At 43.9% G+C, this 136,759-nt stretch overlaps 1 protein-coding gene across 1 annotated transcript; it reads left to right on the top strand.

The window, feature by feature from the left end:
* Window positions 1-76,335: 76,335 nt before the first annotated feature.
* On the top strand, window positions 76,336-128,630 carry LOC311136886 (semaphorin-3ab-like; the record flags this gene model as incomplete). The annotated part of the gene is made up of 17 exons (XM_084171200.1): window positions 76,336-76,441; window positions 105,282-105,442; window positions 106,762-106,824; window positions 110,981-111,100; window positions 111,997-112,087; window positions 118,965-119,084; window positions 119,532-119,674; window positions 120,387-120,501; window positions 124,533-124,602; window positions 124,724-124,868; window positions 125,042-125,261; window positions 125,391-125,482; window positions 125,648-125,689; window positions 126,421-126,578; window positions 127,480-127,547; window positions 127,661-127,806; window positions 128,067-128,630. 17 exons carry the CDS (start codon window positions 76,336-76,338, stop codon window positions 128,628-128,630), a joined length of 2,424 nt encoding a protein of 807 aa, XP_084027326.1.
* Window positions 128,631-136,759: the final 8,129 nt, after the last annotated feature.

The raw sequence follows: 136,759 nt of genomic DNA, 5'->3' as shown, positions 1-136,759 counted from the left end.
GAGAGAGAGAGAGAGAGAGAGAGACTTTGCAGTCAGTGTAATTTGTTCAGGGTTCCAATTCGATGCATTAGTTAATGTGCAGGGTTGCAACACAGTCCAGCGTTGAACAGCCATAGACACATGGTCTGTTAGATTTAGTTACAGAGCAGGGTTTCACTAGCTGACCACTACCACACGGAGATGAGGTGAGGAGGAGAGGTTAAAACAACTACTCTGCTAACTGACCAACCAAACTCTATACAACATGATCTAGTTCTCCAAGAAAGACACCCCACTGCTCAGATAGCACATGTACCTCTGTAGTTGGTGCACTATAAAACTGTGGCCAAAACTTTCCCTATCTAGGACATGGTCTAGCTCAGATAGCTGAATGCTCAGGAAGTGTGGCCATCATCAGCCTTCATTCAACATTATACAGCGAGGCAGAAAGCATGGAGTCACTTATGCCTATTTCCTCTCATTACACCACTTCACACACAGTGTGTTAGGGTCAGCGAACATAGGCGTAATTGAGCCTCCGGACCTCTCCTCTAAAACCTGCTACCAGTTTCCTCCCCCATAGACCTGTCACTGGGATGACTGAGCTAGCCCCCACTACTAAGTGGTTGTTATGGTTTCCCTCCGGAATGAGAATTCCTATGAAATGTTTGCTGACAGTTGAATATTTATTTTATTAGTAGGCTCTTTGTTAACACCCAAGATTAATTAGTGCTCTTTCAGCGGCACTGTGATTTCCAGACCTCAGCTTGAATGCTAGAGAAATGCTTTCAGATGTGGTTTGGGCAGGTTAATCTACATATCTGACTTTGAATTCAGTCAGGTAGTTGAGGTGAATATAGTGTGTCAATGTGAAGTGGAATAATGTAGTCCTTTATACGAGGGAAAATATCACCAAACAACTCAGCAGTGATTCTTGTGACGAATAGCTGCGGTCTTACAGGCTCCTGACCAAATCTGCTATTTTGTGTATTTCTTTACGCTTATCTGAACTTTTTTTGTACAGAATATTTCTGCCATCATTTCCTGTTATCGAAAACAGCTTCTGGACATCAAAACAGCGATCACTAACCTCGATTTGGATGAAGATTTCTACTTCAACGAGTCAGCAGCTGTGGATGTACTGCTCATTCCAGACCCTAATCCCTGATGAGACTACGTCGGTGAGTAAATAAACCCCCTCTGTTCTGTTGGCGAATGTTCAATCACTGGAGAACAAACTGGACGAGCTCCGTTTGAGGCTCTCCTATCAACGGGACCTGAAGAACTGAAGTCGTGGCTGAACAAAGACATGGCTAATATACATTTAGCTGGTTTTTCTATGCATCGCCATGGGTGAGGTTAACAACAGCTGGTGCGCAATATCTGATGTAAGGACGTCTCGAGGTTTTGCACGCCTTAGTTAGAATACCTCATGATAAGCTGCAGACCATACTATTTACCAAAATAGTTTTAATCTATATTTTTCGTAGCTGTCTATTTACCACCACAAACCGATGCTGGCACTAAGACCACACTCAATGAGCTGTATAGGGCCATAAGCAAACAAGAAAAGGCACATCCAGAGGCAGCACTGCTAGTGGCCAGTGATTTTAATACAGGGAAACTGAAACCTGTCTTACCTCATTTTTGCCAGCATGTCACCTGTGTAACTAGAGGCGAAAAAACTCTAGATCACCTTTACTCCACAACGCATACAAAGCTCTCCCTCGCTCTCCATTTGGCAAATCTGAACATAACTCTATCCTCCTGAATCATGCATACAAGCAACAACTTAAACAGAAAGTACCAGTGATGTGCTCAATATGGAAGTGGTCTGATGACACCGATGCTAAGCTACAGGACTGTTTTGCTACCACAGACTGGAATATGTTCTGGGATTCATCCAATAACATTGAGGAGTTATTTTGACTATTTTCTACATTGTAGAATAATAGTGAAGACATCAAAACTATGAAATAACACAAATGGAATCATGTAGCAACCAAAGAAGTGTTACAAAATTATATTATATTTTAGATTCTTCAAATAGCCACCCTTTGCCTTGATGACAGCTTTGCACACTCTTGGCATTCTCTCAACCAACTTCACCTGGAATGCTTTTCCAACAGTCTTGAAGGAGTTCCCACATTTGCTTTGCACTTGTTGGCTGCTTTTCCTTCACTCTGCCGTCTGACTCATCCCAAACCATCTCATTTGGGTTGAGGTCGGGGGATTGTGGAGGCCATGTCATCTGATGCAGCACTCCATCACTCTCCTTCTTATTAAAATAGCCCTTACACAGCCTGGAGGTGTGTTGGGTCATTGTCCTGTTTGAAAAACAAATGATAGTCCCACTAAGCCCAAACCAGATGGGATGGCGTATCGCTGCAGAATGCTGTGGTAGTCATACTGGTTAAGTGTGACACCATAACACCACCTCCTCCATGCTTTACGGTGGGAACCACACATGCAGAGATAATCCGTTCACCCACACTGCGTCTCACAAAGACACGGTGGTTGGAACCAAAAATCTCGAATTTGGACTCCCGACCAAATTTCCAGCGGTGTAATGTCCATTGCTCGTGTTTCTTGGCCCAAGCAGGTCTCTTCTTCTTATTGGTGTCCTTTAGTAGTGGTTTCTTTGCAGCAATTCAACCATGAAGGCCTGATTCACACAGTCCCCTCTGAACAGTTGATGTTGTGAACTCTGTGAAGCATTTATTTGGGCTGTAATTTCTGAGGCTGGTAACTCTAATGAACTCATCCTCTGCAGCAGAGGTAACTCTAGGTCTTCCATTCCTGTGGCGGTCCTCATGAGAGCCAGTTTCATCATAGCACTTGATGGTTTTTGTGACTGCACTTGAAGAAACTTTCAAAGTTCTTGAAATTTTCTGGATTGTCTGACCTTCATGTCTTAAAGTAATGATGGGCTGTCATTTCGCTTTGCTTATTTGAGCTGTTCTTCCATATTACGGACATGGTCTTTTTCCAAATAGGGCTATCTTCTCTATATCCCCCCCCCCCTTACCTTGTCACAACGCAACTGATTGGCTCAAATGCATGAAGAAGGAAATCAATTCCACAAATTAACTTTTAAGAAGGCACACCTGCTAATTGAAATGCATTCCAGGTGACTACCTCATGAAGCTGGTTGAGAGAATGCCAAGAGTGTGCAAAGCTGTCATGAAGGCAAAGGGTGGTTATTTGAAGAATCAAAATATAGTTTGATTTGTTTAACACTTTTTTCATTACTACATTATTCCATATGTGTTATTTCATAGTTTTGATGTCTTCACTATTATTCTACAATGTAAAATTTTTTAAAAAACCCTTGAATGAGCAGGTGTGTCCAAACTTTTGACTGGTAGTGTATATGTACATATCTACCTCAATTGCTCGCCTCGTTACTGGTACCCCATGTACTGTATATTGCTAAGTTATCGTTACTCATTGTGTATTTTCTCCTTGTGTTCTTTTAATTTATATATATATTTTTGGGTCTCTGCATTGTTGTGAAGGACCCGTAAGCATTTCACTGTTAGTCTACACCTGTTATTTACGAAGCATGTGATAAATAACATTTTATGGATGATGTATCATATCCAGCCTAATTTAGCACCGTTCACGTCCTGTCTCTCTGGCAGCCGCTATCTCCAAGGTTATCTCAGAGGAGATCCCTTCACACACACACGCACGCACACACACCACACGCATGCACGCCCACACCCTGCTCAAAGGGTCAGGTTCCCATCTCGACACTCTCTCAGACTAATGGTTGTGCTGTGAATTCCTCCAGCCAGCCACAGCTCTAATGGATGACTTTGTTATGTTTCAACCCTCTGTTCTGAAGTCAACACAATGACACCATGTGTTTCTTCTGATCCTGCCAAGGTCATTATATGCTCTGGGCTTCTGATCTGCCTCTTGCAAGTTACATACATTAGATGTTTGGAGGGTGGGGGTTTCAGTTGGGTTTGGGGTGTAAGTGGGATTCAAATCAAATCAAATTGTATTTGTCACATGCGCCGAATACAACAGGTGTAGACCTTACAGTGAAATGCTTACTTACAGGCCCTTAACCAACAATGCAGTTTTAAGAAAGAATACCAAAAAACTAACCAAAATAACCTATACAAAACATGTTTTGTTTTTAAATACTAAAAAATAGAAGAATATCACAAAGAAATACAATGTAAAATAATACGAAATAAAAGTAACAAATAATTAAAGAGCAGCAGTAAAAATACCATAGCGAGGCTATATACAGGGGGTACCGGTACCGAGTCAATGTGCGGGGGCACCGGTTAGTAGAGGTAATTGGGGTAATATACACATGTAGGTAGAGTTATTAAAGTGACTATTCATAGATAATAAACAGAGAGTAGCAGCAGCGTAAAAGAGGGTTGAGGGGTAATGCAAATAGTCTGGGTAGCCATTTGATTAGATGTTCAGGAGTCTTATGGCTTGGGGTTACAAGCTGTTTAGAAGCCTCTTGGACCTAGACTTGGTGCTCCGGTACCGCTTGCCGTGCGATAGCAGAGAGAACAGTCTATGACTAGGGTGGCTGGAGTCTTTTGACAATTTTGAGGGCCTTCCTCTGACACCGCCTGGTATAGAGGTCCTGGATGGCAGGAAGCTTGGCCCCAGTGATGTACTGGGCCGTACGCACTACCCTCTGTAGTGCCTTGTGGTCGGAGGCCGAGCAGTTGCCATACCAGGCAGTGATGCAACCAGTCAGGATGCTCTCGATGGTGCAGCTGTAGAACCTTTTGAGGATCTGAGGATCCATGCCAAATCTTTTCAGTCTCCTTAGGGGGAATAGGTTTTGTCGTGCCCTCTTCACGACTGTCTTGGTGTGCTTGGACCATGTTAGTTTGTTGGTGATGTGGACACCAAGGAACTTGAAGCTCTCAACCTGCTCCACTACAGCCCCGTCGATTAAAATGGGGGCGTGCTCGGTCCTCTTCTTTTTCCTGTAGTCCAGGACCGAGCACACCCCCATTCTCATCGACGGGGCTATAGTGGAGCAGGATTGTGCCATGTTCGCCGTCAGATGCTTTTGTGAAAATGTCTGGGGAATCCTATGTAAGAATCACAAAAAAATATATAATTAATTGTAGAATACCTTCAACGTGGAAAACCTTCAGTGGGGCCTGGTTCTAACTGTAGGGTTTACTCTGTGCATTCCTCCTCTCTCCATATACTCCCCCTAATCTCCATTTTCTATTTTGCTCTTTCTATCCATCGGCTCCTCCTCTCCACCCCCTCATCTCTCCCTCCCGTCCTTCTACCATTTCTCTCCTCCTCTGCTCCCCTCCCTCCCCTGCTCCCCCTTCTCCATCCCTCTGCCTGTTCATGCTATGTGACCCGTCAGGTGTACGTCATCTCCCTTCTCTCCCCCTGGACGCCCTTGTTTGCAAACTATGACAAAGTATCATATTCTGTCTATTCAGGAGGTGCAGGGAGCGTGGAGAAACAGGGCATCCGGGCTTGCTTCTCTACAACCCCCCTTATCCAGCATTCCCTAACACACACACACACGCACCTCAACCAGTGACATCCTGGGCCAGGAGACTAAGACAGGGTGACTGTCTACCAAAACCCAGGTTGGTGTGCGTGCAGGGGGGGGATCACTCACCCTGAGTGATCTCTCTTTCACCCCTAACCCTGCTAGCTCTGCTCTGTGATCCAGAAATGTAATCAGGCGGATCTCTGGCCCTCTCCACTCAGCTGAGTGATGGACAAAGCAGAGAGGCGGTGGGGGTTCAATCAAGATCTGTCTTTTGATGTCTCTGGGACAAGATACCTGCTATTCCTACAGACTGTATGGACTGGTTTCCCAGACCCAGATTAGAGAATCTTCATTGAATACTGTATGCTTCTTTTTAGTCCATGAGTAATCGGGAAACTAGGCCTGAGAGTTTATGATGGACAGTGAAAAAGTAAGTGTGTTAGAAAACTTTAAAAACAATTTGAGAAACTTCTCTAAAAAGGTGATGCAAAAGACAAACTTTTAAAACTGCTTGCTGTCTGAACAGCATATCAGATCATTTAATCTGTGTAATGAGTCAAGCTCTCAAGGAGAAAGTAATTAAGATAAAGTTAATGAACGTAGCTCTAATTAATTAAGAAATTATGAATGGTCTTGTCTGATACTCTCATTAACACATCATTGCCCGCTCTTTTCTCTTGCTCTAATCTTTTAATACAGCAGATGGTTGGCTGGTGTTTAAAAGTGGTAAAAAATTAGACATACTTTTTTGTATTCTTTAATTACAGATAGAGTGACATTAACAGAACAATTAAGTTATTGCCGTTTTAAAACCAATGGTGTGTCCCCTATTCTACATGTAATGTTATTGGTACTTCTAAATTATGGAATTTACTCTCACCTCAGACTAGTCAATGTCTTTCTAGTCTAAGGTACTCTTAGTCAAGCCTTTGTGAGTTCAAGTCATAGTTTAGTCTTAATAGGGGGTGGAGTAACTGGGGTTGGTGATGAGGTGGATGCAGGGAGACACAGGGGAACGTAGGATAGTGTAGGGGTGTAGTTGCTGGAGTGGTGGGATGCAGGTGTGTTGACAGAGTGCCATAGTGTGGTGTTGTGGGGTGGGGTCCTCAGTGACCACAGTAAACAGGTCATTCCACCAATTCGGTGCCTTTTGAGAAGTGTAACTTGGTAAAAAAAAAAAAGGTGTAATATCACCTAATTTTAACATTCTGTCATAAAGAGTACATGTTCAACTTCATTAAACACATTTTCCCATCTCAAGAGGTCAAATAAAAGAAATTACTATAGTAAGCCTATTTACATTTTAATCAGCAGAGCAACTAGGCTTAAGTCCCTTGCTCAAAGGCACATCGACAGATTTTTCAACTAGTCAGCTCGGGGACTACGAACTAGCGACCTTACGGTTACTGGCCCAACGCTCTTAACCGCTAGGCTACCTGCTGCCACCCTATTAAGTGCCAAATAAAGCAACAGTGTTGATCATAACAGGGTTGACATTTAATCTTAAATCAGCCTTAAGTCCCCTTGTGACAGGGGGAATGGAAGATTGTTGTGTGCAAAAGGGAGTGGCAATTGAATCACATATTTTTTTTATTGCTAAACAATTTCTAGCCTGTCTATCTATGGCTAACAGGGTTAACGAGTTATGCTCGACACGCTCAGTTTTCCACCACAAAACACCAGAAAATTGCAAAAAAAATTAAAACCAGCTCACCTGCCTTTACACTATGATTTGACGTTGTTCAACATTGAATGTTTCTTTTGAAAAAAATGTGTTCAAAATAATACTTTCACCATTTTAAAATCAGAGTTCAGGTCACAAAACAGGGTTGACCTTAGAATGAGGGACAGACAGACATAAATTAATCACTAATCACATGAAGAAAAAGAAAAATCTTCCAAAATGACTTTGTCAAAGCAACACAATACAGTGGGGGAAAAAAGTATTTAGTCAGCCACCAATTGTGCAAGTTCTCCCACTTAAAAAGATAAGAGAGGCCTGTAATGTTCATCATAGGTACACGTCAACTATGATAGACAAATTGAGAAAAAGAATTCCAGAAAATCACATTGTAGGATTTTTAATGAATTTATTTGCAAATTATGGTGGAAAATAAGTATTTGGTCACCTACAAACAAGCAAGATTTCTGGCTCTCACAGACATGTAACTTCTTCTTTAAGAGGCTCCTCTGTCCTCCACTCGTTACCTGTATTAATGGCACCTGTTTGAACTTGTTATCAGTATAAAAGACACCTGTCCACAACCTCAAACAGTCACACTCCAAACTCCACTATGGCCAAGACCAAAGAGCTGTCAAAGGACACCAGAAACAAAATTGTAGACCTGCACCAGGCTGGGAAGACTGAATCTGCAATAGGTAAGCAGCTTGGTTTGAAGAAATCAACTGTGGGAGCAATTATTAGGAAATGGAAGACACACAAGACCACTGATAATCTCCCTCGATCTGGGGCTCCACGCAAGATCTCACCCCGTGGGGTCAAAATGATCACAAGAACGGTGAGCAAAAATCCCAGAACCACACGGGGGGACCTAGTGAATGACCTGCAGAGAGCTGGGACCAAAGTAACAAAGCCTACCATCAGTAACACACTACGCCGCCAGGGACTCAAATCCTGCAGTATTAGACGTGTCCCCCTGCTTAAGCCAGTACATGTCCAGGCCCGTCTGAAGTTTGCTAGAGTGCATTTGGATGATCCAGAAGAGGATTGGGAGAATGTCATATGGTCAGATGAAACCAAAATATAACTTTTTGGTAAAAACTCAACTCGTCGTGTTTGGAGGACAAAGAATGCTGAGTTGCATCCAAAGAACACCATACCTACTGTGAAGCATGGGGGTGGAAACATCATGCTTTGGGGCTGTTTTTCTGCAAAGGGACCAGGACGACTGATCCGTGTAAAGGAAAGAATGAATGGGGCCATGTATCATGAAATTTTTAGTGAAAACCTCCTTCCATCAGCAAGGGCATTGAAGATGAAACATGGCTGGGTCTTTCAGCATGACAATGATCCCAATCACACCGCCCGGGCAACGAAGGAGTGGCTTCGTAAGAAGCATTTCAAGGTCCTGGAGTGGCCTAGCCAGTCTCCAGATCTCAACCCCATAGAAAATCTTTGGAGGGAGTTGAAAGTCCGTGTTGCCCAGCGACAGCCCCAAAACATCACTGCTCTAGAGGAGATCTGCATGGAGCAATGGGCCAAAATACCAGCAACAGTGTGTGAAAACCTTGTGAAGACTTACAGAAAACGTTTGACCTGTGTCATTGCCAACAAAGGGTATATAACAAAGTATTGAGAAACTTTTGTTATTGACCAAATACTTATTTTACACCATAATTTGCAAATAAATTCATTAAAAATCCTACAATGTGATTTTCTGGAGAAAAAAAATCTCAATTTGTCTGTCATAGTTGACGTGTACCTATGAAGAAAATTACAGGCCTCTCTCATCTTTTTAAGTTGGAGAACTTGCACAATTGGTGGCTGACTGAATACTTTTTTTCCCCACTGTAACTAGGGCTTTACATTGATGGTGAAACTGGGAGACATTTTGGGATTAAGTGGGTTGAAATCTTCCTAGAAGTGACACAGGGTTGAAGTAGGGACACTTTAGCAAGCCATTATTCATATAAAAAATCTGATTTATTGAATTCTCCATGCGGTCTCTATTAAAGGGCACTCAATATAACAGTCTTTTAAAATTAAATATTGGTGCACAATTTCTACTTAAAATATAAAAGGGACGCAAAAGGCACGAATTTCATGGAACGACCCAAACATATAGCCTGGGGGCCCCATTATGTTTTCATTCATCCACGGTGAGTGACTGAGGAAGCTCTTAGTGTCTCATTAAATCCCAACCCTCCCAGTTATAGGGCAGACTTCCATCCCTACAGGGGGTTCTGAGGGCAGTAAAATGCACTCTGGGGGAAAGGTGGTAGCCTGGTCACCAATAGGACAAAGTACTGTAGGGACATTAGTTGGGCACAGGTTTTGCCAAACAAAATCCATGTGGTTCTAACTTTTAATTCATTTGCTTTTTCAATCCTTGATGTTTTGCATATCCACCTCAAGATGAACAGCGAACATACAAGTCAACAGTGGTTGTTTGCGTGACAATCCTTAATGAGGTTTGGATCTAGGCTCAATTCACAATTTCCAGCAGGCATGTTCAGGCCGACCTCTGAAAGGTAGCTGAGGTCCCATCGCGTGCCTAGGACACACAAACCACAACCACTGTCTTGGCAGGGGTGTGAACTCAAGCAGTGCTTGTCAAGGTGTCCTGACCCATTTAAGTCTGTCACAGACTAGAACTAGACGATGTGGGACAGAAAACGATACCTTACATGATCTTTATGTCTTCTTCTTCCTTGAGCCTAAGTGAGTAGAAACCTTGGCTACCAATGTTTTGAGATTTAGGTGAAGTAATATGGTGGCTGATTTCTTACATTTAAAGATTTTGAGGATATCTAGAATGGGAGCCAAATCGTTGCCTGACGACTCATTCTGGATGTAATTCGCCTGCTCTATTGATCGCTCCATACGAGAAGAAATGCTGGTTTACATGCGTTTGGCCAGAGCGATGTGGATGGTTAGTCAGGTTGCCAAATGGAACTCATCCCAACTGAATGGAACTGAATGAAACTGAATGAGAACAGTTGGCTCCCATGAAGACTTCTAGGTCTCGTTTATGACAAAATTAATTTCCAAAAATGAGCGTATGCTGTTGGACAATTTCAGCGAGTCCCTCCTCCCGTTTGGTGCCTACTGAAGCTGAGCCTGGTCTGCAGACTGTGTGTCCTCTGAGCCAAACACAATACAGAGCAGACAGAATGAGACTGTAAGAGTGATAGAGCTCTGCTATTTTCATCAATAACTAGGGTACGGGAAGGGCTCGGGTATCACTAAATTGATCACTAAAATTTTTAAGCTGAGCCACTTGCGTGTGCTCTGCTGCGCAGTACAGTCATATCTGACTAAGATCATAACATGGTGTCAGAAGTGCTTCAACCACGTCAAATAATAAGACTGGAGAGATTATTTCACAGAAAAATAATAATGTTCCTTGAGTTTTGTCGAAGTTTAGAGTGAAAAGTAGCTAACAGCTAACTGCTCTCTCATGTCTCTTCATTAAGCAGAGCAGCCTAAGCGGAGCCATTGCTATAGATACTCACAGACTCAGGGCACCATGAGCAGAGTGCATGCTGAGTGAGCTGGACACAGACAGAGAGGAGCAGCTAATGGATTTACTAACGGAGAAAGTTATTTCTGATTTCGGGTTTCGGGCAGGGCCTTAAATTTGGCAGAAGCAATCAGGCCTGCATCTCCAAAGTGTGCCTCGGCAGAAATATTTTTTCATGTTCCATATTTTTGGGGCTTGGCGGCAGTAATGACAGCAGTGGTATACTTCGGCTCAGTAATTAGAGATGTTTAAGATGTGTAAGAAGGAGAGAGAGTGCTTGGTTTATTTTGTTTGTATATGAGACAGCATTACATCAACCAAAGCCACGTCAGAGTAGGTGAAATGGTGGAAATCTTGATCCTTTTGTTGTGGGTGAGGAGCAGCAGTTACAGTTTGTGCTCCCACTTCCAAACAGTGGCCCCTTCAGTTTCTGTCCTTCATGGTTGGGGTCAATTCCATTTGAATTCCAGTCAATTCAGGAAGTACACTGAAATTCCAATTCCAATTATCTTCAATGCTTTTCAATTAGGAACATTTGGAATTTAAATGGAATTGACCCAACCCTGATGTCACCCAGCTAAGCTCCCAGCCATGCCTGACCTCTGACCCTTAGCCCAATATGGGCAGAGAACCACCAGAGAGGACAGTGAATGAATTTGGCATGGAGAGAAGAGTCAGAGCTGGAGAGAGAGAGGGATAGGAGAGTTAGAGGGTTCAGGAAGGGCAAAGGGAAAGTGAGAGTGGGAAAGGGTCTGGAAGATGAAGGCGTAATGAGGGATGGACATTTTGTGAAAAGCAGGTAAGCAGAACAACACAGTAATACTCCTAACAAATGAGTAACCACTTCCCTTGTCAGTCACTGGTAGTGATTTGTTCTGGGTTTAGGGTGGGCGAATGGGACAGTTTTGCAGTTGGACAGAGTATTACTGTAACTCTGCTGTGTGCCTGGGGCTTGGCAGAGAGAGAAGCCTGGCTAATGTAGCGTGAGTTACTGGGCACAGAGGGTAGGAGTTTCTGGGCATGAGCTTTTGCTTGAAAGGACAGCTGGGCCCGTATCCTGCATAGCTACACAATACTGATGCCCGCAGCTCGTCTCTACTCTCCTCTTTCTACACATCCTCTACTCTCCTCTGCTCCAAATCTGTTTTCACAGTGACTGAATCCACCCTCTTGTGCTTCACCCCATCATGGTGAAAGTGGTTGTGGTTATCAGCTCTTTAAACAGAGAAGGAGTGTTTATCTTCTCCCTCCAGGTAACAGCTTTTCTCACTGAGCCATAAAGCCCAGTAGTTATTGATACTTCAGCTAAGGGGGTCATATAATAACAATAAAATCCCTTCACTTTCTACAGGTAGTGGAGGGTTTCTGCTCTCTTTCTTTCGGGAGCCTTAACTTCTGCCACACAGTGAATGTCTCATATTATCATCAAGTTTACTGACGACACGACAGTGGTATGCCTGATTACCAAAAATGACTAGACAGCCTACATGGAGAAGGTGAAGGCTCTGGTGGAGTGGTACCAGGAAAATAACTTGTAACTAAGACCCTCACGAACTTCTACAGATGCGCCATTGAGAGCATCCTGTCGGGCTGTATCACCGCCAGGTACGACAATTGCATCGTCAGCAACCGCATGGCTCTCCAGAGGGTGGTGCGGTCAAACCAACGCATCACCGGGGGCACTGTCTGCCCTCCAGGACATCTACAGCTCCCGGTGTCACAGGAAGGCCAAGAAGATCATTAATAACCTCAGCCACCCGAGACACGGCCTGTTCACCATGCTACCATCTAGAAAGCAGAGACAGTACAGGTGCATCAAAGCTGGGACCGAGAGACTGAAAAACAGCTTCTATCTCCAGGCCATAAATAGTCACCACTAGCCGGCCTCCGCCAAGCACCCTGCCCTGAACTTTAGTCACTGTCACTAGCCGGCTACCACCCGGATATTCAACCCATGGATCACTGGTCACTTTAAATATGTGTACATACTATTTTACCGACTTCATATGTATATACTGAATTCTAGTCAAGGCCTATCCTATTTAACTATTTCTGTACATACAGTATACTATTCTATCATTCAGATACTGTATACTATATTTTCTATCCATATACTGTCCAATAATGTCTATTCATCAGAGACTGCTTGTGAGAGTGTGATTTGAAGGAGTCAGGCGCAGGAGGGTAAATCAAAGAATATAGAGTTTATTCCGTAGTACACAGTTACGCTGGATAGCGTCAACAGTCCAGTGCGCAAAACAGGCGCACTGGAACAAATACAGGCACACAGGGAAATATACCCCGGCAATACAAAGTACAGGTAGCTCCACCGAGCTACACTCATCTCACATAAAACAATCACCCGCAAGGACAAGGGGGCAGAGGGAACACGTAAACACATACTAATGAGGGGAATATGAACCAGGTGTGTGTAATTGATAAATGGAATGATGAGAAATGGAGCGGCAGTGGCTAGAAGGCCGGTGACGATGAACGCCGAAGCCTGCCCGAACAAGGAGGGTAGGCAGCTTCGGAGGAAGTCGTGACAGTACCCCCCACCTTGACCGGCCTCGGGGACGGCCAGGAGGATGCGGAGCAGGGCGAGCAGGATGGCAACGGTGGAAATCCCGAAACAGGGAGGGATCGAGGATATCCCTCACCGGGACCCAGCACCGTTCCTCTGGACCGTACCCCTCACACTCCATGAGGTACTGAAAGCCCCCCACCCGACGCCTCGAATCCAGGATGGAACAGACGGAGTACGCCGGGGCCCCCTCGATGTCCAGAGAAGGTGGAGGGACCTCCCGCATCTCAGAATCCTGGAGCGGACCAGCCACCACCGGCCTGAGGAGAGACACATGAAACTAGGGGTTAATACGGTAATCGGGGGGGAGTAATAACCAATAGGTAAACTTGTTGATTCTCTTCAGGACTTTGAACGGCCCCACAAACCGGGGCTCAGCTTCCGGCAGGGCAGGCGGAGGGGCAGATTCCGGGTCGAGAGCCAGACCCGATCACCCGGTACAAAGACCGGGGCCTCACTGCGGTGGCGGTCAGCGTTGGCCTTCTGATGATGCACAGTGCGTTGGAGGTGGACGTGGACAACGTCCCACGTCTCCTCCGTGTGCCAAAACCAGTCAACAACCGCAGGAGCCTCGGTCTGGCGCCACGGTGCCAGAACCGGTTGGTAACCTAAAACACATTGGAATGGTGTTAGGTTAGTGGAGGAGTGACGGAGAGAGTTCTGGGCATATTCCGCCCATGGCAAGAACACCGACCACTCCCTTGGCTGGTCCTGGCAGTAGGACCGCAGGAACCTACCCACATCCTGATTTCCCCGTTCCACCTGCCCATTAGACTCGGGTTGGAAACCAGAGGTCAGGCTGACTGAGACCCCTAGACGTTCCTTGAACGCCTTCCAGACTTTGGATGTGAACTGGGGACCTCAGTCAGACACTGTATATCCTCTGGTACCCCGTAGTGCCGGAAGACGTGTATAAACAGGGCCTCCGCAGTTTGGAGGGCCGTGGGGAGACCGGGCAGAGGAAGGAGGCGGCAGGCCTTGGAAAAGCGGTCCACAACGACCAGGATGGTGGTGTAACCTTGGGAGAGGGGAAGATCAGTCAGGAAATCAACACTCAGGTGAGACCATGGTCGTTGTGGAACTGGTAAAGGTTGTAACTTACCCGCTGGTAGGTGCCTAGGTGCCTTAATCTGAGCACACACCGAGCAGGAGGAGACATACACCCTCACGTCCTTAGCCAAAGTAGGCCACCAGTACTTTCTGGTCAGGCAGCGCACTGTACGACTGATACCTGGGTGACCAGAGGAGGGTGACGTGTGTGCCCAGTAGATCAGATGGTCACGAATAAGAGCAGGCACGTACTGCAGCCCAGCTGGACACTGAGGTGGAGATGGGACTGTGCGTAACGACTGCTCTATATCCACATCCATCGCCCATACTACCGCCGCCACAATGCAGGAGGCCGGGAGTATGGGGGTGTTGTGTCTGGGCCTCTCCTCTGTGTCATACAGCCGTGGCAATTCATCTACCTTCACGTTCTTCGTACCCGGGATGTATGATAGTTTGAAATCAAACCTGGTGAAGAATAGGGCCCACCTGGCCTGGCGAGGATTCAGCCTCCTCGCTGCCCGGATGTACTCCAGGTTACGGTGGTCCGTCCAGATGAGGAAAGGGTATTTTGCCCCTTGGAGCCAATGCCTCCACGCGGTCAGGTCTCGGACAACAGCCAACAGCTCCCGATCACCAACGTCGTAGTTCTGCTCCGCCGGGCTGAGCTTCTTAGAGAAGAAGGCACAGGGGCGGAGCTTGGGTGGCGTGCCCGAGCGTTGAGACAGGACAGTGCCTATCCCTACCTCGGACACATCCACCTCCACTATGAACAGTAGTGATGGGATCGGGGTGGGCCAGTACTGGGGCTGAGGTGAACAGACCCCTCAGGATACTGAAAGCTCTGTCAGCCTCAGCAGACCAGCGGAGCCGGGACGGCCCACCTTTCAACAGAGATGTAATGGGAGCTGCGACCTTGCCAAAGCCCCGGATAAACCTCCGATAGTAGTTGGCGAATCCAAGAAAGCGCTGCACCTCCTTAACCGTGGTGGGAGTCGGCATATTAAGCATGGCTGAAATGCGATCTCACACCATCTCCACATCTGAGGTGGTAATGCGGTATCCGAGGAAGGAGACTGACTACTGGAAAAACAGACACTTCTCTGCATTGGCATAAAGGTCATTTTCCAACAGTCGGGCCAGCACTTTGCAAACCAGGGACACATGCTCTGCGCGTGTAGTGGAATACACCAGAATGTCATCGATGTAGACCACTACACCACGACCAAGCATGTCCCGAAACATCTCGTTCACAAAGGACTGGAAGACGGATGGAGCATTCATCAAACCATAAGGCATCACCAGGTATTCATAATGCTCTGTGGTTGTGCTGAATGCTGTCTTCCACTCATCCCCCTCTCAGACACGGACCAGGTTGTACGCACTCCTGAGATCTAATTTGGTGAAGAAGCGCGCCCCATGCATTGACTCAATCACTGAAGGTAAGAGGGGGAGAGGATAACTAAATCTTATTCTTCAGTGGTCGATAATCAATGCAAGGGCGCAGACTGCCGTCTTTCTTCTTCACAAAAAAGAAACTTGAGGAGGCGGGTGAAGTGGAGGGACGTACAGTGGGGAGAACAAGTATATGATACACTGCCGATTTTGCAGGTTTTCCTACTTACAAAGCATGTAGAGGTCTGTAATTTTTATCATAGGTACACTTCAACTGTGAGAGACGGAATCTAAAACAAAAATCCAGAAAATCACATTGTCTGATTTTAAAGTAATTAATTTGCATTTTATTGCATGACATAAGTATTTGATACATCAGAAAAGCAGAACATAATATTTGGTACAGAAACCTTTGTTTGCAATTACAGAGATCATACGTTTCCTCTAGGTCTTGACCAGGTTTGCACACACTGCAGCAGGGATTTTGGCCCACGGCTCCATACAGACCTTCTCCAGATCCTTCAGGTTTTGGGGCTGTCGCTGATCAATACGGACTTTCAGCTCCCTCCAAAGATTTTCTATTGGGTTCAGGTTTGGAGGCTGGCTAGGCCACTCCAGGACCTTGAGATGCTTCTCACGGAGCCACTCCTTAGTTGCCATGGCTGTGTGTTTCGGGTCGTTGTCATGCTAGAAGACCCAGCTACGACCCATCTTCAATGCTCTTACTGAGGGAAGGAGGTTGTTGGCCAGGATCTCGCGATACATGGCCCCATCCATCCTCCCATCAATACGGTGCAGTCGTCCTGTCCACTTTGCAGAAAAGCATCCCCAAAGAATGATGTTTCCACCTCCATGCTTCACGGTTGGGATGGTGTTCTTGGGGTTGTACTCATCCTTCTTCTTCCTCCAAACACGGCGAGTGGAGTTTAGACCAAAAAGCTCTATTTTTGTCTCATCAGACCACATGACCTTCTCCCATTCCTCCTCTGGATAATCCAGAAGATCATTGGCAAACTTCAGACAGGCCTGGACATGCGATGGCTTGAGCAGGGGGACCTTGCGTGCGCTGCAGGATTTTAATCCATGACGGCGTAGTGTGTTACTAATGGTTTTCTTTGAGACTCTGGTCCCAGCTCTCTTCAGGTCATTGACCAGTTCCTGCCGTGTAGTTCTGGGCTGATCCCTCACCTTCCTCATGATCATTGATGCCCCACGAGGTGAGATCTTGTATGGAGCCCCAGACCGAGGGTGATTGACCGTCATCTTGAACTTCTTCCATTTTCTAATAATTGCGCCAACAGTTGTTGCCTTCTCACCAAGCTGCTTGCCTATTGTCCTGCAGCCCATCCCAGCCTTGTGCAGGTCTACAATTTTATCCCTGATGTCCTTACACAGCTCTCTGGTCTTGGCCATTGTGGAGAGGTTGGAGTCTGTTTGATTGAGTGTGTGGACAGGTGTCTTTTACACAGGTAACGAGTTCAAACAGGTGCAGTTAATACAGGTAATGAGTGGAGAACATGAGGGCTTCTTAAAGAAAAACTAACAGGTCTGTGAGAGCCGGAATTCTTACTGGTTGGTAGGTGATCAAATACTAATGTCATGCAATAAAATGCAAATTAATTACTTAAAAATCATACAATGTGATTTTCTGGATTTTTGTTTTAGATTCTGTCTCTCACAGTTGAAGTGTACCTATGATACAAAACATGTAGAGGTCTGTAATTTTTAAGTAGGAAAACCTCCTGGGAGGCACAGCGTCTACCCGGAGGTTTATCGCGCAATCCCCCACCCGATGAGGTGGTAACTTGGTCGCTTGCGTTTTAGAAAATGTGTGCGCCAAATCGAGGTATTCGGGGGGAATGCACACGGTGGAGGTACTGTCTGGACTTTCCACCATGGTTGCACCAACGGAAACACCTAGACACCTACCCTGACACTCTCGCGACCACCCCGTGAGAACCCTCTACAGCCATGAGAAGGTGGGCTTGTGGAGTGCTAACCAATGGATACATAATACCACAGGGAAAGCAGGAGACTCAATAATAAAAAAAAAGAAACTTGCTCACAATGAGTCTCGTGGGTAATCATGGTGACTTGTGCTGTAACTTCCCTAACAAACCCGGACCCTAATGGTCGACTATTAAGTGCTCTGATGGGGAGTGGAATGGATAGGGGAACCAATGAAATGCCTAGACTGTGTGCGAATGCCCTGTCCATAAAGTTCCCAGCTGCGCCTGAATCGACTAGCGCTTTACACTGGGGAACTACCATGTGATCAGGAAAGTAGATGGGTAGGGTACAGTGTGCAGCAGAGGGCTCTGAACAAGTGTAGGTGTTCGATACCTGGTGATGCAAGAGTGCCCTGCCTGCCGCCTCCAGACCCAAAAGAATGTTGACGACAACGTGCGGTGTAATGTCCCTTCGTGCCACCAGAGTGACACTGGCGCTGTCGTCCTCCACTCTCTCGGATCGCAGTTCCACCCAGCTCCATCAGCTCGGGATCCGAGTCGGCCGGGGTGGGAACGGGCAGACCCCCTCCAGGACGTCCTCTGGCTGCCAGCAGGTTGTCCAAACGGATGGCCATGTCCACCAGTTGCGTGAAAGACAACATGGTGTCCCGGCAGGCTAGCTCCCTTCAGACGTCCTTCCTTCAGATGGCACCGGACGTCCTCCCGCAGATGGCACCGGAGGAGGTCGATAAGGGCCCGCTCGTTCCACCCGGACCTAGCTGCTAGAGTCCGAAACTCCAAGGTGAAGTCCTGCACAGTCCTCGTTCCCTGCTTCAGGTGGACCAGCCGCTCGCCCACCTCTCGACCTTCGGGCGGGTGATCGAAGACAGCCTGAAAGAGGTTGAGCGAACTCACCGTAGTTGTCCAACGCGGCTCCTCCTTCGTTCCAGACCGCGTTGGCCCACTCCAGGGCTTTCCCCGAGAGGCAGGAGACGAGGGCTGATACCTTCTCCCGCTCCGATGGGGCCGACCTGATGCTGGAGAAGTAGAGTTCCAGTTGGAGGAGGAATCCTTGGCAGAGAGCAGCTGTCCCGTTGAACTCCCGTGGTCTGGATATATGGATCCCTCTGGGTACTGGGTACTGTGGGTGGCTGGATCCGGTTGCCCAGCTGGTCTCGACAGATCGGGTCCTCTCCTCTCCAGGCGTTGGACGACCTGAAGAACCCGATCCATCGCTTCTCCCAAGCTGGCTAGCATCGTTGAATGCTCCAGGACCCATGCCACGACTCCAGGCATGCGCTCCTCTCCTGCTGACTCCATAGTGGGTGGGTGATTCTGTGAGAGTGTGATTTGAAGGAGTCAGGCGCAGGAGGGTAAATCACAGAATACAGAGTTTATTCCGTAGTACACAGTTATGCTGGATAGCGTCAACAGTCCAGTGCACAAAACAGGCGCACTGGAACAAATACAGGCACACTGGGAAAATATACCCCAACAATACAAAGTACAGGTAGCTCCACTGAGCTACACTCATTTCACATGAAACAATCACCCACAAGGACAAGTGGGCAGAGGGAACAGTTAAACACATACTAATGAGGGGAATATGAACCAGGTGTGTGTAATTGACAAGACAAGACAAATGGAATGATGAGATATGGAGCGGCAGTGGCTAGAAGGCCAGTGACGACGAACGCCGAAGGAGGGGAGGCAGCTTCGGAGGAAGTCGTGACACTGCTGCCCTATGTACATAGTCATTGAACAATCAATCAATCAATCAATCAATTTTATTTTATATAGCCCTTCGTACATCAGCTGATATCTCGAAGTGCTGTACAGAAACCCAGCCTAAAACCCCAAACAGCTAGTAATGCAGGTGTAGAAGCACGGTGGCTAGGAAAAACTCCCTAGAAAGGCCAAAACCTAGGAAGAAACCTAGAGAGGAACCAGGCTATGAGGGGTGGCCAGTCCTCTTCTGGCTGTGCCGGGTGGAGATTATAACAGAACCATGCTAAGATGTTCAAAAATGTTCATAAGTGACAAGCATGGTCAAATAATAATCAGGAATAAATCTCAGTTGGCTTTTCATAGCCGATCATTAAGAGTTGAAAACAGCAGGTCTGGGACAGGTAGGGGTTCCATAACCGCAGGCAGAACAGTTGAAACTGGAATAGCAGCAAGGCCAGGCGGACTGGGGACAGCAAGGAGTCACCACGGCCGGTAGTCCCGACGTATGGTCCTAGGGCTCAGGTCTCTCAGTTGGCTTTTCATAGCCGATCATTAAGAGTTGAAAACAGCAGGTCTGGGACAGGTAGGGGTTTCGTAACCGCAGGCAGAACAGTTGAAACTGGAATAGCAGCAAGGCCAGGCGGACTGGGGACAGCAAGGTGTCAGCATGCCCGGTAGTCCTGACGTATGGTCCTAGGGCTCAGGTTCTCAGAGAGAAAGAGAGAACGAGAGAATTAGAGAGAGCATACTTAAATTCACACAGGACACTGGATAAGACAGGAGAAGTACTCCAGGTATAACCAACTAACCCCAGCCCCCCGACACATAAACTACTGCAGCATAAATACTGGAGGCTGAGACAGGAGCGGTCCGGAGACACTGTGGCCCCATCCAAAGAAACCCCCGGACAGGGCCAAACAGGAAGGATATAACCCCACCCACTCTGCCAAAGCACAGCCCCCGCACCACTAGAGGGATATCCTCAACCACCAACTTACAATCCTGAGACAAGGCCGAGTATAGCCCACAGAGGTCTCCACCACAGCACAAACCAAGGGGGGGCGCCAACCCAGACAGGAAGATCACGTCAGTAACTCAACCCACTCAAGTGACGCACCCCTCCTAGGGACGGCATGAAAGAGCACCAGCAAGCCAGTGACTCAGCCCCTGTAACAGGGTTAGAGGCAGAGAACCCCAGTGGAGAGAGGGGAACCGGCCTGGCAGAGACAGCAAGGGCTGTTCGTTGCTCCAGAGCCTTTCCGTTCACCTTCACACTCCTGGGCCAGACTACACTCAATCATAAGACCTACTGAAGAGATAAGTCTTCAGTAAAGACTTAAAGGTTGAGACCGAGTCTGCGTCTCTCACATGGGTAGGCAAACTGTTCCATAAAAATGGAGATCTATAGGAGAAAGCCCTGCCTCCCGCTGTTTGCTTAGAAATTCTAGGGACAATTAGGAGGCCTGCGTCTTGTGACCGTAGCGTACGTATTGGTATGTACGGCAGGACCAACTCGGAAAGATAGGTAGGAGCAAGCCCATGTAACGCTTTATAGGTTAACAGTAAAACCTTGAAATCAGCCCTTGCCTTAACAGGAAGCCAGTGTAGGGAAGCTAGCACTGGAGTAATATGATCAAACAATGGTGACACTTGAATAAGTTTTCATACTGTTTTACCCACTTCATATGTATATACTGTATTCTAGTCAAGGCTCATCCTATGTAACTACTGTTGTACATGTTTTATATTCATATAATGTCCATACTGTCTAGTTCACACCATTTTAAATATATACACTACCAGTCAAAAGTTTGGACACACTTACTCATTCAAGGGTTGTTATTTATTTATTTTTTTTACTATTTTTTACATTGTAGAATAATAGTGAAGACATCAAAGCTATGAAATAACACATATGGAATCATGTAGTAACCAAAAACATGCTAAACAAATCAAAATATATTTATATTTGAGATTCTTCAAATAGCCACCCTTTGCCTTGATGACAGCTTTGCACACTCTTGGCATTCTCTCAACCAGCTTTATGAGGTAGCCACCCTGAATGCATTTCAATTAACAGGTGTGCCTTCTTAAAAAGTTAATTTGTGTAATTTCTTTCCTTCTTAATGATTTTTAAGCAAATCAGTTGTGTTGTGACAAGGTAGGCGGAGTATACAGAAGATAGCCCTATTTGGTAAAAGACCAAGTCCATATTATGGGAAGCTCAAATAAGCAAAGAGAAACGACAGTCTATCATTACTTTAAGACATGAAGGTCAGTCAATACGGAAAATGTCAAGAACTTTGAAAGTTTCTTCAAGTGCAGTCGCAAAAACCATCAAGCACTATGATGAAACTAGCTCTCATGAGCACCGCCACAGGAATGGAAGACCCAGAGTTACCTCTGCTGCAGAGGATAAGTTCATTATAGTTACCAGCCTCAGAAATTGCAGCCCAAATAAATGCTTCATAGATTTTTGGTTCCAACCACCGTGTCTTTGTGATGTGCGTTGTGGGTGAACGGATGATCTCTGCATGTGTAGTTTCCACCGTAAAGCATGGAGGAGGAGATGTTATGCTGTGGGGGTGTTTTGCTGGTGACGCTGTCTGTTATTTATTTAGAATTCAAGGCACACTTAACCAGCATGGCTACCACAGCATTCTGCAGCAATACGCCATCCCATCTGGGACTATCATTTGTTTTTCAACAGGACAATGACCCAACACATCTCCAGGCTGTGTAAGGGCTATTTTACCAAGAAGGAGAGTGATGGAATGCTGCATCAGATGGCCTGGCCTCCACAATCCCCCGACCACAACCCAATTGAGATGGTTTGGGATGAGTCGGATTGCAGAGTGAAGGAAAAGCAGCCAACAAGTACTCAGCATATGTGGGAACTCCTTCAAGATTGTTGTGAAAGCATTCCAGTTGAAGCTGGTTGAGAGAATGCCAAGAGTGTGCAAAGCTGTCATCAAGGCAAAGGGTGGCTATTTGAAGAATCTCAAATCTCAAATATATTTTGATTTTTGTAAAAAAAATTGGGTTACTACATGATTCCATGTGTTATTTCATAGTTTTGATGTCTTCACTATTATTATACAGTAGCATCAGCGTATGTGATGAGTCAAAAGTGTTAGTTTAAAAACGTTCAATGCAGATAGTTGAGTAGTTAACCAATAGGTACCCGGACTGCTACTGTATATATATAGCTGCCCAAAAAATTCAAATTTGATAATGATTAATACATCATACTTTAGCAATATTAATAATCAATGACCAAATTTAAATACAAACTCCAGTTTGCATTTTCAAGTTGAGAAGTCTTGTGCAATGCTCTACCAGATAACACTGCCATATTGAGAAAGACAATTGTTAAAGGGAAAATTCACCAGGCTCTGCCATGGCATATAGTCATTACTGTATTAACAACATTATGTTTTTGTCATAAATATCGAAATTATCCAAACCACAAGCTAGAACGAGTGCATTTTCATTTCACTGGTAGAATCAGGACGTTTTGACTTCCTGCGTATATGACTGCTCATAGTGAACCACAAAGTCCAGCGTTCATAGCGAATGCAGATAGCTAGGTAGATGGGGCGTGCTCACAAACTTGGATGATGGCGTGGTTTACTTCGAACGACGAACACAATGTAATCTCAGAACTTCTCTAGGCAAGTTTCTTTGGAAAACGTTTGTTTTTCACTAACATCATGCCTGTGTGATGTTCTGTGTCTGGCTGTGATAATTACAAGCTAGCTCGAAAATGAGTTATCTTTCACCGTTCTACCTACCAGAGATTTACCCCGAACCTGCCAGTGGCTTGCAGCTATCAAGAATGATGCTTACGGTGACCAAAGATTATCAGAGGGATTTTCAGGCAGAACTGATGGGGAATCCATTTCGACGACAGCTGAGAAGTGTTGCGATACCAAGTGTACAATGAATCTGCCCATAGGAACATCACTGAAAGACGTCCAATGGCTCTATCGAACAAGGACAACCATATCTACACGCACAAAAAACATATAGTGCGATCAGTATAACATAGAGCCTTCGCGAAATGCCACAATTCAGGACCCCCATCAACCCACCAGAAGCCGCCATAGGGTGTATCATTCAGCGCAGAAAACCCAGACCTGCCTTCCTCCTGGGCAATTATGTGTGAAACACATCTCACTGACCTAGAAATGCCTCGGATATGATAAAAACAAGCTCAGATTCCCACAGGGTGAAATACCCCTTTAAAAAATAAATCAAAGTTCACATTTGTAATTGTACTACATTATTGTGATCACATTATTTGTGACGAAAAGAAGATGTAAATGTAACTATGCTTTTTCTTAACCTACCAGGTAAAAAATTATAATTAAAATCCGTATTGCGTAAAACAATATTATTCCTCCCATTTTTTATTTAATTTCTTCACTGTCATTCTGTCATGTTGTCGAGTACAGGATTGGACCAAGGTGAAGCGTGGAATGCATACATGTTTAATTAACTGAGTTAACACACAACAAACGCACCGTAACATGCTACTCACAAACAAGAGTCAAGATCCCACAACATAGGTAGGCAAAATGGCTACCTAAGTATGATCCCCAATCAGAGACAACGATCGACAGCTGCCTCTGATTGGGAACCACACCCGGCCAACATAGAAATAACAAACATAGGTATACACATACATAGATGTTCACACCCTGACCAACCCAACTAGCGAACTCTATGTTAGGGCGTGACACATGCGTTATTCTGGCCACATTCTTAAGAGTTTGGCCTGTCAATCGATCATTGTGGGTGGGATTGTCTAGGGAAGGGGGTGGTATATTTTTGAGTCACAGGGTTGGTAGGCTTTCAGACCTGTCAATTAATTATTGGGGTGGGATTTTCAGGGAAGGGAATAGATTAGAAATCTGAATAAATATGGATTCCCCCTGTTAAAAAACAGTGTAGAACTGCAGGATTTTATTTTATTTTAATGCAACATCCCCCAGACCCCCACTTTCAGACAACGTCAGGTGCCCATGGTAAGTACTAAACATGATTGAGGGATACTACAGTGTGTAGTATAGTATTCTACAGTACACTACAGTTTCCTACAGTATTCTATAGTAAGTACTGTAGTATTCTATAGTAAACTGTAGTCTTTTTTCATGTGGGTAATGCTGAAATAACAATGATCAAAAGAAACCATGAAAACGCTGTTATGTCTCCTTGGTTTTACAGACGCACCTGGTAGACACAGATAGCAGTAAAAGTATGTATGTTCACCAGCTGAGGTTGTCAATACCTGCATAGAACCACACACACCTGTGTGAAGAGCAGGAAGAGAAAGTATCATGTATGGGTGTCTGTGTGTCTGGTCTTGTTCAGAGTAGTCAGAGTGGAGGAAGAGGAAAGAGCAGAGGAAGATAGAGAGAGAAAGGGTACCATTTAGAGCAGTGACGTGTAGGCAGGGTAGGCAGTGCTTACCATGTGATAATCTAATAATAAAAAGCAATTTTTTAAATTATATAGAAATTTGTCATTATTTTATGTTATATAATGTTTTTTCTCAATGATTCTGGGTTTTTTTATGCTCACAACCTCAACATTTGCCAGAACTGCATCAAAACCTCAGGAAAGGCGCCAGGGTATGCACGCCTTCCTTCTCATCCATTCAAATCCATTCAAATTGTTGAGGCTCACGGCCGTTGCTGACTCAAGTCACTGTTGATGGGCAGGGTCAGCATAGGCCTCTCTGCTTTGCCTAGCTTCATTCGTTGCATTGAGACAATTTCATATTTTGCGCATACGTATTGCCTAAACATGTTGTGTGGTTAAGCCTGGGGTAAGCTCTGCACATTTGAGCGTGTCTGCATAATTTGCTGCTCGCATTCCTTGAACTAAACGAAGCTAGCTAGCTAGCAAAAACAACCTGACAAATGGACACTATACTGCACCTCAAACAATTTTCCAAGTTGGATTCCAAAGGAAAACTTGGGATAACTCAGAAAGGGAGACCAACACCTGCGCTTCCTGACCTTCATCAGAGGAAGGGACAGAAAATCATCCGATCGGGGGGACATGCTGCTGATGGCCTCTGGATATGATATCTGGCTGTCAAAGGCATCAACCGGCTTTCTGCTGATGGTCTATGGGCAGATTTTCAGCAAAACTGATGCACTCTTTTGTGTTCTGCAGAATAGAATAATGGACATGGGGTTCTGCTGTGCACGTTTGAGCGACACAATTAAAGTTGTGGATGACAAGAATTTGACACGTTCTATGATCAGTTTGAGGAGAAATGCACCACACTCAGCCTGACAGACACAGTAACCCAGAGCAGACAGCCAATCTGAGAGGAATGTTTTACAACATTTTGGACAATATCAGTGTTCAAATGAAAGACAGGTTGGATCATTTTGTCATCCTTGGCCTTACAATGCTGTCACCGAGAGGTGAAGGACAGCCTTCATTTACAAGTAAATGCCACACCCTGATCTGTTTCACCTGTCTTGTGCTTGTTTCCACCCCCCACCAGGTGTCTCCTATTTCCCCATTATCCCCTGTGTATTTATACCTGCGTTTTCTGTCTGTCTGTTGCCAGTTCATCTTGTTTTGTCAGGTCTTACCAGCGTGTTTCCCGTTTCTCCAGTTCTTGTTTTGTAGTCTTCCTGGTTCCTACCTTTCTGCCTGCCCTGGCCCTGCCTGCTGTTCTGTCCCTTTTTGACTCTACCTTGGATTACGAACCTCTGCCTGCCCTCGACCTGCCCTTTTGCCTGCCTCTTTGTTATAATAAATATTCGGAGAACCAAACCATCCGCCTCCTGTGTCTGCATCTGGGTCTCATCCTGTGTCGTTATATTAAAGGTAGGACTAAATGCATTTTAATTTTAAATTTGCGGGTTAGGCTACTGTTGAATGAACATGAACATAGACAACATCCCTTTGATGCATTTGATTTATGAAGCTAGAATTTCGTTTTGAAGAGACGCTTTTACATTTTGAACTGCAGTTTTCTGTCATTTCGATTGTTGATATGGAAATGTCTTTACATTTTAGTCATTTCACAGACACTCTTATCCTGAGCGACTTAGTTAGTTCATTCATGTTAAGATAGCTAGGTGGGACAACCACATATCACAGTCATAGTAAATGCTGTGGGAATATTTAAGACACTCTTTTGACGAGAACCTTATTTATTTTGCATGTGTGTGTAATAATAGTTCAAATAATAATATTATTGTGTGTGTGTTTGCCCGTGCAGCGTGTAGTGCATTGGAAGAATTGTAAATCCATTGTGAAAGGCTATGAAGTTTGCGTTGCAAACTATTCAGATGAAATGTGTCCATATATTGGCATTTTAGTGCCACCTATTGGTTGTAACTGTGGATGCTACATCGATCTATGGCTGAGCTGAGTTGAGCAGTGTCTCCTTTTGTGGGATTATATGAAATATGCTGCCATTGGAGGCTATCGCTTGTTTATCTTGGCTACATTAGTATTGACATTTGATGAAAATTGTTTGTCAATTTCGATTAATAGCCTATGTCACTCTGGTTGTTGGAGCTATCTGTTGTATGGTGAACGGGCTTCATCAAGGTTTATTTGTGAGGAAATCTTCCTTTGATCATATCCAGTGCAGGAAAGAAGCGCATGCGCGAACCTATAGGACGTATGGGGAGTGAGTAGCTCCATTTTGTACCGTCAAAACTGTGATTATATGTAGAAGCCAGACAACATAGTTTAAATTTAGCCTCTAAAATCGATAGAGCAATAGATACCCAAGCAACCGGTAGAGAGCGAGCAGTCAGCTCTATACAACAGCAAACCAATCTGTGGGTAAAGCGACGCTGCAACTCGAACTCAACAAGTCATGGCTTCCCTTTAGAGAAAAAGACAAAGAACAACTTGGAGATGCCAATGAGAGTAACAAACAGCTAAAGGATATCCAGGAAAACATAGCTAAAATGCTCTCAATGCTCACCAAAACCAACAAACTGTTACAATCTGTTGTTAAAAAAGTAAAGTCTATTGTGTCAGATATGCATATACAGGGCGGGCTCGTGGACGAACAGGACAACAATATTGGTTTGGTGCGGGGAGCAGGCACGGGCCATACCGGACTGGAGACACGCACAACTGGTTTGGTGCGAGGAGCAGGTACGGGGCGTACCAGGCTGGCGAGACGCACCACTGGTTTGGTGCGGGGAGCAGGTACGGGCCGTACTGGACTGGATACACGCAGCACTGGTTTGGTGCGGGGAGCAGGTACGGGGCGTCCTGGGCTGGCGACACGCACCACTGGTTTGGTGCGGGGAGCAGGTACGGGCCGTACCGGACTGGATACACGCACCACTGGTTTGGTGCGGGGAGCAGGTACGGGCAGTACTGGACTGGATACACGCACCACTGGTTTGGTGCGGGGAGCAGGTACGGGGCGTACCAGGCTGGATACACGCACCACTGGTTTGGTGCGGGGAGCAGGTACGGGGCGTACCAGGCTGGATACACACACCACTGGTTTGGTGCGAGGAGCAGGTACGGGGCGTACCAGGCTGGATACACACACCACTGGTTTGGTGCGAGGAGCAGGCACAGGCTTTTCCGGTCTATGAAGGCGCACTGGCGGCACAGTGCTTAAAGCCGCCGCATAGCCTGGTGCCTGCACGGTCACACGCTCCTCAAAGTGAGTGAGGGGAGTTGGCTCTGCTAACCTCTGCTCTCTGCTGCTGGAGGGTTAATTCCTCTCTCAGCTTCTCTTGTTGCCTGGCCAGCTCCTCTCTCCGTGCAACCATTGACTCCTTCTCCCTAAGGGCCTCCTGCAGCGCATTCTTTTGAAGGGAGCTCTCTTGCTCTATCTTCACGATCAGCCCCCATAAGGTGGTTGTCTCTTCTATCAGAGTGCTAATCTGCAGGTCTCTCCGAGCCTCCTGCTGCTTAGCCAACCACCCGTGTGCCCCCCCCCAAAAAAATATTGGGGTTGCCTCTCGGGCTTCCTTAGCGGTCGGCACCGTTGGCGTCGCCATTGATCCTCTCCTACCTGGGCTTCTACCTTCGCCCAGGGTCCTTTACCAGCAAATATCTCCTCCCAAGACCATGTCTTCCCCACCTGTGTCCAGGGTGTTTGCTCCTCCTGGGCATGCTGCTTGGTCCGTTGGTGGTGGGATCTTCTGTCATGTTCGTTGAGTACAGGTTCGTTTTTTGAATAAACACCGAACAAAACAACAAACGTAATTTTAAGTTCTAAAGGCTAACATCAAACAAGCCAAACAAATAGAAACAAGATCCCACAACATAGGTAGGCAACATTGCTGCCTAAGTATGATCCCCAATCAGAGATAACGATCGACAGCTGCCTCTGATTGGGAACCACACCCGGCCAACATAGATCTACAATATCTAGATCTTACACATAGAAATTCACACCCTGACCAAACCAACTAAAGAAAACCGGTCTCTCAAGGCCAGGGCGTGACACTGATTGGCTGAAAGCCATGGTATATCAGACCATATACCATGCATATGAGAAATAATTACTATTTACTGGTCTAATTACGTTGGTAACCGGTTTATAATAGCAATAAGGCACCTCGGGGGGGTTGTGGTATGTGGCCAATATACCACGTCTAAGGGCTGTATCCAGGCACTCCACGTTGTGCATAAGAACAACCCTTAGCCGTGGTATATTGGCCATATACCACACCTCCTCGGGCCTTATTGCTTAAATATAGCATGTACAGTTGAAGTCGGAAGTTTACATACTTAGGTTGGAGTCATTAAAACTAGTTTTTCAACCACTCCACAAATTTCTTGTTAACAAACTATAGTTTTGGCAAGTCGGTTAGGACATCTACTTTGTGCAAGATACAAGTCATTTTTCCAACAATTGTTTACAGACCGATTATTTCACTTAGAATTCACTGTATCACAATTCCAGTGGGTCAGAAGTTTACATACACTAAGTTGACTATGCCTTTAAACAGCTTGGAAAATTCTAGAAAATGATGTCATGGCTTTAGAAGCTTCTGATAGGCTAATTGACATAATTTGAGTTAATTGGACGTGTACCTGTGGATGTATTTCAAGGCCTACCTTCAAACGCAATGCCTCTTTGTTTGACATCATGGGAAGATCAAAAGAAATCAGTCAAGACCTCAGAAAACAAATTGTAGACCTCCACAAGTCTGGTTCATCCTTGGGAGCAATTTTCAAACGCCTGAAGGTACCACATTCATCTGTACAAACAATAGTACGCAAGTATAAACACCATGGGACCACGCAGCCGCCATACCGCTCAGGAAGGAGATGCGTTCTGTCTCCTAGAGATGAACGTACTTTGGTGCGAAAAGTGCAAATCAATCCCAGAACAACAGCAAAGGACCTTGTGAAGATGCTGGAGGAAACCGGTACAAAAGTATCTATATCCACAGTAAAACGAGTCCTATATCGACATAACCTGAAAGGCCGCGCAGCAAGGAAGAAGCCACTGTTCCAAAACCGCCATAAAAAAGCCAGACTACGGTTTGCAACCGCACATGGGGACAAAGATAGTATTTTTTGGAGAAATGTCCTCTGGTCTGATGAAACAAAAATATAACTGTTTGGCCATAATGAACATCGTTATGTTTGGAGGAAAAAGGGGGCCCGCTTGCAAGCCGAAGAACACCATCCCAACCGTGAAGCACGGGGTAGCAGCATCATGCTATGGGTGTGCTTTGCTGCAGGAGGGACTGGTGCACTACACAAAATAGATGACATCATGAGGAAGGAAAATTATGTGGATATATTGAAGCATCATCTCAAGACATCAGTCAGGAAGTTAAAGCTTGGTCGCAAATGGGTCTTCCAAATGGACAATGACCCCAAGCATACTTCCAAAGTTGTGGCAAAATGGCATAAGGACAACAAAGTAAAGGTATTGGAGTGGCCATCACAAAGCCCTGACCTCAATCCTATAGAAAATGTGTGGGCAGAACTAAAAAAGCGTGTGCGAGCAAGGAGGCCTACAAACCTGATTCAGTTACACCAGCTCTGTCACGAGGAATGGTCCAAAATTCACCCAACTTATTGTGGGAAGCTTGTGGAAGGCTACCCGAACGGTTTGAACCAAGTTAAACAATTTAAAGGCAATGCTACCAAATACTAAGTGTATGTAAACTTCTGACCCACTGGGAATGTGATGAAATAAATAAAAGCTGAAATAAATCATTCTCTCTACTATTGTTCTGACATTTCACATTCTTAAAATAAAGTGGTGATCCTAACTGACCTAAAACAGGGAATTTTTACTAGGATTAAATGTCAGGAATTATGAAAAACTGAGTTTTTTGGCGAAGGTGTATGTAAACTTCCGACTTCAACTGTATGTCAATTGTTCTATGGATGTGTGTGTGTGTGTGTGTGTGTATATGAATGGGAGAGTGAATGAGGATGAATATGTGAAGGAGGGCGGGAGAGAATCGTTGTGCGGCGGAATAGGATATATGTTGTGTGTGTGTGAATGAAGGAGAATGGATGAGTAAGTAGATTTATAGAGGGGTGTAAATGAGTCTCAGAAGAATGGAGGGGGGAAAATGTGAGGTTGGGATAAACTTGGCCAGGGTGGGTAAGGATGGGAGGCTGGTACAAGCTTGGCTTGAGAGGGGTAAAGGGGGAGAACTGGGAGCGGGTGGAGGAGAGGGATGGATTTGGTTTGGGAAAGAGATAAGGAAGGACTTAATTACACTACAATGTTTTTTTTTTTTTTTTTTTTAAACATTGACTTGCAAACCCGCTGTAAAATGAATAGGAGCAAAATGAATAAGAGTTCTGGACAGATTAGGTAAGGATATTGAATCATTGTTATTCCTTGTTTGTCATTGTAACTAAGATTCAATGGTGGTTATTGGTGAGAATGGAGAGGGGTTTATCCGGGGAATTGGGACGGAGTGACTGGGGGGGCATCAGACACTTCTCTGAGGTGTGTGTGGGGTCTCCACTCATCCCATTTCAGTCTCTGTGGACCCACTCTCCCCAAGTAGACCCCCACCAGCCATTATACTTTATTCCAATTTATAAGGTAATACAAACTGACCACAGTTCTTAAGTGGCACTCTTTCTTCATCGTATGTGCAATGACATAATCCACTTTTTGTTGGTACATTAGGAGAGGAGTTGGAGCTTAAAAACCCTTAAAAACGCATAGCGCCTCAGGTACAAAGACATACTTTGCTTTAAGTTTTTTGGGGGTGTTTTTGGGGTGTTTTTTTGTTAAACGTCTGCTCAGCCCACAAGCCCACACGCTCTATATATGTAATGTATACAATAACTATGTATTTATACTATGATTCTCCCATTCTATGGAATGCCCACCGCCCTCATGTCATGTCTGCTAAAATGTTTTATTTGGTTCTTCAACGATAAACAGAACAGATACGGTTAACTTTGATTCTATAAAAGTAAAGACCAACAAAATCCGACTTATCACAGAATATGCACGGGCTCCATGATGAAAAAACAACAACAACACCATATGGTTCTCGAACATGTAAAGAGATTGTCAGCAGATGTGGTTTTCTTGCAAGAGTTACATAAAAAAATATATATAATATTTTAAATATGAATATTTAAATAGGAGCTGGGTTGGAGAGGCCTATGCTGCCATCTACTGTAGTAACAGTAGAGGTGTAGGCATCCTAATAAATAAGAATACACCATTTTACATTATATCCCAGCACATGGACCAAGAAGGCAATTTTCTAATGTTGAATTGCACCTTACATGGTGAAAAATACACATTGATTATATTGTATATCCCACCAGGGGAAAATCTGGTGCTATTAGATAGAATTCAAGCTATATTACATCAAATCGAGACAGTAACTATTATTTTAGCAGGTGACCTAAATCATATATTTGATATGCTTGACAGACGTAGAAATAAAAAAGGATCATTTAGACAGCCTCCAAAGAGGCTGAAAAATGTAATCTCTACAAATAATTTACAGAATACCTGGATATTACTATTCCCAAATACAAAATACTTCATTTTTTTCTCAAAGTAAGAAAAGCTATTCAAGAATTGACCACATTTTTTTTTCTTTGAAAATGCACTCAAAGATTTACTGGATGATATATGCATGATATAGTGATATCGGATCATTCTCTGGTACCATGCTTAATTACACCAATTGCGACAGAATTTGGAGAATGAAAAGAGCACATCTTCTGGACCCAAAATGTATTACATTCGTAAAAAAATATAAATATACAGTGGGGAGAACAAGTATTTGATACACTGCCGATTTTGCAGGTTTTCCTACTTACAAAGCATGTAGATGTCTGTAATTTTTATCATAGGTACACTTCAACTGTGAGAGACGGAATCTAAAACAAAAATCCAGAAAATCACATTGTATGATTTTTAAGTAATTAATTTGCATTTTATTGCATGACATAAGTATTTGATCACCTACCAACCAGTAAGAATTCCGTCTCTCACAGACCTGTTAGTTTTTCTTTAAGAAGCCCTCCTGCTCTCCACTCGTTACCTGTATAAAAGACACCTGTCCACACACTCAATCAAACAGACTCCAACCTCTCCACAATGGCCAAGACCAGAGAGCTGTGTAAGGACATCAGGGATAACATTGTAGACCTGCACAAGGCTGGAATGGGCTACAGGACAATAGGCAAGCAGCTTGGTGAGAAGGCAACAACTGTTGCCGCAATTATTAGAAAATGGAAGAAGTTCAAGATGACGGTCAATCACCCTCGGTCTGGGGCTCCATGCAAGATCTCACCTCGTGGGGCATCAATGATCATGAGGAAGGTGAGGGATCAGCCCAGAACTACACGGCAGGACCTGGTCAATGACCTGAAGAGAGCTGGGACCACAGTCTCAAAGAAAACCATTAGAAACACACTACGCCGTCATGGATTAAAATCCTGCAGCGCATGCAAGGTCCCCCTGCTCAAGCCAGCACATGTCCAGGCCCGTCTGAAGTTTGCCAATGACCATCTGGATGATCCAGAGGAGGAATGGGAGAAAGTCAAGTGGTCTGATGAGACAAAAATATAGCTTTTTGGTCTAAACTCCACTCGCTGTGTTTGGAGGAAGAAGAAGGATGAGTACAACCCCAAAAACACCATCCCAACTGTGAAGCATGGAGGTGGAAACATCATTCTTTGGGGATGCTTTTCTGCAAAGGGGACAGGACGACTGCAAAGTATTGAGGGGAGGATGGATGGGGCCATGTATGCTACTTTCTTCTTCACCTTGTAAAGATTCTTTATGGACTTTTTCTAAGATTGTCATTTATTTTTCTTTAATTTAAATTTCTAAATCAGATTTTACTTTTGCCCACTGGCTTCATCAATAAGTGCTTCGATGACATCGTCCCCACAGTGACCGTACGTACATACCCCAACCAGAAGCCCAGGCAACATCTGCACTGAGCTAAAGGGTAGAGCTGCCACTTTCAAGGAGCGGGACTCTAACCCGGACGCTTATAAGAAATCACGCTATGCCCTCCGACGAACCATCAAACAGGCAAAGAGTAAATACCAGACTAAGATTGAATCGTACTACACCGGCTCTGACACTCGTCGGATGTGGCAGTGTTTGAATACTATTACAGACTACAAAAGGAAGCACAGCCGCGAGCTGCCCAGTGACAGAAGCCTACCAGACGAGCTAAATCACTTCTATGCTCGCTTCGAGGCAAGCAACACTGAAGCATGCATGAGAGCACCAGCTGTTCCGGATGACTATGTGATCACGCTCTCCGTAGCCGATGTGAGTAAGACTTTTAAGCAGGTCAACATTCACAAGGCCCTAGGGCCAAACGGATTACCAGGATGTGTACTCCGAGCATGTGCTGACCAACTGGCAAGTGTCTTCACTGACATTTTCAACATGTCCCTGACCTAGTCTGTAATACCAACATGTTTCAAGCAGACCACCATAGTCCCTGTGCCCAAGGACACTAAGATAACCTGCCTAAATGAATACCAACCCGTAGCACTCACGTCTGTAGCCATGAAGGGCTTTGAATGGCTGGTCATGGCTCACATCAACACCATTATCCCAGAAAACCTAGACCCACTACAATTTGCATACCGCCCCAACAGATCCACAGATGATGCAATCTCTATTGCACTCCACACTGCCCTTTCCCACCTGGACAAGAGGAACACCTACGTGAGAATGCTGTTCATTGACTACAGCTCAGCGTTCAACACCATAGTGCCCTCAAAGCTCATCACTAAGCTAAGGATCCGAGGACTAAACACCTCCCTCTGCAACTGGATCCTGGACTTCCTGACGGGCCGCCCCCAGGTGGTAAGGGTAGGTAACAACACATCTGCCACGCTGATCCTCAACATGGGGGCCCCTCAGGGGTGCATGCTCAGTCCCCTCCTGTACTCCCTGTTCACCCATGACTGCATGGCCAGGCACGACTCCAACACCATCATTAAGTTTGCAGATGACACTACAGTGGTAGGCCTGATCACCAACAACGATGAGACAGCCTATAGGGAGGAGGTCAGAGACCTGGCCGTGTCGTGCGAGGATAACAACCTCTCCCTCAACGTGATCAAGACAAAGGAGATGATTGTGGACTACAGGAAAAAAAAGAAGAGTGAGCACGCTCCCATTCTCATCAACGGAGCTGTAGTGGAACAAATTCAGAGCTTCAAGTTCCTTGGTGTCCACATCACCAACAATCTATAATGGTCCAAACACACCAAGACAGTCATGAAGAGGGCACTACAAAGCCTATTCCCCCTCAGGAGACTGAAAAGATTTGGCATGGGTCCTCAGATCCTCGATGGTACAGCTGCACCATCGAGAGCATCCTGACTGGTTGCATCACCGCCTGGTATGGCAACTGCTCGTCCTCTGACCGCAAGGCACTACAGAGGGTAGTGCGTACGGCCCAGTACATCACTGGGGCCAAGCTTCCTGCATCCAGGACCTCTATACCAGGCGGTGTCAGAGGAAGGCCCTCAAAATTGTCAAAGACTCCAGCCACCCTAGTCATAGACTGTTCTCTCTGCTACCGCACGGCAAGCGGTACCGGAGCACCAAGTCTAGGTCCAAAAGGCTTCTCAACAGCTTCTACCCCCAAGCCATAAGTCTCCTGAACAGCTAATCATTGCTACCTGGACTATTTGCACTTTTTGCCAGTCCTGTCTGGTCCACCGACGGTGGGTTTGTGCCCATAGACAACGATGTTGCCGGTGATGTCTGGTCAGGACCTGCCTTACAACAGGCCTACAAGCCCTCACTCCAGCCTCTCTCAGCCTATTGCGGACAGTCTGAGCACTGATGGAGGGATTGTGCGTTTCTGGTGTAACTCGGGCAGTTGTTGTTGCCATCCTGTACCTGTCCCGCAAGTGTGATATTCGGATGTACCGATCCTGTGCAGGTGCTGTTACACATGGTCTGCCACTGCAAGGATGATCAGCTGTCCGTCCTGTCTCCCTGTTACGCTGTCTTAGGCGTCTCACAGTATGGACATTGCAATTTATTGTCAATATCTGCAGTCCTCATGCCTCCTTGCAGCATGCCTAAGGCGCGTTCATGCAGATGAGCAGAGACCCTGGGCATCTTTCTTTTGGTGTTTTTCAGATTCTGTAGAAAGGCCTCTTTAGTGTCCTAAGTTTTCATAATTGTGACCTTAATTGCCTACCGTCTGTAAGCTTTTAGTGTCTTAACGACTGTTCCACAGGTGCACATTCATTAATTGTTTATGGTTCATTGAACAAACATGGGAAACAGTGTTTAAACCCTTTACAATGAGGATCTGTGAAGTTATTTGGAATTTTACGAATTATCTTTGAAAGACAGGGTCCTGATAAAGGGACGTTTCTTTTTTTGCTGAGTTTATATTTTTATCATAGCCAGGGCCTACCCAGCCACAGACCTCACCGCACATCACTGCTTTAGTGAGAAATAGAATGAGAGGACGAGATAGGGAATAGAGAAGCAGAGAGAAAGAGAGAGATAATAGATGCTGAGAGAGAGAGAATAGAGAGGATGACTCTAATCTGGAGTGAACACCTGGTTTGGTCTTTGCAGGCAGGGAGAGGAGAAGAGGCATGCTGTGTCAGATGTCTGCAGCGTGTCGAGCAGAGCTATAAATTACAATGAGCTGCTGTTTCCTGCCGAAGGACCAATTAGTCTGAGCACTGTGTGTTTATCAACCTCCCTGGGGCTGAATGGGAGGGCTCTGGTCATAGCGCTACAGGTAGTTCAGAGTGGGCTCAGGGGGACAGATGTGGAGTTAACACTGGCTTATATATATTTATATCACAGCACTGAAGGATGTCTTTGTCAACATGAGGAGAGGGGAGGAAAGGACATGTCATCTCAGTCCTGGGGAGCTACAGACTCTGTCGTTATAACTTTCGCAGCGTGTTCACTCTACCCATAAAAAAAAAATATTACCAAAGGTAAATGTGCCTTTTAGGCTTGTATTGAATCATGTTCCTCCCAGTGTTCCTCTCCTAAGTGACATATCTCTCTGAGAGCCAGTTGGCCTGATGAAAGGCTGTTCTCTGAGGACAAACGTGTTGAGAGATGTTCAGCTGTAGACAGGGATAACTCAACACTCTCAACACTAACACTAACTAATGACCCTGGACTGTCCCCAGTCCTCTCCCTTCCTCCTCTATAGCTCTGGATGACATGGAGGTGCTATTCTCATTCAGTATGGATAGCTAGGCCCAGGCTATAGGACCAAGGTTAGTGGAGATTGTCAGGGCTGTGTCAGGAGGTGTATATCAGGGGGAGAAGGGGAGTGAAACCCACTGATCCTTTTCGTTTGACCTCAGCTTAACATTACAGACAGTTGGTAAATAACATGACAGACCGATCAGCACCCAGACTGTAATCAGGGTGTGTGTGTGTTTGTGTGTCTGCCCAGACACTGATAAAGGGTCTGTATTGTCTGAACTGGTCCTTCTATTCAGCAGCAGTGAAAGCCATAGAGATAACCATCAGGTGTATTGATCTGTACTCTACTATAGAGCCAGGGTAAAGAGACTATTCATCTCTGACCGTATTTGGCCATGACCCCTGACCCCTATTGTTCATCATCATACTTCTACCGTTATATCATTACTACAAAGGCAAGCATCCTTCCTTCCAGTAATCACAGATCCAACACCACTGGATGTGTGTAACAGAGGTCATCCCCCTTGCAAGATAAGTAACCTTGCCTGACACCTGATAATTTGTGTTAGATTGCTGAGCTAATGCCTAGGCTTTAGCTCAGCAGGCTACCACAGTCTGATGGCACAAATACGACTCGGGTTTCAAACCCATGCCTCTATTTTCAGCTGGCGCTAAATGTCAAATGCACGTTAGTTAGCAATTTCGTAATGTAAAAACTGGCACACTGGCATTTTCCAGCCCTTACACCAGGTTCAGAAATTTACCTGTTAACATCCGCTAGCTTGCGGTGAGGTGGGAGCAGTGTTGGGGTTGTTCCTCAAAAAAAGTAATATACAGTGCCGTCGGAAAGTATTCAGACCCCTTGACTTTTCCCACATTTTGGTAGGTTAAAGCCTTGTTCTAAAATTGATTAAATTGTTTATTTAAAAAAACCCGGAAATATAGCATTTACATAAGTATTCAGACCCTTTACTCAGTACTTTGTTGAAGCACCTTTGGTAGCGATTACAGTCTTGAGTCTCTTGGATATGATGCTACAAGCTTGGCACACCTGTATTTGGGGAGTTTCTTCCATTCTTCTATGCAGATCCTCTCAATCTCTGTCAGGTTGGATGGGGAGCGTTGCTGCACAGCTATTTTCAGGTCTCTCCAAAGATGTTAGATCGAGTTCAAGTCCGGGCTCTGGCTGGGCCACTCAAGGACATTCAGAGACTTGTCCCGAAGCCACTCCTGCGTTGTCTTGGCTGTGTGGTTAGGGTTGTTGTCCTGTTGGAAGGTGACCCTTTGCCCCTGTCTGAGGTCCTGAGCGCTCTGGAGAAAGGTTTTCATCAAGGATCTCTCTGTACTTTGCTCCGTTCATTTTTGCCTCGATCCTGACTAGTCTCCCAGTCCCTGCTTCTGAGAAACATCCCCACAGCATGATGCTGCCACCACCATGCTTCACCATTTGGATGGTGCCAGGTTTCCTCCAGAAGTGACGCTTGGCATTCAGGCCAAAGAGTTAAATCTTGGTTTCATCAGACCATAGAGTCTTGTTTCTCGTAGTCTGAGAGTTTTTAGGTGACTTTTGGCAAACTGAGGAGTGGCTTCAGTCTGGCCACTCTACCATAAAGGCCTGATTGGTGGAGTGCTGCAGAGATGGTTGTCCTTCTGGAAGGTTCTCCCTTCTCCACAGAGGCACTCTAGAGCTCTGTCAGATTGACCATCGGGTTCTTGGTCACCTCCCTTACCAAGGCCCTTCTCCCCCGATTTCTCAGTTTGGCCGGTGGTGGTTCAAAACCTCTTCCATTTAAGAATGATGGAGGCCACTGTGTTCTTGGGGACCATCAATGCTGCAGAAATGTTTTGGTACACTTCCCCAGATCTGTGACTTCGACACAATCCTGTCTCGGAGCTCTACGGACAATTCCTTCGACCTCATGGCTTGGTTTTTGCTCTGACATGCACTGTCAACTGTGGGACCTTATATACAGTTGAAGTCGGACGTTTACATACACCTTAGCCAAACACATTTAAACTCAGTTTTTCACAATTCCTTAAATTTAATCCTGGTAAAAATTCCCTGTCTTAGGTCAGTTAGGATCACCATTTCATTTTTAGAATGTGAAATAATAGTAGAGAGAATGATTTATTTCAGCGTTTATTTCTTCCATCACATTCCCAGTGGGTCAGAAGATTATGTACAGTCAATTAGTATTTGGTAGCATTGCCTTTAAATTGTTTAACTTGGGTCAAACATTTCAGGTAGCCTTCCACATGCTTCCCACATTAAGTTGGGTGAATTTTGGCCCATTCCTCCTGACAGAGCTGGTGTAACTGAGTCAGGTTTGTAGGCCTCCTTGCTCGCACACGCTTTTTCAGTTCTGCCCACAAATGTTCTATAGGATTGAGGTCAGGGCTTTGTGATGGCTACTTCAATACCTTGACTTTGTTGTCCTTAAGCCATTTTGCCACAACTTTGGAAGTATGCTTGGGGTCATTGTACATTTGGAAGAACCATTTGCAACCAAGCTTTAACTTCCTGACTGATGTCTTGAGATGTTGCTTCAATATATCCACAATTTTCCTTCCTCATGATGCCATCTATTTTGTGAAGTGCACCAGTCCCTCCTGCAGCAAAGCACCCTCACAGCATGATGCTGCCACCCTCGTGCTTCACGGTTGGGATGGTGTTCTTCGGCTTGCAAGCGGGCCCCCTTTTTCCTCCAAACATAATGGTCATTATGGCCAAACAGTTCTATTTTTGTTTCATCAGACCAGAGGACATTTCTACAAAAAGTAAGATCTTTGTCCCCATTTGCAGTTGCAAACCGTAATCTGGTTTTTTTTATGGCGGTTTTGTAGCAGTGGCTTCTTCCTTGCTGAGCGGCCTTTCAGGTTATATCGATATAGGAATTGTTTGACTGTGGATATAGATAATTTTGTACCTATTTCCTCCAGCATCTTCACAAGGTCCTTTGCTGTTGTTCTGGGATTGATTTGCACTTTCCGCACCAAAGTACGTTCATCTCTAGGAGACAGAACGTGTCTCCTTCCTGAGCGGTATGATGGCTGCGTGGTCCCATGGTGTTTATACTTGTGTACTATTGTTTGTGCAGATGAACGTGGTACTCCTTGGGAAATTGCTCCCAAGGATTAACCAGACATGTGGAGGTCTACAATTTTTTTAAAGAGGCACTGAGTTTGAAGGTTGGCCTTGAAATACATCCACAGGTACACCTCCAATTGATTCAAATGATGTCAATTAGCCTATCATAAGCATCTAAAACCATGACAATATTTTCTGGCATTTTTCAAGTTGTTTAAAGGCACAGTCAACTTAGTGTATGTAAACTTCTGACCCACTGGAATTGTGATACAGTGAATTATAAGTGAAATAATCTCTCTTGGAAAAAGTACTTGTCATGCACAAAGTAGATGTCCTAACCGACTTGCCAAAACTATAGTTTGTTAACAAGAAATTTGTGGATTGGTTGAAAAATGAGTTTTAATGACTCCAACATATGTGTATGTAAACTTCTGAATTCAACAGTAGACAGGTGTGTGCCTTTCCAAATCATGTCCAATCAATTGAGTTCACCACAGGTGGACACCAATCAAGTTGTAGAAACATCTCAAGGATGATCAATGGAAACAGGATGCACCTGAGCTCAATTTTGAGTGTCATAGCAAAGGGTCTGAATTCTTATGTAAATAGGTATTTCTGTTTCTTTAATTTTGAAAAACCTGTATTCACTTTGTCATTATGGGGTATTGTGCATAGATTGCTGAGGATTTTTATTTATTTAATCCATTTTAGAATAAGGCTGTAACGTAACAAAATGTGGAGAAAGTCAATGTGTCTGAATACATTCCAAAGGCACTGTATTAACTATTACTCGTTACTTCCTTCAAAAATAATGAATTACTTTACTTATTACTCCCTGGGAAAAGTAATTTGTTACACTACTCATTTTATTACTTTGGCGTTACACCCCAAAACGTTGCGCATCCTCACTTAATGTAAACTGTCATTGGTATTTTGCTAAATATCTGTCAGAAAGAGGGGGATTCTACCGGGGTAAATAGGCAGCATTTCCTCTACTACATTCCCATCTACAAGCTTGTTCAGCTCTCCCTGGGTTACATCCTGTCCTCCTGAATTATAAAAATCCTTGGTGGTTTAGATGAGTTAGCAGTGGTGTAAAGTACTTCAGTAAAAATACTTGAAAGTAATACTTAAGTAGTTTTTTGGGGTAACTGTACTTTACTTTACTATTTATATTTTTGACAACATTTACTTCACTACATTCCTAATGAACATTTATGTTATTTTTTCTCCATACATTTTCCCTGACACCCAAAAGTACTCATTACATTTTGAATGCTTAGCAGGACAGGAAAATTGTCTAATTCACACACTTATCAAGAGAACATTCCTGGTCATCCCTACTGCTGATCTGGCGGACTCACTAAACACATGCTTCATTTGTAAATGATGTCTGAGTGTTGTAGCATGCCCCTGGCTATCCGTAAATTTAAAAAACAAGAAAATGGTGCTGTCTGGTTTGCTTAATATAAGGAATTTGAAATGATTTATACTTTTACTTTTGATACTTAAGTATATTTAAAACCAAACACTCAAGTAGGATTTTATTGGGTGACTTTCACTTTTACTTGAGTCATTTTCTATTAAGGTCTCTTTACTTTTACTCAAGTATGACACTTGGGTACATTTTCCACCACTGATCTTCAGCAGCAGTGGTCAGGTCTCGGGGGTCTTTTGGGACAAGTTTTGTGTTGGCTTGTTGCCTTTACAGGTGCTTCAAAAGATTGGAAGTAGTGTTTCTAGCAGTGGAGAGGTGTTTCTCGCATGGCACAGTTAACATTTTACAGATATATTATTGTCATTTTGTCCAAATCAAAGTAATGTGAGTACTTCCACGCTGAGAAAGTCAATGTTTTGGAAGCTTTAGCCATTTTTCATCTCTCTCACAAAATCAGTTAGTAGTAGTGTATGCGTGTGTAAACAGGAACTTGGTGAGAGGATAAAAACAATTAGAATCTGGGTTGGGGTGATCTTTTTTATATTGCGCCAACAGAGAGGGAATAATAATCACAACTATTTATTTAGATCAATAAGTGTAATAGCAAGAGAATGATAACAAAAGTATCAACCTATGTCTTTGATCAGTAACTGCAATATTATTACTCAAATTGGAACAGTAACCGTTATATTACTCATTACCGCAAAAAGTAACAGGATTTTGAGAATGGAAATGCAGCCTATCCAGCCATGACGCACAGCGCCCATGGAACGAGAGATGTGCCTTTTTGTGCTGGTGAATCTCGTATTTAGAAACATAAAAAACGATTGCTTTCCCCCCATTTCGTTTAATTTGATTAAAAACCAAGCATAGCCTACCCTCCCCTTCATCAAGGCTGGTTTAGCAGCTTTGCATTGGTGCGTCTTTTTATCCTGGCAATGCATTAGCCAAGTAGCCTATATGAATAAAGTGGTTTTAAATGGTCTACTAAAAATGTTTTTTGCCCACATGCTTTTTCATGATTCCCAATTCACATACCTGCATACTTCATTTTGTTTGTTCAAGTAGGCTATCCATCCCCATTTTCAAAGAGCGCCCCTCGTCCAATTACCAAAGAACCACTCCTCAAAACGATTCAGTCCTCCTATAATGCCATATCACCGGTGTATTGTTTTGAGAATGTGCCTCGCACATAGGCAACGATACAATTGACAGTAGCCTAGTATTTTGTATAGACATGCAAATGTTATACGTAAAGACATTTAGGCCTACGTGTGGAACAGATGTGATGGAACGATAGATGTGATTTATTATATCATGCTTCTGACCCCATCCTATTTAGAAATATATATTTCCAAAACTGTCATTTGATAAAAAACCAATCATAGCCTTCACTCCCCTCAATGAAGGCATTTATTTTTGTTCTGCATAATGCTTACGCCAAATGGCATTGCTGTCCTGCCTGGGGACGACGTTACGTGTTTTACTAGCCTGAGTTACAATACTCTACACCGCCATTCATTTTTCTCATTGTGAATTTTACAAAAAATATAATTAATTGTGTGTTCGGTGTAGGCTTACCTTGGCCTGACGTTTTTGATAGCCTTGTAATTCTCTCTCAGACAAGTTGAGAATTCCCTGTCAAGAAGAGACACTGAAGCCCAGCTAGCTTAGCTAGCCTAGCTAGCCTGTAGCCTCAAATGGAGGACGTTAACAAGCGGTTTCAATGCTGCAGGAACTGTGTTTATTTTGCTTTATTCCGGGACAATGTGGACTGCCCGAACTTTCAATGTAGCAACTGTTTGCTTGCAGAGGACTACAGGGGCGAAGTGGCTAGTCTTAGCAAACAAGTGGCGAACTTACACAAATTACTGGGAAATCCACACCCGCCTACTTTTTCTTTCTCTTCTACCCCAGAAGCCGGATGAAGCCCTGGCCTGGTGGAAGTGTCGCCGCCGTGTCGGCTCTCCACAGCCAACTGGCTGGTATTCTGTTGGGATCCCTCCCCGAAGGCGTCTCCCCCTTCCCTGTAGAATGCAGTTAGTAGGATGCTCCTTGATGACTTGGATGTTCCTGTTCTCGATCCTACCAACCAGCCATGGAGATATATGAATCGAGGTTGGATCCGGATGTACTTGCGCCTTCGTCCTCCGTTCTGACTCCCTCTCCGGTGGCTTCTACATTTACATTACATTTTAGTCATTTAGCAGACGCTCTTATCCAGAGCGACTTACAGTTAGTGAATACATATTTTTTTATACTGGCCCCCCGTGGGAATCGAACCCACAACCCTGGCGTTGCAAACGCCATGCTCTATCAACTGAGCTACATCCCTGCCGGCCATTCCCTCCCCTACCCTGGACGACGCTGGGCCAATTGTGCGCCGCCCATGAGTCTCCCGGTCGCGGCCGGCTGCAACAGAGCCTGGATTCGAACCAGGATCTCTAGTGGCACAGTTAGCACTGCGATGCAGTGCCTTAGACCACTGCGCCACTCAGTGGACCGTGCCTTCTACCTCGGGTTCAGATCCTCAGAGTCCCCCCCCCCCCTCAGTGGACCGTGAGGCTGTCTAAGACTCCAGCCTATTCATCATCCATGATGGATACTACAGCTGGCTCGGGTCCATCAGGCCTCACCGCACTTTGGTCCTTGAGGGGTTTTTCTAGGTGAAAGAACGGCCGGACCTCCTCAGCGTTTGCACAAGCTGTCGTCATCGGCAGCTCTATGGTAAAAAACATCTAGGTTCCCGGGGCAAAAACCCTGTGCAAGGCTGCTTCAAACCGTTCTATGACAGCTGTCGGGAGCTGACGCTGTCGTAGTCCATGTGGGGTCAAACGACATTAGGAGTGCTAGCTCAGAACTGCTGATCCTGATTCTAGCTCTGAAATACACCAAAACACGGCCGGCATCATCATTGGGCTGTGGCTGTGAAAGATTCAGTAGACTACTGGCATTACACACCTGGCTAAAAGATCACTGTAGCTCTGTTCGAATAACTTTTATAGTTAACTTTGACACTTTCTGGAAACAGAAGATGCTCTACAGGAATGACGGAGTCCATCCAAATCATCTTGGCTCCTGGCCTCTGTCCACGCATTTCAAGGCTGCATTGAGACAATGACTTATCAATGACCCAAGCCCAGCTCAGATAATCTCTACCATTGTGTCGCTGAGTTGTCGTAATGCTGAAGCAAATGTACATTATCCCAGGGGCGTTGGCAGTCACAATGTAAGTAACCTAATTTATGTCCATCAAAATCCCCTGAATGCCTCTTGATCCGACAGTTATGGCTTCATTAATAAGTGCATCGATGACGTCGTCCCCACAGTGACCGTACGTACACACCCCTACCAGAAGCCATGGATTATAGGCAACATCTGCACTGAGCTAAAGGGTAGAGCTGCCGCATTCAAGTAGCGGGACTCTGACCCGGACACTTACAGTGAGGGAAAAATTATTTGATCCCCTGCTGATTTTGTACATTTGCCCACTGACGCCCACTGACAAAGAAATGATCAGTCTATAATTTTAATGGTAGGTTTATTTGAACAGTGACAGACAGAATAACAACCAAAAAATCCAGAAAAACGCATGTCAAAAATGTTATAAATTGATTTGCATTTTAATGAGGGAAATAAGTATTTGACCCCCTCTAAATTAGAAAGATTTCTGGCTCCCAGGTGTCTTTTATACAGGTAACGAGCTGAGTTTAGGAGCACACTCTTAAAGGGAGTGCTCCTAATCTCAGCTTGTTACCTGTATAAAAGACACCTGTCCACAGAAGCAAACAATCAATCAGATTCCAAACTCTCCACCATGGCCAAGACCAAAGAGCTCTCCAAGGATGTCAGGGACAAGATTGTAGACCTACACAAGGCTGGAATGGGCTACAAGACCATCGCCAAGCAGCTTGGTGAGAAGGTGACAACAGTTGGTGCAATTATTCGCAAATGGAAGAAACACAAAAGAAATGTCAATCTCCCTCGGCCTGGGGCTCCATGCAAGATCTCACCTCGTGGAGTTGCAATGATAATGAGAACAGTGAGGAATCAGCCCAGAACTACACGGGAGGATCTTGTCAATGATCTCAAGGCAGCTGGGACCATAGTCACCAAGAAAACAATTGGTAACACACTACGTCGTGAAGGACTGAAATCCTGCAGTGCCCGCAAGGTCCCCCTGCTCAAGAAAGCACATATACATGCCCGTCTGAAGTTTGCCAATGAACATCTGAATGATTCAGAGGAGAACTGGGTGAAAGTGTTGTGTTCAGATGAGACCAAAATGGAGCTCTTTGGCATTAACTCAACTCGCCGTATTTGGAAGAGGAGGAATATTGCCTATGACCCCAAAAACACCATCCCCACCGTCAAACATGGAGGTGGAAACATTATGATTCGGGGGTGTTTTTCTGCTAAGGGGACAGGACAACTTCACCACATCAAAGGGATGATGGACGGGGACATGTACCGTCAAATCTTGGGTGAGAACCTCCTTCCCTCAGCCAGGGCATTGAAAATGTGTCGTGGATGGGTATTCCAGCATGACAATGACCCAAAACACACGGCCAAGGCAACAAAGGAGTGGCTCAAGAAGAATCACATTAAGGTCCTGGAGTGGCCTAGCCAGTCTCCAGACCTTAATCCCATAGCAAATATGTGGAGGGAGCTGAATGTTCGAGTTGCCAAACGTCAGCCTCGAAACCTTAATGACTTGGAGAAGATCTGCAAAGAGGAGTGGGACAAAATCCCTCTTGAGATGTGTGCAAACCTCGTGGCCAACTACAAGAAACGTCTGACCTCTGATTGCCAACAAGGGTTTTGCCACCAAGTACTAAGTCATGTTTTGCAGAGGGGTCAAATACTCATTTCCCTCATTAAAATGCAAATCAATTTATAACATTTCTGACATGCGTTTTTCTGGACTTTTTTGTTGTTATTCTGTCTCTCACTGTTCAAATAAACCTACCATTAAAATTATAGACTGATCATTTCTTTTGTCAGTGGGCAAACGTACAACATCAGCAGGGGATCAAATACTTTTTTCCCTCACTGTATAAGAAATCACGCTATGCCCTCCGACGAACCATCAAACAGGCAAAGAGTCAATACAGGACTAAGATTTAATTGTACTACACCGGCTCCGACGCTCATCGGATGTGGCAGGGCTTGAAAACGATTACAGACTACAAATGGAAGCACAGCCGTGAGCTGCCCAGTGACACAAGCCTACCAGACGAGCTAAATCACTTCTATGCTCACTTCGAGGCAAGCAAAACTGAAGCATGCATGAGAGCATCAGCTGTTCCGGATGACTATGTGATCATGCTCTCTGTAGCCGATGTGAGTAAGAATTTTAAGCAGGTCAACATTCACAAGGCTGCAGGGCCAGATAGATTACCAGGATGTGTACTCCGAGCATGCGCTGACCAACTGGCAAGTGTCTTCTCTGACATTTTCAACATGTCCCTGACTGAGTCTGTAATAACAACATGTTTCAAGCAGACCACCGTAGTCCCTGTGCCCAAGAACACTAAGATAACCTGCCTAAATGACTACCGACCCGTAGCACTCAAGTATGTAGTCATGAAGTGCTTTGAAAGGCTGGTCATGGCTCACATCAACACCATTATCCCAGAAAACTTAGACCCACTCCAATTTGCATACCGCCAACAGATCTACAGATGATGCAATCTCTATTGCACGCCACACTGCCCTTTCCCACCTGGAAAAGAAGAACACCTACGTGAGAACGATATTAATTGACTACAGCTCAGCGTTCAACACCATAGTGCCCTCAAAGCTCATCACTAAGCTAAGGACCCTGGGACTAAACACCTCCCTCTGCAACTGAATCCTGGACTTCCTGACGGGCCGCCCCCCAGGTGGTAAGGGTAGGTAACAACACATCTGCCACGCTGATCCTGAACACGGGGGCCTCTCAGGGGTGCGTGCTCAGTCCCCTTCTGTACTCCCTGTTCACCCATGACTGCATGGCCAGGCACGACTCCAACACCATCATTACGTTTGCTAACGACACAACAGTGGTAGGCCTGATCACAGACAACGATGAGACAGCCTATAGGGAGGAGGTCAGAGACCTGGCTGTGTCGTGCCAGGATAACAACCTCTCCTTCAACGTGATCAAGACAAAGGAGATGATTGTGGACTACAGGAAAAAAAAGAGGACTGAGCACGCTCCCATTCTCATCGACGGGGCTGTAGTGGAACAAGGTGAGATCTTCAATTTCCTTGGTGTCCACATCACCAATGGTCCAAACACACCAAGACAGTCGTGAAGAGAGCACGACAAAGCCTATTCCCCCTCAGGAGACTGAAAAGATTTGGCATGGGTCCTCAGATCCTCAAAAGGTTCTACAGCTGCGCCATCTAGAGCATCCTGACTGGTTGCATCACTGCCTGGTATGGCAGCTGCTCAGCCTCCGACAGCAAGGCACTACAGAGGGTAATGCGTACGGCCCAGTACATCACTGGGGCCAAGCTTCCTGCCATCCAGGAACTCTATACCAGGCGGTGTAAGAGGAAGACCCTAAAATTGTCAAACACTCCAGCCACCCTAGTCATAGACTGTTCTCTCTGCTACCACACGGCAAGCGGTACCGGAGCGCCAATTTAAGGTCGAAGAGGCTTCTAAACAGCTTCTACCCCCAAGCCATTAGACTCCTGAACATCTAATCAAATGGCTATACAGACTATTTTCAAGGTTTTGAAGTATCTGTCCTATATCTAGGAGATATAAGTAAGCTCAGGAAATATTTTGTTTTTTTGGACACATATTGAACCCCTTCTTTTTGTTGGCGCAAACTACCTCCATACTTCCATTCATTTCAATGGGTTACTGTCAGACAAGTCCATTGACACTTGTGGCAGCCAGTAAGTTACCGTAAAAACATGTAAAAGGTGCAGTGTGTGCCATAAGCACATCTGAAGTATCCTGTAAGAATAACTATAGAACCTGTCTTTGGTTCCACCTGGAACTGGAGGGTTCTTCATAAGAGGGTTCTAAATTGAACTCAAAGGGGATCCCCTACATGGTCAAATCAAAGGGTTCTACATGGCACCCAAAATATTTCCCCCATAGGGACACATGACAGAATGTCTATTGGTTCTAATCTTATCATACAATCTTTTTTGCACACAAAGATAAATACAGTGCCTTGCAAAAGTATTCATCCTCCTTGGTGTTTTTCCAATTTTGTTGCATTACAACCTGTAATTTAAATTGATTTTTATTTGGATTTCATGTAATGGACATACACAAAATAATCAAAATTGTGTGAAATGAAAAAAATAACTTGATTCAAAAAATTCGGAATAACGGAAAAGTGGTGCATGCATATGTATTCACCCCCTTTGCTATGAAGCCCCTAAATAAGATCTGGTGCAACCAATTACCTTCAGAAGTCACATAATTAGTTCAATAAAGTCCACCTGTGTGGAATCTAAGTGTCACATGATCTCAGTGTATATATACACCTGTTCTGAAAGGCCCCAGTGTCTGCAACACTACTACGCAAGGGGCACCATCAAGCAAGCGGTACCATGAAGACCAAGGAGCTCTCCAAACAGGTCAGGGACAAAGTTGTGGAGAAGTACAGATCAGGGTTGGATTATAAAAAAATATCAGAAACTTTGAACATCCCACGGAGCACCATTAAATCCATTTATTAAAAAATTGAAAGAATATGGCACCACAGCAAACCTGACGAGAGGGCCGGCCACCAAAACTCAGACCAGGCAAGGAGGGCATTCATCAGAGAGGCAACAAAGAGACCAAAGATAACCATTAAGGAGCTTCAAAGCTCCAAAGCGGAGATTGGAGTATCTGTCCATAGGACCACTTTAAGCCGTATACTCCACAGAGCTGGGCTTTACGGCCAGAAAAAGAGTGGCCAGAAAAAAGCCATTGCTTAAAGAAAATTAAGCAAACACGTTTGGTGATTGCCAAAAGGCATGTGGGAGACTCCCCAAACATATGGAAGAAGTTACTCTGGTCAGATGAGACTAAAATTGAGCCTTTTGGCAGTCAAGGAAAACGCTATGTCTGGCGCAAACCCAACACCTCTCATCACCCCGAGAACACAATCCCCACAGTGAAGCATGGTGGTGGCAGCATCATAGTGTGGGGGTGTTTTTCATCGGCAGGGACTGGGAAACTGGTCAGAATTGAAGGAATGATGGATGGCGCAAAATACAGGGAAATTCTTGAAGGAAACCTGTTTCAGTCTTCCAGAGATTTGAGACTATGACGGAGGTTCACCTTCCAGCAGGACAATGACCCTAAGCATAGTGCTGAAGCAACACTCAAGTGGTTTAAGGGGAAACATTTAAATGTCTTGGAACGGCCTAGTCAAAGCCCAGACCTCAATCCAATTGAGAATCTGGGGTATGACTTAAAGATTGCTGTACACCAGCGGAAACCATCCAACTTGAGCTGCAGCATTAGTTTTCAGTTTTTTTTCACAAGAAAAAAATATTTTGCATCTTTATAGTGGTAGGCATGTTGTGTAAATCAAATGATACAAACCCCCCAAAAAATCCATTTTAATTCCAGGTTGTAAGGCAACAAAATAGGAAAAATGCCAAGGGGGGTGAATACTTTCGCAAGCCATTGTAAAATACATCTCCCTGGTCTTTGTGGTTGAATCTGTGTTCGAAATTCACAGCTCGACTGAGGAACCTTCAAGATAGTTGTATGTGTGGGGTACAGAGATGAGGTAGTCATTCAAAAATCATGTAAACACTCAATTGCACACAGACTGAGTCCATATAACTTATGTGACTAGTTAAGCACAGTTTTTACTCCTGAACTTATTTAGGCTTGCCATAATAAAGGGGTTGAGTACTTATTGACTTAAGACATTTCAGCTAAACCTCTTAAGGATCGGACCCTTTTTTTCAATTTTCGCCTAAAATGACATATCCAAATCTAACTGCCTATAGCTCAGGACGTGAAGCAAGGATATGCATATTCTTGATACCATTTGAAAGGAAACAGTTTGATGTTTGTGGAAATGTGAAATTAATGTAGGAGAATATAACACATTAGATCTGGTGAAAGGTAATGCAAACAAAAAAACATGTGTTTTCTAATTATAATTTTTTTCCATCATCTTTGAAATGCAAGAGAAAGGCCACAATATAATATTGCAGTTTAGGCGCAATATATTGATCCAGTGCAGCATTGCAATACTGGACTATTTTGTATCAAGTGTGCCCAAATGTGCTGAATTGGTCAATTGATACATTTTCAAGTACATAACTATAGAGAACATACAAAAATGATATGGTAATACAAAATGTAAGTTTACACACTCCCATGAATGTCATACATGATGGCTCGTTATCTTATATACTAACTTTCACACATCTAGATTGCCGGGCGGGGTGGGTGTGGAGCCAGAGACAGCAGGGGTTCAAACTGTAGAACCCAGTTCCTACATTTGAATATAGAAATGTATTTTATCAAACAAAACTTTTTTTTTTCTACAATTTTCTACATTGTAGAATAATAGTGACGACATCAAAACTATGAAAAAACACATATGGAATCAAGTAGTAACCAAAAAACTGTTAAACAAATCTAACTATATTTTATATTTGAGATTCTTCAAATAAACCACCCTTTGCCTTGATGAGCTTTGCACACTCTTGGCATTCTCAACCAGCTTCACCTGGAATGCTTTTCCAACAGTCTTGAAGGAGTTCCCACATATGCTGTGCAAGTGTTGGCTGCATTTCCTTCACACTGCTGTCCGACTCATCCCTGCTGTCCGACTCATCCCAAACCATCTCAATTGGGTTGAGGTCGGGGGATTGTGGAGGCCAGGTCATCTGATGCAGCACTCCATCACTCTTCTTCTTGGTAAAATAGCCCTTACACAGCCTGGAGGTGTGTTGGGAAACAAATGATAGTCCCACTAAGCCCAAACCAGATGGGATGGCGTATCTCTGCAAAATGCTGTGGTAGCCATGCTGGTTAAGTGTGCCTTCAATTCTAAATGAATCACTGACAGTGTCACCAGCAAAGCACCCCACACACCATACCACCTCCTCCTCCATGCTTTACGGGGGAACTACACATGCAGAGATCATCCATTCACCCACACCGCATCTCACAAAGACACTGCTGTTGGATCCATGAATCTCAAATTTGGACTCCAGACCAAAGGACAAATGTCCACCGGTCTAATGTCCATTGCCCATGTTTCTTGACCCAAGCAAGTCTCTTCTTATTATTGTTGTCCTTTAGTAGTGGTTTCTTTGCAGCAATTCGACCACGAATGCCTGATTCACACAGTCCCCTCTGAACAGTTGATGTTGAGATGTGTCTGTTACCTGAACTCTGTGAAGCATTTATTTGGGCTGTAATTTTCGAGGCTGGTAACTCTAATGAACTTATCATCTGCAGCAGAGGTAAATCTGGGTCATCTATTCCTGTGGCAGTCCTCATGAGAGCCAGTTTCATCATAGCACTTGATGGTTTTTGCGACTGCACTTGAAGAAACTTTCAAAGTTCTTCACATTTTCTGGATTGACTGACCTTTATGTCTTAATGTAATGATGGACTGTCGTTTCTCTTTGCTTATTTGAGCTGTTCTTGCCATAATATGGACTTGGTCTTTTACCAAATATGGCTATCTTCAGTATACCCCGCCTACCTTGTCACAACACAACTGATTGGCTCCAACGCATTAAGAAGGAAATAAATTCCACAAATTAACTTTTAAGAAGGCACACCTGTTAATTGAAATGCATTCCGGTGACTACCTCATGAAGCTGGTTGAGAGAATGCCAAGAGTGTGCAAAGCTGTCATCAAGGCAAAGGGTGGCTATTTGAAGATTCTGAAATATAAAATATATTTTGATTTGTTTAACACTTTTTGGTTACTACATGATTCCATATGTGTGATTTCATCGTTTTGATGTCTTCACTATTATTCTACAATGTAAATAATAGTAAAAATATAGAAAAACCCTTGATTGAGTAGGTGTGTCCAAAGTTTTGACTGGTAGTGTATGTCTGGGGGAATAATTACACATACACTACATGCAGGATGGAAATATGTTCTCCAGATATTACTTGAGTAGAAGTCTAAACGTATTTGGTTTTAAATATACTTAAGTAGCAAAAGTAAATGTAAATGCTAAAATATACTTAAGTATCAAAAGTAAAAGTATAAATCATTTCACATTCCTTATATTAAGCCAACGAGATGGCACCATTTTCTTGTTTCTTTTATTTACGGATAGCCAGGGGCTATCTCCAACACTCAGACATAATTTACAAATGATGCATGTGTGTTTAGTGAGTCCGCCAGATCAGAGGCTGTAGGGATGACCAGGGATGTTTTCTTGATAAGTGGGTGAATTGGACCATTTTCCTGTCCTGCTAAGCATTCAAAATGTAACAAGTATTTTGGGTGTCAGGGAAACATTTTGGAGTAAAAAGTACATTATTTTCTTTAGGAATACATTATTTTTTTTGTCAAAACTATAAATATTAAAGTACAGATATCCCCCCAAAAACGATTTAAGTAGTACTATTACTTAAGTACTTCACACCACTGGCATAATATGGTTCAATCAAGCCACAGGTCAACAAACTTTTTCTCTCGTCAGCGCATTTTCACAACGAATTGGACAAAAACATTGCATATTGCCATGCAAAATGTCAGAATTACCGCAGCAAAATCAAGCATTTTCTGCCTGCAAATATCACCGAAAAAATCCCCACGAAATCCTTGAGGGACTATATGTAACATGAAGTCCCTCTTTAGTGTCAAATGTTTTAGTACTATTGGTGGGGGGTACGCTTAGGTTTCTGTTTGTGTAGAAAATAAAACAGTGGTGTGTGAATTTACAGGCATGGTGAATACATTAGAGAACAGCTGCAATGCCCCTGTCTTCTCTGCTAGGACAGAATCATAATCAGATTGTTCATGAATTAAACATTAGGAATGAACAATGAATCAATGTTGATAAGCATCAAACAGAGGTTTTACTGTACCAAGTCTAAACAGAGGTTATCTGGCCTGGCTGAAAGGACTGTCTGCAGTCTGGGATAGACTTCATCAGGATCATACACTAACAGGTGTGAGGCAGAACAATTCCCTTTGGAGGAAAAAGATAACACGAATGTTATGGTTGATAACAATAACAACTGTACAATTCATGATCGATAACCCTAACATTCAAGAGAAGTGAATGCATTAAGAAGTTACTTGGACAGAGATGGTGTAATGGTGTAGGTCTAAAGCTTTACTGTCAGTCTGGTGTGTCTCATGAAAGCATGGAAGCCTTCTAAGGATCTGGATAGTTTACAACAGCTGCATATTCACAGTGATAGAGAAAAGCCCTGTCTGGAAAGTACATCTATCTGACTGACTGTTAGCAGGACTTTGGTTCACCAAGCGCTTACAAGGCTCAGTACACAACAAGAGTGCTGACCAAGTGGCAGTCTCAGTTCCTATTTCTCTTGGTCTTACATAATGCCACAGAACACGCACACATACACAAACAATACCCAATCAGACCTGTGTGCTACACGTCCCAAGACCTGCTGAAACACCTCAGGACAGACATACAGTGGGGAGTTTAGTCAGCCACCAATTGTGCAAGTTCTCCCACTTAAAAAGATGAGAGAGGCCTGTAATTTTCATCATAGGTACATGTCAACTATGACAGACAAATTGAGATTTTTATTCTCCAGAAAATCACATTGTAGGATTTTTTATGAATTTATTTGCAAATTATGGTGGAAAATAAGTATTTGGTCACCTACAAACAAGCAAGATTTCTGGCTCTCACAGACCTGTAACTTCTTCTTTAAGAGGCTCCTCTGTCCTCCACTCATTACCTGTATTAATGGCACCTGTTTGAACTTGTTATCAGTATAAAAGACACCTGTCCACAACCTCAAACAGTCACACTCCAAACTCCACTATGGCCAAGACCAAAGAGCTGTCAAAGGACACCAGAAACAAAATTGTAGACCTGCACCAGGCTGGGAAGACTGAATCTGCAATAGGTAAGCAGCTTGGTTTGAAGAAATCAACTGTGGGAGCAATTATTAGGAAATGGAAGACATACAAGACCACTGATAATCTCCCTCGATCTGGGGCTCCACGCAAGATCTCACCCCGTGGGGTCAAAATGATCACAAGAATGGTGAACAAAAATCCCAGAACCACACGGGGGGACCTAGTGAATGACCTGCAGAGAGCTGGGACCAAAGTAACAAAGCCTACTATCAGTAACACACTACGCCGCCAGGGACTCAAATCCTGCAGTGCCAGACGTGTCCCCCTGCTTAAGCCAGTACATGTCCAGGCCCGTCTGAAGTTTGCTAGAGTGCATTTGGATGATCCAGAAGAGGATTGGGAGAATGTCATATGGTCAGATGAAACCAAAATAGAACTTTTTGGTAAAAACTCAACTCGTCGTGTTTGGAGGACAAAGAATGCTGAGTTGCATCCAAAGAACACCATACCTACTGTGAAGCATGGGGGTGGAAACATCACGCTTTGGGGCTGTTTTTCTGCAAACGGACCAGGACGACTGATCCGTGTAAAGGAAAGATAGAAATGGGGCCATGTATCGTGAGATTTTGAGTGAAAACCTCCTTCCATCAGCAAGGGCATTGAAGATGAAACGTGGCTGGGTCTTTCAGCATGACAATGATCCCAAACACACCGCCCGGGCAACGAAGGAGTGGCTTCGTAAGAAGCATTTCAAGGTCCTGGAGTGGCCTAGCCAGTCTCCAGATCTCAACCCCATAGAAAATCTTTGGAGGGAGTTGAAAGTCAGTGTTGCCCAGCGACAGCCCCAAAACATCACTGCTCTAGAGGAGATCTGCATGGAGGAATGGGCCAAAATACCAGCAACAGTGTGTGAAAACCTTGTGAAGACTTACAGAAAACGTTTGACCTGTGTCATTGCCAACAAAGGGTATATAACAAAGTATTGAGAAACTTTTGTTATTGACCAAATACTTTTTTTTATTTTCTGGATTTTTTTTTCTCATTTTGTCTGTCATAGTTGACGTGTACCTATGATGAAAATTACAGGCCTCTCTCATCTTTTTAAGTGGGAGAACTTGCACAATTGGTGGCTGACTAAATACTTTTTTCCCCCACTGTATGGTGTGGCTGTGCTACACAGACACAATATATATCTTTATTAAAGGTCACTATGTACCTCACATCACATAAGTCCAAGCAGAAGTCTGATTTATTATGAAGTTACTTCACTGGCTTACAAATCCAGCGCTACACTATTGAAGACGGGTAAGTGTTATTGTTGTATTAGTATCATGTTAGGCTATAAAAGCGGGCCTGAAAACGTAATCCAAAAATGAGCCATGTTTATTGATAAAAAAAAAAACATATATATAGATTTCTGTGTGTTTCTGGGGATAGATGAGGATGTTACAGTAAATTATATTGAACAAACCTGAGCTAAACCTCCAACAGCAGAGCCAAGGCAACTTGGGGCGGTGGTGGCAAAATGTAGATGTCCCTATCCCAGTTCATGTCATCTCTGTGTAGATAGACATGGGGCAATGTGAATCCTTGTGGTGGTGCAACTCAGGTAGACTCACAGTGAAATATTCATGACAGATGATACATTAATGTGGAGGTAGAAAAGGCTAAGAACAGTGGCCCTCAGATCTCTGCTAAACCTGCCAGTTAGAGAACAGGAATCCTATAGGCTATTCCCTACTGACAGGTAGGTTTACTGTATAGTATTTTACTGGAATGTATTCATCATAGATCCTTCACAATGTGCAATTATGAGTGAAGGTCTACATGTGTTCTAGTTTACTAATCCTGCAGAGTAAGGGTGGGACTTCCACCAGGGTTTAGTGGCTAGAATGCTAAACGCTGGTTTAGATGACTGACGGCGTGTAATGTAAACTCTAATGCTACCAATGCTAATTTAGCATAAACGTTTGTAACAGGTTCATAAACAGCATTTATGTGCTTTTATGCTCCATTACATCCCTGGCTGCATGGACAGATAGGGTGGATAGGGTGGGGCTCCATGGATGTCGAGGACAGAACACTGTCCCCAATTTTTGTTTTATAAATACTACATTCAACAGGCAACTTTCAGATCCAGAGCCATGGGATTACACCCAATGCTTCCGTTTCATCATCACAGGCAACTCAATATCCGTGGAAACGGGAGAGACTGCGTCTCTATGTCATATGTTTCTTCTCAGGTATAACACACACACACACACACACAAACTAACAAACAAACAAACACAAACAAACAAACAAGCTCATCTCAAATCAAATCAAATCAAATGTTATTCAGATGTATTTTAAGTCATTCATTCTGCTAAACCTACCAGTTAGAGAACAGGAATCAGATAGACATCAGAAACGGAAGGCTTTCCTTGAAAAATCACAGATGAATCCACCACGAGCTCCTGCTCCGAGTATTACGGGTTCAATCCCAGTTTTAAGCACTCATTTTTATTATTTTTGTTTTAACCCTATCCCAAACCTTAATCCTTAATTTAACCAACTGGAATTAATAGGAGTATTTATTTCTGGGAAAAACTGACATTTGACATTGTAGCTCAGCTGGTAGAGCACGGCGCTTGTAACGCCAAGGTAGTGGGTTCGATCCCCGGGACCACCCAAACACAAAAAAAATGTATGCACGCATGACTGTAAGTCGCTTTGGATAAAAGCGTCTGTTAAATGGCATATTATTATTATTATTAAAACCAAATCGAAACTGTGTAAACATTATAATTGACCTACAGTACATTTATAGTCTCTTCACTCTGTCCAGCTTGCTAACAGTAATCAAATGAATGCTAGACAGTCAGGGAGCATAGAACATTCCAAAAGTGATGGATATGGGACTATTTTACCTAAAAGTTTGACGGCAAGGAAATATAACAAATTTTAAGTGCGCCCCACCGGACCTAGGTGAAGACCGAATGCGTTCTGCGGGGCAAAATTAGTTTGACATCCCTGGCCTAAACTTAACCTTTGAGTTGTTTCTGTTTGAACCCTATCCCAAACCTTAACCCTTAAGTTAATCAATCGGAATGAACGCCTAAACTGTAATTAACCGTCAAAACTCAATGTTTATCCCCCCCTGGACAAATGTGAATCAGTGAACCCCACTGCGTGATAAACTCAACACCTTCCCCCTCTCGCTCCAGAAATATATGAGTGTAAAGCTCTTCAGTCCTTTGAGGTCATCAGACCACTTCAAGTCCTCTGTTTTAACACCATTATTTAGTGAATGTGACCGTTTAGATTTTGCCTCATTGAAACAGAGTAGCTCTCTTTGAGCTCTGTAAACCCACAAACATTTACATTTACGTCATTTAGCAGACACTCTTATCCAGAGCGACTTACAAATTGGTGCATTCACATTATAGCCAGTGGGATAACCACTTTACAATATGTTTTTTTTTTTAAAAATTGGGGGGGGGGGTAGAAGGATTACTTTATCCTATCCCAGGTATTCCTTAAAGAGGTGGGGTTTCAAGTGTCTCCGGAAGGTGGTGAGTGACTCCGCTGTCCTGGCATCGTGAGGGAGCTTGTTCCACCATTGGGGTGCCAGAGCAGCGAACAGTTTTGACTGGGCTGAGCGGGAACTGTGCTTCCGCAGAGGTAGTGGGGCCAGCAGGCCAGAGGTGGATGAACGCAATGCCCACGTTTGGGTGTAGGGACTGATCAGAGCCTGAAGGTACGGAGGTGCCGTTCCCCTCACAGCTCCGTAGGCAAGCACCATGGTATTGTAGCAGATGCGAGTTTCAACTGGAAGCCAGTGGAGTGTGCGGAGGAGCGGGGTGACGTGAGAGAACTTGGGAAGGTTGAACACCAGACGGGCTGGATACTGTCTGAATACTGAAGGACATGTCTGTTAAACTGGACTAATGTAATGCAGTGTGTTTCTGAACAGTAGCTGAGCTGAAAGGAGAGGCAGAGTAGGCTACTATTCTGGGGTTTACAAGGCTGTAAAGATGAAATCAGACACTGTGACCGAGAGAAGGAGAGAGTGGAGGAGAGAGTGAAAGTTTGTGTCAGGTTCAGGAGATTTGATAGCACCTGAGAGAGGAGATGGAGAAAGGAGGAGAGGAATGGAGAGAAAGGTGAAGAGAGGGGTAATGGAAGAGGATAGAGAGAGGGAGACGGAGACGGAGGGGTGATAGGTGTGTGAGGAGTAGAGAGAGCTGGAAAGATAAGAGGAGGAGAGTTAAGACATGAGGAGGAGAGGTGTAGAAAGGGGCTGAAATGAGAGATGAGTGGAGAGATGGTTGGCGAGGTGGAGGAGAAGAGTTGAAGGGGTGACGAGAGTGGGAGAGGGAGGAGTGGAGGACTCTTAAGTTGTCCTAAATACATTCCCTAACAGGATGGAATGGTCAATGCTAGTAGTGAAGGATTTCAAACAGAACTATTTTTTTCTCTGTAGCTTTCTAAAGCTAGTTTATTATGTTATCACCAATCACTATTCTTCCAACAAACCGATAACCTTCCATTAGATGGAATTACATTTCAATCCCAGTTGTCAGGTGATGAGAAAGAAGACAAAGTGTGTTTTATCAATCTCAAGTGGGCCATTCACAAGTAATCTACCCCAACAATAGTCCTGTCTGGCTTCACAACCTGGTCTCAGAGCATTTCATATTATTATGTAAGTAAATCCACAACACTCCATTTAGTATGATATGTTACTTTTCGTGTGGAATGTATTAATTTGTGGATGTCCACACCCATTTCATATGATATGTTACGAATTACAATTCGTATAATATGTTACGAATTTGTCAAACGTACAATATGTTACGAATTTCCAAAACGTACTAAATGTTACAAACAGCAAACTTATGATAGGTTTCAAATTCTATCTAGGTGGGTATGTGGCTAACGTTATCTAGGCTAGGGGTTAGGTTTAGGGGTTTGGGTTAAGGTTAGGGTTAAGGGTTAGGGGAAGGGTTAGCTAAAATGCAAAGTAGTTAATACGTGGCGCAGTGGTCTAAGGCACTAGCAGTGCTAACTGTGCCACTAGAGAGCCACTAGAGATCCTGGTTCGAATCCAGGCTCTGTTGCAGCCGGCCGCGACCGGGAGACTCATGGGCGGTGCACAATCGGCCCAGCGTCGTCCAGGGTAGGGGAGGGAATGGCCGGCAGGGATGTAGCTCAGTTGATAGAGCATGGTGTTTGCAATGCCAGGGTTGTGGGTTTGATTCCCACGGGGGGCCAGTATAAAAAAAATATGTATTCACTAACTGTAAGTCGCTCTGGATAAGAGCGTCTGCTAAATGACTAAAATGTAAAATGTAGTTGCAAATTAGCTAAAATTCAAAAGTTGTCCGTGATGAGATTTGAACTTGCAACCATTGGGTGGCTAGACATTCATGTTATACGATAACCCATCCACCCCGACCAACCACCCTACTTTTGTTTTTGCCTTATGTAACCATACAGTGAGGGAAAAAAAGTATTTGATCCCCTGCTGATTTTGTACGTTTGCTCACTGACAAATAAATGATCAGTCTATAATTTTAATGGTAGGTTTATTTGAACAGTGAGAGACAGAATAACAACAAAAAAATTCAGAAAAACGCATGTCAATGTGACGAGGTGAAATGAAGGAGTCAGGCGCAGGAGGTAAAATAACGAAGTCCAGAGTTTAATGCGTTCACATATATCAAACGCCCCAAGCGTCAAAAGGAACAAGCTCAAGGGAAAACATCCACCTTGGTATAAATACAATGTAGAGTAGCTCAACCGAGCTAACATGCTCTCACAATAAACAATCACTCACAAAGACAAGGGGAACAGAGGGAACACTTATACACATACTAATTAGGGGAATGAGCATAAGGTGTGTGTGATTGACAAGACATGACAAGTGGAGTGATGAGAATGAGATCGGCAGTAGCTAGTACTCCGGTGACGACGAACGCCAAAGCCTGCCCGAACAAGGAGGAGGGGCAGCCTCGGTGGACATCGTGACAGTCAAAAATGTTATAAATTGATTTGCATTTTAATTAGGGAAATAATTATTTGACCCCCTCTCAATCAGAAAGATTTCTGGCTCCCAGGTGTCTTTTATACAGGTAACAAGCTGAGATTAGGAGCACACTCTCAAAGGGAGTGCTCCTAATCTCAGCTTGTTACCTGTATAAAAGACACCTGTCCACAGAAGCAATCAATCAATCAGATTCCAAACTCTCCACCATGGCCAAGACCAAAAAGCTCTCCAAGGATGTCAGGGAAAAGATTGTAGACCTACAAGACCATCGCCAAGCAGCTTGGTGAGAAGGTGACAACAGTTGGTGCGATTATTCGCAAATGGAAGAAACAAAAAAGACCTGTCAATCTCCCTTGGCCTGGGGCTCCATGCAAGATATCACCTCGTGGAGTTGCAATGATCATGAGAATGGTGAGGAATCAGCCCAGAACTACACGGGAGCATCTTGTCAATGATCTCAAGGCAGCTGGGACAATAGTCACCAAGAAAACAATTGGTAACACACTAAGCCGTGAAGGACTGAAATCCTGCTAATTTTGTAAGTTTGCTCACTGACAAATAAATGATCAGTCTTTAAGATCCCCCTGCTCAAGAAAGCACATACAGTGGGGAGAACAAGTATTTGATACACTGCCGATTTTGCAGGTTTTCCTACTAATGTAGAGGTCTGTAATTTGTATCATTGATACACTTCAACTGTGAGAGATGGAATCTAAAACAAAAATCCAGAAAATCACATTGTATGATTTTTAAGTAATTAATTTGCATTTTATTGCATGACATAAGTATTTGATCACCTACCAACCAGTAAGAATTCCGGCTCTCACAGACCTGTTAGTTTATCTTTAAGAAGCCCTCCTGCTCTCCACTCATTACCCGTAATAACTGCACCTGTTTGAACTCGTTACCTGTATAAAAGACACCTGTCCACACACTCAATCAAACAGACTCCCACCTCTCCACAATGGCCAAGACCAGAGAGCTGTGTAAGGACATCAGGGATAAAATTGTAGACCTGCACAAGGCTGGGATGGGCTACAGGACAATAGGCAAGCAGCTTGGTGAGAAGGCAACAACTGTAGGCGCAATTATTAGAAAATGGAAGGAGTTCAAGACGACGGTCAATCATCCTCGGTCTGGGGCTCCATGCAAGATCTCACCTCGTGGGGCATCAATGATCATGAGGAAGGTGAGGGATCAGCCCAGAACTACACGGCAGGACCTGGTCAATGACCTGAAGAGAGCTGGGAACACAGTCTCAAAGAAAACCATTAGTAACACACTACGCCTTCATGGATTAAAATCCTGCAGCGCACGCAAGGTCCCCCTGCTCAAGCCAGCGCATGTCCCGTCTGAAGTTTGCCAAAGACCATCTGGATGATCCAGAGGAGGAATGGGAGAAGGTCATGTGGTCTGATGAGACAAAAATAGAGCTTTTTGGTCTAAACTCCACTCGCCGTGTTTGGAGGAAGAAGAAGGATGAGTACAACCCCAAGAACACCATCCCAACCGTGAAGCATAGAGGTGGAAACATCATTCTTTGGGGATGCTTTTCTGCAAAGGGGACAGGACGACTGCACCGTATTGAGGGGAGGATGGATGGGGCCATGTATCGCGAGATCTTGGCCAACAACCTCCTTCCCTCAGTAAGAGCATTGAAGATGGGTCGTGAATGGGTCTTCCAGCATGACAATGACCCGAAACACACAGCCAGGGCAACTAAGGAGTGGCTCCGTAAGAAGCATCTCAATGTCCTGGAGTGGCCTAGCCAGTCTCCAGACCTGAACCCAATAGAAAATCTTTGGAGGGAGCTGAAAGTCCATATTGCCCAGCGACAGCCCCAAAACCTGAAGGATCTGGAGAAGGTCTGTATGGAGGAGTGGGCCAAAATCCCTGCTGCAGTGTGTGCAAACCTGGTCAAGACCTACAGGAAACGTATGATCTCTGTAATTGCAAACAAAGGTTTCTGTACCAAATATTAAGTTCTGCTTTTCTGATGTATCAAATACTTATGTCATGCAATAAAATGCAAATGAATTACTTAAAAATCATACAATGTGATTTTCCGGATTTTTCTGGATCAACTCAACTCGCCGTGTTTGGAGGAGGAGGAATGCTGCCTATGACCCCAAGAACACCATCCCCACCGTCAAACATGGAGGTGGAAACATTATGCTTTCGGGGTGTTTTTCTGCTAAGGTGACAGGACAACTTCACTGCATAAAAGGGACGATGGACGGGGCCATGTACCGTCAAATCTTGGGTGAGAACTTCCTTCCCTCAGCCAGGGCATTGAAAATGGGTCGTGGATGGGTATTCCTGCATGACAATGACCCAAAACACACGGCCAAGGCAACAAAGGAGTGGCTCAAGAAGAAGCACATTAAGGTCCTGGAATGGCCTAGCCAGTCTCCAGACCTTAATCCCAGAGAAAATATGTGGAAGGAGCTGAAGGTTCTAGTTGCCAAACGTCAGCCTCAATTGACTTGGAGAAGATCTGCAAAGAGGAGTGGGACAAAATTCCTCCTGAGATGTGTGCAAACCTGGTGGCCAACTACAAGAAACGTCTGACCTCTGTGATTGCCAACAAGGGTTTTGCCACCAAGTACTAAGTCATGTTTTGCAGAGGGGTCAAATACAACAGGGGATCAAATACTTTTTCCCTCACTGTATGTCTTATGTAACCATACCAAATGTAACATATCATACTAATTTGAGAGTGACGGTTTTACATTTACTATGTTACGTCTAGTCTATGAGACCAGGCTGGGACGCATCGTAGCAGATAGTGTTACATCCTCAGAATAATGAACTGCTACTTTTTACTATTTGTCACTTTATTCTTAGTTATATGTACATATCTACATATTACTCATTGTGTATCTATTATTACTCGTATTATTACGTTTTTTACTTTCTATTATTTCTCTATTTTCTTTCTCTCTTCATTGTTATGAAGGGCCCGTAAGTAAGCATTTCACTGTTAGTCCACACCTGTTGTTTACGAAGCATGTGACAAATACAATTTAATTTAATTTGATTTTGACTGTCACAGCCCTGCCGTTCCCCAGATTCAGCTCCTGTCTGCACCACCTCTTAATCCATTCTGTTTAGGAAGTACTATGTGTGACACTCGTTCTGTCTGTGTGTGTGTCCAGTCCAGAAATCCACATTACCATAACCATGCGTCCACCCGTGTCAGTAGGGGATTAGTTCTGCTGTTCTCCGTGTGTCTAAATGGGTCTTCATACACTTTGCTATGGCATGTTAGTGGTCCCTACCATCAGCCCTGGGTCTATACCAGACACATAGAACTACAATAACTAGAACACACATACCCATTCACAGTTACAATCTATGGTGGGTACATCACTGATGGCCAGATGTGCCATTTCAAATGTTGAGTTAGTTAAAATCAGAATTCGGTGCTACAACATAATTCATTGTCTTGCGCTCAGTGTATTTAACACAGTCAACAATTCTGATATTGGGTGTGAAATTTTGTGGATTTCAGGGTTATGTCTGTTCTATCAGTCCTGAGTCTATGGCCAGAACATCCACACTATAACTCATTATAATTTCACTAGGGAAGGGAGACAGCTTACTAACTGTCAGACGTTTGTTAGGGAGTGACGTCCCACTTTACACGCTCTATGATTGACTCTTTGATTATGGCTTTTATGTGTGTTTGATGGTGTTCATTCTAATGTCCCTGTTTTAACCTCACTTGTTTGTAAAAACTGGGCAATATCTGTTGTGGAAATAACAAAACTCTATGTGATAGTTAAGGCTTTTATCTTTGAATTGTGAAAATATCAAATTGATTGTATCTGGTAACTTTTGGTATGAAATATGTATATCTCATGTAATTGTAATATCAGTGTACATGGACCAAACACTGGTCCTGTCCATTCGACCTGGGTTCAAAAGGTCCTGTGATCAGCTCAGTGAGCACTTATAACAACAACAGTGTTCCAGATGGTTTCTTGGAACTTCCTTGTGTGACTGTATGAGTGTGGGAATATACAGTTGAAGTCGAAAGTTTACACTTAGGTTGGAGTCATTAAAATTTGTTTTCAACCACTCCACAAATTTCTTGTTAACAAACTATAGTTTTGGCAATTTTTCCAACAATTGTTTACAGAAATATTATTTCACTTATAAATCACTGTATCACAATTCCAGTGGGTCAGAAGTTTACATACACTAAGTTGACTGTGCCTTTAAACAGCTTGAAAAACTCCAGAAAATGATGTCATGGCCTTAGAAGCTTCTGATAGGCTAATTGACATCATTTGAGTCAATTGGAGGTGTACCTGTGGATGTATTTCAAGGCCTACCTTCAAACTCAGTGCCTCTTTCCTTGACATCATGGGAAAATCAAAAGAAATCAGCTCATCCTTGGGAGCAATTTCCAAACGCCTGAAGGTACCACGTTCATCTGTACAAACAATTGTACACAAGTATAAACACCATGGGACCACGCAGCCGTCCTACCACTCAGGAAGGAGACGCGTTCTGTCTCCTAGAGATGAATGTACTTTGGTGCGAAAAGTGCAAATCAATCCCAGAACAACATTAAAGGACCTTGTGAAGATGCTGGAGGAAACAGGTACAAAAGTATCTACAGTAAAACGAGTCCTATATCGACATAACCTAAAAGGCCGCTCAGTAAGGAAGAAGCCTCTGCTCCAAAACCGCCATAAAAAAGCCAGACTACGGTTTGCAACTGCACATGGGGACAAAGATCGTACTTTTTTGAGAAATGTCCTCTGGTCTGATGAAACAAAAATAGAACTGTTTTGCCATAATGACCATCGTTATGTTTGGAGGACAAAGGGGCCCGCTTGCAAGCCGAAGAACACCATCCCAACCGTGAAGCATGGGCGTGGCAGCATCATGCTGTGGGGGTGCTTTGCTGCAGGAGGGACTGGTGCACTTCACAAAATAGATGGCATCATGAGGAAGGAAAATTATGTGGATATATTGAAGCAACATCTCAAGACATCAGTCAGGAAGTTAAAGCTTGGTCGCAAATGGGTCTTCCAAATGGACAATGAAGTTGTGGCAAAATGGCTTAAGGACAACAAAGTCAAGGTATTGGAATGGCCATCACAAAGCCCTGATCTCAATCCTATAGAAAATGTGTAGGCAGAACTGAAAAAGCGTGTGCGAGCAAGGAGGCCTATTAACCTGACTCATTTACACCAGCTCTGTCAGGAGGAATGGGCCAAAATTCCCCCAACTTATTGTGGGAAGCTTGTGGAAGGCTACCCAAACAGTTTGACCCAAGTTAAACAATTTAAAGGCAATGCTACCAAATACTAATTGAGTGTATGTAAACTTCTGACCCCACTGGGAATGTGATGAAAGAAATAAAAGCTGAAATAAATCATTCTCTCTACTATTATTGTGACATTTCACATTCTTAAAATAAAGTGGTGATCCTAACTGACCTAAGACATGGAATTTTTATTTGGATTACAGTTTTTCTCAATTGCTAAAACACTAAACCCTATTGTCTGAACCAAATGCTCAGTTGCCTGAACCCACTGATTGAATCAATCACTCTTTTGGCAAAACCATAAGCACTTTTCACCTGTTTAGACATAACTTGCCAACACATTTTCATTGTGATGCACCCGTGCTGCATAATGGTGAGCACAGGTGACAAAAGTCAAACACAATTAGAGCACAGGTGTCACCACTTGAACACAACAACTCAAAATTGATCACACTTGTGGCTAATGATGTGAGGGAACATATACAGTAAGCCAGTTCAGAGAGCACTGGTTTGTGAGGCCCTACAATGGATAGAAATCTAAGAGGAAGAGTTCGTGTGAGAGGAGGTCGAGGTGGTCGAGGTGGTCAGCGAAGACAAAGAACAGTAATATCTGATGAAATCAGAGCTACTGTGATTGACCATGTTCTTGTCCATGGTATGAGCATGAGGGAGGCTGGACAGAGGGTACAACCAAACATCAGTAGATTCACTGTGTCCACCATAATCCGAAGATTTAGAGAAGAGAACAGGTAATTACCTTTTTTTGACATTATAGTACAGTATGTAAATGTTGACAGCAATTACTGTATGACATACTATATACTGTACCACAGTATACTGTAAGTAAAGATATGTTTCAGTACATCACTGTACCAATGTACTGTAGTATTGTAATGGAGGGTTGGTCTAACTGTTTGTAGGCCTAGTATTCCATGTATATTTTTTGTAACTCCATGTTCTCTTTTTGTAGAATTGAAAGACTGCCACATGGGGGTGGGAGGACAGGTATGTTCTCCCCACACCAAGAGACCCTAATTGTTGATATGGTCCGTGAGAACAATGCCATTAAACTGAGCGAAATTCAGCAAAAGATCATTGAGGACCATTTACATTTTGAGGGTATCAACAGTGTCAGCCTCTCTACTGTTGATCGTGTCCTCAAGCGCAACAGACTGCGCATGAAACAGCTATACAGAGTGCCCTTTGATCGCAACTCAGAGAGAGTCAAAGAGCAAAGATTCCAGTATGTACAGGTTGGCATATATCCAGACACATTCAATGTTGATTACTCTAAGTAGTGATTTACTGTAGTGGCCTAAATCACTTTTTCCGTATCACTTACAAAACTATATCTGTTTCTACAGAGGGTTTTTCAACTGGATGCAATGGAAAGACCCCATCAATACATCTACATGGATGAAGCTGGGTTTAATCTCACCAAAAGGAGAAGGTGAGGCCGTAATGTGATTGGCCATCGGGCCATTGTTGGTGTTCCTGGGCAGCGTGGTGGCAATGTCACATTATGTGCTGCCATCAGCAATCATGGGGTTGTCCACCATCATGCCAACCTGGGGCCCTACAACACTCACCAGCTCCTCATTTTCCTCAATCACATGCGAGATGCTTTGTTAGGGCAGCAGGATGAGCATCCCATCTATGTTGTTGTTTGGGAAAATGTGAGTTTTCACAGAGCCCTCCAGGTTAGAGAGTGGTACAATATGAACCAAGGTTTTATCAATCTTTGCCTTCCACCGTACTCCCCTTTCCTAAACCCCATTGAGGAATTCTTCTCCTCATGGCGGTGGAAGGTACAGTGGGGGAAAAAAGTATTTAGTCAAGTTCTCCCACTTAAAAAGATGAGAGAGGCCTGTAATTTTCATCATAGGTACACGTCAACTACGACAGACAAATTGAGAAGAAAAAAATCCAGAAAATCACATTGTAGGATTTTTAATGAATTTATTTGCAAATTATGGTGGAAAAAAAGTATTTGGTCACCTACAAACAAGCAAGATTTCTGGCTCTCACAGACCTGTAACTTCTTCTTTAAGAGGCTCCTCTGTCCTCCACTCGTTACCTGTATTAATGGCACCTGTTTGAACTTGTTATCAGTATAAAAGACACCTGTCCACAACCTCAAACAGTCACACTCCAAACTCCACTATGGCCAAGACCAAAGAGCTGTCAAAGGACACCAGAAACAAAAGTGTAGACCTGCACCAGGCTGGGAAGACTGAATCTGCAATAGGTAAGCAGCTTGGTTTGAAGAAATCAACTGTGGGAGCAATTATTAGGAAATGGAAGACATACAAGACCACTGATAATCTCCCTCGATCTGGGGCTCCACGCAAGATCTCACCCCGTGGGGTCAAAATGATCACAAGAACGGTGAGCAAAAATCCCAGAACCACACGGGGGGACCTAGTGAATGACCTGCAGAGAGCTGGGACCAAAGTAACAAAGCCTACCATCAGTAACACACTACGCCGCCAGGGACTCAAATCCTGCAGTGCAAGACGTGTCCCCCTGCTTAAGCCAGTACATGTCCAGGCCCGTCTGAAGTTTGCTAGAGTGCATTTGGATGATCCAGAAGAGGATTGGGAGAATGTCATATGGTCAGATGAAACCAAAATATAACTTTTTGGTAAAAACTCAACTAGTCGTGTTTGGAGGACAAAGAATGCTGAGTTGCATCCAAATAACACCATACCTACTGTGAAGCATGGGGGTGGAAACATCATGCTTTGGGGCTGTTTTTCTGCAAAGGGACCAGGACGACTGATCCGTGTAAAGGAAAGAATGAATGGGGCCATGTATCGTGAGATTTTGAGTGAAAACCTCCTTCCATCAGCAAGGGCATTGAAGATGAAATGTGGCTGGGTCTTTCAGCATGACAATGATCCCAAACACACCGCCCGGGCAACGAAGGAGTGGCTTCGTAAGAAGCATTTCAAGGTCCTGGAGTGGCCTAGCCAGTCTCCAGATCTCAACCCCATAGAAAATCTTTGGAGGGAGTTGAAAGTCAGTGTTGCCCAGCGACAGCCCCAAAACATCACTGCTCTAGAGGAGATCTGCATGGAGGAATGGGCCAAAATACCAGCAACAGTGTGTGAAAACCTTGTGAAGACTTACAGAAAACGTTTGACCTGTGTCATTGCCAACAAAGGGTATATAACAAAGTATTGAGAAACTTTTGTTATTGACCAAATACTTATTTTCCACCATAATTTGCAAATAAATTCATTAAAAATCCTACAATGTGATTTTCTGGATTTTTTTTCTCATTTTGTCTGTCATAGTTGACGTGTACCTATGATGAAAATTACAGGCCTCTCTCATCTTTTTAAGTGGGAGAACTTGCACAATTGGTGGCTGACTAAATACTTTTTTCCCCACTGTATATGAACGCCAACCTTACACCAGGGTAAATCTCCTGCAAGCCATGGGACTTGCCTGTGGTGACATAGGTGTGGAGGCATGCCAAGCCTGGATACGGCATGCCAGGGGTTTTTTCCCCCGTTGCCTGGCCAGACAAAATGTGGCCTGTGATGTGGATGAAGTCCTGTGGCCTGACCCAGTACGGAGACATGATGCTGTGGCTGAGTAATGCACTTATTTGTATATTTTTGTACTTTATTTTTACATGGGCTTACTGTACACAAGTGGCAAACGCATAAGATTTCTGTTTGTTTTTACAAGTGCTACATGTAAATGCACAAGATTTCTGTTTTGTCTTTTTGTACAAGTGCTAAATGCACAGTTTTTTTCTGTTTTGCAACATGCATTTAGCCTACAGTGAACAATAAACATTTATTTCTCCAGCTTCATGTCCTGAGCATTGTGTTTTCTATTTTTCTACGTAGTGTTTAGTGACTGTTCAGTAGTGTTTTTTATTTTGATTGACTCGGGGCACGATTTGACAACATAGTTCAGTTTTGAGCACAGATTGAACTGTTTGGAGGTGAAAGTTTGGTTTTGCAAGAAGAGTCTGAGGTTTTGTGAATGTAGCTTGAAAATTGGGTTTTGTGTTCACAGTTAAGAGAAAAGGAGAGCAGCTTTCAAGAAATGTGTCTTAGCAATCGAGAAAAACTGTAAATGTCAGGAATTGTGAAAAACGGAGTTTAAATGTATTTGGCTAAGGTGTATGTAAACTTCCGACTTCAACTGTATGTCAGACAGAGAGAGATACGGAGAGCATGGTATATTTCTCTATGTGATCAGGCGCTAAGCGTCCGAATAGTATACCCTACTGTAATGGGAACTTCCACAGAAATCCATTTAGTACGTACTGTATACATCTATTACATTTTTCATTGTGATGGAACCAGTCACTCACACAATATACACATACAGTATGTGTCTGTCTGAAGCATGAACCATGAATAATCAATTTCATCATGTTGTTTAAACCTTTGATCTTTTATGACCTGATGAGCACAACGAAACAAATGAAGAGCACAGTTGAGGAGTGGGACATTGCGCATTGATGACCTGCTGGATATAAGATCTCCTATGAAACCTGGATAGGAGAGTCCTTCAACAATGCACCGAGTTCTCAGAAATACACAGGGCATACGTTTTGTTGTCACACCGTCAGCTGAGCGCTTTTGGCACCGATAAGATTGTGTAACCACGTTGCCACTAAACATTTTTACTGCTCTAATTACATTGATATCCAGTTTATAATAGCAATAAGGCACCTCGTGGGTTTGTGGTATATGGCCAATATACCACGGCTAAGGGCTCTATCCAGGCACTCTGCGTTGCGTCGTGCTTAAGAACAGCCCTTAGCCATAGTATATTGGCCATACCATACCCCCTCGGGCCTTATTGTTTAATTGTAGGACACTCTAGGTTCTAAGTATCACAAATACAAAAACTTCACAGCAGTGGTATAGCAAGCCCTGCCAAGTGATCTCAGTACAATTCATATGAATTATAATGTCTGACTGTAGGGAGAGGGACCTTACAGAGAAGGAGAGAGAGAAACAGATGTAGAACTACTGCAAGGAGAAATGTGAAAAGCAGGAAGAGGAGGGGATAGGGAGGTGGAAGAGAAAATACTGACAACCACTGATTTACATTTACATTTACATTTACGTCATTTAGCAGACGCTCTTATCCAGAGCGACTTACATTATTTTTTAAATTTTTCATACCCCCGTGGGAATCGAACCCACATCCCTGGCGTTGCAAACGCCATGCTCTAACAACTGAGCTACATCCCTGCCGGCCATTCCCTCCCCTACCCTAGACGACGCTGGGCCAATTGTGCGCCGCCCCATTGGTCTCCCGGTCACGGCCGGCTACGACAGAGCCTGGATACGAACCAGGATCTCTAGTGGCACAGCTAGCACTGCGATGCAGTGCCTTAGACCACTGCGCCACTCGGGAGATGGGAGGAGGGAGAAAGGAAAACAGAGTGGAAGGAAGGAGGATGAGATAGAAGAATGATAGGTGAAGGGTTTAGAGATGGAAAGGGAAGTAGAGTTGTGAGACAGGTCAGAACAGATGTGGACACATTAGACATGTCAGGACCCGCTGGACCCTATAGAGTGACTCTAGGGCTGGTTTCACAACTCAAAAAGTTTAGCTTAACGTGATTTGATTTTATCTTCTTTCTAGTATCTCTGTGTATATAATTATTGTACACAGATTTAGAAGATATAGTGTACACAAAAAACAACCCAGCGCTGGGTAAATAGTAGACAGAACACGTTGGGTTATTGAGCTATCATCAGCGTTTGTAAGTACTTAAGTAAAAATACTTTAAAGTACTACTTAAGTCGTTTTTTGGGGTATCTGTACTTTACTATTTATATTTTTGACTACTTTTACTTTTACTTCACTACGTTCCTAAAGAAAATAATGTACTTTTTACTCCATACATTTTCCCTGACACCCAAAAGTATTCGTTACATTTCAAATGTTTAGCAGGACAGGAAAAGTATCTAATTCATGCACTTCTCAAGAGAACATCCCTGGTCATCCCTACTGCCTCTGATCTGGCGGACTCATTAAACACAAATGCTTTGTTTGTAAATTATCTCTGAGTGTTGGAGTGTGCCCCTAGCTATCCGTAAATTTAAATAACAAGAAAATGGTGCCATCTGGTTTGCTTAATATAAGGAATGTGAAATGATTTATACTTTTACTTTTGATACATAGGTATATTTTAGCAATTACATTTACTTTTGATACAAGTATATTTAAAGCCAAATACTTTTCGACTTTTACTCAAGTAGTATTTTACTGGGTGACTTTCACTTACTTTAGTCATTTTCTATTAAGGTATCTTTTCTTTTGAGTATGACTTACTGGTCCCCTCCCCCCGTGTCAAAAACTTCAATTCAGGAGGCGGGATTGTTAAGGGGATAGGGTGACATCACCATAACTCTAATTTTAATACAACATCGGAGAAGGCGTGTTAGCAGAGGGCCGTGGTTTATATAGCTAGATAGCTACTCTACTGGTGCCAAAATGTTACAGTAGGGGTGTCAGCAAATATAATTAAAAGTTAACACTATTTTTTTATGGCAAATATACTTATATGTTTCCCCTTTTATCTGTGTCTGGTGTTAACTAGTTACTGGCTAGCTAGGCCTTAAGCCAGCGTGGAACAAAATGGGGGGGGGGGGTCATTCAAAACTCTGACGCAGTTGTGATGTCAACACATCCGTCAGTGCCACTGTGAACTGCATTACTAAGTGACATGTAAAATGGGAGATGTTTAAAATATTATTGAGCAGATTTTTACTGCAACACTGTATTCAAGTTGCTTTACATAGGTGTTTTAAAGCGCTGTCAGTCAAGGCATACCATGAATACAAGCTCTCTGCCCACTCAGCCTGTCTTTTCAATCATCCTGGTAGTTAGCCATGAGAGAAATTACTTTTTCTCAATTTTTTTGTATTTCTATCAACCCAAAAATATTATTAGTGATATTTTAGTCACTCAAAAGGCTATTTTACATGAGAGTCAGAATGCCTGTTCAGGACCTTTAAAAAAGACAAATCCTTAAAGGACCCAGCACGAAAGTGAATAGAAACCCAACTGATGCTTAAATTAACCCATGTTTGACCACCCGTGAAAGTAAATGTCATTAATGTTCATCATGTTAAGTTTGTACACTGCAAATTTAAATGTTCAGCACTTTTGCCTAATTACATACTTTTATATACTGTAAAGTGAATAACATTATTATTGAAATATAACTAAGTGGTAAATATTCCAACATTGGGATATGTATAGAGACTTAAAGAATTCATACTCTTGTGTAAGCTTTATTAAAGGTACAAAAGTGTCAGTGCTCAACCTTAACATGTGTTGACAATATAACAGAACAGATTAACAGGAATTACATTTACTATCACGGGTGGCCAAAAAGAACAAAACAAAAGCCACGCCCCTACTAAACCATGCCTCTAACCTGGTGAATCATTGCTCAATAACCCAGTAAAAACAACCCAATTTAAAGAAAACGATGTGTTGTTTGTGACCGAACGGGCTGGGTCAAAATAACATAACGTGGGTTCTGTCCAATATCCATCATTTACATAAGTATTCAGACCGTTTACTCAGTACTTTGTTGAAGCACCTTTGGCAGCGATTACAGCCTCGAGTCTTCTTGGGTATGACGCTACAAGCTTGGCACACTTTTATTTGGGGAGTTTCTCCCATTCTTCTCTGCAGATCCTCTGAAGCTCTGTCAGGTTGGATGGGGAGCATCGCTGCAAAGCTATTTTCAGGTCTCTCCAGAGATGTTCGATAGGGTTCAAGTCCGGGCTCTGGCTGGGCCACTCAAGGACAATCAGATAATTGTTCCGAAGCCACTCCTGCGTTGATTTGGCTGTGTGCTTAGGGTCGTTGTTCATCTTTCTCTCGATACTGACTAGTCTCCCAGGGATGGTGCCAGGTTTCCTCCAGACGTAACGTTTGGCATTCAGGCCAAAGAGTTCAATCGTGGTTTCATCAGGCCAGAGAATTTCGTTTCTCATGGTCTAAGAGTCCTTTAGGTGCCTTTTGGCAAACTCCAAGCGGACTGTCATGTGGCTTTTACTGAGGAGTGGCTTCCATCTGGCCACTCTACCACAAAGGCCTGATTGGTTGAGTGCTGCAGAGATGGTTGTCCTTCTGGAAGGTTCTCCCATCTCCACAGAGGAACTCTGGAGCTCTGTCAGAGTGACCATCGGGTTCTTGGTCACCTCCCTGACCAAGGCCCTTCTCCCCCGATTGCTCAGTTTGGCCGTGCGGCCAGTTCTAGGAAGAGTTCCAAACTTCTTCCATTTAAGAATGATGGAGACCTCTGTGTTCTTGGTACCCTTCCCCAGATCTGTACCCTGACACAATCCTGTCTCAGAGCTCTACGGACAATTCCTTCAACCACATGGCTTGGTTTTTGCTCTGACATGCATTGTCAACTGTGGGACCTTATATAGACAGGTGTGTGCTTTTCCAAATCATGTCCAATCAATTGAATTTACCACAGGTGGACTCCAGTCAAGTTGTAGAAACATCTCAAGGATGATCAACGGAAGCAGAATGCACCTGAGCTCAATTTCGAGTCTCATAGCAAAGGGTCTGAATACTTATGTAAATGAGGTATTTCAGTTTTTTATTTGTAATACATTTGCAAAAAATCTAAAAACCTGTTTTCGCTTTGTCATTATGGGGTATTGTGTGTAGATTGATGAAAAAAATGCATTTAATCCATTTTAGAATAAGGCTGTAACGTAACAAAATGTGCAAAAAGGGAAGGGGTCTGAATACTTTCCGAATGCACTGTATATCACTATAAGGCCATGACATAATCCATTGACAGTACTGCTTTGTAATGTCAATAAACAAATCCTATACACAACAAAATACTAAAATGTAAATAAGTATAAATATTTTGATCCCTTAATCTGAAACATGTTATAAGGGTTAAGTGTTTATAAGCCAGATAAGGCCTGAGCTTTATTGTAATGGTAATGTTTTCACAGGACAGTAATCTAAAGCTTAGTCCATTCTCAGAGTTTGTGGCCTACAGCCCACTGCAACTATCGTAGCAAGCTATCCTTATTACAATAGCATTAGCGACCTCTTTCGCTTGCGCTCTTTCAAGGACAGTTAAGTCCTTGGCCCTGTTTTGCGAGACTGACCAGTAAATTGTGTGTTTGGCTGAGAAACAGTAAGAGTGGTGTGTCCAGCTAGCCAGGCCTGTAGAGGCTGTATGGTTATTATGGAGTATTGAGACTGTTGACTGATCTGGACAGGACATGCCTACTATTCATTAGACCAATGACCTAATGTCCTGGTAGTGGTACTGGTAGAGTCCTGCTGTCAAAGATATATCAAGATAGGGTAGGTCTCCCGGGTAGAACCGAGCATTGGAGAAGGAGAGTAGCAGAGGTGAAGCGTAGAGGAATAGAGAAATCTGAGGTAAAACAGTAGAGCTCATTGTAGAAAATAAACAGTCAAAACCTCTCCGTTACAGCATTCACTTACAGCACAGCATTCAATTAACATACTCCTCTCTACTATTTTCTATGCTTTCCTGCTCCTCTCTTACTCACTATGCCCTCCTTCTTTCCCTCTCTCTTTCTCTCTCCCTCCTCTCTCTTTCACTCTCGCAGCTCTCTCGCTCTCTCACACTTTCCCGTGCTCTACCCGCCTACTCCCCCCCACCCCCCCCCACACTCTCTCTGGCTGCGCTGACTCCCTCAGCTGTTTTCAGTTGCCCTGTGTGCAGTGTGCAGTGTAGACAGGGCTAGGCTGAGCTGGGCTATGTTGAGGGCATATAGTGAATCTGTGTGGTGAATCTGTGAGGACTACAGAAGGAGTGTCTCAGTGCAGACTCTGTTTCCCAAACTAACTGGATTAGGAACTGGAACATAATGGACCTGTTTTTCTATACTAACTAAAGACAGAGCTTTAAGCGAGAGCAGGCTGGAAGAGAGAAAATAGAAAAACATATAGAGAGTCAACACTGGAGAACTGCTGGAGCAGAGACCCACGTCAAGACTGATCTCTAGCCCAGCTCCCCTCACTCTCCCTGGGATCGGTATGGTGGGACTCTGCCTCTGACCTCCAACACTGGGGTGATGTGAGTCTGTTGTTTGGGTCCTGTTTAGCTCAGTTCAGTCCCAGTTAGTTAAGTTTGGCTCAGTTCTGTTTGACTTGCTTAGGCTGGCCCTCTATGACACTGACCCATACCCCTGCTCCATTTGCAGGTTCTGTGTCTCTGGAACCCCTGACCCCTAACCCCTGAACCTAGGACAGGTTCTGGTACGGTTTTGTGAATTACTGGACTGAAGGGACTTCTGTTTGGCAGTATTTCAGGACTTGAGGATTTTTATTCTCTGGAAACTCTACCCCTGATCTTTGACTGCTGAGACCTATTCTGTCTTCTGGAGGACTGGTGCTTCAGGGACCTGTCTGGCCTCTCTCTCCCTAGGATCATGGCCTCTCTCTGGGGCACAGTGGTGCTGCTGTGTGGGGTAGTGGCACTCTCTGGAGCCCAGCAGGCAAAGAGCAATGTTCCCCGGCTAAAACTCTCTTATAAAGGTGAGTCCACCTTACCCCGACATTTACTGTACCATGTTCCTTTCCTGTGTCTACTATTACTCTACAAGAATAATCCTCTATGGTTACTGTGTCCTCACCAACTGCTCTCTATGTTTACTTGTCTGTATGCATGTCTAGCAGGGACAAAGGTTTCTGTGGCTGTTTGTATTGAGAAAGAGCAGAAGCAGAATTGATATGATATGATGTTGTTTCTATTTTAGATCTATGTAGGCTATACATTGAAATATAGCAGGACTCATGTCTAATATCTGTGTCAAGATAAAGTGCAACCCATATTTCCGTGATGTTGTTTGGTTGCTTTTAGATGGCTTTATAAATAACATTTTGAGCACAACCATAATCTAGCTGCAATGACTTTCTTTTTTACTAAAAACGAGAGATGCATGTTTGGTATGATCATTGGATTGAATAAGACATCTCATGTACAGCTTATGCACTCTGCACCATAGATATTTTTGATGTGTGTAGGTGCACACTGTCTTTTTCCCTCAGTATTCCATGTGCCACATCTCTGATCAGAGACATGCTTACTAACCGTGGGATCTGTTACAAAATATATTTGTTGACCATGGAGTAGATCAGAATGGATTTATATCAGAGTAGTTCTGTAGGAATCTGTTTGATCACACTGGATCGAATCTGTTAGATCACCATAGAGCCTCTGTGATTAAAGTGTCTCTGTAGACTACTCACTGTGACCAGCTCTGGGAGATACATAGATCTGCCCTGATATCCACCTCTAGAAAACTATACACTGGTTATATTTTCTACTTTTCCACTGTGTGGTATAAGTCAGGTGGAACCGAAAGTTGTCTTATTTCATAGAATGCTTTATCAGAGCATCCACATAATCAGCAATGTGTATGAATGTACAATACTATCTGCTCTCTACTGTTGTCAGTTTGTTAATAAAGAGAGATACCAGAGTCTGACTTGCCAGTGTTTAAGTGAAGTAATATTAATCTGTCTATCCTTCTCTCGTTTTCGTGGTTGTCGTTTTTCCGCTCTGTCGTTCCCTGCATGGTAATTATGGTGAGGATGAATGGTGTAAGTCGGTCTCAACAGATGGCTCTCCCAAACAGACACATTTCTCTCTCAGCACCACCACACTCATATCTACGCATACGCACACACACACACAGACACAAATACACACACACACATATAAACACACGCATGCACTCTTTCGCTCTCTCTCGCATGCATGCACACTCACATGCACCTTGGCCATCTGTAGGTAATGATACCTGTGTGTGTATGTATCAGTCATCTCTAAATCACACGCCTTCTGTGATTTCTCTATTAGACCACAGCACTACAAAGAACTACACATACACAGCAGCACAGACCTGCATAGAGCTCAGGGTAGAAAGTCAGTCTCTGATATGGATCTGTTCATACTGAGTGTTGAATTATCAATATAGGCTTAAACGTTGCTGTGGATAAAACCTAAAAACATTTTTTATTGCTAAACATTTGTGGAGCAAGATGTGAGGTGTGTGGGTCTGTATATGTGGCTTCTGAGTGTTTGTGTGTGTGTGGTTGGTCTTCTCTGTGCACGACAGGTCCGGGGAGTGTAGGAACCCTGACCCCTACAGGTGGCACTCAGCACACACACACACACGCACACGCACACTCCCACGCGCAGACACAAACACACACACACACACACACACACGCGCAGACACACACACACACACACACACACATACACACACATATACATACATACAGTTGAAGTCGGAAGTTTACATACATCTTAGCCAAATACATTTAAACTCAGTTTTTCACAATTCCTGACATTTAATCCTAGTAGAAATTCCCTGTTTTAGGTCAGTTAGGATCACAACTTTATTTTAAGAATGTGAAATGTCAGAATAATAATTAATTTATTTCATCACATTCCCAGTGGGTCAGAAGTTTACATACACTCAATTAGTATTTGGTAGCATTGCCTTTAAATTATTTAACTTGGGTCAAACGTTTCGGGTAGCCTTCCACAAGCTTCCCACAATAAGTTGGGTGTATTTTGGCCCATTCCTCCTGACAGAGCTGGTGTAACTGAGTCAGGTTTGTAGGCCTCCTTGCACACACACGCTTTTTCAGTTCTGCCCACAAATGTTCGATAGGATTGAGGTCAGGGCTTTGTGATGGCCACTCCAGTACCTTGACTTTGTTGTCCTTAAGCCATTTTGCCACAACTTTGGAAGTATGCTTTTGGTCATTGTCCATTTGGAAGACCCATTTGCGACCAAGCTTTAACTTCCTGACTGATGTCTTGAGATGTTTCTTCAATATATCCACATCATTTTCCTTCCTCATGATGCCATCTATTTTGTGAAGTGCACCAGTCCCTCCTGCAGCAAAGCACCACCCACAGCATGATGCTGCCACCCCCGTGCTTCACGGTTGGGATGGTGTTCTTCGGCTTGCAAGAACCCCCTTTTTCATCCAAACATAACAATGGTAATTCTGGCCAAACAGTTCTATTTTTGTTTCATCAGACCAGAGGACATTTCTCCAAACAGTATGATCTTTGTGCAGTTGCAAACCGTAGTCTGGCTTTTTTATGGCGGTTTTGGAGCAGAGGCTTCTTCCTTGTTGAGCGGCCTTTCAGGTTACGTCGATATAGGACTCGTTTTACTGTGGATATAGATACTTTTGTACCTGTTTCCTCCAGCATCTTCACAAGTCCTTTGCTGTTGTTCTGGGATTGATTTGTACTTTTCGCACCAAAGTATGTTCATCTCTAGGAGACAGAATGCATCTCCTTCCTGAGCGGTATGAAAGCTGCGTGGTCCCATGGTGTTTATACTTGCGTACTATTGTTTGTACAGATGAACGTGGTACCTTCAGGCATTTGGAAATTGCTCCCAAGGATGAACCAGACTTGTGGAGGTCTACAAATTCTTTTGAGGTCTTGATTTTCCCATGATGTCAAGCAAAGAGGCATTGAGTTTGAAGGTTGGCCTTGAAATACATCCACAGGTACACCTCCAATTGACTCAAATGATGTCAATTCGCCTATCAGAAGCTTCTAAAGCCATAACATAATTTTCTGGAATTTTCCAAGCTGTTTAAAGGCACAGTCAACTTAGTGTATGTCAACTTCTGACCCACTGGAACTGTGATACAGTGAATTATATGTGAAATAATCTGTCTGTAAACAATTGTTGGAAAAATTACTTGTGTCATGCACAAAGTAGATGTCCTAACCGACTTGCCAAAACTATAGTTTGTTAACAAGAAATTTGTGGAGTGGTTGAAAAACCACTTTTAATGACTCCAGCCTATGTGTATGTAAACTTCCGACTTCAACTGTACATACATACATACATAGCACACACACACCACATCCCCAACCCTAACTCTAACTGCAGAGGGCAATAGGACAGAGGGTCAGTGATGGGGGCGAGGAGCATGGTGGAAGTATAACAATGGCCTCCTTACCTTAACATGATCCTACAAGGTCCAACTGTAACAACTGCAGGCCAGCAGGACTGTAGGACTGCAGGGCAGCAGAGGGACAGGGTAGAGAAAGATGTATCACTGGTCGCCTGAGGTGAGGTTTTAATGGATTTCTGTACAGTGCCAGGGACATAATAACTAAAGCTTTGCTGTACAGTATGTCATACACGTGTCCTAGCCAGGAGAAGTGGAGGGCATATTGTTAAGTGTGTGGGAAATAGAGGAAGACAAAATGAGAGTTTGAAGGAGAAGAAATGAGAGGGAAGGAGAGTGAAAGAGAGCGTACTTTAGTTTCATGGCCAGTGAGGGGACTTCCAGGAGCTCTGTCTCTGTCAGACCTATCCACCCCTTTGATACCCGGAGCCAAGACACACGCAGATACACAGATACACAGACACACAGACACACAGATACACAGATACACAGACACACAGACACACAGACAGACACACACACACACACACACACACACTAAAACTCTCTCTCCCTCCCCCTTTCTCCCCTTTCTCTCTATCCTTCTCTCTCTCCTCCTGAGGTCATGTAAATCTTAGTAGTAATGTTATCCACTGGGTTTGTCTGGGTCTGAATAGACTTTTAATCAGAACATAGAATGAGGGAGGTTCATTTAAAACATTTTATCCATAAGTATGTTTATTTGTCTATGCTTTACCCATCAGTATCCCAGAGAGACAGATGACATGCTGAACGATGCTTGTGTGAAGCCTGGTGTTGTGGACAGTGACTGATGTGCTAGGAACATAGAGAGAAGGAACTGCCAGATGAGTCATAGTCGCCTGGATGTAAAACAGCATTGAGAACCAAATTTGAAATGGACACGATTTAAATGTATGGTCACCATTCATGTAACACATTAGATCTATACATCTCATGGGAGTGGGGAGCTATTTTCTAGTTTTCACAGGTATATTATTTTCCCTATTTAATCTTATAGCAAGCTTATGCTTGACGTGACTGTTATAGGTAGAGCAGACCATCCGATATGCCCTTAAATATTTTTATATGAAACCTGGAATAAAAATGTAAGAGGACCAGTGCTTCTATACTGAAACAAATCTCACATCTGTGCAGTTTGTGAGCGATGTTGTTAGGCTACATTGTATCGTTGTTTCTTCTTCAGAGCGCACTGGTGCACAAGTGATACATTTTACATTTACATTTTAGTCATTTATCCAGAGCGACTTACAGTTAGGGCATTCATCTTAAGATAGCTAGGTGGGACTCATTTTGCTTGACCGTGACAATCGCATGTTCTTTCAAGTTTTGCAGTGTGTGTTCTGAAGGTTTGCATTAAAATAAAGTGTATAGCCTATTAAATATCAGTGGAGGAGCCTATAGGCCTACTATTTCATTTTTTCAAAATGAACTTATTGGATCCCCTTCACCATGGAACGAACGCGCTATACAGCACAAAGCACGCCACATGATCTCCACCCCAGGCCACCCACTTAACCACTGCTTTGAGCTCCCATCAGGTCAGAGAAAACAGACAATTAAATGGAGGACATCACTATTATGAACAACTCCCCATATGGGCAGGTGTTGGGTGGGGTAGGAAAGGTAGCTGTCTGACTGTTCCTATTGTTTGTTTCCTGTTGTGTTTTCTATACGTTTTGTTTAGGCCTATGTGATGTGTTAGAAGTGCTATGATTTCCTCTTGTAGGACAAAAGTGAATCTGAATCGGAATTGGTTTTACTTTCCCATCATATGACAGTCATGATTCAAATGCATTGATATAGTTTAATTCAATCAATGAATCAAAGTTTAATGCTGGAATTATTTTATCCTTCATGGTATCAGGAGTGATAGCTCATAAACTGAAGAGAATTTCGGCCTATACGATAAGAATGGTTGCCTTTTTTCTCTCCTTGATACATTTCACACCATCCCAATTCAGACCCAAACACACATTTGATTTACACACACATGGGGACTTCATTAACATAATGTGGCATGTGATGGGTATGTGGTCTTCTCTATTCGCTACAGAAAATTGTAAAGGAGTAACGTTAGGAAACAAGAATCTCAACCTACAGTGGTCAAATGATTTGGCATAAATAGAAACAAGCACCAACAGTTTGATAAAAAGTATAAAACACGCATGTGAAAGATAAATTACAATATTAGTGGGAATATGTCCATGATAAAGAGAATGGGATATAATTAGATAAAGTAGAAAAAATATTATTTGAGATGCAGCACCACTTGTGTGTAGATCGCTATTTCTAAAATCAATATGGACAGCGCCCAGTGCTGAAAGTTGAGTAGGCAAATTAACAAGAGGGTTTTCTTAGACCACTAAGAATTAAGAGGTATAGGCTTAACTGTTTGACAGACGCAATTATGTTATCCATATTTTTGTCGGTATAGCTATTTCCTCCAATACTGTCACCATGCACTCCTTAAATAGGCTTACCTCCTTTCTGCGTCGGATTCAGGCGTCATGTTTGGGGTGGTAAATCTACTTCTGAAATTACCATGTTTATATTCATAATGACATCTCAGATTTAATTATTTGCATACAGTAACAGTTTATTTTCAAACAAGACACACTGGTTTGGCATTGGAGAAATAAGGTAAGATTAATATATTTAATAGAGTAAGTAGGCCTATTCGTAGAGACAAAGGTGATTTTAGATCGAAATTATTATGTTATTGTCATTGAATTGATTAGCACACTAACCACGTGTTAAATGTGTAGTGTAAGGCTATGAATTGGGCAGCTAGTAGGCTATTTGCTAATAGGCTAATTATGTTCTGGCTGGAGGCCAAACCTAGTTGCCATCCCCCGTTGTATATTTAAGCAATAAGGCACGAGGGGGTGTGGTATATGGCCAATACACCATGGCTATGGGCAGTTCCTATAGCATGACACAATGTGGAGTGCCTGTATACAGCCGTTAGCCGTGGTATACTGGCCATATACCACAAACCTTTGAGGTGCCTTAATGCTATTATAAACTTATTATCAATGTAATTAGAACAGTCAAAAATAATGTTGTGTCATACCCATGGTATACGGTCTGGTATAACACGGCTTTCAGCCAATCAGCATTCAGGGCTCAAATCACCCAGTTTATAATGTACATTTAATCACCCTGTTCACCATCACCATCATTCAGATCATACAGTGGGGAAAAAAAGTATTTAGTCAGCCACCAATTGTGCAAGTTCTCCCACTTAAAAAGATGAGAGAGGCCTGTAATTTTCATCATAGGTACACGTCAACTATGACAGACAAATTGAGAAAAAAAAATCCCGAAAATAACATTGTAGGATTTTTTATGAATTTATTTGCAAATTATGGTGGAAAATAAGTATTTGGTCACCTACAAACAAGCAAGATTTCTGGCTCTCACAGACCTGTAACTTCTTCTTTAAGAGGCTCCTCTGTCCTCCACTCGTTACCTGTATTAATGGCACCTGTTTGAACTTGTTATCAGTATAAAAGACACCTGTCCACAACCTCAAACAGTCACACTCCAAACTCCACTATGGCCAAGACCAAAGAGCTGTCAAAGGACACCAGAAACAAAATTGTAGACCTGCACCAGGCTGGGAAGACTGAATCTGCAATAGGTAAGCAGCTTGGTTTGAAGAAATCAACTGTGGGAGCAATTATTAGGAAATGGAAGACATACAAGACCACTGATAATCTCCCTCGATCTGGGGCTCCACGCAAGATCTCACCCCGTGGGGTCAAAATGATCACAAGAACGGTGAGCAAAAATCCCAGAACCACACGGGGGGACCTAGTGAATGACCTGCAGAGAGCTGGGACCAAAGTAACAAAGCCTACCATCAGTAACACACTACGCCGCCAGGGACTCAAATCCTGCAGTGCCAGACGTGTCCCCCTGCTTAAGCCAGTACATGTCCAAGCCCGTTTGAAGTTTGCTAGAGTGCATTTGGATGATCCAGAAGAGGATTGGGAGAATGTCATTTGGTCAGATGAAACCAAAATATAACTTTTTGGTAAAAACTCAACTCGTCGTGTTTGGAGGACAAAGAATGCTGAGTTGCATCCAAAGAACACCATACCTACTGTGAAGCATGGGGGTGGAAACATCATGCTTTGGGGCTGTTTTTCTGCAAAGGGACCAGGACGACTGATCCGTGTAAAGGAAAGAATGAATGGGGCCATGTATCGTGAGATTTTGAGTGAAAACCTCCTTCCATCAGCAAGGGCATTGAAGATGAAACGTGGCTGGGTCTTTCAGCATGACAATGATCCCAAACACACCTCCCGGGCAACGAAGGAGTGGCTTCGTAAGAAGCATTTCAAGGTCCTGGAGTGGCCTAGCCAGTCTCCAGATCTCAACCCCATAGAAAATCTTTGGAGGGAGTTGAAAGTCCGTGTTGCCCAGCGACAGCCCCAAAACATCACTGCTCTAGAGGAGATCTGCATGGAGGAATGGGCCAAAATACCAGCAACAGTGTGTGAAAACCTTGTGAAGACTTACAGAAAACGTTTGACCTGTGTCATTGCCAACAAAGGGTATATAACAAAGTATTGAGAAACTTTTGTTATTGACCAAATACTTATTTTCCACCATAATTTGCAAATCAATTCATTAAAAATCCTACAATGTGATTTTCTGGAGAAAAAAATTCTCATTTTGTCTGTCATAGTTGACGTGTACCTATGATGAAAATTACAGGCCTCTCTCATCTTTTTAAGTGGGAGAACTTGCACAATTGGTGGCTGACCAAATACTTTTTTTCCCCACTGTATACAGTGGGGAGAACAAGGATTTGATACACTGCCGATTTTGCAGGTTTTCCTACTTACAAAGCATGTAGAGGTCTGTAATTTTTATCATAGGTACACTTCAACTGTGAGAGATGGAATCTAAAACAAAAATCCAGAAAATCACATTGTATGATTTTTAAGTAATTAATTTGCATTTTATTGCATGACATAAGTATTTGATCACCTACCAACCAGTAAGAATTTCGGCTCTCACAGACATTTACATTTACATTTTAGTCATTTAGCAGACGCTCTTATCCAGAGCGACTTACAGGAGCAATTAGGGTTAAGTGCCTTGCTCAAGGGCACATTAACGTCATTTAGCAGACGCTCTTAGCCAGAGCGACTCAAAAATTGGTGCGTTCACCCTATAGCCAGTGGGATAACCACTTTACAATTGGGGGGGGGGGGGGGGGGGGGGGGGGGGTAGAAGGATTACTTTATCCTATCCCAGGTATTCCTTAAAGAGGTGGGGTTTCAAATGTCTCCGGAAGGTGGTGAGTGACTCCGCTGTCCTGGCGTCGTGAGGGAGCTTGTTCCACCATTGGGGTGCCAGAGCAGCGAACAGTTTTGACTGGGCTGAGCGGGAACTATGCTTCCGCAGAGGAAGGGGAGCCAGCAGGCCAGAGGTGGATGAGCGCAATGCCCTCGTTTGGGTGTAGGGACTGATCAGAGCCTGAAGGTACAGAGGTGCCGTTCCCCTCACTGCTCCATAGGCAAGCACCATGGTCTTGTAGCGGATGCGAGCTTCAACTGGAAGCCAGTGGAGTGTGCGGAGGAGGGGGGTGACGTGAGAGAACTTGGGAAGGTTGAACACCAGACGGGCTGCGGCATTCTGGATGAGTTGTAGGGGTTTAATGGCACAGGCAGGGAGGCCAGCCAACAGCGAGTTGCAGTAGTCCAGACGGGAGATGACAAGTGCCTGGATTAGGACCTGTGCCGCTTCCTGTGTAAGGCAGGGTCGTACTCTCCGAATGTTGTAGAGCATGAACCTGCAGGAGCGGGTCACCGCCTTGATGTTGGCGGAGAACGACAGGGTGTTGTCCAGGGTCACGCCTAGGCTCTTCGCACTCTGGGAGGAGGACACAGCGGAGTTGTCAACCGTGATGGCGAGATCATGGAACGGGCAGTCCTTCCCCGGGAGGAAGAGCAGCTCCGTCTTGCCAGGGTTCAGCTTGAGGTGGTGATCCGTCATCCATACTGATATGTCTGCCAGACATGCAGAGATGCGATTCGCCACCTGGTTATCAGAAGGGGGAAAGGAGAAGATTAGTTGTGTATCGTCAGCGTAGCAATGATAGGAGAGACCATGTGAGGATATGACAGAGCCAAGTGACTTGGTGTATAGGGAGAAAAGGAGAGGGCCTAGAACTGAGCCTTGGGGGACACCAGTGGTGAGAGCACGTGGTGCGGAGACAGCTTCTCGCCACGCCACTTGGTAGGAGCGACCGGTCAGGTAGGACGCAATCCAGGAGTGAGCCGCGCCGGAGATGCCCAGCTCGGAGAGGGTGGAGAGGAGGATCTGATGGTTCACAGTATCAAAGGCAGCAGACAGGTCTAGAAGGACAAGAGCAGAGGAGAGAGAGTTAGCTTTAGCAGTGCGGAGAGTCTCCGTGACACAGAGGAGAGCAGTCTCAGTTGAATGACCAGTCCTGAAACCTGATTGGTTTGGATCAAGAAGGTCATTCTGAGAGAGATAGCAAGAGAGTTGGCTAAAGACGGCACGCTCAATAGTTTTGGAAAGAAAAGAGAGAAGGGATACTGGTCTGTAGTTGTTGACATCAGTGGGGTCGAGTGTTGGTTTTTTGAGAAGGGGAGCAACTCTCGCTCTCTTGAAGACGGAAGGGACATGGCCGGCGGTCAAGGATGAGTTGATCAGCGAGGTGAGGTAGGGGAGAAGGTCACCGGAGATGGTCTGGAGAAGGGAGGAGGGGATGGGGTCAAGCGGGCAGGTTGTTGGGCGGCCCGCAGTCACAAGTCGCAGGATTTTATCTGGAGAGAGAGGGGAGAAAGAAGTCAAAGCATAGGGTAGGGCAGTGTGAGCAGGACCAGCAGTGTCATTAGACTTAACAAACGAGGATCGGATGTCGTCAACCTTCTTTTCAAAGTGGTTGACGAAGTCATCCACAGAGAGAGAGGAGGGGGGAGGGGGGGGGGGGGATTCAGGAGGGAGGAAAATGTGGCAAAGAGCTTCCTAGGGTTAGAGGCAGATGCTTGGAATTTAGAGTGGTAGAAGGTGGCCTTAGCAGCAGAAACAGATGAAGAAAATGTAGAGAGGAGGGAGTGAAAAGATGCCAGGTCGGTAGGGAGTTTAGTTTTCTTCCATTTCCGCTCCGCTGCCCGGAGCTCAGTTCTGTGAGCTCGCAGTGAGTCATCAAGCCACGGAGCTGGAGGGGAGGACCGAGCCGGCCGGGAGGATAGGGGACACAGAGAGTCAAAGGATGCAGAAAGGGAGGAGAGGAGGGTTGAGGAGGCAGAATCAGGAGATTGGAGGGAGAAGGATTGAGCAGAGGGAAGAGATGATAGGATGGAAGAGGAGAGAGTAGTGGGAGAGAGAGAGCGAAGGTTGCGGCGGCGCATTACCATCTGTGTAGGGGCAGAGTGAGTAGTGTGGGAGGAGAGCGAGAGAGAAAAGGAAACAAAGTAGTGGTCGGAGACTTGGAGGGGAGTTGCAGTGAGATTAGTAGAGGAGCAGCATCTAGTGAAGATGAGGTCAAGCGTATTGCCTGCCTTGTGAGTAGGGGGGGACGGTGAGAGGGTGAGGTCAAAAGAGGAGAGGAGTGGAAAGAAGGAGGCAGAGAGAAATGAGTCAAACGTGGACATAGGGAGGTTGAAATCCCCCAAAACTGTGAGGGGTGAGCCATCCTCAGGAAAGGAACTTATCAAGGCGTCAAGCTCGTTGATGAACTCTCCAAGGGAACCTGGAGGGCGATAGATGACAAGGATATTAAGCTTAAATGGGCTAGTGACTGTGACAGCATGGAATTCAAATGAGGAGATAGACAGATGGGTTAGGGGAAAAATTGAGAATGTCCACTTGGGAGAGATGAGGATTCCTGTACCACCACCCCTCTGACCAGATGCTCTCGGGGTATGCGAGAACACATGGTCAGACGAGGAGAGAGCAGTAGGAGTAGCCGTGTTTTCAGTGGTGATCCATGTTTCCGTCAGCGCCAGGAAGTCGAGGGACTGGAGGTTGGCATAGGCTGGGATGAAGTCAGCTTTGTTGGCAGCAGAACGGCAGTTCCAGAGGCTGCCTGCGACCTGGAACTCCAGGTGAGGGGTGCGTGCAGGGACCACCAGGTTAGAGAGGCAGCAGCCGCGCGGTGTGGTGCGTTGTTTGTGTAGCCTGTGCAGAGAGGAGAGAACAGGGATAGGCAGAGGCATAGTTGACAGGCTGTAGCAAATGGCTACAAAAATGCAGAGGAGATCGGAATGAAATGAGCTAAGCATCTGGGAGAGGAGAGAGGGGGGGCCTCCCTCACCAAAAACTTCTACCTCAGAAACTAAAATTGTTTCACTGAACCACCCGAACAAAAACTCTCCCAACTTCCACCTTTAGAAATCAGAATTGTTGTGAACCACAGTTGTTCAATGTTTAAAGGAATAGACTCAACCCACTTTATTCAGCTAGCTAACTATGACACCATAGCTGACTAGCATGCTAGCATCCAATAACACACAGTTTAACACACAGTTAAGCACCAATACTTGGTCACAACAAACCCCCAATAGTGTGTTAACTAGCTAACTAGCATGCTAGCATCCAGTAACACACAGTTTAGCACAAACACTTGGTCACAGCAAACCACCAATAGTGTGATAACACACTAAACAGATCATTTGTGTCTGTGTCAAGTTCCTTTCATGACGCAGCAATGATTCAACGTTGGCTAGCTAGGACAAGTATATTGTAATTAGCTACTACCGTACAGTTCGCTGGTCGTGTTGGGTAGCTAGCAATGGCCACTGTGTTGACTTTGTTTGAAGAACGGCTAGCTAGCTAGCTTCGTGCTACACCCGGCACACAATGGCTACTGTGTTGACTCTGACTCTGTTCGAAAAAAAAAAAAACGGCTAGTTAGCTCGCTTCGTGCTACAGCCGGCACGGCGGAAGACACTGCCAAGACACAGTAACTACCCACGATACCTAGCTATGACGCCGTAGCTAACTAGCAAGCTAGCATCCATTAACACACAATTAGCACCAATACTTGGTTACAACAAACTGCCAAGAGTGTGTTAGCACACTAAACAGATAATTCATGTCCGTGTCTAGTTCCTTTCATAACGCATAACGCAGCAAAAATTAAACGTTGGCTAGCAGCACATTAACATTGGAAACCGCTAATCGTTACCAGTAGCTACCCGCTAGCTAGCTAGCCTCGTGCTTCGATACTAACCTACAATTACCTACGGAAACCTACAATAACAACAATACTAACCTATAATAAATACAATACCTAACTACAACTAACTACCAACCTACGATCTAATATATGGTTAAGCTTTATTCAAACACCATATGAGAAGCTCTCCACCGTTGCTAATCGTTACCAGTAGCTACCCGCTAGCTAGCTAGCCTCGTGCTTCGATACTAACCTACAATAACCTACGGAAACCTACAATAACAACAATACTAACCTATGATAAATACAATACCTAACTACAACTAACTACCAACCTACGATCTAATACATGGTTAAGCTTTACTCAACACCATATGAGAAGCTCTCCACCGTTGCTAATCGTTGCTAATCGTTACCAGTAGCTACCCGCTAGCTAGCTAGCCTCGTGCTTCGATACTAACCTACAATAACCTACGGAAACCTACAATAACAACAATACTAACCTATAATAAATACAATACCTAACTACAGCTAACTACCTACCTACGATCTAATACATGGTTAAGCTTTACTCAACACCAAATGAGAAGCTTACCTCCTGCTTACCTCCAGCTAGAGAGCTAGAGAAAAACACTACCTCTCCCGACTGCTGCTAGTTTATCTTTAAGAAGCCCTCCTGTTCTCCACTCATTACCTGTAATAACTGCACATGTTTGAACTCGTTACCTGTATAAAAGACACCTGTCCACACACTCAATCAAACAGACTCCAACCTCTCCACAATGCCCAAGACCAGAGAGCTGTGTAAGGACGTCAGGGATAAAATTGTAGACCTGCACAAGGCTGGAATGGGCTACAGGACAATAGGCAAGCAGTTTGTGAGAAGGCAACAACTGTTGGCGCAATTATTAGAAAATGGATCTCACCTCGTGGGGCATCAATGATCATGAGGAAGGTGAGGGATCAGCCCAGAACTACACGGCAGGACCTGGTCAATGACCTGAAGAGAGCTGGGACCACAGTCTCAAAGAAAACCATTAGTAACACACTACGCCGTCATGGATTAAAATCCTGCAGCGCACGCAAGGTCCCCTTGCTCAAGCCAGTGCATGTCCAGGCCCTTCTGAAGTTTGCCAATGACCATCTGGATGATCCAGAGGAGGAATGGGAGAAACTCATGTGGTCTGATGAGACAAAAATATAGCTTTTTGGTCTAAACTCCACTCGCCATGTTTGGAGGAAGAAGGATGAGTACAACCCCAAGAACACCATCCCAACCGTGAAGCATGGAGGTGGAAACATCATTCTTTGGGGATGCTTTTCTGCAAAGGGGACAGGACGACTGCACCGTATTGAGGAGAGGATGGATGGGGCCATGTATCGCAAGATCTTGGCCAACAACCTCCTTCCCTCAGTAAGAGCATTGAAGATAGGTCGTGGCTGGGTCTTCCAGCATGACAACGACCCGAAAACACACAGCCAGGGCAACTAAGGAGTGGCTCCGTAAGAAGCATCTCAAGGTCCTGGAGTGGCCTAGCCAGTCTCCAGACCTGAACCCAATAGAAAATCTTTGGAGGGAGCTGAAAGTCCGTAATGCCCAGCGACAGCCTCGAAACCTGAAGTATCTGGAGAAGGTCTGTATGGAGGAGTGGGCCAAAATCCCTGCTGCAGTGTGTGCAAACCTGGTCAAGACCTACAGGAAACGTACGATCTCTGTAATTGCAAACAAAGGTTTCTGTACCAAATATTAAGTTCTGCTTTTCTGATGTATGAAATACTTATGTCATGCAATAAAATGCAAATTAATTACTTAAAAATCATACAATGTGATTTTCTGGATTTTTGTTTTAGATTCCGTCTCTCACAGTTGAAGTGTACCTATGATAAAAATTACAGACCTCTACATGCTTTGTAAGTAGGAAAACCTGCAAAATCGGCAGTGTATCAAATACTTGTTCTCCCCACTGTATAGTGCTAAACTTGAAGAACTCATGGATGTTTCGGTGAAGTGAAATTATGTTGTTGCTCACCAGTGCGCTCTGAAGAAAAAACTATTATACAATGTAGCCTAACAACATCGCTCGCAAACTGCACAGATGTGAGATTTGTTTCACTATATAAGCACTGGTCCTCTTACATTTTTATTCCAGGTTTCATATCAAAATATTTAAGGGCATATCGGATGGTCTGCTCTACCTATAACAGTCACTCCAAGCCGGGTTGCTACAGTAGAAGATTGAAATGGGAAAATAAAATACCAGTGAAAAAACTATGAAATACCTCCCCAATACCTTCTGATGTACAGTATATATTTAATGTATTACATGAATGGTGACCACAGCCCTTCCGAAAATACATTTAAATCGTGTTTTAATGGGAAGAAAATCCACCCTGCTCCATGTATTCAATGTATTCCATATCAAATGTTGCCAGTGCTTCTTTACTTTTGGGCTATTATGACGTATCTGGTAGTTCCTTCTCTGTATGTTCCTAGCTGATGGGACATGGGATGTTGTTGCAGCATCTAGAACACTTCACTGTTCATTGTCTATACTCCACCCCTCAGACAGATCATGTGTGTTGACATGATCAGGAGATGCTTTATCTGTTGTCACCGAGCAGACACACAAAGCCAGCCATGTGGATGTCAGCTGATCTACAGTACCAGTCAAAAGTTTGGACACACCTACTCATTCAAGGGTTTTTCTATATTTTTACTATTTTCTACGTTGTAGAATAATGGTGAAGACATCAAACCTATGAAATAATACATATGGAATCATGTAGTAACCAAAAAACTGTTATAAAATCTAAATGTATTTTATATTTGAGATTCTTCAAAGAGCCACCCTTTGCCTTGATGACAGCTTTGCAGACTCTTGGCATTTTCTCAACCAGCTTCACCTGGAATGCTTTTCCAACAGTCTTGAAGGAGTTTCCACGTATGCTGAGCACTTGTTGGCTGCTTTTCCTTCACTCTGCTGTCTGACTCATCCCAAACCATCTCAATTGGGTTGAGGTCGGGGGATTGTGGAGGCCAGGTCATCTGATGCAGCACTCCATCACTCTCCTTCTTGGTAGAATATCGCTTACACAGCCTGGAGGTGTGTTGGGTCATTGTCCTGTTGAAAAACAAATGATAGTCCCACTGAGCCCAAACCAGATGGGATGGCGTATCTCTACAAAATGCTGTGGTAGCCATGCTGGTTAAGTGTGCCTTGAATTCTAAATAAATCACAGACAGTGTCACCAGCAAAGCACCCCCCACACCATACCACTTCCTCCTCCATGCTTTACGGGGGAACTACACATGCAAAGATCATCCGTTCACCCACACCGCATCTCACAAAGACACTGCTGTTGGATCCAAAAATCTCAAATTTGGACTGCAGACCAAAGGACAAATGTCCACCGGTCTAATGTCCATTGCCCGTGTTTCTTGGGCCAAGCAGGTCTCTTCTTCTTATTGGTGTCCTTTAGTAGTGAGTTATTTGCAGCAATTAGACCATGAAGGCCTGATTCTGTCACACCCTGGCTCTGGGGACTCTATATGTTGAGCCAGGATGTGTAAATTCTATGTGTTTATGTTCTGTGTGGGAGTTCTAGTTGTGGTATTTCTATGTTGGCCAGAGTGGCTCCCAATCAGAGGCAACGAGTGTCAGCTGTTGCTGGTTGTCTCTGATTGGGAGCCATATTTAAACAGTCTGTTTCCCTTAGTGTTTGTGGGATCTTGTTTCCGTTTGGTTTGTTTCTGTGTTAACCGTAGGACTGCACGTTCCGTTTATTGTTTTGTTGTTATATTATCACTAAAGATAATAAAGTTAAGTATGTTCGCAACTAACGCTGCGCATTGGTCTACTCCATATAACGATCGTGACAGAAGATCCCACCATACCAGGACCAAGCAGCGTGTCCAGGAACAGGCAGCCTGGACATGGGAGCAAATATTGGACGGGCAGGGGTCCTGGACCTGGGAGGAAATCCAGGCCGGGATGGATCGCCGTCCATGGAGTGAGACGGTAGAGGCGCGACGGAGAGAGGAGCAACGGCGTCAACAATGTCGTCGTCGGACGGACGAGAGGCAACCCCAAACATTTTTTAGGGGGGGGCACATGGCATGGACGATGGGGCTGCTGGAGGCAGATAAGGGGCGAATTCAGAAGGCCACCAGGTTACGGGAGCCATTGGTGAGAAGAGGGAAGGAAGATATAGAGGCACGGCGAGAGGTAGTGAGGTGTATTGCCAGTCCGGTCCGGCCCGTTCCTGATCCCCGTTTAAGGCCAGTGGTGTGTGTTCCCAGTACGGTCCGGCCTGTTCCTGCCCCTCGCACCAAGCCTACGGTGTGCGTCGCCAGCCCGGCCTGGCCTGTTCCTGCCCCTCGCACCAAGCCTACGGTGTGCGTCGCCAGCCCGGCCCGGCCTGTTCCTGCCACTCGCACCAAGCCTACGGTGCGCGTCGCCAGCCCGGCCCGGCCTGTTCCTGCTCCCCCCACCAAGCCTACGGTACGCGTCACCAGCCCGGCCCGGCCTGTTCCTGCCACTCGCACCAAGCCTACGGTGCGTGTCGCCAGCCCGGCCCGGCCTGTTCCTGCTCCCCGCACCAAGCCTACGGTGCGCGTCACCAGCCCGGCCCGGCCTGTTCCTTCCACTCGCACCAAGCCTACGGTGCGCGTCGCCAGCCCGGCCTGGCCTGTTCCTGCCACTCGCACCAAGCCTACGGTGCGCGTCGCCAGCCCGGCCCGGCCTATTCCTGCCCCTCGCACCAAGCCTACGGTGCGCGTCGCCAGCCCGGCCCGGCCTGTTCCTGCCACTCGCACCAAGTCTACGGTGCGCGTCGCCAGCCCGGCCCGGCCTGTTCCTGCCACTCGCACCAAGCCTACGGTGCGCGTCGCCAGCCCGGCCCGGCCTGTTCCTGCCACTCGCACCAAGTCTACGGTGCGCGTCGCCAGCCCGGCCCGGCCTGTTCCTGCCACTCGCACCAAGCCTACAGTGCGCGTCGCCAGCCCGGCCCGGCCTGTTCCTGCCACTCGCACCAAAGCTACGGTGCGCGTCGCCAGCCCGGCCCGGCCTGTTCCTGCCACTCGCACCAAAGCTACGGTGCGCGTCGCCAGCCCGGCCCGGCGTGTTCCTGCCACTCGCACCAAGCCAGGGGTGCGAGTCGTCAGCCCGGTCCAGCCCGTTCCTGCTCCATGCACCAAGTCAGGGGTGCGCATCGTCAGCCCGGTCCGGCCCGTTCCTGCTCCACGCACCAAGCCAGGGGTGCGCATCGTCAGCCCGGTCCGGCCCGTTGCTGCTCCACGCACCAAGCCAGGGGTGCGCATCGTTAGCCCGGTCCGGCCCGTTGCTGCTCCACGCACCAAGCCAGGGGTGTGCAGCGTCAGCCCGGTCCGGCCCGTTGCTGCTCCACGCACCAAGCCAGGGGTGCGCATCGTCAGCCCGGTCCGGCCCGTTGCTGCTCCACGCACCAAGCAAGGGGTGCGCAGCGTCAGCCCGGTCCGGCCCGTAGCTGCTCCACGCACCAAGCCAGGGGTGCGCATTGTCAGCCCGGTCCGGCCCGTTCCTGCTCCACGCACCACGCCAGGGGTGCGCATCGTCAGCCCGGTCCGGCCCGTTCCTGCTCCACGCACCACGCCAGGGTTGTGCGTCGTCAGCCCGGCACAACCCGTGCCTGGGTCACCGGTGCCTGGTCAGGTACCGGTCAGCTGCTCCACACCGGAGCTGAAGCTATCCGCTCCGACGATGTCCAGTTCAGCTCCAGCCAGCGGGGCAGACCGGACCAGGGGCGCTACGGGGGGATTATTGGAGGGTGGTGGTCTAGCCCGGAGCCGGAACCGCCTCCGAGGAGGAATGCCCACCCAGCCCTCCCCTGGTTTGTTTATGTTCAGGCGCGGTCGCAGTCCGCGCCTTTGGGGGGGGGTACTGTCACACCCTGGCTCTGGGGACTCTATATGTTGAGCCAGGGTGTGTAAATTCTATGTGTTTATGTTCTGTGTGGGAGTTCTAGTTGTGGTATTTCTATGTTGGCCAGAGTGGCTCCCAATCAGAGGCAACGAGTGTCAGCTGTTGCTGGTTGTCTCTGATTGGGAGCCATATTTAAACAGTCTGTTTCCCTTAGTGTTTGTGGGATCTTGTTTCCGTTTGGTTTGTTTCTGTGTTAACCGTAGGACTGCACGTTTCGTTTATTGTTTTGTTGTTATATTATCACTAAAGATAATAAAGTTAAGTATGTTCGCAACTAACGCTGCGCATTGGTCTACTCCATATAACGATCGTGACAGATTCACACAGTCCCCTCTGAACAGTTGATGTTGAGATGTGTCTGTGATTTGAATTCTGTGAAGCATTTATTTGGGCTGCGTTTTCTGAGGCTGGTAACTCGAATGAACTTATCCTCTGCAGCAGAGGTAACACTGGGTATTCCATTCCAGTGGCGGTCCTCATGAGAGCCTGTTTCATCATAGCGCTTGATGGTTTTCACGACTGCACTTGAAGAAACTTTAAAAGTTCGTATTGACTGACCTTCATGTCTTAAAGTAATGATGGACTGTCGTTTCTCTTTGCTTATTTGAGCTGTTCTTGTCGTAATATGGAATTGGTATTTTACCAAATAGGGCTATTTTCTGTATACCCCCCCTACCTTGTCACAACATAACTGATTGGCTCAAACGCATAAAGAGGGAAAGATATTCCACAAATTAACTTTTAAGAAGGCAAACCTGTTAATTGAAATGCATTCCAGGTGACTACCTCATGAAGCTGGTTGAAAGAATGCCAAGAGTGTGCAAAGCTGTCATCAAGGCAAAGGGTGGCTATTTGAAGAATCTGAAATCTAAAATATATTTTGATTTGTTTAACACTTTTTTGGTTACTACATGATTCCATATGTGTTATTTCATAGATTTGATGTCTCTACTATTATTCTACAATGTTAATAATAGTAAAAATAAAGAAAAACCCTTGAATTAGTAGGTGTGTCCAAACTTTTGACTGGTAGTGTACAGTGCCCTCCACTATTATTGGCACCCCTGTTTAAGATGTGGTCGAGGACTTCCAAAAATTCTCCTTTTTTTTTAAACAACATAGAACCCAAATGCAAAAAAAAGAGAAAAATCCAACCTTTTATTTAAGTACATTACTTTGGTGTAAAAAACAAAATCACACATTTAGAAAAAAAAAAAACTTGAAATCATGTGTCCCACAATTATTGGCACCCCTAACAATTCCGCTGAAAATTTTAATTGATTTTTTTTTAAATATATTTTTCTGTAGTTGCTAAAGTTGGTCAGGGTATCTAGGAACTTTTAATTAGTAATTCATGACTTCCTGTTTCCCTGGGGTATAAATATTATGTGACACAGAGGCCTAATTCTCTTACCCATTTGTCAACATGGCAAAGACAAGAGAACACACCATTCAAGTAAGGCAGATTTGTGTCGACCTTCATAAGTCAGGCAATGGCTACAAGAAAATAGCCACTCGCCTTAACTTGCCCGTATCTACAGTCAGAGGAATCATTAAGAAGTTTAAAACAACTGGAACAGTGACAAACAAGGCTGGAAGAGGTCCCAAGTTTATCTTGCCACAACGCACAGTGAGGAGGATGGTAAGAGAAGTAAAAAAAAGTCCTAAGCTCACTGTCACAGAATTGCATCAAAGAGTGGCATCTTGGGGTCACAAAGTATCCAAAACAACCATCAGACACTCTCTACATGCCAACAAGCTGTTTGGGAGGCATGCAAGGAAAAAGCCTTTTCTCACTAACACTCACAAACGTAAACGTCTGGCGTTTGCTAAGCGGCACTGGGACTTCAACTGGGATCGTGTGCTTTGGTCAGATGAGACTAAGATTGAGCTTTTTGGCAACAAACACTCTAAGTGGGTCTGGCGTAAAACAAAAGATGAGTATGCCGAAAAGCACCTCATGCCCACCGTGAAGTATGGTGGAGGATCTGTGATGCTGTGGGCCTGTTTCTCTTCCAAAGGCCCTGGGAACCTTGTTAGGGTGCTTGGCATTATGAACGCTTTGAACTACCAGGACATTTTAAATAAAAACCTGATGGCCTCTGCCAGAAAGCTGAAGATGGGTCGTCATTGGGTCTTTCAGCAGGATAATGATCCAAAACATGTGGCAAAATCTACACAAAAATGGTTCAGCAGTCACAAACTCAAGGTCCTCCCATGGCCATCTCAGTCCCCAGACCTCAACCCAATCGAAAACCTGTGGGGCGAGCTAAAGAGGAGAGTGCATAAGAGAGGACCCAGGACACTGGATGATCTAGAAAGATTGTGCAAAGAAGAATGGTCAAAGATCCCTCTCTCTGTGTTCTCCAATCTTGTGAAATGTTATAGGAGGAGATTAAGTGCTGTCTTGTTGGCAAAAGGGGGTTGTACAAAGTATTAACATCAGGGGTGCCAATAATTGTGGGACACATGATTTCAAGTTATTTTTTTCTAAATGTGTGATTTTTTTTTTTACACCAAAGTAATGTACTTAAATAAAAGGTTGGATTTTTCTCTTTTTTTGCATTTGGGTTCTATGTTGTTTAAAAAAAAAAGAAAATTTTTGGAAGTCCTCGACCACATCTTAAACAGGGGTGCCAATAATTGTGGAGGGCACTGTATATGAACAAGGCCTTGAGATATAGGGCTCCATACAATACTGGCTCATATGTTTTATTGCTTAGATGTGCTTCTGATATTTTCTATGGCCGCACTTAACGCTCCCTATAACCTTCAGTCCAGAGACAAACAAAGAAAGAGAGAAAGAGAGAGAATGTAGGGTACAATTGTTCATTTATACAGTGATGGAAAAAAGTGATTTGCTTATTTTGTACGTTTGCCCACTGACAAAGAAATGATCAGTCTATCATTTTAATGGTAGGTTTATTTGAACAGTGAGAGACAGAATAACAACAAAAAAATCCAGAAAAATGCATATACATTTTTTTTCTAAATTGATTTGCATTTTAATGAGGGAAATAAGTATTTGACCCCCTCTCAATCAGAAAGATTTCTGGCTCCCAGGTGTCTTTTATACAGGTAACGAGCTGAGATTAGGAGCACACTCTTAAAGGGAGTACTCCTAATCTCAGCTTGTTACCTGTATAAAAGACACCTGTCCACAGAAGCAATCAATCAAACAGATTCCAAACACTCCACCATGGCCAAAACCAAAGAGCTCTCCAAGGATGTCAGGGACAAGATTGTAGACCTACACAAGGCTGGAATGGGCTACAAGACCATCGCCAAGCAGCTTGGTGAGAAAGTGACAACAGTTGGTGCGATTATTCGCAAATGGAAGAAACACAAAAGAACTGTCAATCTCCCTCGGCCTGGGGCTCCATGCAAGATCTCACCTCGTGGAGTTGCAATGATCATGAGAATGGTGAGGAATCAGCCCAGAACTACACGGGAGGATCTTGTCAATGATCTCAAGGCAGCTGGGACCATAGTCACCAAGAAAACAATTGGTAACACACTACACCGTGAAGGACTGAAATCCTGCAGCGCCCGCAAGGTCCCCCTGCTCAAGAAAGCACATATACATGCCCGTCTGAAGTTTGCCAATGAACATCTGAATGATTCAGAGGAGAACTGGGTGAAAGTGTTGTGGTCAGATGAGACCAAAATGGAGCTCTTTGGCATCAACTCAATTCGCCATGTTTGGAGGAGGAGGAATGCTGCCTATGACCCCAAGAACACCATCCCCACCATCAAACATGGAGGTGGAAACATTATGCTTTGGGGGTGTTTTTCTGCTAAGGGGACAGGACAACTTCACTGCATCAAAGGGACGATGGACGGGGCCATGTACCGTCAAATCTTGGGTGAGAACCTCCTTCACTCAGCCAGGGCATTGAAAATGACAATGACCCAAAACACATGGCCAAGGCAACAAAGGAGTGGCACAAGAAGAAGCACATTAAGGTCCTGGAGTGGCCTAGCCAGTCTCCAGACCTTAATCACATAGAAAATCTGTGGAGGGAGCTGAAGTTTCGAATTGCCAAACGTCAGCCTCGAAACCTTAATGACTTGGAGAATATATGCAAAGAGCAGTGGGTCAAATACTTATTTCCCTCATTAAAATGCAAATAAATTTATAACTTTTTTGACATGCTTTTTCCTGGATTTTTTTGTTGTTATTCTGTCTCTCACTGTTCAAATAAACCTACCATTAAAATTATAGACTGATCATTTCTTTGTCAGTGGGCAAACGTACAAAATCAGCAGGGTATCAAATACTTTTCCCCCTCACTGTATAGGTGTCATATAAAATAGAGCTGTGTCTTAGCTGAGAGGGAGGAAGATATAGGAAGGTGGAGAAGATTACAAAAGAGTTGAAGAGATAAATGACTGGAGAAGGGAAAGGCAGAGGTGAAAAGAGAGAAAAGAGAGAGGCAATGATAGATAGTTCGGTAAGGGGTGACATGGAGAGTGCATTGAAATAAAAAAGAGAGGGGAGAGTGGAGCATATTGCAGCTGAGAGAGAGGGATAGTTGAATGGAGAGTGTGGGAAAGGAGGAAACATGAAGAGTGGGGATAGGGAAAGGTTAACAGCTGACATCTTTTGACCCCACTTCCCATACAATTGTCTGTCTGTCTGTCTGGCCACCTGTTTGTCCACCTGTCCATCTGTCTTTCCAAATGAGCCCCTATGCAGATACGGAATGAGTAGTAGGGCTAGGAGTTGTTTCTGACCAGGAGGATACAGATCAGAGTCTCTAACATGGCTGATTTCACATATTTGAATATTCAAATCATGATTAAAGTTTTTGTGTGGATCCATATATGCTTAATCATGCATGTGTGTGCATTCTTGAGCACATGTGTCTCTACGTCAGCAGTTATCCCTGTTTTATTTTTAATAATCTCACTATACTCTGGTGAATGAATGGTTTCCATGGGTGCTAGTCCCACACAAACACAAACACTCACCTGAGATATGTGTGGTGTGTGTTAAAATGTCTGACACGCCACCGTTTGCAATCAGCTGCTTCCTTTTCACAGTGGGTAGCATATACAGTAGGATTACAGTAACTCACACACACACACACACACACACACACACACACACACACACACACACACACACACCTGTCTCTTTGTTTGTTCAGGTGTGTGTGTGTGTGTGTGTGTGTGTGTGTGTGTGTGTGTGTGTGTGTGTGTGTGTGTGTGTGTGTGTGTGTGTGTGTGTGTGTGTGTGTGTGTGTGTGTATGCGTGGGGAGGGGGAATAGTTCTGGGGTGTGTGTGGGAGAGGAGGGCTTTCAATTAAAAGTGGTGTGTGTTTGTGACATAGCAGAATGAAGGGCACTTGAGGGAATCTGTTTCTAACTAGAAGCAGGTGGTCTCCCTCTCTCTTTCTCTCTCTCCCTCCCTCCCACTCTTACTCTGTAACTCCTCTTTCTCTTCCTTTGCACATTTTCCCTTACATTACCTTTTTCTTAAACTGCATGCATATCCATCTCTCTCTTCTCTTACTTTGCCCACTTCTCTCCTCCTCCCCCTTGTCCTTTCCCTTCTCCTCTCTCAGGGGTTCTGACATATAAACACACTTCAGATAGGGGGCATTCTCCCTGCTGAAACATTCATGATGCACACACACACACACACAGAGAGAGAGAGAGAGAGAGAGAGAGAGAGAGAGAGAGAGAGAGAGAGAGAGAGAGAGAGAGAGAGAGAGAGAGAGAGAGAGAGAGAGAGAGAGAGAGAGAGAGAGAGAGAGAGAGAGAGAGAGAGAGAGAGAGAGAGAGAATTTACAATTAGTAACCATATTACTTCCTATGGTATCTGATATAACCAGAGTCCAATACTTTCTGAAAAGTACACTTCCTGAGGTCTGTATTCAAATATGTTAAAACATATGTGTAGGGTAACTTCCCACAAAGCATAGTTAAAACTATAGTTAGGCTTTCATACATCCTGTGGCAATCAGAACCGAGTCATTAATACAAGTTTCAATTTCTTACACAGCAATACACCCTTAGCTAACAACCAACTGCACACTAAGTTGTGGATTAATGATATAGCACTCTGAAACCTATCACCAGCTAATGTTTTCCTTCATCACACATAGTAATACATCTACTTCCAATCCCACATTTAGAATAGAATCTAGCAACTGGCTGTAGAGGGGTTTCAGGTAGGTTGTATATTGGTTGTAGAGAGGTTTCAGGTTGGTGTAACACAGAAGCTAAAAACATACACAGTGTAATGTATGACTGTGGTGTGACCTGGACTACATCAATAGGACATTCCCATTAGTCTAGCGAGCTATACCTCTACCCACACATAGTGATATTACACACATGGCCATACTGAACATGACTAATGTCACTCCAGAGAACACTCACACATGGCTGTCACTATTTCAGGAAAAACACTATTTGACTAAAACATTTCATGGAAAAAACTCTTGTTCTACCGAGCTCAGGAATCCAACCATCTGGAGGGCTGTCCTCCAATCTAATGTATTCTGATAGATGAGACCAATGGGTTTACATAGCTATATTTTTGTAGTTCATCTGTGTGAAGAAATGTGCTTCTAAAATGAGACACAGATCTTGAGCAAACAGTTATTCCACCCAGCTTTTCAGTCATAAGTGAGGAGGGAGTATGTCACTACTGCTTACGTCAAACCAAATTGGACTGTGGGGAGAGAGAGAGGGAGAAAGAGAGAGAGGAGGAAAAATAAATTGAAGAGTGTAGGGACTGAGGCGCCCAGAATTACAGGGTGTTACAGACACTCATCTCAACAGTTCCTCAGAGACTTTACACTGTGGTTACTTCATTATTGCCACTTATCACACACACACACTCTCTCTCCTGTCCCTTCCCATCTCTCCCTGTCCCTCCCTCTCTCTCTCTCCCTCCTCCTGACTTTCGCTTCTTCACAAGATTCACAATACCTTTGCCTATCACCCTATCTCTCCATAATTTTTTATTTCCCCTTATAATTCCTCTCCCTTCTCTTTCCCTCTCTCCCTCCCACACACAAATGTGTGGGTGGTCAGCTGGTGGGGGCAATGGGTGTGGGTGGGTTTATTGGGTGAGGAGAGAGTGTGAGAAGGAATGGTGTGTGCATACGTGGGAGGGTACGTGTGTGTGTATGTGTATGTGTGTGTGTGTGTGTGTGTGTGTGTGTGTGTGTGTGTTTGTGTGTGTGAGGTGTTAGAGATGGTGTGTGAGAGAGGTTTAGGTGTGAGAAAAACAATTTGGGCACCAGGTAAAGGTTACAGTTTCATCTAGAAAGGCGGTCAAAATAACACCCCTCAGCCTAAAAGGTTGCAAATATTGCATTGTACAATACTGGACTGTTTGTTGACACTGACCTAATGGTTGTTGTGGTTTGAAGTGGTTCATCAGAGCCTACAGGAAGACCGACATCCACCCAGCAAAGCAAACCTAAATTGTTTCTGTGAAAGTTCCCAGATCATTCGTTAGGTCACTGCAAATTTTCTCATGTCCAGTCATGGTGATGATTATAGAACATTTGTATAAAACATTCACTTGATATTGCAAGAACGCTCCTAGAACACATTTAATCTGTTCTTTAAAAAATCCCATAATGTTTCATTAGGTTGTGGGAAGATTGTGTGGACATGATAAGAGATTCTCAAAAGAGTTTCCAAACACAAAAACTGTCCAGTTGTGCTGATTACTGCAATCTTTCTATTAGGTTGCAAAAAACATTTGCCTGATGTTGCAAGAACATTCCCAGAACATGTTTTATTTTCTTTAAAAGTTCCTAAAACATTTATTTACGTAGTGGGAACATTGTGGGGATATGACAAAATAAATATTAGAGAGAAATATTATTGTGAAATGTTTTAATTGTCTGTATAATCAACGTACATATAGCTCTGACAGACATACTTACCTCACTGGACATGTCACCAGGGGTCTCTTCACAGTCCCCAAATCCAGAACGAATTCCATGTCCATGTTAATGTTTTTAAATGCTTATAAATTGTAAAGTATGTTTGTCTGTAATGTATTTTTTGTTATTGGTCGGACCCCAGGAAGACTAGCTGACACCATTGCCGTCAGCTAATGGGAATCCCAATAAAATCAAAATCAAACCTAAAACAAACATGTTATTAACGTCATAAAAACATACTTTTTTTCATTCTTAGAACATTAAGGGAATGTCCTGACCACCTAACTTAAACATTGTATGAATGTCATCACATCTTAGCATATTTGGTGAACCTACTTTGTGAAATGTACCCACACTGTTCCCACAACCTAATTACATGTTCTGGGAACCTTTAAAGAACTCAGAAAGGCGGTTCTTTCAACATTCTTGCAACATCAAAGGGATATTTTGTGCACCCTGATACACACATTATCTGAATGTCAGCACAACAGGACAGTTTTTGTGTTTTGGGAACATCTCTCTTGTCATGTCACCACAATGTTACCACAACCTAATGAAACATTCTGGGAACCTTTAAAGAACAGATGAAATGTGTTCTGGGAATGTTCTTGTAACATCAGGTGAATGTTTTTTGCGCCCTAAAAGAAACATTGTAGAATAATCTGTACAACTGGACAGTTTTTGTGTTTTGGGAGCATATACTTTGATGTTCCCACAATGTTCGCACCAGACTATTCCCACAACCTAATGAAACATTCTGGGAACCTTTAAAGAACAGACTAAATGTGTTCTGGGAATGTTTTTGTAACATCAAGTAAATGTTTTTTGCACCCTAAAAAAAACATAGTAGAATCATCCACACAATTGGAAAGCATTCTGGGAACCTTAAAGAATAGATTAAGGACTCTATTCAATCTGTAAAGTTAAAGCATTACAGATTCCGCAATATAAATGTAAAGGTAATTTCCAATTGAGCCGCATATGCAGCGTTTACCGTGAATGCAGTCTCCGCTAAACCGGGAACATTGCCTTTCAATCATGCTGTAACGCTGAACTTCCACAGTGAGGATTGAATAGAGCCCTAAATGTTTTATTCTATAGGAACATTCTTGCAACATCAGGCAAATGTGTTATACAAACATTCTATAATCATCACCACAAATGGACAGTTCTTGTGTTATCAGAACATTTGCTGCGACCTAACGAATGTTCTGGGAACTTTCACAGAACCAATTATGGTTTGCTGGGAAAACAGTACTGGTACATGTACATTGTGTTATTAGATTAGCTGGAAAACTAATGAGAACTTTTGGGGAATGTTCTGTGGTGGTTGTTACAGATGTTGTGCACATTTTAATACAACAATTAAAATTACCTCATGGTTGTTGTGGTTTGCGATAATTTCTCCAGTGTCTACTCTGAGACTGGCTGGTCATACTGTACGGAGAATTGTCTCCGTTTTCCACTGAGAGTTTGTTCTGTGGTCCAGTTCTGCCTGGCTGGCCAGTCAAGGTCAGTTCCCCCAGCCCGACCATTTGGTCATTGCCTCTTCAGCATTTCCACACAGTCCAAGCAAGTTTGGCAGCGCTGATTCATAGAATACATTTTGTTGGACACAAACTAGTGTGGGGTAGAGGGTGTGAGGGAGAATGTGTGATTGGGCAAGAGAGAACACACTAACATTGTTTTATTACATCTCAGCTAAAGCACCCTCTCTTTCTGGTACCTCCCTAGGCTTTTGGAGTTGTGATCCTGTCCCTGCTGCTACGCTCTTAGAAAAAATAGTTCCAAAAGGGTTATTCAGATGTCCCCATAGGATAACCCTTTTGGGTTCCAGGTAGAACCCTCTGTGGAAAGGGTTTTACATGGAACCCAAAAGGGATCTACCTGGAACAAAACATGTTTTTCTAGGAATCAAAAAGGGTTCTTCAAAGGGTTCTCCTATGGGGACAGCTGAAGAACCCTTTTAGGTCCCACATAGCACCTTATTTTCTAAGCGTGTAGGATGTGTCTTCATGTGGGGATGGGATGTTTCCCCTCTGACATTATGACTATACTGAGGAGACAGTTCACAATATGTTCTATAAGATGCTATTCTATTAGACGCTGTATGCCAAGACTTCCCTTTATCAAACTCTCTTTATTTCTGTCTAGTCTAAAGTGTTTAATTACCTGGGTATATCAGATACCACAACAAGTCATATGGTTAATAATTGTAAATGCTCAATGCGCTCTCTCTCTCTCTCTCTCTCTCTCTCTCTCTCTCTCTCTCTCTCTCTCTCTCTCTCTCTCTCTCTCTCTCTCTCTCTCTCTCTCTCTCTCTCTCTCTCTCTCTCTCTCTCTGTGTTCTCCAGAGATGTTGGAGTCTAATAACTTGGTGACGTTTGAGGGCTTGGTGAATAGCTCCGCCTACCACACGTTCCTTTTGGACGAGGAGAAGGGTCGTCTGGTGGTGGGAGCCAAGGACCACATCTTCTCCTTCAACCTAGTAAACATCAGCAGAGATCTGGCACAGGTAACAGTTACAATACACTGATAATGCATTATAATCAATACACTTGCATATATACACCATAGTCTGCTTGTAGTCTGTCTGTCTATACAGATGTAGGATCTTCATTCGAGACAGTTTGCTACAAAAGGAAATGTGAATTATTACGTGGATTATAATTAATGGACAATTTTGTAGGGGTTGATACATTTCAAATTGTAAATTACAAACTTCCTCACCCCTGTCCGTTTTAGCTAGTCTCAGCCAGGTGTCCAGGGACTCTGTTTCTACCATAGAGATAGATAGAGGACTCATCTTTGTATCTGTGCCATTATAACGTCTGTGACAGCATAGGCAGCGCTATTGAGGCAATATCCATTTTGAAGTATTACATTTTCTTACATTTACATTTACATTTAAGTCATTTAGCAGACGCTCTTATCCAGAGCGACTTACAGTTAGTGAGTGCATACATTCTTTTTTATACTGGCCACCTGTGGGAATCGAACCCACAACCCTGGCGTTGCAAACGCCATGCTCTACTGAGCTACATCCCTGCCGGCCATTCCCTCCCCTACCCTGGACGACGCTGGGCCAATTGTGCGCCGCCCCATGGGTCTCCCGGTCGCGGCCGGCTACGACAGAGCCTGGATTCGAACCAGGATCTCTAGTGGCACAGCTAGCACTGCGATGCAGTGCCTTAGAACAATTGGCTGATCCCTCCTGATGACCCGGTTGAACATGACTCTAACAGGGTCACCAGTAGGGATCAGCCAATGAAGTTGGAAGTCCCACCCAGTTGACTACATATAAATGGTGGAAGCCCTCAATGGCGCTGCCCATGCTAATACAGCCTTTTGGTACCTAGAGGCCTCTATCATTCTATATGGTTTCTACAGAGAAGTGGCTGATGATTAATTCAGACCTGAGCTGTCGCACAGGATCTCACACTGCGCCAGGCGTGTTAGCCACTCCCTGCACACCTGGATGAATAATGGAGTAAACGGAAACAAAGTGGAGAACAAATCACATTGTGACTCCTCTACCTCTACCTCCACCACGCACATACACATATGAACATGCACAGGTGCGCAAGCAGACACATACACATCAACGCAATCTCATAAAATATGAGCTGCCTCCTACAAAAGTAAATTTTGTAGTAACGTTGCTGGCAGAAGCACCTCAGCTAATTTTTAAGGCCTGTTAGCTGACCAGCTGCTTGGTCGAGGGGTTAGGGTTAGGGACTGGTTGAAGTTAGGATTGCTAGTGGCTGATTAAAGTTATTGTATCTATGTGTATTGTGTAGTGAAGTGTCCTTATCTCTCTCTGTGTCTGTGTAGATCCCGTGGCCTGCCTCCACCTCCAGAAGAGATGAGTGTAAATGGGCAGGAAAGGACCTCATTGTGAGTAGCTACCACATCTTACACTTTTACACTATCTCTCCCTCCGGAAGTACTGCTTTTTAGAGTACAGTGTGTTTGTGTAATCTGTGTGTTGACACATGGACAGGAAGCTCTGAATCTGATCATAATCCCCTGGCCAAGATAGAGACATTACATGACCTTAATCATCTAGAGTCCAACCCATAGACTGTAAGAAATATGGACGAAGACTTTGATGACGACACCCCATTGTTTCCTATGAGAATCCTCAGTGACGCATTTGAAGATCAGAAAGTGTCATTTCAGCATGTCACCATCTTGCTACATGTTTTTGGAAACATCACATGAGCAGTTTGAGCTACTCTAGGAAGTGACGTTGTAGGCTAGCTCAGTGTATCTTAAGTTGAAGGCTGACCGGGGACCTGCAGGCTGGCATTAGCAACTAAATTATTATTTACATTTTGTCTGTGTGTGATTTTAAAGTAATCAGTTCAAGGACATACATCTGGTGAAATAAAAGCAATTATTGGTTCAATGTTTTTTTATATAGCCACGAATATTGACCACAAAGATCGCCATTTTCTCATTCACTATAATGGGGTGTCCTGTTTTTTGGAAACTATGCCTGCAGTACTGCGGTCAGCATTCAACTTGAAATCCTCAATGTGCTTTCAACTTGAAATCCTCAATCCTCAATGTGCTTTCAACACAGGAGCAGTATCCTACTGTAACATCAGTTATGGCTGTGTAAAATAGAGCATGGCTTCTGTCTACACAGTCATATGGCATTAGAAATTCCCACCGCCATATCACAAGATAATTTAGGTGTGTGTTTTCTTCAGCCTAAGAAGAGTCATGTCGATACCAGCAGCACTTCTATGCTACATGTGTCCTCCTTGCATGACTAGCTCAGTCGTGTATATTTTTCCTTTATATCTGTCTGAATACAAGCAGTACAATGTGTAAAGACTCAGAGAGACAGTTCCAATCTCTCTCATTCTGACTTCCTTCTCAGACACAGCCTGGGGCCATGTGTTGCCTGCAATATAAAATCATAGCTCTGCTGCGTCTGCCTCACTGAGTTCACAAGATCAAGGTCAGGCTATGCTGAGTTTCTATAGGGCTGATTTGAAGGGCCATCAGGTCTTTTGTGTGTGTGTGTTTTCTGTAAACATTCTGGAAGGGATGAGCAGGGAGCCCTGAAGGATGGTCTTTGTGTGTGAAGGGCAGAGGAGAGAGGGAGGAGAGGAAGGAAAAGAGGGCAGAGGGGAGAAGGAGAGAGAGAGAGGTAGCAGGACTACAGATGTCCTTCGATGAACTGGAACAAAGACACTTGTGAACATGGGGAAGACTGTGAAAGAGAGATGAGAAAGAGAAAATAATAGAAGGAGAAATTGCTAATTTACTGTACATCTATGAAGAAGGGAGGGTGATACACAGAGCCAGGAAAGGTTTTATTAAATCTGCACATCTGCACAACCAGCTAAACCGCCCTGAAATGACAGACAGTTCTTCGGTTGACAACAAATGCATACACAATCAACAGAGCTGCTTTCTGTTGGTGACCTTCTAAAGGCAGATACATGTAATCATGCATTATTTGTTTTTCTGTTTTCTCATCAGTGTGATGACATTCATTTTCATATGAGGTCAGGCCTGTTGCCTGCTCAGGCATGTGCTGACAGATCACGGGAAACAGGCTTTGTAGCATGGAGACACACATACCCACACACACATACACACTACACTACACTACACTACACTGCACAGTAAACTCAGATGAGGTTACAGTATGTAATGCTCATAACATTTTGTTGTTGTGGGAAGGTTTCTGGTTCGTTGCAGGTTAGTTGCAAGGCTGTTTCTGCATTAAAAGGTCTCACTGTTGATGTCCATCATAAAATCCCAGCTGCTTTAATACTCATCCCTGATCCTTTCTGATCAGGAGTCAGGATAGGAGAGAGGTCAGTGATTGCATATGGGGAGGGGGAGATGGAGAGAGAAATATAGGAGAGAGATATAGAGATAATTAAATAAAGAGGGAAAAACAGAGAATTACAGATTACTGGCCTCAATCTGAACAGTGAGTTGTTGAGTTACTACACAGCACAACAGTCTGGATTATCTCTGAAACAGCAGAAACAGCACTCACTCAGCTGGCCTGGGCATGATGTCATTGTTACAGTATAAACAATCAGGGCTGTTCCTTTCAACAACATTGTTATTCACATGTACAGTGGGGAGAACAAGTATTTGATACACTGCCCATTTTTGCAGGTTTTCCTACTTACAAAGCATGTAGAGGTCTGTAATTTTTATCATAGGTACACTTCAACTGTGAGAGACGGAATCTAAAACAAAAATCCAGAAAATCACATTGTATGATTTTTAAGTAACTAATTTGCATTTTATTGCATGACATAAGTATTTGATCACCTACCAACCAGTAAGAATTCCGGCTCTCACAGACCTGTTAGTTTTTCTTTAAGAAGCCCTCCTGTTCTCCACTCAATACCTGTATTAACTGCACCTGTTTGAACTCGTTACCTGTATAAAAGACACCTGTCCACACACTCAATCAAACAGACTCCCACCTCTCCACAATGGCCAAGACCAGAGAGCTGTGTAAGGACATCAGGGATAAAATTGTAGACCTGCACAAGGCTGGGATGGGTTACAGGACAATAGGCAAGCAGCTTGGTGAGAAGGCATCAACTGTTGGCGCAATTATTAGAAAATGGAAGAAGTTCAAGATGACGGTCAATCACCCTCGGTCTGGGGCTCCATGCAAGATCTCACCTCGTGGGGCATCAATGATCATGAGGAAGGTGAGGGATCAGCCCAGAACTACACGCAGGACCTGGTCAATGACCTGAAGAGAGCTGGGACCACAGTCTCAAAGAAAACCATTAGTAACACACTACGCCGTCATGGATTAAAATCCTGCAGCGCACGCAAGGTCCCCCTGCTCAAGCCAGCACATGTCCAGGGCCATCTGAAGTTTGCCAATGACCATCTGGATGATCCAGAGGAGGAATGGGAGAAGGTCATGTGGTCTGATGAGACAAAAATAGAGCTTTTTGGTCTAAACTCCACTCGCCGTGTTTGGAGGAAGAAGAAGGATGAGTACAACCCCAAGAACACCATCCCAACCGTGAAGCATGGAGGTGGAAACATCATTCTTTGGGGATGCTTTTCTGCAAAGGGGACAGGACGACTGCACCGTATTGAGGGGAGGATGGATGGGGCCATGTATCGCGAGATCTTGGCCAACAACCTCCTTTCCTCAGTAAGAGCATTGAAGATGGGTCGTGGCTGGGTCTTCCAGCATGACAACGACCCGAAACACACAGCCAGGGCAACTAAGGAGTGGCTCCGTAAGAAGCATCTCAAGGTCCTGGAGTGGCCTAGCCAGTCTCCAGACCTGAACCCAATAGAAAATCTTTGGAGGGAGCTGAAAGTCCGTATTGCCAGCGACAGCCCCGAAACCTGAAGGATCTGGAGAAGGTCTGTATGGAGGAGTGGGCCAAAATCCCTGCTGCAGTGTGTGCAAACCTGGTCAAGACCTACAGGAAACGTATGATCTCTGTAATTGCAAACAAAGGTTTCTGTACCAAATATTAAGTTCTGCTTTTCTGATGTATCAAATACTTATGTCATGCAATAAAATGCAAATTAATTACTTAAAAATCATACAATGTGATTTTTGTTTTAGATTCAGTCTCTCACAGTTGAAGTGTACCTATGATAAAAATTACAGACCTCTACATGCTTTGTAAGTAGGAAAACCTGCAAAATCGGCAGTGTATCAAATACTTGTTCTCCCCACTGTAGATGAGGTTGTTCCCTGCATATTCTTGGAATATTATTTATCGATTATTCAGACAGGACAAGCCTTTAATTCTGATTACAGATGCCCTTCATTCCTTCAACCTAAATGTTTGTTTTTCAGCAATCATAGCTCTATGTGATGTTGTGTGAAGTCCAGAGAGGATTTTACACTTTTCTCTGTCCAGTGGATCAGCTCTGGATAGGAGGGCTTACTTCTGAGGGACAAACTGGGTTTTGACCCAACAGCTTCAGACAGCTTTATTCTCTGTCTGTTAGTTGTTTTCATAAACTGTTTATCTCCTGCGTACCCAAGATATACAAAATCTCTCTCATTTTCTATCTCCAGAGTGAATGCTCTAACTTCATCAAGGTGTTGCAGCCATTTAACCAGACCCATCTGTATGTATGTGGAACTGGAGCCTTCCACCCTGTCTGTGCCTACCTGGAGGTGGGGAAGAAACTAGAGGTATGCCAACCTGCATTGTTACTATTCACACATTTATTCATCTTTGTGCCCACCCATCGGTCTGCTTACTCCAGTAATCTAGCTCTAGTGTTCAACTATTTACTGACCAATATGACAACATAAGCCGTGGTAGAGGGCACGTCATGTTTCTGCTGACTGATCCAAGCCTTGTATGAGCTACAGCTAGATAGCAGCGTTAAGAAAAACTCTACACTATAATGTGAGATTACGGTTTTGGCTTTCGATTTAAAATCATAAACCGTGCCATGGAGGTATTCTCTGAATCGTAATGATTCACTGATGGCCTTAGGAAAAATGGTTTTATTCGTTCAGTAAATGAGGTGGAAAATTAAACACAGAGTTCCATCGTCCAAAAGCTCCTCAATTCATTCCTTTACAATTGAAATGCTGTGTGTATGCCTGTGTTCTACGTCTCCTCTTCGTTATGTCAGTGAGTCAGGCTTATAAATGTGTTTCCTATTCATTAGACTGCAGAGAATAGAGAGGGAGAATCTCTCTGAGAATAGTCGTCCCCGCTCTTAACTGCCCGGCTGGGCCCACTTGTTAAAGTGACTCTATGACAGGGGTGTCCTACCCCAGTTATGTTTTCGCTCCAACCCCAGTTATAACTAACCTGGTTCAGCTTATCAAACAGCTAATTATTAGAATCAGGTGTGCTAGATTAGGGTTGGAGTGAAAACCTACAGGATAGTAGCTCTCCAGGAACAGGGTTGGAGAACCCGGCTCTATGAGAATGTAAAAAATCAAATTCTGCAAAAATAGAGATACAATGTTTTTTTCCAAGACGCCAGCATTATGCATTGATGTCAATGGGACTTTGACCTAAAATCTGAGTTCTAAATTATCTTTATTTTGACCTATTTCTTATGTAACAGGACAGTGTGTTCAGGCTGGAGCCCCAGATAGAGAACGGTCGAGGGAAAAGCCCTTATGACCCCAAGCTGCTCACAGCATCCATGCTCATTGGTGAGTGACCCCAACAAACTCACACGCTCAACTTTCTGTATCAAGGCACTAATTTACCCCTGAACTTTTAAACACACTTAAAGAGGAAGTTAAACCTCTTCTCTCATCTCCACTCATTCATTAAGCATATTTACAGTTAAGAGGAAGTGGATGAATGACAGGGCTGGGTATATACAGTATAGTGTTCATAATTAGGAGTACTCTACAGCGGACACCCACTCATTTCCAAGCCTGTAAGAGTGGTAGATGTACAGTGCATTCGGAAAGTATTCAGTTCCCTTGACTTTTTCCACATTTTGTTACGTTAGAGCCTTATTCTAAAATGGATTAAATAAAAATAAATCCTCATCTATCTACACACAATACCCCATAATGACAAAGCGAAAACAGGTTTTTACAAATTTTTGCAAATGTATTAAAAATAAAAAAAGAGAAAAAAAACAGAAATAACTTATTTACATTAATATTCAGAAAGTACTGAGTGAAGGGTCTGAATACATATGTAAATATGATATTACATACAGTGAGGGAAAAAAAATATTTGATCCCCTGCTGATTTTGTAAGTTTGCCCACTGACAAAGAAATGATCAGTCAATAATTTTAATGGTAGGTTTATTTGAACAGTGAGAGACAGAATAACAACAACCAAATCCAGAAAAACGCATGTCAAAAATGTTATAAATTGATTTGCATTTTAATGAGGGAAATAGGTATTTGACCCCCTCTCAATCAGAAAGATTTCTGGCTCCCAGGTGTCTTTTATACAGGTAACGAGCTGAGATTAGGAGCACACTCTTAAAGGGAGTGCTCCTAATCTCAGATTGTTACCTGTATAAAAGACACCTGTCCACAGAAGCAATCAATCAATCAGATTCCATACTCTCCACCACGGCCAAGACCAAAGAGCTCTCCAAGGATGTCAGGGACAAGATTGTAGACCTACAAGACCATCGCCAAGCAGCTTGGTGAGGAGGTGACAACAGTTGGTGCGATTATTCACAAATGGAAGAAACACAAAAGAACTGTCAATCTCCCTCGGCCTGGGGCTCCATGCAAGATCTCACCTCGTGGAGTTGCAATGATCATGAGAACGGTGAGGAATCAGCCCAGAACTACACGGGAGGATCTTGTCAATGATCTCAAGGCAGCTGGGACCATAGTCACCAAGAAAACAATTGGTAACACTAAGCCGTGAAGGACTGAAATCCTGCAGCGCCCGCAAGGTCCCCCTGCTCAAGAAAGTACATATACAGGGCCGTCTGAAGTTTGCCAATGAACATCTGAATGATTCAGAGGAGAACTGGGTGAAAGTGTTGTGGTCAGATGAGACCAAAATCGAGCTCTTTGGCATCAACTCAACTCGCCGTGTTTGGAGGAGGAGGAATGCTGCCTATGACCCCAAGAACACCATCCCCACCGTCAAACATGGAGGAGGAAACATTATGCTTTGGGGGTGTTTTTCTGCTAAGGGGACAGGACAACTTCACTGCATCAAAGGGACGATGGACGAGGCCATGTACCGTCAAACCTTCCCTCAGCCAGGGCATTGAAAATGGGTTGTGGGTGGGTATTCCAGCATGACAATGATCCAAAACACACGGCCAAGGCAACAAAGGAGTGGCTCAAGAAGAAGCACATTAAGGTCCTGGAGTGGCCTAGCCAGTCTCAAGACCTTAATCCCAGAAAAAATCTTTGGAGGGAGCTGAAGGTTTGAGTTGCCAAACGTCAGCCTCAAAACATTAATGACTGAGATGTGTGCAAACCTGGTGGCCAACTACAAGAAACGTCTGACCTCTGTGATTGCCAACAAGGGTTTTGCCACCAAGTACTAAGTCATGTTTTGCAGAGGGGTCAAATACTTATTTCCCTCATTAAAATGCAAATCAATTTATAACATATTTGACATGCATTTTTCTGGATTTTGTTGTTGTTATCCTGTCTCTCACTGTTCAAATAAACCTACCATTAAAATTATAGACTGATCATGTCTTTGTCAGTGGGCAAACGTACAAAATCAGCAGGGGATCAAATACTTTTTTTCCTCACTGTATACAGTTGAAGTCGGAAGTTTACATACACCTTAGCCAAACATAACGATGGTCATTATGGCCAAACAGTTCTATTTTTGTTTCATCAGACCAGAGGACATTTCTCCAAAAAGTACGATCTTGGTCCCCATGTGCAGTTGCAAACCATAGTCTGGCTTTTTTATGGTGGTTTTGGAGCAGTGGCTTCTTCCTTGCTGAGCAACCGTTCAGGTTCTGTCGATATAGGACTTGTTTTACTGTAGATACTTTTGTACCTGTCTCCTCTAGCATCTTCACAAGGTCCTTTGCTGTTGTTCTGGGATTGATTTGCTCTTTTCGCACCAAAGTACGTTCATCTCTAGATAGCAGGAAACATCGCCTTCCTGAGTGGTAGGATGGCTGCGTGCACCCGTGGTGTTTATACTTGCGTACAATTGTTTGTACAGATGAACGTGGTTCCTTCAGCCGTTTGGAAATTGCTTTCAAGGATGAGCCAGACTTGTGGAGGTCTACTATTTTTATTAGCTGATTTCTTTTGATTTTTCCATGATGTCAAGCAAAGAGGCACTGAGTTTGAAGGTAGGTCTTGAAATACATCCAATTGACTAAAATGATGTCAATTAGCCTATCAGAAGCTTCTAAAGCCATGGCATCATTTTCTGGAATTTTCCAAGCTGTTTAAAGGCACAGTCAATTTAGTGTATGTAAACTTCTGACCCACTGGAATTGTGATACAGTAAATTATAAGTGAAATAATCTGTCTGTAAACAATTGTTGGAAAAATTTATTGTGTCATGCACAAAGTAGATGTCCTAACCGACTTGCCACAACTATAGTTTTCTAAAAAGAAATTTGTGGAGTGGTTGAAAAACGATTTTTAATGACTCCAACCTGAGTGTATGTAAACTTCCGACTTCAACTGTATATATACAGTGGTGGAAAAAAGTATTTAGTCAGCCCCAAATTGTGCAAGTTCTCCCACTTAAAAAGATGAGAGAGGCCTGTAATTTTCATCATAGGTACACGTCAACTATGACAGACAAATTGAGAATATTTTTTCCAGAAAATCACATTGTAGGATTTTTTATGAATTTATTTGCAAATTATTGTGGAAAATAAGTATTTGGTCACCTACAAACAAGCAAGATTTCTGGCTCTCACAGACCTGTAACTTCTTCTTTAAGAGGCTCCTCTGTCCTCCACTCATTACCTGTATTAATGGCACCTGTTTGAACTTGTTATCAGTATAAAAGACACCTGTCCACAACCTCAAACAGTCACACTCCAAACTCCACTATGGCCAAGACCAAAGAGCTGTCAAAGGACACCAGAAACAATATTGTAGACCAGCACCAGGCTGGGAAGACTGAATCTGCAATAGGTAAGCAGCTTGGTTTGAAGAAATCATCTGTGGGAGCAATTATTAGGAAATGGAAGACATACAAGACCAATGATAATCTCCCTCGATCTGGGGCTCCACGCAAGATCTCACCCTGTGGGGTCAAAATGATCACAAGAACGGTTAGCAAAAATCCCAGAACCACACGGGGGGACCTAGTGAATGACCTGCAGAGAGTTGGGACCAAAGTAACAAAGCCTACCATCAGTAACACACTACGCCGCCAGGGACTCAAATCCTGCAGTGCCAGACGTGTCCCCCTGCTTAAGCCAGTACATGTCCAGGCCCGTCTGAAGTATGCTAGAGTGCATTTGGATGATCCAGAAGAGGATTGGGAGAATGTCATATGGTCAGATGAAACCAAAATATAACTTTTTGGTAAAAACTCAACTCGTCATGTTTGGAGGACAAAGAATGCTGAGTTGCATCCAAAGAACACCATACCTACTGTGAAGCATGGGGGTGGAAACATCATGCTTTGGGGCTGTTTTTCTGCAAAGGGACCAGGACGACTGATCCGTGTAAAGGAAAGAATGAATGGGGCCATGTATCGTGAGATTTTGAGTGAAAACCTCCTTCCATCAGCAAGGGCATTGAAGATGAAACGTGGCTGAGTCTTTCAGCATGACAATGATCCCAAACACACCGCCCGGGCAACGAAGGAGTGGCTACATAAGAAGCATTTCAAGGTCCTGGAGTGGCCTAGCCAGTCTCCAGATCTCAACCCCATAGAAAATCTTTGGAGGGAGTTGAAAGTCCGTGTTGAACAGCGACAGCCCCAAAACATCACTGCTCTAGAGGAGATCTGCATGGAGGAATGGGCCAAAATACCAGCAACAGTGTGTGAAAACCTTGTGAAGACTTACAGAAAACGTTTGACCTGTGTCATTGCCAACAAAGGGTATATAACAAAGTATTGAGAAACTTTTGTTATTGACCAAATACTTATTTTCCACCATAATTTGCAAATAAATTCATAAAAAATCCTACAATGTGATTTTCAGGATTTTTTTCTTATTATTTTGTCTGTCATAGTTGAAGTGTACCTATGATGAAAATTACAGGCCTCTCTCATCTTTTTAAGTGGGAGAACTTGCACAATTGGTTGCTGACTAAATACTTTTTCTCAAAAAAATAAAGGGAACACTTAAACAACACAATTTAACTCCAAGTCAATCACACTTCTGTGAAATCAAACTGTCCACTTAGGAAGCAACACTGATTGACAAAAAATGTAACATGCTGTTGTGCAAATGGAATAGACAACACGTGGAAATTATAGGCAATTAGCAAGACACCCCCAATAAAGGACTGGTTTTGCAGGTGGTGACCACAGACCACTTCTCAGTTCCTATGCTTCCTGGCTTATGTTTTGGTCACTTTTGAATGCTGGCGTTGCTTTCACTCTAGTGGTAGCATGAGACGGAGTCTACAACCCACACAAGTGGCTCAGGTAGTGCAGCTCATCCAGCTCATGTGCTTACAGCCCAACACCGTGCAGGACGTTTGGCATTTGCCAGAGAACCCCAAGATTGGCAAATTTGCCACTGGCGCCCTGTGTTCTTCACAGATGAAAGCAGGTTCACACTGAGCACATGTGACAGATGTCTGGAGACGCCGTGGAGAACATTCTGCTGCCTGCAACATCCTCCAGCATGACCGGTTTGGCGGTGGGTCAGTCATGGTGTGGGGTGGCATTTATTTGGGGGGACGCACAGCCCTCCATGTGCTCGCCAGAGGTAGCCTGACTGCCATTAGGTACCGAGATGAGATCCTCAGACCTCTTGTGAGACCATATGCTGGTGCGGTTGGCCCTGGGTTCCTCCTAATGCAAGACAATGCTAGACCTCATGTGGCTGGAGTGTGTCAGCAGTTCCTGCAAGAGGAAGGCATTGATGCTATGGACTGGCCCGCCCGTTCCCCAGACCTGAATCCAATTGAGCACATCTGGGACATCATGTCTCGCTCCATCCACCAACGCCACGTTGCACCACAGACTGTCCAGGAGTTGGCGGATGCTTTAGTCCAGGTCTGGGAGGAGATCCCTCAGGAGACCATCCGCCACCTCATCAGGAGCTTGCCAGGCGTTGTAGGGAGGTCATACAGGCACGTGGAGGCCACACACACTACTGAGCCTCATTTTGACTTGTTTTAATGACATTACATCAAAGTTGGATCAGCCTGTAGTGTGGTTTTCCACTTTAATGTTGAGGGTGACTCCAAATCCAGACCTCCATGGGTTGATAAATTTGATTTCCATTGATAATTTTTGTGTGATTTTGTTGTCAGCACATTCAACTATGTAATGAAAAAAGTATTTAATAAGATTATTTCATTCATTCAGATCTAGGATGTGTTATTTTAGTGTTCCCTTAATTTTTTGGAGCAGTGTATATATTTTTTTGTGCAACATCAAAAAAAAAATACGGTTTTTACTTTGTCATTATGGGGTATTGTGTGTAGATTGATGAGCGGGGGAAAAAACTATTGAATAAATGTTAGAATAAGGCTGTAACGTAACAAAATGTGAAAGTCAAGGGGTCTGAATACTTTCTGAATGCACTGTGTGTGTGTGTGTGTGTGTGTGTGTGTGTGTGTGTGTGTGTGTGTGTGTGTGTGTGTGTGTGTGTGTGTGTGCGTGTACGTGTCAGCTTCATTTCTTCAACATGTTCATCACCAGGACCAGTCATACTATATGACATCACACCACCCCAACCAACAGATGGTCATTTTCCAGCCCATGACCCCTTTATCTCTCTCTCCTCTTTCTCCTCTCACCTGTCTGCCTCCTCTCTCTCTCTCCTCTCACCCCTGTCTCCCTCCTCCTCTCACCCCTGTCTCCCTCCTCCTCTCTCTCTCCTCATTCTCCTCTCACCCCTGTCTCCCTCCTCCTCTCTCTCTCCTCTCACCCCTGTCTCCCTCCTCCTCTCTCTCTCCTAATTCTCCTCTCACCCCTGTCACCCTCCTCCTCTCTCTCTCCTCATTCTCCTCTCACCCCTGTCTCCCTCCTCCTCTCTCTCTCCTCATTATCCTCTCACCCGTGTCTCCCCTACTCCTCTCTCTCTCCCCTCTCTCCTTTCATGCCCTCTTCATGCAGCCAGCTACCTGGCCCTCTGAGTCTCTTCCTGTTAAATCAGGCTTTCACACCCACTTGTTCTGGTTCATTAAATGGTAGATGAAGGTGTTCCTTGTGACAACACATTCTACCTGTATTTTTAAGCCTGCAGGCACCATAGTGTACCTGCTAGACTAATACAGACGCTTGACACCTGTACATGAAAGGTTATTAGACACACACTCACACTCACACACAAACACTCATATGCATGCACTGACACTTGCACACGCATACAAACACGTAACGCAGCGTACATGCACACATACACAGGCACAGGCACAGGCACACGCACACACACACACCTGATATTGTCCTCCTCCTCTGTCCTCCAGATGGCGAACTGTATTCTGGAACATCAGCTGACTTCATGGGGCGGGACTTTGCCATTTTCCGTACTCTGGGACAGCATCACCCAATCAGAACAGAGCAACACGACTCCCGCTGGCTGAACGGTGAGATGGAGATAAAGAGCATTCTCAGTTCTAATGATCTCAGTTCATTGAACTACACTTGCATGATGAGTAACTTTGCTTGAGTCTTGAAGACTTATGTTAGCTCCGCAAGCCGATGCCTTTAGCTCAGCTAGCTAAAAGTCTGTTGGCATGCAGACGAGCCGGATTAAAACCATCTTAATTTGAGACAGAAAGTGTCTCAAAGACGGAATCTAAAAACACGAACAGACAGAAGCTGTGACAGTAAGTTGTTCTCAGAGTAAGATAACAAAGGAGACATACAGAGAAGACCGTGGAGAACTATTGTTAAGTGTTAAATCCTCTGTGTGATTGACATGACTGCAGAGAGGGCGTGGTAGCAGACACAGTATGTTAAGGATTTTACTGGGGAAGACCTCACGGATTCCCTATTTCATTATTTGTTAAATTATTTCTTTTTTTGTGTAGACCCCAGGTTTGTGAGTGTCCATCTGATCCCAGAGAGTGACAACCAAGAGGATGACAAGATCTACCTGTTCTTCAGAGAGAATGCTATGGATGGGGAACACGCAGGGAAGGCTACACAAGCACGCATCGGACAGCTCTGCAAGGTGCACACACAAACACACTCGGACACCTTAGACTGAAACAGCTTCCTCTATCTCTAACAGAGTAAATGAGTGACAGCGTGTTTTCCATAATGGATGCTTTCATAACTAGGTATCTCTCTCCTCTCAGGTTATATTTAGCTGTGAGGTTTGTTGTGTTAGTGGCTCTCCTCTTACTGAGGGAAACCTGAGAGGGAGAGGTGGTTAATAAATGACACTAGCGCCAGAGAGAAAGAAAGAGAGCACATAACAATGGTGGTACTGTTAGGATAATGTCTGGTATTGGCACAGACTAGTGTCTCTTCAGCCACCATGTAGCATACACACGCACACCCTCCCCCCTCCCAGGCTGATCTCTCAGTATGTGAGAAATTTGCTCTTCTCTACTCAACACAATCCATTCATTATACAGGATGTCAGCCTTAATAGACAGTAATAAATCACTGTGAATCTGGGTGTGGATGTGTTTATTTTCTCACACTGGGAGCCTGTATTGTGTCGACGTGTCCAGAAAAACAAACACGCAAATGCAGACTAAAGTCACTTTTGTTTTGATAAAGTAATATAAGAATCTGTAAGACAGCTCCATTAAGCCGTTGTTGTCTGTTCAGGTGTCAATCATAGTTATAAAATGCAGTATTGTAGTATTGTTTTGTAGGGGGATGTAGTAAATCTTTGAGAGGTTCATTCTGGACTCTGGTATTTCCTCTATCAGAATGACTTTGGAGGCCACAGGAGTCTTGTGAATAAGTGGACCACGTTCCTGAAGGCCAGACTGGTCTGTTCTGTACCTGGACTCAACGGCATAGACACACACTTTGACGAACTTCGTGAGTGTTTAACTACTACTGTGTATGTGTTGTATTCTATGTCGTGTGTGTGTCTGTGTGGGTATGGCTGGCCATGCTTTCTACTTGGCTACCCCTCACCCGGCCACCAGCTCTGCAGCCTCCGCTGCAACTTGCCCATGCCCCCCCTGCTTCTCCTTCACCCAAATTCAGACAGCTGATGTTCTAAAAGAGCTGCAAAATCTGAACCCCTACAAATCAGCTGGGCTAGACAATCTGGACCCTTTCTTTCTAAAATTAGCTGCCGAAATTGTCGCAACCCCTATTACTAGCCTGTTCAACCTCTCATATCATCTGAGATCCCCAGAGATTGGAAAGCTGCCACGGTCATCCCTCTCTTCAAAGGGGTTGACACTCTAGATTCAAACTGTTACAGACCTATATCCATCCCGTCCTGCCTTTCGAAAGTATTTGAAAGCCAAGTTAAAAAACAGATCACCGACCATTTTGAATTCCACCGTACCTTCTCCGCTATGCAATCTGGTTTCCGAGCTGGTCATGGGTGCACCTCAGCCACGCTCAAAGTCCAAAACTATATTATAATATATATCGATAAAAGACAGTACTGTGCAGCCGTCTTCATCGACCTGGCCAAGGCTTTCGACTCTATCAATCACCGCATACTTCTTGGCAGACTAAATAGCCTTGGTTTCTCAAATGACTGCCTCACCTGGTTCACCAACTACTTCTCAGATGGAGTTCAATGTGTCAAATCGGAGGGCCTGTTGTCTGGACCTCTGGCAGTCTCTATGGAGGTGCCACAGGGTTCAATTCTCGGGCCGACTCTATTCTCTGTGTATCTCAATGATGTCGCTCTTGCTGCTGGTGACTCTCAGATCCACTTATACGCAGACGACACCATTTTGTATACATCTGGCCCTTCATTGGACACTGTGTTAACAAACCTCCAAACGAGCTTCAATGCCATACAACACTCCTTCTGTAGCCTCCAACTGCTAGTAAAACTAAATGCATGCTCTTCAATCAAACGCTGCTTGCACCCGCCCGCCCGACTAGAATCACTACTCTCGGCAGGTCTGACTTAGAATATGTGGACAACTACAAATATCTAGGTGTCTGGTTAGACCGTAAACTCTCCTTCCAGACTCACATTAAGCATCTCCAATCCAAAGTTCAATCTAAAATCGGCTTCCTATTTCGCAACAAAGCCTCCTTCACTCATGCTGCCAAACATGCCCTCGTAAAACGGACTATCCTACCGAACCTTGACTTCGGCGATGTCATTTATAAAATAGACTCCAACACTCAACTCAGCAAATTGGATGTATTCTATCACAGTGCCATCCATTTTGTCCATTTCGTCTCCCGAGTGGCGCAGTGGTCTAAGGCACTGCATCGCAGTGCTAGCTGTGCCACTAGAGATCCTGGTTCGAATCCAGGCTCTGTCGTAGCCGGCCGCGACCGGGAGACCCATTGGGCGGCGCACAATTGGCTCAGCGTCGTCCAGGGTAGGGGAGGGAATGACCGGCAGGGATGTAGCTCAGTTGGTAGAGCATGGCGTTTGCAACGCCAGGGATGTGGGTTTGATTCCCATGGGGGGCCAGTATAAAAAATTATGTATGCACTCACTAACTGTAAGTCGCTCTGGATAAGAGCGTCTGCTAAATGACTAAAATGTAAATGTAAATGTAAAATGTCACCAAAGCCCCATATACTACCCACCATTGTGACCTGTACGCTCTCGTTGGCTGGACCTCACTACATATTTGTCGCCAAACCCACTGGCTCCAGGTCATCTATAAATCACTGCTAGGCAAATCCCTGCCTTACCTGAGCTCATTGGTCACCATAGCAACACCCACCCGTAGTATGCGCTCCAGCAGGTACAGTTGAAGTCAGAAGATTACATACACTTAGGTTGGAGTCAATAAAACTTGTCTTTCAACCACGCCACAAATTTCTTGTTAACAAACTATAGTTTTGGCAAGTCGGTTAGGACATCTACCTTGTGCATGACACAAGTAATTTTTCCAACAATTGTTTACAGACAGATTATTTCACATATAATTCACTTCCAGTGGGTCAGAAGTTTACATACATTAAGTTGACTGTGCCTTTAAAGAGCTTGGAAAATTCCAGAAAATGATGCCATGGCTTTTGAAGCTTCTGATAGGCTAATTGACATCATTTGAGTCAATTGGAGGTGTACCGGTGGATGTATATCAAGGCCTACCTTCAAACTCAGTGCCTCTTTGCATGACATCATGGGAAAATCAAAAGAAATCAGCCTTGATCTAAAAAAAAATAATATTGTAGACCTCCACAAGTCTGGTTCATCCTTGGGAGCAATTCCCAAACGCCTGAAGGTACCACGTTCATCTGTACAAACAATAGCCATGTTCTGTCTCCTACAGATAAACGTACTTTGGTGCAAAAAGTGCAAATGAATCCCAGAACAACAGCAAAGGACCTTGTGAAGATGCTGGAGGAAACAGGTACAAAAGTATCTATATCCTCAGTAAAACGAGTCCTATATTGACATAACCTGAAAGGCCGCTCAGCAAGGAAGAAGCCACTGCTCCAAAACAGCCTAAAAAAAGCCAGACTACGGTTTGCAACGGCACATGGGGACAAGATCGTACTTTTTGGAGCAATGTCCTCTGGTCTGATGAAACAAAAATAGAACTGATTGGCCATATTGACCATCGGTATGTTTGAAGGAAAAAGGGGGTACTTGCAAGCCGAAGATCACCATCCCAACCGTGAAGCACGGGGGTGGCAGCATAATGCTGTGGGGGTGCTTTGTTGCAGGAGGGACTGGTGCACTTCACAAAATAGATGGCATCATGAGGAAGGAAACTTATATGGATATATTGAAGCAACATCTCAAGACATCAGTCAGGAAGTTAAAGCTTGGTAGTAAATGGGTCTTCCAAATGGACAATGACCCCAAGCATACCCCAAGCAAGTTGTGGCAAAATGGCTTAAGGACAACAAAATCAAGGTATTGGAGTGGCCATTACAAAGCCCTGACCTCAATCCTATATAACATTTGTGGGCAGAACTGAAAAAGTATGTGCGAGCAAGGAGGCCTATGAACCTGACTCAGTTACACCAGCTCTGTCAGGAGGAATGGGCCAAAATTCACCCAACTTATTGTGGAAGCTTGTTGAAGGCTACACGAAACGTTTGACCTAAGTTAAACAATTTAAAGACAATGCTACCAAATACTAATTGAGTGTATGTAAACATCTGACCCACTGGGAATGTGATGAAAGAAATAAAAGCTTAAATAAATCATTCTCTCTACTATTATTCTGACATTTCACATTCTTAAAATAAAGTGGTGAGCCTAACTGACCTAAGACAGGGAATTTTTACTAGGACTAAATGTCAGGAATTGTGAAAAACTTAGTTTAAATGTATTTGGCTAAGGTGTGTGTAAACTTCAGATTTCAACTGTATATCTCACTAGTCATCCCCAAAGCCAACACCTCCTTTGGCCGCCATTCCTTCCAGTTCTCTGCTGACAATGACTGGAACGAACTGCAAAAATCTCTGAAGCTGGAGACTCTTATCTCCCTCACTAACTTTAAGCATCAGTTGTCAGAGCAGTTTACCGATCACTGCACCTGTACACAGCCCATCTGTAATTAGCCCACCCATCTACCTAATCCCCATATTGTTGTCTTCTGCACATCTATCACTCCAGTGACCTCCATAACTTACTACATTTGCACACACTGTATATAGATTTTCTGTTGTGTTATTGACTCTACGTTTTGTTTATTCCATATGTACCTCTGTGTTGTTGTTTTTTTTATCGCACTGCTTTGCTTTATCTTGGCCAGGTCGCAGTTGTAAATGAGAACTTGTTCTCAACTGGCTTACCTGGTTAAATAAAGGTGATATAAAAAAAAGAAAAAAAAAGAGGGGCTGTGGTGTGTGTGGATATGTTTTGGGGAAACAAAATCATCTACTGTATATGTTTAATGCTACTGTATTGTGTTTTGTTCTCGAGGCTAACACTTCAAGATTGTTTTTGTTCTCAGAGGATGTGGTTCTGATGAGCTCTAAGGATCCCAAGAACCCCATTATCTATGCAGTGTTCACTACATCCAGGTACGTACACCTGTCACTCACCTGTTTAAACTCCCATTGGAGGTGTATGGATCCTGACGAAGATTTTTGCATAAGATGTGTGTATCTAACTGATGAACCTCTATCTCTCTCGCTACCTCAGTAACATCTTCAAGGGTTCAGCAGTGTGTCTGTACAGCATGGCAGACATCAGAAGGGTTTTTCTCGGTCCCTATGCCCACAGAGACGGCCCTAACTACCAGTGGGTTCCTTTCCAGGGACGGGTACCATACCCACGGCCCGGAACGGTAAGGGCATGACGGGGTTTGTGGGTGGGGGAGGGGGAGGGGCACACTTTACTTGAAGGGGCTATACATAAAGCATTTACAACACTTTTATAAGTACAGTATTGCAAACTAGTGGATGAAATTGGACATGAAAGTAAGTATCCACATTGTAATGGGTATATATGAATCCACAGTGCCCCAGCAAGACGTTCGGTGGATTTGATTCGACAAAGGACTTGCCTGATGATGTCATAACATTTGCGAGAGGTCACCCGGCGATGTTTAACCCCGTCTACCCCATCAACAACCGACCAATCATAGTCAAGACGGACACAGACTACCAGTTCACACAGATAGTGGTGGACAGAGTGGAGGCTGAGGACGGACAGTATGACGTCATGTTCATAGGCACAGGTACACACATACACATACACACAATTGCTCGCACGCACACGTAAACACATGCACACACACACACACACACACACACACACACACACACACACAGTAATGTAATGTGTGTATGTTGTCTATGTGTTGTAGATATGGGTACAGTGCTGAAGGTGGTGTCCATCCCCAGAGGGTCCTGGCATGACCTGGAGGAGGTTCTACTGGAGGAGATGACTGTGTTCAGGGTAGGTTACACCTACTGATATAGTATACAGGACAAGACAACTACAGCTACATGTACAGTACATTAGCACATACTTATTACTCATACAGCTAAGGTATGATGATAACCAAAACATATGGTTTAACACAATATGGGTTTGTAACATTTTTCATGTGTTTTCTCCCAGGAACAAACTGCTATTACAGCGATGGAACTCTCTACGAAGCAGGTAGCTAATGCTGATCATATTCCTCATGACATTAGCAGGACAGAAAAGGATGTCATATCTATGGGAAAACAAACAAGGCAGTCCTACATTGCAGAACCATGGCCTTAGTTAAGCTACAAATCAAATGTTATTTGTCACATGCTTCGTAAACAACAGGTGTACAGATCCAGCCTCTAAATAGTAATACATAATCTTTCTGACATACAGAGTCAGCTACATTCAAACGTAATGAAGTAGTAGTGTTTCTCACTAGTAGTCAGCTTTCATCAACACCAACTAGTGTTCAACACGCTAACTCGCACACTGAGCTGCAAAAGAGAGGGACACTACCATAGAAGAACTGAATGAAATCTATGCTATTCACAGAATTGCATTGTATTCCTAATACAGACTTGATTTGTCCTGTCAATGTCATGGGTGACACACCTAGCCTGAGGGCTGTATAGGGACAAAAGATACACTCTTTATAAGATGTTAACACGATGCTGACTGTCTAAGACAGATGTCTATTGTTAGGATGTCAACCAACTGGTCCCTAATATGTAGGAAGGAAGAAAACTCTATTAGTGTGCTATAGAAGGTGCCATACACCAATAATAATATGATGTGGTCTTTCTTTTACTGTGAAACACTACGGGGCTCTGAGAAAATTTAGAAACCACTATGCATAACATATAAATAATGCATCAATTTGATCAGGTATTTAGAATATTTCCTCTCTGTTTCCACAGCAACAGTTGTACCTCGGCTCAGAGCTGGGTGTATCCCAGATGCCTTTGCATCGCTGTGAGGTGTACGGGAAGGCCTGTGCTGAGTGCTGTCTGGCTAGAGACCCTTACTGTGCCTGGGATGGGACAGAGTGCTCACGATACTTTCCCATGGCAAAGAGGTATGCTCACACGCACACACACTCATTGCATAGTGAACGTTCAAGCATTGTTATTCTCATTCAAAGACTGCACATAATGGGTACATTATTAAGTAGAGAAAATCTGATCAGAGGGATTGTTCATATCCAGAGATTATATACAGTATGTCGGCTAGGTGTTTCTGTAGAGGTGGGTCTGATAATGAATAGAGCAGGCCTTGTGTTGGAGCCAGAAAGCCCTGAAGGTAGCCAGGTCACATTTCTCACTCAAACACAGAAAAATAACCTGAACTTTGTTTACTGGCAATGAGAACCAATGTCAGTCATACCTGCAGGCAGAATGTCTGGGTGAATGCAGGGTGAAATAAAGTGTTAAAGGTTCTAGCTGTGTATAGGAGGAGGGTGTGTGTGTGTGTGTGTGTGTGTGTGTGTGTGCCTCCCACCCACTCATAAAGTCTCCACTGGGTTATTGATTTGAGCTCTAGCCTGAAGGTCTCATATTTCTACATCTTTTAGACTCTGAATACTCTCATACTCTCTGAGAAAACAGCCCTGTAGTGAAGAGATTTTCTGTGAGAGAAGACACTTCGTCTTTCTCAATGAATAAATCTCTGTTTTGTTTCTCACTCTGGATATTCCATTGTTTATTCCGTCATTATCCTTGGCTGAGTATCCTTGGCTGAGGGTGACTGTGTGAGTCAGGCTGTGTAGCATAGTTAGAGTGAGTGATTGATTGATTAGGTCTGAATTCCTCAGTCTCAGCCACCCTGTAATTATAACTAAGTATGTGGTCTACAGTGGTATGAAGCTCACTGGTGTTAGTTTATCAGCCCGGCTCACAACCACCAGCACAGCACATCCAAAATCACAAACATGCACGTGCACACTCACAAACTGACTGTTGACATGTGTGTTTTTGCAGGAGGACAAGGAGACAGGACATCAGGAATGGAGACCCTTTAACCCAGTGTTCAGATCTGCAGCATCATGGTATGTATTCACAAATAAACCTCATCATGCAGTATTCCTCTCTTCCCTTCACATTATAATGGTGCTGAGTTCATGTAGTGTTCACACTATTATTTGTGTGTGTGTCCCTGTAGATAACCTGAATGGGCAGCCCACGGTGCTGGATAAGAAAGTGTATGGAGTGGAGAACAGCAGTACGTTCCTGGAGTGTAGCGCCAAGTCCCAGAGAGCACTCACCTACTGGCAGTACCAACAAGCCAACGACGACAGGAGACAAGACGTATGAAACCTGCTTTCACAAATCCTTAGACATACTGTAGAACTCCAGATAGCGTTTAAATCATGATTTCCATAAATTAGTGAAATACTGATCCAGCACATCATACATATTTCTGTATTACTATAGATACTAGATCCTGTACTGTGACTAAGTAAACAATACTAAAAATAATGGATATGAAATGTAGTGCTGTTTATCTTAGTATGTAAAGTAAAACCAAGTCAAGTGAAGTAATCATTGTATTATTCCTCTCTGTGCAGATCAAAGCAGATGATCGTTTTGTACGTACGGAGCTGGGCCTGCTGATCCGCACGTTGGACAAGAAGGATTCGGGGACGTATGTGTGCCAGGCAGTAGAACACGGCTTCATGCAGATGCTCCTAAAGGTCACCCTGGAAGTCATCGACACTGAACGCCTCGACGATCTCATTCACCGTGATGACGAAGAAGCCGCACACACCGCTACCACACACACCACCGCCCGGGACACACCCACAGCCCGGGAACCGCACAATCAGAAGCTTTGGTACCGTGATTTCCTGTCGTTAGTGAACCACCCGACCCTGAACAGCGTGGATGAGTTCTGTGAGCAAGTGTGGAAGAGGGAGAGGAAGCAGAGGAGGCAGAAAGCAAACCTAGCCCAACAGGTCCAGCAACATCCGCTACACCAGCAGCAGCAACAGCAGCAGCAGCAGGGCCTCGTGCACGCTCACACCCACGTGCACACCCACGGCCTGGCGGCCAAGTGGAAACACCTGCAGGAGAGGCAAAAGGGCCGCAACCGCCGGACCCACGAACTGGAGAGAGCCCCCCGCAGCGTCTGACCTCTCACCCACTGAATCCCATGACCCTCCAACCCTCAACCCACGTACCCTGTCCTCGTCCATGAACACCCTCCGAACATCCTCCCCTGCCTCCTCTGCCCCATACAGAGATAAAGACTCATTCCACACAGACTTTGTACAGAAAATCTCAACTGGAAACAAAGGCAATATCCCACCCTGGTCGGTGTGTGTAGGCTGCGTGGGCACCCATGTTTACACAGGGACACAGGATGTTACAGGACACCAGATGATACAGTACTATTATATTACATTATCTCAGCTGGCCTCTGTGGCCCCAGCACCATGGAGGGACAGTGTCAACCAACATGAGGACTGGACTTCATGTAGTCACATGCTCTCTCTACTATTGAATAACCTATTGAAAACATGTCTCTGTCTCCACAATTGTGTAGCTTTGTATGTCTCATCGTTGTTGTCCACCCATATATAGTAGGTAGCTTCTCCTAACAACCACTATCTTGGAACAAGGGATGATAGTGTTTGATGACATTATTGCGCAGAGATGGACCTTGTGTGTATCACAAGGACAATTATAATATACAGGTCATGTAAAGCACAACGGTTTGATGTTGAGAAGATTCTATTAGATATGAAGAGTTCTGAGGAGAGAGGAGGATGCCCAAGCACTGCAAGAAACTTCACAGAGTAGCCATGGATTTGTAACTAATGTTGTTATTCTAACTTAAATTCGACATGTAAATATGCTTTGATGCGCCCTTTTACTAAAGGGAATGGTTTGCGGTTTTCTTGTTACATGTACAGTTGAAGTCGGAAGTTTACATACACCTTAGCCAAATACATTTAAACTCAGTTTTTCACAATTCCTAACACATAATCCTAGTAAAGATTCCATGTCTTAGGTCAGTTAGGATCACCTCTTTATTTTAAGAATGTGAAATGTCAGAATAATAGTAGTAGCATTTATTTCTTTCATCACATTTCCAGTTGGTCAGAAGTTTATATACACTCAATTAGTATTTGGTAGCATTGCTTTTAAATTGCTTAACCTGGGTCAAACGTTTCGGGGAGTCTTCCACAAGCTTCCCACAATAAGTTGGGTGAATTTTGGCCTGGTGTAACTGAGTCAGGTTTGTAGGCCTCCTTGCTCGCACATGCTTTTTCAGTTCTGCCCACACATTTTCTACAGGATTGAGATCAGGGCTTTGTGATGGCCACTCCAATACCTTGACTTTGTTGTCCTTAAGCCATTTTGCCACAACTTTTGGAAGTATGCTTGGGGTCATTGTCCATTTGGAAGACCCATTTGCGACCAAGCTTTAACTTCCTGACTGATGTCTTGAGATGTTGCTTCAATATATCCACCTAATTTTCCTTCCTCATGATGCCATCTATTTTGTGAAGTGCACCAGTCCCTCCTGCAGCAAAGCACCCGCACAGCATGATGCTGCCACCCCGTGCTTCACGGTTGGGATGGTGTTCTTCAGCTTGCAAGCGTCCACCTTTTTCCTCCAAACATAACGATGGTCAATATGGCCAAACAGTTATATTTTTGTTTCATCAGACCAGAGGACATTTCTCCAAAAAGTACGATCTTTGTACCCATGTGCAGTTGCAAACCATAGTCTGGCTTTTTTATGGCAGTTTTGGAGCAGTGGCTTCTTCCTTGCTGAGCGGCCTGTCAGGTTATGTCGATATAGGACTCGTTTTACTGTGGATATAGATACTTTTGTACCTGTTTCCTCCAACATCTTCACAAGGTCATTTGCTGTTGTTCTGGGATTGATTTGCACTTTTCGCACCAAAGTACGTTCATCTCTAGGAGGTGGAACGCGTCTCCTTCCTGAGTGGTATGACGGCTGCGTGGTCCCATGGTGTTTATACTTGCGTACTATTGTTTGTACAGATGAATGTGGTACCTTCAGGCATTTGGAAATTGCTCCCAAGGATGAACCAGACTTGTGGAGGTCTACAATTTTTTTTCTGAGGTCTTGGCTGATTTCTTTTGATTTTCCCATGATGACATGCAAAGAGGCACTGAGTTTGAAGGTAGGCCTTGAAATACATCCACAGGTACACCTCCAATTGACTCAAATGATGTCAATTAGCCTATCAGAAGCTTCTAAAGCCATGACATCATTTTCTGGAATTTTCCAAGTTGTTTAAAGGCACAGTCAACATAGTGTATGTAAACTTCTGACCCACTGGAATTGTGATACAGTGAATTATAAGTGTAATAATCTGTTTGTAAACAATTGTTGGAAAAATTACTTGTGTCATGCACAAAGTAGATGTCCTAACCGACTTGCCAAAACTATAGTTTGTTAACAAGACATTTGTGGAGTGGTTGAAAAACAAGTTTTAATGACTCCAACCTAAGTGTATGTAAACTTCCGATTTCAACTGTACATGATGCTGTTTCACCATAAACAATTGTTTTTAAGAAAAGGTGATTTTTTTGGGGGGGTTAAAAAAGTATCCAACATGATTAAGTGTATAGATAAACTCTCCCTTTCAAGACACAAATGTTTTAATGTTTTATTTAGATGTTTGTCTTTTTTATTTGTTCAGAGCCCTGTATAAAAAATATGTTACATAGTTGAAGTTGACTTTATTTTAAATATCTTCTTTATTTTAAGTTTCAGTCAAACCACTGCATCGCAGCTTAACTAAGGGCTCTTTTCAATCTGTATCGCTGAAGCGTTAAAGATTGCGTGATAGAAATGTAAAAGTAATTTCTGATTAAGATGACATATGCAGCGTTTACCGTGAATGAAGTCTCCGCCAACGCGGGAACATTGCCGTTAAATTTCAATCATGCTGTAACGCTGAACGTCCGCGATGCGGATTGAATAGAACTCTAAAACTTTGACATGTCTCTGCATCGACTCTGTCACATGTTGTTTGATTGAACCAATTATTCAATTTGCATAAAATAAATATTTTCCACCACATACATATTTATTGATATACGTACATTGTGATTTGACAGGACCAACTAACAGAGTAAAAACTTTCCACTCATAAAAAAAACACCACTGGTGTTTTATGGAACATGCAGGTTTCTATTACAATAGTTAGCATACCACCACTGTACCATATATGTCCATGTCCGTTTGTACATGTCAGCCTGCAAATGTACTACATAGCATATCATACTCTTCCAGCAATACACACATGTATTTTGTTATTTTCCAGGAGCATGGTGTATCTGTTCTTCTATGTATTTTCAGTAGAATCACTACATTATGTACTTTACATGTGTTTTCTATATACTTCAGGAGGTGTGTTTCATTTTTGAATATCTCAACAGAGAGAGACAGACACAGATAACCTGTAATGTTGCTGTGAACACAACATACACATTGAAGAGTAAATCCTATGGTTCAACAGTATGACACAGTGCTAATTGCATGTGAATGCCATTCTAGTGTACCTTTGTTTATATAACTGTGTATTGTTTAATGTTGTTTGTGATGATATGCTCTTAGCTTAGAGGCAGCACACGTTAACCTGTTACTGAGTTGTAAATACTCTATTTTCAGTAGGAAATATAAGGCACAGAATGAATTACTGGAAGTACTGACATACTTTGAAGAACACTAAAGTACTGCATAACTGAAGTACACTGACTTAAATTTTACCATACCAGAGTTCCTTTTTTAGAACCGGTATACTACAGTATAAGAGGTGTTGGTTCTCTGTACCGGTCATCTCCAGCCCACTTCAACCACTGGCAGGACTGCTGAGTGTAAATGAGGGAGTAAACTGCTGCTGCTGTATAGACTGTGTTTGGCATGATGATGATGATGATGATGATGATGATGTACTCTATTGTTCTAATAAAAGTATCTTCCTAAAGCCTGGTCTTACTGACCCTGTCATGTGTTATTTGTTATATCTGAGATTGTTGCTCTACTACACTGCCACAATGCTACTATGTCCTATGCCACTTAAAGGGGCACTCTGCAATTGGTACATAAAGTGTTGCACTTTAAATTAATGATACAGTATATACCCATTGATTCTTGAAGAATATAACATCTAAATGCCTAATGAGCTTAGTTCAACTGTCGTACCTCATCATAACTCAAAATATAAGCTTGTTTTACTTAATTGTTTGTAAATAATGTAATTGTAACAAAGACTGTATAGCATCAACTTGGGCTGGGATTCAATCTGATTGGTTGTGTCCGCAATACACATATAAGTCAATGTTCCCGTGTTCGCAGTGACCACATTCAATTTTCCAATTCCGCGATCTGATTGAATCCCAGCCTTGGTTAAAGCTACAATATTGATCTCATGGTTCAGTCCTTGCATCCATAGTTCTGTCTATGAATTTGAAAGTGGTTACATTTCTCCAGCCCCAGCCCTCAGATTTTTATTAAAAGTGTGGCGGGATTCCCGCTTAGTTGTTGTTTGAACTGCATATTTCCCCTTTAAAAACTAAAATACACGGTGGGCTTGGTCACATTAATCTATATAAAAGATCAACTCAATGAGAAGAGACATTTGGTTGTCGAGGGTGTCGTTACAGATTTTATATTTTGTTACCATGAGACAATAGTTGTAATACAATTGCAGCATTGTAAATTGTAAATAAACACACACAATTATATTCCATGCACTAAAGCTATAGACCTCTTGGTGCTGAAAGATAGTTTCTTTTTAAATATATAAATTTAGCTAACAGCACACAGCCCATCAGTGTTAAATAAGTATTATAAATTACAGGCACTGAAAAGTATAATTGATGCTCGATGATTGATCATCTCGTCCTATGATAAAAACAAACAAACAGAAATCTCTGCGGGTTGATGATGTTATGGTTTGACATAGCTGACATGCCTTTGCTTTGAAACCTTACTCTCTGTCTTGTGGTACGTGACTGCCCCCCTCTGGCAGAGTGGACCTTTGTCATCATGTATAAGTTACAACTATCGTCCTGTCCCTCACCACTAGGGACCACCACAACTCTCACAAAGGACTGATATATCCAAAGGAACAACTGACACGAGGGACAGAATTAGAGAGATACACTTCCCCTTTCACTGTGAAACAAGGTCCTCGTTAAGAAAGTAAGAAATCACTAAATCAATTCCCAATGTCCAAATATAAGAAAAATTAATAAATAGAAAATACTAATGTCACTATGATCCACCTAATACAGTCCTCCTCCTCTCTCTCTCCTTCCTCTCCTTTACAGCGACTGAGGGGTGGAGGGATCAGTTTAACTCTCTTTTTGCCTGGTTTAGAGGAGGTGAAATGATGCAGAGATACAGTCATTTATCACATGCTACTGTGGGGAGACGCTGGGTTAGTTTTCACCTGGGGAATAGGGTTCTACTGGAGAGCATGAATCACACACACACACACACACACACAAACACACATAGACACATGCACGCACACAGGTACACACAAACACACACACACACAGATTGACCCTTTAAAAAAATATTTTTTGACAATGATTGTAACTTTTTCTGTGCATAATATTTCCACCATAATTTCCTATGACCAAAAACAGCTTCTGGACATCAGAACAGCGATCACTAACCTCGATTTGGATGAAGACATCTTCTTCAATGAGTCAGCAGGTGTGGATGTACTGCTCATCCCAGACCAGGCCCTAATCTCCGGGACTCCAAAGAGGAAGAGACGGCGCAAGAGAGAAAAATGAGCGGTCTCCCTGACGAGACTACGGCGGTGAGTAAATAAACCGCCTCCACCCTCCGTTCTATTGGCGAAACGTATAATAACTAGAGAACAAACTAGACGAGCTCCGTTCAAGACTATCCTATCAACGGGACCTGAAGAACTGTAATATCCTATGTTTCTCGGAGTCGTGGCTGAACAAGGACATGGGTAATATACATCTAGCTGGTTTTTCTATGCATCGTCAAGACCGAACCGCAGCTTTGGGTAAGGTTAAGGGGGGAGGTGTGTGTCTCTTTGTTAACAACAGCTGGTACATGAGATCTAATGTTAAGGAAGTCTGGAGGTTTTGCTTGCCTGAGTTAGAATACCTCATGATAAGCTGCAGACCATACTATTTACCAAGAGAGTTTTCATCTATATTTTTCAAGGCTGTCTATTTACCACCACAAACCGATGCTGGCACTAAGACCGCACTTAACGAGCTATATAGGGCAATAAGCAAACAATAACATTTACATCCAGAGGTGATGCTCCTAATGGCCAGTGATTTTAATGCAGTGAAACTGAAATCCATCTTAACTCATTTTTACCAGCACGCCACCTGTGCAACTAGAGGCAAAAAAACTCTAGATCACCTTTACTCCACACACAGAAACGCATACAAAGCTCACCCTCGCCCTCCATTTGGCAAATCTGACCATAACTCTATCGTCCTGATTCCTGCTTACAAGCAAAAATTCAAACAGGAAGTACAGTGGGGAAAAAAGTATTTAGTCAGCCACCAATTGTGCAAGTTCTCCCACTTAAAAAGATGAGAGAGGCCTGTAATTTTCATCATAGGTACACATCAACTATCACAGACAAAATGAGAGAAAAAAAATCCAGAAAATCACATTGTAGGATTTTTAATGAATTTATTTGCAAATTATGGTGGAAAATAAGTATTTGGTCAATAACAAAAGTTTCTCAATACTTTGTTATATACCCTTTGTTGGCAATGACACAGGTCAAACGTTTTCTGTAAGTCTTCACAAGGTTTTCACACACTGTTGCTGGTATTTTGGCCCATTCCTCCATGCAGATCTCCTCTAGAGCAGTGATGTTTTGGGGCTGTCGCTGGGCAACACGGACTTTCAACTCCCTCCAAAGATTTTCTATGGGGTTGAGATCTGGAGACTGGCTAGGCCACTCCAGGACCTTGAAATGCTTCTTACGAAGCCACTCCTTCGTTGCCCGGGCGGTGTGTTTGGGATCATTGTCATGCTGAAAGACCCAGCCACGTTGCATCTTCAATGCCCTTGCTGATGGAAGGAGGTTTTCACTCAAAATCTCACGATACATGGCCCCATTCATTATTTCCTTTACACGGATCAGTCGTCCTGGTCCCTTTGCAAAAAAAACAGCCCCAAAGCATGATGTTTCCACCCACTTGCTTCACAGTAGGGATGGTGTTCTTTGGATGCAACTCAGCATTCTTTGTCCTCCAAACACGACGAGTTGAGTTTTTACCAAAAAGTTCTATTTTGGTTTCATCTGACCATATGACATTCTCCCAATCCTCTTCTGGATCATCCAAATGCACTCTAGCAAACTTCAGACGGGCCTGGACATGTACTGGCTTAAGCAGGGGGACACGTCTGGCACTGCAGGATTTGAGTCCCTGGCGGCGTAGTGTGTTACTGATGGTAGGCTTTGTTACTTTGGTCCCAGCTCTCTGCAGGTCATTCACTAGGTCCCCCCGTGTGGTTCTGGGATTTTTGCTCACCGTTCTTGTGATCATTTTGACCCCACGGGGTGAGATCTTGCGTGGAGCGCCAGATCGAGGGAGATTATCAGTGGTCTTGTATGTCTTCCATTTCCTAATAATTGCTCCCACAGTTGATTTCTTCAAACCAAGCTGCTTACCTATTGCAGATTCACTCTTCCCAGCCTGGTGCAGGTCTACAATTTTGTTTCTGGTGTTCTTTGACAGCTCTTTGGTCTTGGCCATAGTGGAGTTTGGAGTGTGACTGTTTGAGGTTGTGGACAGGTGTCTTTTATACTGATAACAAGTTCAAACAGGTGCCATTAATACAGGTAACGAGTTGAGGACAGAGGAGCCTCTTAAAGAAGAAGTTACAGGTCTGTGAGAGCCAGAAATCTTGCTTGTTTGTAGGTGACCAAATACTTATTTTCCACCATCATTTGCAAATAAATTCATTAAAAATCCTACAATGTGATTTTCTGGAGAAAAAAAATCTCAATTTGTCTGTCATAGTTGACGTGTACCTATGATGAAAATTACAGGCCTCTCTCATCTTTTTAAGTGGGAGAACATGCACAATTGGTGGCTGACTAAATACTTTTTTCCCCACTGTACCAGTGAAGTGCTCAGTACGGAAGTGTTCCGATGAAGAGGATGCTAAGCTACATGATTGTTTCACTAGCAGAGATTGGAATATGTTCCAGGATTTATCCAATAACATTAAGAAGTTTACCACATCAGT

Source organism: Coregonus lavaretus (assembly GCF_964263955.1).
Source record: "Coregonus lavaretus genome assembly, chromosome: 11".
Taxonomy (NCBI): Eukaryota; Metazoa; Chordata; class Actinopteri; order Salmoniformes; family Salmonidae; genus Coregonus; species Coregonus lavaretus.
The sequence above is the reverse complement of the archived record's forward strand: the minus strand, read 5'-3'. Positions and strand labels throughout refer to the sequence as shown.